The sequence below is a fragment of the Meles meles genome, chromosome 16 (genome assembly GCF_922984935.1).
Source record: "Meles meles chromosome 16, mMelMel3.1 paternal haplotype, whole genome shotgun sequence".
In the NCBI taxonomy this organism is placed as follows: domain Eukaryota; kingdom Metazoa; phylum Chordata; class Mammalia; order Carnivora; family Mustelidae; genus Meles; species Meles meles.
In genome coordinates, this window is record NC_060081.1 from 58,987,963 (window position 1) to 59,115,324 (window position 127,362).

The 127,362-nt window shown below is 40.9% G+C and overlaps 2 protein-coding genes across 14 annotated transcripts; one reads left to right on the top strand and one right to left on the bottom strand.

Annotated features, from left to right (window-relative positions):
* The first annotated feature begins 6,983 nt into the window (after positions 1 to 6,983).
* Positions 6,984 to 16,123, top strand: TP53INP2 (tumor protein p53 inducible nuclear protein 2). 5 transcript variants are annotated; one of them, XM_045981286.1, is made up of 5 exons: positions 6,984 to 7,169; positions 8,015 to 8,124; positions 11,368 to 11,542; positions 11,934 to 12,222; positions 12,755 to 16,123. In XM_045981286.1, the coding sequence occupies exons 3-5, from the start codon at positions 11,419 to 11,421 to the stop codon at positions 13,008 to 13,010; spliced, it is 669 nt and encodes a 222-aa protein (XP_045837242.1). In that variant the 5' UTR covers positions 6,984 to 7,169; positions 8,015 to 8,124; positions 11,368 to 11,418; the 3' UTR covers positions 13,011 to 16,123. The 5 variants fall into 5 exon arrangements, with proteins under 5 accessions (XP_045837242.1, XP_045837241.1, XP_045837245.1 ...); XM_045981288.1 differs by lacking the exon at positions 6,984 to 7,169 and adding an exon at positions 7,222 to 7,428; XM_045981287.1 differs by lacking the exon at positions 6,984 to 7,169 and adding an exon at positions 7,379 to 7,490.
* A 1,073-nt stretch (positions 16,124 to 17,196) lies between these two features.
* NCOA6 (nuclear receptor coactivator 6) lies at positions 17,197 to 121,560 on the bottom strand. 9 transcript variants are annotated; one of them, XM_045980348.1, is made up of 17 exons: positions 121,335 to 121,560; positions 102,502 to 102,578; positions 100,192 to 100,377; positions 77,012 to 77,114; positions 70,132 to 70,413; positions 65,197 to 65,352; positions 58,422 to 58,544; positions 52,021 to 52,149; positions 50,471 to 51,340; positions 48,291 to 48,437; positions 43,249 to 44,365; positions 40,597 to 40,718; positions 34,187 to 37,168; positions 31,392 to 31,460; positions 28,510 to 28,546; positions 25,114 to 25,262; positions 17,197 to 17,765 (listed from the first exon to the last, which is right to left on the bottom strand). In XM_045980348.1, exons 5-17 carry the CDS (start codon positions 70,364 to 70,366, stop codon positions 17,722 to 17,724), a joined length of 6,180 nt encoding a protein of 2,059 aa, XP_045836304.1. In that variant the 5' UTR covers positions 70,367 to 70,413; positions 77,012 to 77,114; positions 100,192 to 100,377; positions 102,502 to 102,578; positions 121,335 to 121,560; the 3' UTR covers positions 17,197 to 17,721. The 9 variants fall into 9 exon arrangements, with proteins under 9 accessions (XP_045836304.1, XP_045836303.1, XP_045836306.1 ...); XM_045980347.1 differs by having other exon boundaries at positions 100,192 to 100,399; XM_045980350.1 differs by lacking the exon at positions 100,192 to 100,377 and adding an exon at positions 115,899 to 116,074.
* Positions 121,561 to 127,362: the final 5,802 nt, after the last annotated feature.

The following is a 127,362-nucleotide window of genomic DNA, read 5'->3' on the forward strand; positions in this document are numbered from 1 at the left end:
TGAAAAAAAAAAGGCACATTTCAGAACACTATGCACAGTACCCTATCATTTGTGTTCAAAACGGGGAAGTCATATATACATACACATATGTACACACGTATACATACGTATATGTAAAGAATATATCTGACAGTTCACACAAGAAGCTGGTAACAGCAGTCACCCCTGGAGAGCAGAAGTTGATTGAAAGGCGCTGAGGGCAGAAATGGGAAGGAAACTTATATCCTTTTATTTTCTGGGATTTTGAATTTAATGCATTTTAAACTATTCAGAAATTAATTAAAATGTATTAAGTCTAAGAACTATAGTTCAACTCCCCAAAGCAATTTATTTTTTTATTTTTATTTTTATTTTTTTAAAGATTTTATTTTTATTTATTTGACAGACAGACCAGACAGAGATCACAAGTAGGCAGAAGCAGGCAGAGAGAGAGAGAGAGAAGCAGGCTCCCCACTGAGCAGAGAGCCCGATGCGGGGCTCGATCCCAGGACCCTGAGATCATGACCTGAGCGGAAGGCAGAGGCTTAACCCACTGAGCCACCCAGGTGCCCCCCAAAAGCAATTTAAAAATAATACTTACTTATAGTTCTTTAAAGACATCAAAGGGTCTCCAATCCACATCTACATCTTTAGAGTCTCCTGTGTTCTTACTAATCCTCTCAGGGAACACTGCTGCCTCTCACTCACTCACCAAAGTTGTCACTTCCATCAAAAACCGTGCCCCCCCACCCTTCCAGCAGCCTTGCTTTTCTTTTTCCTTCCCACCTTTCCCTCCAGTTTCTGTCATCCTGTTATCCCATCTCAAAAGAAAGCAATCAGACAAGATAAAACTCTCCCTAAAAAGCCAGGGCAAAAAAAACTAGTGAGTAGGCAAAGGAATTCCCCCATTAAAGCTGCATTGTACAAACAGAGTCCCACAGAGGGACAGAGTTACCCAAAGTTACATAGCAAGTCAGAAGCAGAGTCAAGACAAGGCTGCCCGCCTCCTAATTTGAAATCATATTCCAGGCCAATCAACCCATTTGCCCCAAAGCAGGCTTCTACTCATCCTTCAAAGCCTACCTCAGATGCCCTTTCTTCCCAGCAGCCTTCCTTGAATCCCTCTCTCTCTTCTGTTTACAGTGAAGGAGATTCTCAAGTATAGAAAAGGTGTCTGTCACTCAGAGAGAGTAACTAGGTATTCCTGAATGTGGTGAATTAGAAAGTGTGTAATGCTCTAAGAGACAGGCAGACAATGTGCTTTGGGGGTTCTGAGCAAGGAGAGGTTACTTCTTTCCCAAGAGATCTTGGAAAACTTCATAGAAGAAGTGTCATTTGGCTGATACACACCCTGGAGTTGCGTCCCACAAACTCAAGTTACTCAATTTCAACTATATGACTTTGACAAAAAAAAAAAAAGATAGAGGGGTGCCTGGGTGCTGGGTGGCTTAGTCAGTTAAGTATCTGCCTTTCTCTCAGATTGTGATCCTGGGGTCCTGGGGTTGAGCCCTATGTGCCCTATGTACAGCTCCCTCGCTCAGTGGGGAGGCTGCTTCTCCCTCTCCCTCTGTTGCTCTCCCTGCTTGTGCTTTCTCTCTCTATCAAATAAATAAATAAACAAAATCTTTATAAAAATGATACAAAAAATTATTTCCCCCATTTATAACACTATTATGAGTTTCACAAAAATATTTGCCCCAAAACAAAATGTACTATTTTAAGATTAGTAACTCAAGCCATCTTTTAATTTTCACATGAAAAACCTTTTCAACACATGTAGCAGTCTTCTATAGTTGTGTTACAAACCTCCACAAACATAGGGGCTCAAGACACCACCATGTATTAGCTACAGTTCTGTAAGTCAGAAGTCCAGGCACAGCCCATCTGGGTTCTCTGCTCAGGGGCCCACAAGGGGAAATCAAGGTGTTGACCTGCTATGTCCTTATCTGAAGGCTCAAACAGACAAGCTTGGCTTCCCGGCTCCCGCAGGTTGCTGCCAGAATTCACTATCTTGTACCCCATATTATCAAGATCCCCATTTTCTTTTTTTTTTAAAGATTTTATTTATTTGACAGACAGATATTACAAGTAGACAGAGAGGCAGGCAGAGAGAGAGGAAGGGAAGCAGGTTCCCCGCTGAGCAGAGAGCCCAATGTGGGGCTCAATCCCAGGACCCTGGGATCATGACCTGAGCCGAAGGCAGAGGCTTTAACCCACTGAGCCACCCAGGTGCCCCGAGATCCCCATTTTCTTGCTATCTGTTATTCAGGGGACACTCTCAGCTTCTAGAGGCCCCTCTTGGGTCCTTGTCCTGTGACCGTCTCCACAACATGGTGGTTTGCTCCTTCAAGGCCAACACAGGAGTGTTTGCTACTCAAGAAAATGATTTTATGATAGGGAAAAAAATGCTGTCTATTTTTCACACATAGGCTTTATAATTTTTATGCTGTTTATTATTGTGTGTACATATGTGTACTTAGAATATTTCTATACACAGTTGCATATACAGAAACATGATCTTGGGCCTCAGGAGTCTGAGCCTCAATTTCCTCATCTGGAAAATGGGGATAACAACAGTGTCCCTCTTGGAGAGTTACAGGCATACAGCAAATGTTCAATAAATATAAACTGTTAATTACATTAATTCTGAAGAATAGAGAGGGTCTTGACCAAGGAGATTCAGTTGGGGGAGAAGGAGGGGTCCCTAGGCCAAGGAAACTGCAAGAACGAAATCCTGGAAGCAGAAAAGCTGGTGGTGATTCAGAGTAGATCATTTGCATAGGGTGTGTGTGTGTGTGTGTGTGTGTGTGTGTGTTGACAGAGAAGGCTAAATGAGCTGGTAAGGGCAGCTGTACTCACCCCTCCAGTCAGTACTTATTAAATGTTTACTGGGTACCAGGTACCATGAGACCATGGCTTGGTCCAGATGGTAAGGAGCCAAGGAAGAGTTAGGAGCAGAAAATGGCAGTGGCCTGAGCCACAAGGGACCCATCTACTTCTAGAAGAGAGGCTGCCTCAGCAGGAGGGAACCCCACTGTCTACTTTCTCCTTCCCATCCTCAAAGTTGGAGGGATGCAACCATTTCCCTCAAAAGTTCTAAATGTGGGAATTCATGTAGGGCATTTGCACCCGAGCAGCTTACTTGGGTATTTGTCCACACTCAAACACACCCAAGGGACCCCAAAGTCACCACCCCATCCTCACACTTTGGGGGGGGTGGACTTCACTTCCTGTCACCTGCCTCCTGTTCCTCAAATGAATCCTGTCCTGATTATCACCTCCTCCAGGGAGGACAGACACACACAAATGGCTGCCTGAAGGAAGGGACTGGAGGCAACGTTGAGGAACCATGGAGCCAGCCACTTTGCAGATGGAAAACTGACTCACCCAGGGTGCCAGGCAGCGAGCCCAGGATAGACCCAGGATTGAAATGCGAATTTACTCATAAACCGGCCAAGGTTTTTTCATGGTGTTCACACACACACACACACACACACACACACACACACACACCACCCTTAAACACCTCTGAGTTGAGTAATAAATCTCTCTGAATAGAAATTCTGGGGGTATGGCCCCTCGTTAAGGTATAGGCCAGTTTGTTGCTGGGAAATTGGGGGATTATGTCTACCCTGGCTGACTTTACCAATTAAATTTTTCCCCCCATCTGTCTCCATTTCTTCACCAGTAAAATGGAAAGAATATTATCTACATGAGAGGGTTGTTGTGAGGGTTAAGTTAATTATCAACAGGGGTAAGGACTTTGAATAGTACCTAGCCCATAGAAATCCCTATAGTATCATCATTAATATTTTCATTTAACTGTAGTTCTGGGGCTAGTTGGGGACAGGGGGAAGGCTGTGTTTCTACAGTGATCAGGGCTCTGGGTTTTGACTCAGATTCCAAACTACCCACTGGTCTTTGCCTCAGCCTTGCCCTCTGAGAGGGGAAAGGGGGAGAGACCAGAGGTGAGGCAGTTCTCCAGACGACTCATACCTTCAAGTACACACAAGGTCTCGTGAAGGACACACCCAGGCTGACTCATCTCTGCCTTTTGAAGTGGGGGGCCCCAAGCCATTGGGGAGCCCCCAGGGTTTGGTGAGGGCAAGCCTCAGGCCCAGACAGGAGTAGGTTGCCCTCTTGACCTCCAGTCCTGGAGCCCATGAAGTTGGGCAGGTGCTTCTATCTGAGCAGGGATTGGATAGGCATGGGCATCTGTTAACTCCATGGGAGCGAGCTCGTGTGCACATGTGTGTATGTTTGTACGCAGATGCCTTCATGTGTATGTGCAGACTTCCACGTCTGTCCAGCTGTGGCACTCTCTAATTGAAAATGAAACTCCACGATTACCCCTAGAATGGTGCCTACTGCCTCTTTTCACAGCTCTTAGTTTCAGACCAGGATCCCAGAATACTAAGTTCCCTCACCCCCAACCCCACCAGGGTCAGTAGATGACTCTGCTGTTGTATGATTTTAAGCAGATGCCTTGACCTCTTTATACCTCAGTTTCTCCACTATCAGATGAAGATGAAGAGTTTGGACGAATTAAGGTCTGGGTGTCCACACCAGCCCTGATAATAAGTTTGTAGTGGAGCGTGATGGATCCTGGGGTTCCAGGAGAGGACTCCACTGGGCTAAAGCCCCCTATTCCCCAGGTCCCTCTAACTCCACAGAGAAAAGACAGACTGAGATCTGCCCTAATAGCCTGCACATGGGGTTCAGCTAAGGCTGGGAGCAGAATCCAGTTCACTTAGGCTTGGAGCCCCTTCCCTGGGTTTGGGGTACTCAAATCCTGTGCCCAGCAGAATGCTTGCTATAGCAGGGGAGAGGGCCCAGGTGGGGCAGGGGTAGTATATGGACAGAGATTACACCCTTGGGTTGTCAACCATCTGTTTGAGAAGAAACATACACACACACACACACACACACACACACACACATACACACACACACACACACACACACACACACAGTCATCACCACTGCTTGTTTATCGAACAAATGAATTATTGTCCATCAAAGTAGCTCTGGACATACAAGGCTGCCTAGAGGAAGAAGGGGTGAGTAGAGTCCTGAAGGCAGAAAATGCATGAATTCAGAAAGACCTAAGAGGGCATTCCAGGCTGTGGGAGAGTGCCGAAGAGACAATGAGGGACATGCCAGCAGGGTGCTGCAGGTAGGAAAGGCCAGAGGAAGCAGAAAAGGGCGGGGCTGGTCCCTGAAAGGGTACAAATCCTGTGTTAAGGAGCGTGATCCTTAGGGAGCCACAGAAGTTTTTAGAACAGGCAAACGGTGTGATGGGAGAGGCGTGTTAGGGATTATTTGGTTTAAGTCAGCAAGGAGGTCAAGAGAGGATATGAAGCAAGCAGGAAGTAGGGGTAAAAAGCCAAGGCTCAGGGTTGCACAGGAGGAGGACACTTTGGGGACATCAAGGGCCAAGGGCCAAAACACTGCTCTCTCCTCCCCTCCCCCACCCCAGAAGCCTCTGGGTATTATCTCCTGGCTCCTTCTCCTAGTTGCTAGGGCTAAGGAGTCCCTCTGGAGCTTCAGACTAGGCTGGGACAGGATTTTATCACTAGAGCATGAAGCTCCCGCCTAGCTTACTCCCTCCCTGTCTCCTGGGGGAGCACCCCCCACCCGTGCTGCTCTACTGAGAGAGAACCCAGAACTTCTTGTCCTGGAGACCTGGAGGGAGTGTATTTATGGTCTCTCCTCAGGTCTCTCCCAGGGCTTTGGGAGAGGTGGGGTCTCGAATACCAGATTGGCAGAATCCTGAGGGTTGAGAGTTTGAAAGAATCTCTAGAAGCTTGGATATGCGTGGATATTTGGCGGAAAAGGAAACTGAGGCCCACAGAGTTAATATGCCTTTGTTTGAGGCCACACAGCAAGTTTGGGGGCAGTCAGGACTGGGCCTTAGTTTCCCTGGAGAGGCGGAGGCACTCTGGGGGTTAGATGCATGTAGAGAGTGAAGAGGTTGGGGCCAGGAACTATGGGTTCAGACCCTGGATCTGCTATTTATTATAGCTTTGCAACCTGTAAGGAGTGAGTCAGGCTCTCTGAGTCTGTGTCCTCAACTGGAAAATGGGGATAATACTCACCTGTGTTGTTGTGGAGATGAAAACACAAAGTGCTAGAGCAGGGTGCCTAGCGCTCAATGTTTAGTAAACGTCAGGCAGCCGTCTGGCAGCGGGCAATGGTGGGCACAATGTTTGCTGGATGCGTTATTGAAAATGAATCCTCAAAGTGACAGTGAGATGTGCGTAAGTTTCCCGGTGTGTAAGTCGGGACAAATGAACCTTGCCTTGTCACTTTTCTGTCCAGCCCTGGTAGCAATGTGGATTAAATAAAGTCTGAACGATCTCTAGATGAGCTATTCAGCCCAGGGCAATTCCTCTCCGAGTCCCACTCGGCAAAATTGCCCGTCAGCCTCGCCAATTCCTCTACACTCCTGGGTGCTCCCCCGGAACCAGGGAGGGGGATGTCCTCCACCTCTCAAGCCTACCCGGCTGAGGAAAAACAGAGTAGGAAAGCAGAGAATGTGTCGGGGTGGGGAGGTGAGACACAAGAGGGAGGGAGAGGAGAAGGTTGGTGGGGAGCATGGAGGTGCACGGACGTTGGTGTGGAGTTGACAAAAGGGTACGGACTGGGGGACAAGGATAGAGGATGCCCGTGAAAGGATACGGGGGACAGTGGGTACGGAGGGAATGAGAAAGATGGGGATCTCGTAGGAAGTGGGGGCTCTCCTCAGTAAGAGGTCCGTGGGTCGCCCTGCAGCAAGGAGTCGAAGGTCCTAGCAGTGGCCTCCCCGGGAGGCCCCCCGAGGCTCGGAGTCAGGCTCCCGAGCAGGAGCCACTAGCCAGCGAATCGTGGAGGGGGTGGGGAGGGGGTATCCGCAGCCTGGGATTGGCCACCGCACCGCCGGCCGCTGACGCGAGGCGGGCGGGCCCCTTTGTGATGTCACAATCAGCTGTTTGAACGTTCCAATTTGTGCCGTGAGCCCAGCCGCGGCCGCACAGTCTCAAAGCCCCGCGGGCGAGCGCAGCAGCTGCGAGCTTCCGAGCCGGAGCCCCGCCGCCTCTCCGTCCAGCCCCCGCGATGCAGCCCGGCCTGTGATCAGCGCCGACGCCGGGACGCTCCGCCGCACAACTACCTCAGAGCCACCCCGCCCGCCGCACCGCCCTCTCCCCCAGGTGAGTCCCCACCGGCTTCGGCCCAGGGGGTCCTGCGTCCGGAGACACGCCCCGCGGTCCCTGCTCCCGGGTCTTTGTTTCCGCCCGCGGCCGCCAGGCTGCATTCCTGTCTGTCGATTGGCTGCCGCAGGCCGGTAGACCGTGACGTCTCCCTATTTGCATATGACATTGAGACGTCACCAAGGCCGCACCGCCCCCCGGCTCGGGTCGCCTGTCCTCTCCTGACCCAGTAGGCGCTGGGTCGGGGCTGGGCCCACGGGTGAGGGTCGCAGAAAGGCAGCAGGACCGGAGGGACCTCTGCAGTTTCCTAGGCTAACCCAGGTGTTGGGGGCAGGCCTCCGATCCAGGACTTTCTCCTTGCCTTCGCGCGGCGCTGCTGGGTCTAGGCTGTGGGGGAGGGGGGGGCGGTCTTCAAGAGTTGGGGGGCAGCCCAGAGCTCCAGCTCTAGGTCGTTGGGGCGGCGCCAGATGGCGGAATACCCTCTCTCCAGCTCCAAGCTCTGCACCCCCGGGGACAACCCTAACATCTCCCTCATCCCTGTTCTGTGCCAAGCTTTAGCTGATGTCACACCCAGCGCCCAAACAAGGGGTCTCAGACTCCTTTTCATGGAAGGAGAAACTGAGGCCCAGAGAGGGGAAGTTGATTACCGGAGGTCCTGAAGCCAATTAGAGTCATGCCTACTGAGTGAATGACAAACGTCTGCCACGGCACATGCCTGGTTGGAACTCAGTAGGAGTAACAAGTTACACATCCTCCTAACACTGGTCATTGACTCTACCTTAGGCTCAGTACCATCCGAATTCGATGGGGCTTTTAGGTCCCCTCATTCCTGGATCTTTTTCCAGGAGGTCTCTGGAGACATGGTCCCCTTTTGAGGCCTTGACCCTCACTCTGTACTTTGGAGTCCCAGAGCCCAATAAAATCGCTGCCTCCCAGCTGTTTTGACCACAGAAAGGTGAGTCATTGGCTGCATCAGGGTGTCTCCAGGGCTGATGCAGGGGTGGGATGGAGGGTGAAGGTTCCCTCTGTTTGGCCCTTTCTTACCCTCCCAACCCCCAGCATTGTCAGCTAAGAAGGACATGACCTGGCCTAATGCTGGTGATGATGAGGCTTAACAGAGAGGGGCAGGAGAAAAAAGTAGGAGAAGGAGAGCTTCTGGCTTTCCAAGTGGATGGGCCCCAGAGCCTGGGCCAAGAGCCCCATCCCAGCCGGCTTTGCTAAAGGATGGGGTGGGGTAGAGATGGCTTGGAGCTCAAGTGCTATTCCGGGCACAGCTGCTGTAGTTATTAAAGGGAATGGTTCTCCCTGGAGCAGGGCTGGGAATGTGAGAATCAGGAAGCTGGCAAAGATGGGAAAGAAAATCCGGGAGGCTCCCCCCACTGTGGTCATGAGAGGGGGCGGGCACTGGCTGGCTGGTGCTGCTGTCACTCTTGGCTCTGTCACTTAATTGCTGTGTGACTTCAGGCAGGGAGCTTCCCCCTACATGGATCTGGGTGTAATAGAGGAGACCCACAGCAGGTTCTGCTGCACAGTGGGTGCTCTGGCAAGTGCCTGGTGAATCTTGGTGTCGGGAACTCCAAGCCTTTTTACAGCTGGACAGAGGGGTTCTGAGGTTAGCAGTGACTTGATTAAGTTCTGACTCCTCTCTGACCTCCCTAATCTCTCTTGCATCATTACATTTTGGGGCTTGTTTGCTGAGGTTTTCCTGACTGTGTATTCTCTGGACTGGATGTTTCATGCCCCGGGGCTCCACCTGCCTGGCCACCACCTACCTCTATGGCTTTGGATAGATGTATTGCCTTGGATTCTCAGGTTGTAAAATGGGCCAGGTGAATATGATGGGCCGGCAACAGCTCTCAACTTCCTTTTCATCTTCTCACTGAAGTCCTTGCAAGGAGGGTGTGCCTCATCAAGGCTCCAATCTTCCCTTCCTTCAGGAGGGGCGGAACTTTCTGGATTTCTGGTAACTGAGTCACTAATTCTCTGTGGCTAACAGATGGGTGGGGATATGTGGGCTTGTGCTGGGCAGACACTAGTTGGGGGTGCCCAACCTTTTATAATCTCTGTAGGTCTCCCACCCACCCACCAGAGAAGCCAGCACCCAGGGAACACTTCCTTCTGGAGCCCAATGTAGGTCTGCAAATGTGGAAAATACTCTGTTTATGGAGGTTGGATGATTCTGGTGGGAAGTGTGAAAACATACCCAAGGAGTGGGAGAGGTAGCAGCAAGCACAAGAATACCTCGGGTGGGGGACACCTGGGTGGCTCAGTCAGTTAAGCATCTGCCTTTGGCTCAGGTAATGATCCCAGGGTCCTGGCATCAAGTCCTGTATCGGGCTCCTTGCTCAGTGGGGAGCCTGCTTCTCCCTCTCCCTGCCGCTGCTTGTGCTCTCTCTATCACAAATAAATTAAAAAAATCGTAAAAAACAAAACAAAACAAAACACTTCAGGAGGGTTAGCAATAAGTGTAGGATGCCTCCAGGGAATGGAAGGGTGGACATGCCCCCAGGGAGTTCTACAGGAAGTGTGGAATCATCCCTAGAAGATGGTGACAAGTGTCTCAGTGGCAAATGTTTGACCATCTTCAGGGGACAGATGTGGAGGCTCAAGTTTTGGGACATCCAGGGGACTCCCAGCCAGGCCTAGTTCTAAGGTAGACTGAAGCAGGAAGAAGGGCAGATCTCTAGCTACTTCCCTTGGTGTCTCCATTCCTGGAGCAGGGGTCTCCTTCCTCATTTTCATCCAGGGAAGGACTGATTTGAGGAGTTGGGTCCTGGTCCAATCCTCAGTGCTCATCCTTAAGGGCTCCTGAGGTCTGATAGGCCCTCCCTTCATCATCACCTCCCACTGACCTGCTGTTCCTCTGGGGCCAGCAACCTGATCTTCCTCCTAGCCAGGAATGCTGCCCTTGAGCAGGAGCTTAGGTATAGAGGGTGAGAGAGGGGGGAGGGCCCAAGGGAATAGGATCTTAGAACCTTGTCAGACAGATACAGTGAGAGCTGTGGAATCACATGGTAGCAGTTCTGTGGGATTTCTGCCAGCTAACACTCTTCAGGCCACACAGGCTCAAGTAGGTGCTCTTAATCTTTGGGGTCAAGGAGTGATGTTAGGAAATCAGGATGAAAACTTCTTCCCAGGGGCGCCTGGGTGGCTCAGTGTTAAGTGTCTGCCTTCAGCCCAAATTGTGGTCTCAGGGTCCTGGGATCAAGCCCCACATGGGGCTCCCTGTTCAGCGGAAGCCTGCTTCTCCCTCTCCCACTCCCCCTGCTTGTGTTTCCTCTCTCGCTGTGTCTCTTCTGTCAAATAAATAAATCTTAAGAAAAAGAAAAAACTTCTTCCGGGAAAAATACCTTGGCCTCCAAATTAAAAATGCCTAATCTAGACTAATGTCTAATCCAGCAAAGGCAATGGAGTATAGTGATTATGGGTGCTGCCTCTGCAATCTGACTGCATGTGTTTAAATCGAACCTCTGTGTCTTATTAACTGTGAGACTTTGTGCAAGTTACCTTACCTCCTGGAGCCTCAGTTTCTTTACCTGTAAAAAAGGGATAATAATTAGACCCACTTCCTAGAGTTGTTGTGAGAAATACCTGTGGTGATATAGGTAAAGTGCTTAGTACAATACCTAGCACATGAATGGTAGCTATAGTATGACGATGGTAATAAGTAATTGCAGTATTGGACAGTTTCTTCCTTGCTTAGAGAACTTGGAGGTCCAGCTTGGATGTCCAGCCCTCTGGAGACCTTGCCTGATAGAATCTGGTCATATATATCACTCCTTTCATGTACCTAGAGGGGGCAATAATTTTAATAATAACTAGTAGATTAGTTTACTGAATGCTTACTCTGTGCCTGAGTGTGGCTGGAAGCACTGTGTGTTTGGTTCATTTAATTCTTATTAGAGCCCAGAGGAGGATACTATTATTAGCTCATGGAATTCCTGTAAGGGTCCAGAGGAAGGTATTTTATCATTGACATTTGACAGATGAGAAAACTAAAGCACAGAGAAGTTAAATAACTTGCTAAGATCGCACAGAAAACAGAAGAATCCTGAAAGCAGACGGACTTACCAGAACGTGAACACACCGCAGAGCTTCCCCATAAATACCTTGCACTGGGTGGGATCCCTAGCTGGGAGTCTGGGGGTAGTCGACTAAAGTCAGTGGGGGCTCTTGACTGCTTCTGTGCACCTCCCAGGTTTCTACACTGCCGGAGGACGCCCCCACCTGCACCGTTTCATCCTAGGCCATGTTCCAGCGCCTCACCAGCCTCTTCTTCAGTACTCCCCCTCCCCCCGAGGACCCCGAATGCCCCCGGGCCTTCGTCTCCGAGGAAGATGAAGTGGACGGCTGGCTCATCATTGACCTGCCGGGTGAGGCCTGGGTCAAGACTCTGATTCCTGGGCCTGTGGCAGGCGGCCGAGTTGCGGAGGGGAGGGGAGCTGCTAAGGGACTGGGGAGTTCCCCCGGCCTACTGGGCAAATGGGGTCTAGACAGTGACACTGAAGGCAGGGGAACAGGGCCCCATCCCATGCCAAGCCCGGGCGGTCTCCTGGCAGCGCAGTGTTGGGGCCCACACCTCACGTGCCCTAGGGCAGCTGGTCGAGACTCCTGGCCCGTGGGTGCCCCGTGGGCGCGGCGGGCGGCGCTGCGGGCCTGACTAACGATGCCCTTTCTCTCCCCGCCCCACTGTGTCCGGTGTGTGTGTGTCCCTCCCCGCTGCGCCCCCCTCCTCCGCATGGCTCCCCCTCCCGCGCCCCGTAGACAGCTACGCGGCTCCACCCAGCCCCGGGGCCGCCGCTGCCCCCGCAGGCCGCCCCCCGCCCGCGCCCTCCTTGATGGACGAGAGCTGGTTTGTTACCCCTCCCGCCTGTTTTACTGCAGAGGGGCCCGGACTCGGGCCCGCCCGCCTCCAGAGCAGCCCCCTGGAGGATCTCCTCATCGAGCACCCCAGCATGTCCGTTTACGTCACCGGCAGCACCATAGTGCTGGAGCCTGGGCCCCCTTCCCCGCACCCTGACGCTGCTCTGCCTGACGGCGACCTTAGCGAAGGGTGAGCGGGCCGGGGACGTGGCCTGGAGACCTAGAGACTGGGGAGCAAACCCAGGAGCCCGCCCCGTACGGAAGGGGCGGAGCCCTCAGAGGCGTGTCTTCGTTGCCGGGGGCGGGGACAAGGCTCGGAGCGGGCCTGAGGGTAAAGGGGCGGAGCCTTAAGAGGGGGCGAGGCCTGGCTTCGTGGCCCAGGCGGGGCCTGGGAGAGAGAGAGCTCGGAGGCTCTGGGCGGGTTAGGCCGAGGGGCTAGGCGGAGCGCCGAGGGGGTGGGGCTTTCAGAGGCTGGCAGGGAAGGTTAGAACCGAATTGGAAGTGGGGGACGAGCCTTCCCTGGAGTCCGGTTTACCTGTCGCGGGGGTTAGAACTGAGGAGGCATCTCCAGGTTGGCTCGGAAGAAGGGCGGGGCCACAAGCCCACAAGAAGGGCACTGGGCGCCCTGCTAAGAGCAGAGACAGCATTGCGCCAGGGCTAGGGTGCGGGGATGGGTGGGCGGAGTGTCCGGCCCTGACCGAGCGGTGCTCTGTCCCCCGCAGGGAGTTGGCGCCCGCCCGCCGCGAGCCCCGGGCCCTGCACCACGCCGCCGCCGCCCCTCTGCCGGCGCGGGCTGCACTGCTGGAGAAGGCGGGCCAGGCGCGGCGGCTGCAGCGGGCCCGGCAGCGGGCCGAGCGCCACGCGCTGAGCGCCAAGGTGGTGCAGCGGCAGAACCGCGCCCGCGAGAGCCGTTCGCGCCGGCCGAAGCACCAGGGCAGCTTCGTCTACCAGCCGTGCCAGCGCCAGTTCAACTACTGAGGGTCCTCCGGCCGAGCCACAGACCCCTCGCCGACTCCCGACCCCTGTCGGGCCCCTCTGCCGCAGCCAGTGTGTTGCTCGAGGAGCGCCCGCAGCCCACCTGGGTTGGACACTACAACCTCCCTCCTCCTCAAGTGAGGTGGGGTGCTAGCCCCTCTCCCCCCACCTCGATTTTCCCACCTCTGATCCGACTCTGAACCCCCTCCTGTCCTTCACCCTACGACCCCATACCTGGCATCTAATCCTCCATTTCCTGCCCCCTTGACACTCCATCTTTCCTTCCTTCTCTGGTCCCTGTCCCCATCTCTGCCTTGACATTCCCCTTCATCCTTGCCCTCCGGTCCTGTACCTCTGGCCCACTCCTTCTTCCGCTAGCCTCTTCTCCCACATCTAGCTCTTTAACCCGCCTTCAAGCCCCACTTTACAAGCCTCGCTCTATCTCATGTTTGGCACTATGCTCACTCCTGCTCCCTTATTCATTCCCAGTAATTCCCTCCCAAATAGATGGGGGAGTGGACGCTGAGACCAAAGGGTTCTGCCTTTTGTCTCCTCCTTCCCTCTCCCGGTGGAGTTTTTTAGGCCTGGAAAGGTAAAGTATGTGGAATAGGACTGTGAGATGTGAGTTAGAGGGAGAAGGTGGAGGGAACTGAGGGAAAGAGGCAGCCTACTGGAAATGTAGACAGGATATACAGGTTAAGAAGCTGTAGGGAGCAGGGCACTGCACCATGGGAACTGGCACTGTGCTTGCTCAGAGAGGCCAAGCCCTACTCTTGGGTTTGAGCCTGAAGTCTACCCCCACTTCCCTTGCCTAGAATCCCACTTCCCAAATCTCTTCCAGAAATCCACCCCTCTGCACTCCCCTGAGTCTGAAGGGCTTAGTACCTTATTGCCCTACCCTCAACATGTCACCCCAGGAGGCTGGGCAAGGCCCTGCCATCCTGACCATCTGTTCACATGCCCAAGGTGCTAGAACTAGTTTAGGAGAGATGCAAGCCAGAGGGCTTCTAGGCAGGGAAAGTGCACACCCCAGAGTAAGAAAGCAGAACGATACTGGGGAGGACAAGCTGTGGGGTGAAACCACCCCAAGACTAATAGCTCAGCCTTCATGTTGCCTCTGGCCTTGTATTTCACACTCTACCTAGGATGACTAATAAAAACACTCCTGGGTAGGAAGCCAGGAGCCCCACTGGCCCAATCCCCAAATAGTTCCTATCCAGGGTCGGGGCCTCTGGGAAGCCTCTCATTTCCTCCCCCAGGGCTCTTCCTTTCTAGTCTGATGGGGAGAAATGGGTGTCCTATGGTTCCCCTTACCCTCTCCTCCAGTAAGTAAATGGAGGAGGGATCCTGAATTCCTAGGTGAGACAAGAGGGGACACAGGCAGACAGTGTTGCCCTTCTTGTGGCGGGAGTGAATTTTGGGCTCAGACACCAGCAACAGCTTCTTGGGCTACCCCGAGTTGCTTCCCTTTTCCTCTGTCCTCTTCTAGTGTGTGCTCTTTCTCCCTTGAAACTTTTAAGATTTCCTGTTACATACTAACATCGGTCTTCCCCCTCACTCCAATTCCAGGTTTCTTGGCCTCACCGCAAAGCTGAGGCTTGGTTGGAAAACTGCGATCCCATGAGGGTTAAGGTAGTTGCCCTCCCTGATCCTATAGCCCCAAGCCTCAGGTTGGGTATATGGATAAAGGAGCGGGGTAGCCCCATGGTTGCTGGGATGGGGACGGAGGAAGTTCCTGTTGGGGTCTCCCATTCAAGGGAGTAAGCCAAATCTACAGTAAAGGCAGATCAAAGTCCCTGTACCAGTCCACTAATGCCCCAGTAGTTGATAACCTTGCTCCTCTGGCCAAGGTTCTCCTGCAGTTACAGCCTGGTTGGTTTTATTCTTCCAGCTACCCCGTGGTCACTTCACAGCCAGTTAGGGTCTTCAGCACTTCCAAGAGCTGAACCTCCTTCCCACTCTTCCTGCCTACTCCTCTGCTGCCTGCTGGGGCATAGGCTCAGTCCTGGGCAGTCCCCATGATCCTTCTGGGAGGGGGGAAGAGTGAGTTATAGGGCATTCGGTTCAAATTTCAAAAGGCCCCTCTCCCTTACATATATTTCTGGAGGCACCTGTAGTTCTAGAACCCTGCGATCTCACCACCTGGCTGGTTGTAAGGCTCATGTGTTTTTGTACTTTCCTATAGATTCTGTAGCATTTGAGTGTATAGATTTCTAAGAACCAATCTACTCAGTCTCCTGCTAGTCTGACTCCTGAAGCATCAGACCTCGTCATACTGTATTGACTGTGTATGTGCCTTTCACCTTGAGCATGCTTCAGGATTTTCTTTTTTTAAACCACAGAACTTGAATACATGAGGGAACCTGAATTCACAAAGTCCTATGCAACCTTAGACAGGAAGGGGTGAGAGAGTCTGTCTTGACTGATGTTTTCAGAGACTGTGGAGTAGTTTGTATTAATTGATGTCAATACTACCAGCACGTTGCCAAAACTGAGTATGTCAGAGGGACCCCTGTTTCTAGAGTGAGACCCAAGATGTCAAAGGGCGACTTAGAGTAATTCCCCAATATGTCTGTGTGCTCCCTTCAAGCTGGCTGTCACTTTCCAGCTTTTGCCAGTTTGGCCCCAACAGGGTACCAAGTGTGTATGAATGCAGTTTGCTGCTGTTTTGGGGTATGCCTGCTCCCTAACCCCCACCTGGAACCCTGATCAATTTGTTCTGACCTATAATGTCTTAGGTGCAACAAGGACCCCACTAGAGCTCTTGGATGTCTTCTCAGATCCATGTGGCTTTATGTGAGGGGACTGAATGCAGACACACCGGAGCCCCTTGTTATCTTCCCTCTTGCCCTGCCACCTAGTTCCACATGGAACCAACAAGCTGAGTGTATCCCTCTTAGGTGTTTTGTGTTGAGACTGACTGAAATGAGAAGACTGTGGTTGACCATGTTGTGACATGTTGACAGACTCAAGGACATAACCACCTCAATCCAGTCATGTGGCATGCCTGTGTATGTGTATAACAGGATTCTGATTGTTAGGTTTTAATGTTATTCCTCTATGGGAGAAAAAAAAAATTAATATAAAGAAAAACAAATAAAAATCTATTTAAAGCACATTATGCTTTCTGTCTGAGTAGAGCTAACATAGGAGAGCAATCTGCAATCTCAAGCATAGTATTGGCACAGGGATTATTATTAGGCTGGCTTTGGTTCTGCTTGTGTGTCATACAGACACAGAATAGGGAAGATAAGCTTGTTGGGAATAAAGCCAGACAACTGTGGGGTCTGACTCATCAATAACTACTTTTAGAGGATCCTTATAACCCAAGACATACATGAAGGCAGCTGAAACAGAGATGAGAATGGGAGAATGACAGTCACTTACTAATCCTTTTGGTCTCAGGTATTAGGTTCTAGCAAGGTCAAGAAGACCCTGCAGGGGAAGGGATGGACTGTGTCTAGCTGTAGAAGATACAGCTGAGGCTGAGGCCCAGAACAAGACAAGGACAGAGCCCCAAGCATCAGAGTCTCCTGAAGGTTGGGAGTAGGGTGGGGCAGAAGCAGCAGTTTTAGAGACTATAATTTTTAGGTAGGATTGAGCAAGGAAAGGGGAAAACCCAGGCATGTTGATGAGAAACCAGCCCCAAGCCTGATACAGATGTGAAATAGCATACCCAAAAGGTAAGAAAGTAGTGGGCATCTTTGAAGTATATAAAGTATGTAACACAAAGTGACCACTTCTATGTGGGAACTGCCTGATCTAACCATAGAATTGGACTGAAAGTGGAAAGCTGACCCAAAGTGGGCAAGATACTTGATGCTGTTACAAAGAATCTGGCTGGTCAGTCTGGGCTTATCTCTCGAATGGAGAAGACTGTTAACATTTTGTGCACAGAGAAACAGATGTACAAGGTGGAGACAAAGTACATCTGGGTTACTGATGGCTTCCTGTCCCTAGAAAATCCTGGGTGGTCTTTGATCCCAAGTTGATTCTGTTATTTGCAACCAAAACAAATTTGACCAACATTTATCAAAGTGCCAGGTACAGTGCTGAAAGGGCTAGTTTCTTCAAAGCAGGTATAGTAAGGACAAGGTGGGATTCTAATTTACAAAGGAGGCTGATCCTATTCATTTATGGTCTAAAGAAAGAACATGCTCACCCAATAATCCCTTACCAATAACATACATTTATGTTCTAAGACAATGACATTTATTTAACACATTCAGTATTTCACATTGTACAAACCCTTAGATTCTCTTTATTCACTGGTCCATTTCTACAACAAATACATCCAAAACACTATATAATAAAATTATTTACATTTCCAAGTGAAAAGATTCCTTTAGCTCCCACTACTGCTATTCACACACATAACTTCCACAGCACAATACATCATTAGAATATCTAAAAATGCTCACCCTGTACTCTAGGCTGCTTAGGAAATATGAAAACTAATAACATAATCGCATTAGCTCCTCTCAATACATGGCAACATTTTAGAAACCTTGAACTTCATCTTGTAACACCAAAAGGGTTCAACAACTCTGCTTACCCCATTGCACTTTACAAAACAGGTTGCAAGGACTAGGAAAAGGGCCACATTATTAAAATGACTAGCTGTACAGAAATGGATTTTAAAAAGTCACAGCTCAAAATTGCTTTTTGTAAAATTCACACACATTTACAAGGATCAAGTCGCCGTCCAGCTTGTTTACTTGGATTTTCTCCGCTTGGATTGCACCGGGCTGGTTATGTCTGTGGGGGGAAGGAAGGACATGCTCAGTTGAGGCAACTCTTTACGGCAGTGATGTTTTAGGCAGTCCACAAGAAGCAGAGCTGGCCTAACTGGAGCCCTGCTGGACTCTGAATAAATCAAAGGGCCTCAAAAGGAGCACTCAGTGTGGAGAGGGTCTCAGACTTCTATGGAAATAGGGCCTGGCAATCAGGGAAGTCTGATACAGGTGGTGGGAGATGAAGCGCACATACCCAGTTGGAAAAAGTGGCAGGGTAGGGAGAGCATCTTGAACTGGGCAATTAACCCTACAACCTCCATCACCAGTTCTTATCACCCAGTGAAATGACAGATAGATGGAGTACTTTTGTGAGAAATCAATGAGTCTTGCTACAGGTTAAGTGAGTAAATTGTGTCAGAGTGCAAAAAAATGGCCCCTGGACCTTTTGGAATCAAGTCATCGTTTTGCAGTAAGCAACTCTTTTTGCCTTACTATTGTCAAGCCTCTAAATAACATGACCATGACCTATGGTCAACAAGTATCTATTGTGGCCTAGCTAGGAATATCAAGGCTGTGGATACATATAGGTATAGAAACAATTCAGAGCAAGCCACAGCCTACTATGAGCCCAGGTGAGCCTGTGGGCTTCATGGAAGAGGTGGGGAACTGAGTAACTTATATGCAGAATAACAGTGGCATAAATGGAACAAGTGTGTTTTAATTACTTTACTTCCTCTTATCACAGTGTCTTCAATCAACTCAATCATATTCCGTATTTAAACCATGTTTAAATACCATGGGGCACCTGGATGGTGCAGTCAGTTGAGTATCTGATTAGAGCCCCGTGTCTGGCTCCACATTAGGCACGGGGTCTGCTTGAGTTTCTCTCTCCCTCTCCCTCTGCCCCTCTGCCTCCCTGTACACTCACTCTAAAAGAAATAAACCTTGAAAAAGAAAACCTTTCTCACAAAAGTCTTCTACAGCAGGGTATAGTGGTGAATAGCTTGGAGCTCTCCAAATGTAAACATTTCTTTAAAATCTTCTATTGATCTTGGGACGCCTAGGTGTCTCTGTCAGTTAAGTGTCTTCCTTCGGCTTGGGTCATGATCCCAGGGTCTTGGGATTGAGATCTGAATCAAGCTCCTTGCTTGGCGGGGAGTTTGCTTCCCCCCCTCCCACCTACTGCTCCCCCTGTCTATACTCTCTCTTACTCTGACAAAATCTTTAAACAAAAAATGTTCTATTGATATTAAAAATTCACTCTCATTCTTCAAGCGGCTCCACAGATCTTCTGGCTTTAATAAGAAAAGTTTTAAAATTACTTCCTGTCAGAGAGAAAATATTTTCTAACACGGTAATGTGTAAGATGAATCAGTTTTATTGGTTTCTGGAAACAAGGCTAAATTTTCTGATGCTGCATTTTAGATTCAGTGTTCTAAGCAATCTTTCTTTTCTCTTTTGTATCATATTTTCAAAGTCCAAACTTAACGATGTAGAAGCAAAAAGCAAAAATGTTACTATTAGCTATACTAATTGCTAAGAAGGTCTCAATGACTTTCCAAGAAGTGACCATTGCAATATTTTTGGGCTTCTACTGGTATAAATTTCAGTATATATATCTTCTTGCTGGAAGGTCATGTTGCTTGTGCCATGTGGTAAAGGAATCAGTTGCTCTGATTTATTCCTTAGTCTTTTGCTAATCAGATGACAGTCTGACAGCATGTGGATAAAGGTGTTCTTTAATTCCATATAAATCAAGAGTTTCACACACCCCAAAGTTCCCTATGATCAACTCGCTAGTCCAACTCTCAAGTTTCATTTTCACTGTAGTAAATTTATCATCTGAGTAAAAATATATAGAGTTGTGTCTTTTTTTTTTTTTTTTTAAGTAGGCTCCACACCCAGTACAGAGCGCAATGCAGGGCTTGAACTCACAACCCTGAGATCAAGATCTGAGCTGAGACCAAGAGTAGGAACTCAGCCAACTGAGCCACACAGGGACCTCTACACAATTCTGTCTTGAGTGTTCATCCTTAGAGAGGTATCTGTTAATTAGGCCAACTTTGGGAGCTTCTTTGTTGTGACATGAAGGATGGAGTGCTGTGTCTGAGAAACACCTCTGTGGCTGGGAAAATAGGTGAGAAGGGGGAGGGTGGAGAAGTAACCTCAGGCTCTCCCTCCTCCTCCTCTTTGCTTGCTTTCTCCCATTTGTCACTGCTTCATAGCACCCAATGATCTGGCAGGCAGACTATGCTTCTGCGGACCAATCAATGAGTGGGACCACGAGTAAACAAGTGATTTGTGTTAGAAACTTCAGAAAAATAATATTTTAGATACCAGGGTTAGAGGTGGGAAAGATGGTGTAGAGTGTACTTTTACACTTCCATGAAGGAAAAAAAAAAAACAAAAAACTGCATCGGCCTGATACTGAAGCCTCTTATCACCTTCCCTGGATAAATCTAGGCAATCTGGGTCACAGGGTAATGTCACTTTTGATGTCTTTATAAAGCTGTCTGAAAAGGTGAGTTTTTTTCTGTAGTTCAGTTTTATACTTCAAAACATTACCACTTTTATTACTCCACTGAATACAATAAGAGAATCCAGAGGTAAACTCTTTAAGGGATTTTACAAATTAATATCTTCACAGATATATAAGTAGTTCAAAAGCTAATAGTAACACCTGTTATATTGATATTTTGAACCAACTACATGGTAAAGAACTGGGTCAGTAACAGTCTTTCAGATGGCTGTCCATACATATCCTTGGAGAACATTTACATTTATAATTTGATATGGGCATTTTCTCCCCCTGGTTGCCTCATTTTGACTGTAAGTAAATTTGGCCAAACCTATAGTGCAAGGGTCTACTAAATCTTCTGTTATTTGGAGTTTACCTTTCAAGGAGTTTTAGAAAATGACCTTGGCCTTGCTCACTTCATTATGTTTTTTACTATACTACTTCTAGTCAAGATTTCTACTTTTTGCAAAAAAAAATTCTGGACATCTTTCAGAATTTTCATGGCTGGTTTCTGAACAATGATGCTACAACAGTATAGTCTCAGGCAGTTACTGTTCAGGGTTTTCTCCCATATCATGCTTATTTGTATTTCCATGGTAACACTTCCATTTTAAGAATGTCTGTTTTGGGGGCACCTGGGTGGCTCAGTGGGTTAAGCCTCTGCCTTTGGCTCAGGTCGTGATCCCAGGGTCCTGGGATCGAGGCCCACATCAGGCTCTCTGCTCGGCGGGGAGCCTGCTTCCTCCTCTCTCTCTGCCTACCTGTGATCTCTCTCTCTCTCTCTAATAAATTAAAAAAAAAAAAAAAGAATGTCTGTTTTTTTAGATCGTTGCTTCTCATGTCGCAGGCTGAGAGTATGGTAGGGCTATCACCCCACTTTGCTGTCAGAGGCATCTTAAGGCATTCCAGGGACACCCACCGCTGCTACTCTGCTCTGCTATAGGTTGCTCTGAACTTCCTTCATATTAGCATATTTTCCCTGGTTTCAAACTTAGGCATTGAACCCCATTTTTAACTACTGATCTTTTTTCCCAGTTGAGAATATAACCTAAAATCTATCATAAACAGAAGAGTAAATAATGATAAGGGAAGCGAGACAAACCATTTCTGTGTTAATAGGGAACACATCATGTCAGGAAGTAGAACTACTCATTTGCATTTTTATAACAACACACCTGATTAAGTCCAGTTTTAAAAAGATGCTCACTGATTGGTGGGAGCCAATTTTTGTGCCTGTAATTAAAAGTGGTGTAGGGGGAACCCAACAACCAAAACCAAAACAACAGAGAGTGACCAATCAACCATGTGGGCCTCCCTGGACTTGCCCAGAAATAATCTGTCCCACCTGCTCCAATCTGGCAAGTATAGTATGCCTTGGCCAGCATGACGTAAGCAAACTCTGTTCTCACAGCAGGAGCATGGTTAATGTCACTGGGTCTCTGACAATACAAATGTACCAATACTTTTCATTATAAACTGCTCATATTTCTCTGCTTTCAAGATGCTCATGAAAAACAGACTGTTTCTGATTTTGTCTGTGTATATATAACCCAAACTGTATGAACACAAAAAGGCAAACCTTTTTCTCGCCTCAAAACTTTAAGAAGTACTAATGCCGCAGAAAGATGTTTAGGTACCCAGCACTACTATGCCTCCAAATTTGATTTGCGTAGATTTTGGAAAACACCTTGATATTTTATGATCACTCCCTGGTATGGGTTCAAATATGATCACAAAAAGTTATTTTATGACCAGTTCAGAGTTCTGGATATAGCACAGCATATTGCATAGCAAATAATAATGCATATTTATTCTTTAATCTGGATCCAAGAGCTCTCACACTTAAAAATCAAAACAGCTATAGCATTCATTTTGGATTTAAAAGGTAACTTACTCTTAAGAGTTAAGAACTGACAGCCTGAGGGCTTGAGGCTGATGTGGAGATCTGTACATGACTATGATTCCTGGGGTTTGGGGAAAGCTCTGACATCCTTTCAGGAGACACTTACCTGCCCCCAAGCAAAGTCACAAAGCTTTCAAGTCATTAGGGCTCTGCCTAAGCCACTTGTTAAGCCTCAGAGCAGGGATGGGGCAGGCATTACAACATGACCACCACCACCTTGGGACAATGTCCAGTTTAAGTGTACAAACCTATTCTCCACCCCTTTCTAAAACAGGTTCCAGCTTTCCATCTTTCCTTGGCTGGCAGTTCCCTACAGACTGGCTTTAAGCATCTCCTCTTAACTGTCCCAGCTGCTCCTGTGATTAATTCTTTCTGATGCACTGTAAATGACACCCTTATTACCTTTGAGGGTCTGGGCTCAGGTTTTCCAAAAAATCTGGTATGTGACTTCTCTAAAGACTTGTTTCCTGCCCACCCCCCTTGTTTCCTTGTTTAATTACACACCATATTCTACAGTCTAGAAGACCTTGATTCTTTGGGAAGGTGAAAGGCCAAAAGAATACACAGAATTGAGGGGAAGCAGATTTTCCCACAGAACTCCAGGAATCTGCCCTTTGGTGGTCTAAATTTAGTATTCAATATACTGAAAGGAGTGCTTCCTTCCAAACAAATCTCTGCTTCGGAGAGGATTCCCAGGGAGAATGAAGAAAGTAGCTGGTTCCTTTTTTGCATTAAAGTGGGGATACCTAAGAGGACCCTGCCTGTGGTTTATACGGGATACCTGAAAAGGAAAGAAGACCCTTCCTCTCTGATGGGCTGAGATAAGGTAACTTCTACACCTCTACCTGTATGTGATCTGTGCACCTATGGCCTACTCCCAGGGGCTCTTATGAGGATTCATGAAATTCTTGCCCAGAAGCACAACCTGCCAATGACAGCTGAGTTCCCAGGTCAGTGTCTGGTGTTTGTGCACAGAACCTGCCCTCATCTTCAGGCTGGCATCCCAATAGTACCTGACTGTTTCTCAGCACCCCTTCTGATATCAGGCACTTGGCCAGGATCCCAGCTCTTGCCTAATGTGAGCTACTTAAGCTCAGCACATTTCCTGAGGAGATGAAGTATCATACCCTTCCTCAGATCTGGGCCTTTGCACATGCTGTTCCTTTTGCCCAGATATTTCATTCAACTCCCATAGCCTGCATAATGCCTCCTCATTCTTCAGCTCTCAGCTTAAACATCATTTTCTCCAGAAAGCCTTCTCTGATTTGGCAGAGGAGCATAGCATCCCAGCTATAAGCTCCTATAGTACCATGTAATTCTGCTATCACAACATTTAACACACACTATTAGTCTTTCTGGCTAGCAAATAATTGATATGAAGACAGAGACTCTGTCTTTCATTATTATATTCCCAGGACCTGGCATGTGTTAAGTACTTAATATATATTTGATAGACAATTATTAATAATTACTGATTATGTATTTCTTTGCATGAGGCACCATACTAGGTACCAAGGATACGATGATGAGCAAAGCCAGACAACTCCTATCCCAGCAGACTGCATAGATTAATTACCTGTCATGTAAATAGACATAAAGTTAAAACTGTGATGTTATGAAGGAGAACATGGTGCTATGATTTCTCATAGCAGTGATCAGGGAGCTAGGTAGAAAGAGTACGAAGTTCATGAGGAGAAGAGAAGGAAGAGGGAAGAACATTCCCTGCAATGGGTGTTAACATACACACAGGCTTTTGACAAGGGATGAGAGTAGCATGTCTGAGTTGCTGAGGGAACTCAAATGAGGCTGGGAGATGCTGACAGGGACCAGACCACACAGAACCTTGTTGGTGCTTTTAGACTTTAATCCTAATTACAATGTGAATCACTGAAGGGTTTTAAGCTACAGTAGCAATGAAGATGGGGCAAAGTGGATGAACTTGGGCCACTTGAGATAAAATCAGCAGCTTTCGTGATGATATGAGGGATGTGAGGATGAGGGAGAGGTGCCAAGGAGGAGGTGCCCAATGGACAGATGGTGGTGCCATTCCCTAAGGTGGGGAACACTGGCAAATGACCTGACATTGTGGGTGAAATCGGACATGTTGAATATCTGAAGTCCTGTTAACGTTGTACATGCAGTTGTCTATGATTTCTAGAGGTCTGTACTAGAAATACAAATTCATGAGTTGTCTGTGAAAAGTTGTAACTAAGAAAGTGAGGCATGAGTGAGATCAGTTAGGGAGAGAAGAGCTGAAGACAAAGGGTGACTCAGGATTGAAGTATGAGGAAAGCCAACATCTAATATCTATGTACTGAGGTTGAGAAGGAAAAGTCAGAGAGGTAGGGAGAAAACTATCAAGAGCTCTAGGTCAGAGAAGCCAAGGACAGTGAATTCAAAAAGGAGACATCAGTCAATACAGGAAAGAAAACTGATAGTGTAAGGTTCTTGACAAGGTCAGAGAAAATGGTATCAAAGAGGCATGTGGAGGAACTGGCCTTAGACTTGAGGAGGGACAGCTGCTCTATTATGGTAGGAGCAAAGGAGGATCCTGGTAGATTTACGTCTTGGTAGCAAGAGCTGAAGCAGTTTTACTTTCTCTGTGAAGAGGTGCGAATCTCTGCTGGCAGGGATAGAAAGTAGAGAGGAAAAGTAGAGTCCAGGGGAGTGGAAAAGAAAGTTGACCACAGAAAGATGGCTGGGCCATACTGAGGATCTATCTGAAGTGGTGATCATGAGTCAATCTGCCCTGTTAGGTTCCTTTTCTTCCCCAACGGTGCTTGCTGCGATGTATACACACAAAAAACACATAGGTAAATGAACTAAGGAAGGACAAAGAGTAGAAGTCAAAGTAAAAGAAGCAAAGATGAAAGACAAAGTCCTCTGCTGTGGTGATAAAGACCCCATTCTTCTATGTGACCCATATGGCACCAACCCCTCACTGCTAACCTTTAGTAGAGCTGGAGGCTGAAGCAGGCCGAGAGGATCGCTTGCGATGTCCATTTTCCACACTTTCAGAAGCCACAGTTGGCTCTTCAGTTCGGGAGTTTCTTCTGCTTGGGGTTTTGGACTTTTCAATGATCTCTTTGGGCTCACTGCTGACAAAGGGAAGCACAAAGTTTCCAAAGAGGTGAGGGAATCAAGTCACACACAAAAAAGGGTTCTTCAGGTAGAGTTTGATTTGTAAGGCAGGAGATTAAGAACTATACAGTCATTCTGAAGAGAAAATATTCCACGCTGGGATAATGAACTCAATTATTTTCTATATTACTGACAATTTAAGAGTGAGTCTAGTTTGTTACACTATTAAAAATAAAATACTAAATACTAAAATACAGTATATTCCTGGTGAAACTGTGGGAAAACAGGTAAAAGAAATTAAGAACTTGCAACAAAAATTGCCAAACATCTTCACCCATTTTTCTTAAATAACAATATTCCCTTTCAAAAAATAATAGTATCTAAAATCTAGGAAATTACTAATACATACTGGTATTTCCCATGATGGCATGTTATAAGTCACATTATAGAATATAAATGAGGATATATTCACAGTATACTGCTGGGTATACTGACTGCCCTTACCTCAATCTCCCTTTTTTTAGTATGCAGAGATTTAAAATTGGTAATATGCAGTACTACTAAGGGCATGGGGAAAGAAACTCTGGATATAAATTATGTAAGCCCATTGTTCTCAATAGGGGGCGCTTTTCCCTCCTAGGAGACATTTTGCAGTATCTGGAGACATCGCTGATTGTTAAGATGACTGTCTTGACTGAGGCAGGGATGCTACTGGCTTCTTTTGGGCAGAGGCCAGACATGCCACTGAACATTCTGTAATGCATAAGACAGCTCTTCCGTGCAACCCCACTCACCCCACCCCCACTCCTGCCCCAGGGCAGAGAATTATCTGATCAAAACTGCCAATAACACCCAGGCTGAGAAACCCTGGTGTAATCCCCTGGCTCAGCAATTTCACTTCTAGGTGCCTAAGGAAATAAATCTTTTTACAACGCTCTAATTACACACAAGGATGTCAAACCATTTTATTTATACTAATGAAGACAGAAGACCTAAATGCTTTACAATAGATTATAAAACTAAAACATGGCACATCCATATTCAGTCATGAAAAATCATGTTGTAAGTTTATTTAATGATAAAAACTGTGATACATTATTGTGGGAAAAAGTTACCAATATTATGAATAGTATAATGCCATTTTTATCACAACACATGTTGAGTATATATATGTAACCACATATAAATGAATGTGAGATACATTGTGTGTGCGCGTGATGTACAATGCTTATATATATATAAAACACTATAGAGTAGACATATATATTAGATATAGTGTTTATATATAAAATAGTCCCTATGTGTAGACATACTGTGAAGAGAAGCAGAGGAAGATGAACTAAAATATACACAGTGAGTATTGAGTCACAGGAATCCTGGTTTACTGGTAATTTTCTTCTTTTTAATTCTCTGATCTGAATTTCAAATGTTCTTTAATAAATTTTTTACTGCTTTCATGGTTCAAAAAAATGTATGGCAGAATCTTTAGGGGAAAAAAGCTGATAAATCTGCTTATAAGACATAGAACTGAAACAAAAGTAGTACAACAGAGAAAACAGAAGAAGCTGGTCAAAGGGATGCCTCTTTGGGAAGTCTTCCATGACCTCACTTCCCAAGTGAAGTTGTCTCTTCTGTCTTTTTGATTCACAGTCTGTTTCTGGCATTCTAGAGCACCCATCAGATTGTACAGCATATTTTCTTTTAATATCTTCTGCCTCCTACTAGATCAGGAGCTCCTTAGAGACATGAACCATGGCCTATCAATTATCCCCACCCCTGCATTTTCACTCCTGCCTGAGGATCCCTCACTAGCAGCACTATGGCTGGGAATTTGGCCATACTGTTCACTACCTTGCTTTATATGTAACCACTGCCCCACAAGCCGAGGTAAGTGAAGAAGCAGCGAGGCTGGAGCTGGGGGGGAATTATAAGTCAAGGGGTATTTACATATCCTTTTAGAGATGTTCTGGATGGCTTTCTGGCTAGATGCCCAGAAAATGGTCCAAGCCTCTGAGGAAGAAAGATTCCTAATAGAGGTGCTCCTTCTCCTGACAAAACAAAAGTCACAGTAGTACTGTCCTGGTATTTATATGGCCAGTGCTCAGAAAGCTCTGGAAACAAACACCCACGGGATATTTTTGGTCTGATTATTTTCTTTCTGTAGCCATTTTCTGGTGTATGCTTGAGAAAAGCTAATGAATTCAAGTATTAGCCCAATCCAAATAAAAATACAGGCAGAATGATATAGTAGGAGTATCAATAAGCTTGGAAGTAGAAGAACAGGGGTCAAGTCTTACCTATATATTTATTGGCCATTTATTTAGCTGTCTCTATGCTTCAGATTCCTGATCTATAAACCCCCATTTTGTCTGCTGCAATACAGTAAGTGTGAGGGTACTGGGGTCAGAGTGCCCGAGTTTGAATCTCAGTTGCACCACTTATTAAATCTGTGGCCTTGGGCAATTTACTTAACTTCTTTTAGCTTTAGGTTCCTTATCTTTAAGACAGAATTTACCTTCCTGGTAGATATTGTGAAAATTAAGTGAGATAATACCCTCGGAGGGCTTGTATCCCAGTGTATAGCATGGAATGCATTCACGTAAATGTTGGCTCTGATGACCACTTCACAGGGTTGATAGGAGGATTGCATGAGAAAACAACTGTGAAGGTGTTTTACAAACTAAATTGTACAAATATGATAAATGTCTAAAATGTCTAAAATGTCATCCAATGTATTAGTACACTACAAAAGGAAAGACTTTTGAAAAATAGTAATACTTCTCTCCATGGGGTTAATGAGGTTGAAGCCACAGGTGTATTTCATTTTGTTAGGTTGTGGGGCTTAACAGAAAAAGCATGAGTTTTGGGGTCAGACACCACCTGACTCTCTTATGCTTGGAGGAAAAACAGCTATACTTCAGAAGGTGTTGCAAGGACTACTATTAATGACAAGATATCAACAGCTCCTACATATTGAACATTTACTGTTTACTCAGTATGGTGAGTGCTGAACATGCTCTCTCATTCAGTTTTCAAAACAACCAAAAAAGGGAGAAATTTAGCCACCAAGTTTTATTAAGAGAAGTGTTACTTCTGAAGGATGAGGACTCATGACAGCTCCCCTGCTTTCGTAGGGAAAACAGACTGGTACAAAGAGTGAAGGAAAAGGCCAAGGTGAAGAGAGCTTTAAAGGATGAGAAAGCGGATACCCTTCAAAGAGGCTTATGCCGTTTTCATGCTGAGTCTGCAGAATGATCATCTTACCTTTGTCCAGAGACTATGGCAGCATTTGCCTCGAGTTCTGTGAAAAATACAAAGCACAGAAATGAGATGTGGGAGCTCTTGTTGTCTATGTCCACTGGGAGAAGCAAGGTGTCTATGAGAATTCTGAATGCCCTATTTAGGCTAACATGTCTCTGTGCCCAGCAGGATTCTCGCCCCTACATGGTACAGAGTTGGCAGGGACACAACTCAGTTGTCTGAGGCATAAGACACTTACTTGGTCTATTTTTACTTCCACTCCACACTGTGAAATAATCCTGTTTGGATCAATAGAACTAAATTCACACTGCCTGGTTCCTATTTCACCCAGCTATAACTAGGTTAGTAAAATAAGCCTCTTCCTCCCATGTAGAAGAGATTGTTTTCATTCTTAAAATATCTCCACCCTCCTGACACTTGTTTTTAAAGACAGCTATCTTCAAATATGTCTTAAATATCTATTCAGGATGCATTCTCTTCCAAAGGACTTCCTCACTGAGTTTTAGAGGGCAGATTGCATTGCTTTGAGGTAACACCCACAGACTCCATCATGTTCCTCTCTTCCTCAACCTCTCAGAAATGCCCTCCAAGAAAGGAAAACCTCAGTAATTTGTCTAGCAGGGTTTTGCTTAAATGAGCATTCTTGGGTTTACCAGGCACTTCTTTCTCAGCATCAGCAGAAAAACATCTTCCTCCATTATATGCCTCTAGGTAGTTCCATCTTCCCAAAAGACTTTGCTGAGACCAGAGAGCAGTGATCTCTCCTGCTTTTGGACTTGCACAGCTCTGCCCATCCCCCCTTTTAGAAAATTTAGCACCGCAAACTCAGTGCAGGCCTAATCTACCCCACTGATTATATGTTAACCTCCCTGAAGGCACTGAAATCAGAGTGCATGGGTTAAAATTCGGACCCCGCAGCTTATTAGCCATGTAACCCCGAGCAAATTACTTGACCTCTCTGTGCTCAATGCTTCATCTGGAAAAAGGGGACACTTTACCCACCTCAAAGTTAAGAAGATTAAATGAGATAATAGACATAAAAATTCAGTACAGTACTTGGCTCTTAGTAATAATATTAGCTATTATTATTATTCTTGCTATGATGCTCATGTTGATGCAGCCTTAATGTGAGGAAGCCAGAATACTCGGCCTTCAATGGAAGACGAGGGAATCCCTGCTTCCCATTTGCTACTTAGCTCCCCATATCTAACCCATAAACTTTGGACGCCCCACCACATGAAACAAATACCACCTCACCGAGTACTCTGCTGCCTTGTTGGCTCCACTGGAGCAAACAAACTCAGGTAACACGTGCTCAAAAATGAAAACAGCCCGAAAGAGGTGGATTACATAAAAATTTTGATTAGTTTGTTAATCTGAAACAAAATTCAGTGCTTTTGAGAACTTTAACACTATCACAGCTAATTCACGTAAGTACAGACCCAAGCAATTCGGTGAAGGCAGTTAGTGACTCTGGGGGCATTTTAAGGAGATTCATTTAAGAGAAACTTTTAAAAGGAACAGGAGTCTTCAGCCAGTTATTCTTAGATGTAGGATATGATAAAACACATTTTTTCTGGAGTAAAGAACTGAGGCAGGAAATGGAATTCCCTTCTTCTTCCTAGCTGCTTCTTTTCTCACCAAAAATGAATTTTACTATCTAAGCCCCTCTGTGAATAATTCACTCCACTCCTCCCCATCTCAGGTGCCTAGCACAATCATGTGGGCAGTTGGTAGCAAAGGAAGAATCTGGGTGGCTGAAATGTTTTCAGCTCATCCATTCGTTTCGGAGGCATGATTTTGCTCTGAGTGTGCACCAGAACATAGCACCTGAAGCCCATTTTAAAATAACTATAAGATAAGGCTCCTGACTGGTTTAGTGGGTGGAGCATGTGACTCCTGATCTCAGGGTTGTGGGTTCAAGCCCCACACTGAGTACAGAGATGCCTTAAAAAAATATTAAAAATAAATCACAAGTTATACCTTAACTTTTGTGGGTTTAGGCCCACAAAACTAAACATGGTAGTTTTGTTTGTTTGTTTGTTGCCTACAAATTTTGTCAAGTATGAACTATACTATAAAAGAGATTCTAACCTCTTTGTGGAAAGGTCATACTTCATTTTATTTTTAAATTTATTTTGGTATCCCTCCATACCTTCAGTGACAGAGGGCCAGGCAAGACTAAACTGTAACACATTTATGATATTTATCTGCTTTGGCATATTTATCTGCCTACAAAGGCAGTGCTGTTATTGCCATCAAGATCCTCATGTGTTCAGAGTTGACACAGCATTCCACAACAATTATTTGTCAGATTACCATGGACTCCACCTTCTGGAAACACCATCCCTAGTGTTATTTGCAATTTCTTGGTCATGGGAAGAAACATAATGCCATCCAGAGATGACTGAAATGACTGACTCCCTGGGGAATGGCTGCCTCCCTGTAGCAGAGGTCCTCAGAACAAGCCTCCACTCCTGTCACAAAAGGGCAGTTACTAGCTTAGTGCAGTAATGCTTGCCACCCCAGCGAACTGCCATATGCCAGTCAGTCAGCTGCCAGCTATGGGGGCCAGGGTCACAAAACAGGGCAAACGGTGCATAACCCAATAGCTGGAAACCCAATAGCTGGGTGGCAGGCAGACAATGGGCACTGCAAAGTCCTTCTTGAGTTCCCTGGCTGACACCGTGAATGTATAAGACAGCAAGCTGGTCCGGGAAAAATAACATCAAAGAGTGCTGCACAAGCTCTGCCACTCAGCTGAATTCAGCCTGAAGCCAGCAGGTAAGAGAGTTGCAGCCACTTCTTGGCACCTGGAGGGCAGAAGCAGTTCCTTCACATGTAATCTATTCCACCTGGAGAAGATTTTCCAAAGCATGCCTTACCTGGTCTGGTAACAGACCCCTGCAGTGCTGTGGCTGGAGTTTCCTTTGAGATTAAACTCGGTGAAGGGGCTAAGGCAAGGAAAAAAAAAATACAGGCCTTTTACTTTCTTTTCTCAACAAAATAGAAAACACTGACTAAATCAATAGCTAAGTAACTACTAAAATACATATCCTCTTGGAGGAAATTTCAATTTCCTTGAAAGGACATTTCAAAACCTACTTAAAATTAGCTACTATAACACTCGGTACCACAGACCACCAGTAGGAGTATTTGTTTTTCCTTTTCCCTTTTGTGTGTACAAAGATCAAGGAAGGAGGTGGTCATGAGGACAAGAGCACCCACGATTTTTGCTTCTTAGGGTCATGTTCTATCCAGTACTCTTAGAAAAATTCCAAAGCATACCTTAGTAGGCAACCCAAACCACTTTCAGAGGAACAATTATACCATTCACCTTAGCATTTAAACTGTGCCAGGCACCTTTCAAGACCAATTATTCTTTCTGCCCATCAGGAACACAGTCCAGTATCAAAAATAAGATACACACATGTGGTACACTGGGGTGCACTGGAATGTTATATGAAGATGATTCAAAAAGTCTAAAGTGTTATGGGAATCAAAAGCAAGGGAAACCAACTCTAGATTGAGAAAACTTGATGGTACATTAGAGGGATAAACATCTGAATTATGCTTCAGAGGACGGAGAGTACTTAGGTCCTTGAAGAGGAACGGAACAGGATACAAAATGTACTCTAGAATGGGAGCTTACTGGATCATACAGTAAAGATTAAGGGCACAGATACACCATAGTCACTCAAGGATTATGTCCTCCCATCTTGCCATTTCAGTCTAATATCCTAGATAAACCCTGTAACAGTAAGTTTTACCTGATTGTGGAAATTGTCAATTTTGTATATTTCTCTGCCTGCTTAGTCAATAATGCATTTGTGTTAAGAATTTATTTTGGATGCTTATCTCATAAAGCTTAAAACTATGTATCTTAACTTCTACTTTTAACTCTAGTATTGGTTTCTCACATTTTCACGATAAAAACCCAGAAGCCTCTTGAAAAAGAATGGGAACAATCAACTAAAATTGAGATTTTTTTTTCCAACTACAGGTTCATCTACCCAAAGCTCATATAGTCCTCTAAGATTCTATATGATCCAGGAAAACATATTTTTAATCACTTCACCATTAATCTCTTGATATGTGGGAGGAAAGTTCCCTGAAAGGAAGTACAATAGAAATATTTAATAGCAGAGAGTATGTTTAAGTCACACCAGGTTTCTTCAATCTTAGGGGTTACCTACCTCCACAGAACTAGAACCAGAAACCTAGAACCCCCAGACCTGTCTCTGTCTCCTGTAAGGGCAGTAAACTCCTCAAGGGCCTTTATCCCTCCTTGCATCTATCTCCAGCATTGAAGTAAAGAGGCAGAGAGAAGGGGAATTAACCTTTCCAAAGCTCTCAGTGAGGTGGCGTGCTGGACACTTTATGCTAAGTCCTCTCCTTGTATCTGTATAAATTTGGGGAGTAGGAATTATAGCCTCCATTTTATAGGCTTACAAGAGGTTAAGGAATTTATTCAACTGTGATTGGTAACCAGTGGGACTAGACTTTGAACTCTGATCACACCCTGAAGCTTGTGTTATTTCTGCCCCTCCATGTAGGTGCTTACCACTCGAAAATTTTTAGCTGCATTAAACAAGACAGGCACTATTTGCTGGCCTAGGATATAAGTAAAGGTCCTTCTCAGCTTTGGCAGTGTGTGATTGGCTCCACTCTGTGGAAATAGAGTTTCTATACCATTTAGGCCTCACAGAAGAAGGAACATGTATGTGTGAGAGACAAGGTGTGAAGGGAGGAGGGGAGGTATAAGGACACCAATGTTCCCATCATATGCCAACCTTAACAGTACATAAGAAATAATCTAGATATACACAAATTGGAATGGTCTAATTTACAAAGAGACTGCATCAAAGAGAAATCAGTAATAACAATTATTTACATTTATTGATTACTATATTCTGTGCTAAGCATATTATATTATCTCACTGAATTCTTACAACTATTGTCTCCATATTACAAAAAAGAAAACTCAAGTTTGGAGTAGTCAAGTAACTTGCCTAAACCCAAAGAGCTGGTAAATGCAGGCACTGTGATACTAACTCAAGCCTGTCTCTCAACCACTTTGGGTCTCCTTTGTCTATTAATAAACACAAAACCTGGGTTTTTGTAAAGCTCTCCTCTGGAGTAGCCAGTCAGAAGGGAACAGTCTCTGGGACAGAGCATAATGAGGAAGGGGCCATGAGAACCCTGCTCTGAAACTGTCCAGAGCAAGTCATTATCACACTAAGGCAAACTTGCAGAAGCTGCTATTCACCTTTAAGGGATAATGTTAAACTGAAGGTTCACAGGATAGACCCTGAACAGATACTGAACTCTGAGCTTCAAGCTTCTCACCCACAGAATGGGGTTAGGGCTACCTGACATGATTGGTATGAAGATGATGTGAGATAATGTGTGTAAAGACACTTCCTCATAAAATGCAAACTTTATGCAAATGAAAGGTTTATCACTATTTCAGGAGCTGAGAGAGAACCATGTTGATGAATGTAAACTTAACATGGGTCTTAAAGTATGTTCCCTGATGTACTTCCAATAAATAAAACTCCCACTATTGCCATCTAGCCCATTCTTCTTCCTCCAAGTAAAAAGAAGTCATGCTTTCTTTTGTGGGATAGGTCATTAAAAAATTGACAGGAGGAGATGATGCCAGGCCCCAAGTACATACCTATGCTGGGCAGAAGCTCTGGATGGGATCCCACCTTCTCCTCCACTAGGCCACCCGCAAGTGGCTCAGGTGTTATGCCAACATGATTGTTTTTTGTGGCCGGCGCCGCAGAGATGAGCTCAGAGGGTACCAAAGTGGTTACTATTGAGCGTACACTGGTGGGGAGAGTACCGCCAGGTAAGCTGGGTCCTGCTGAGGTGGAGCCCGGGCCCACAGGGCTAGAGGTCATTTTTAGCAGAGTGGGTGCTGGGGGTGTTGGGGTTTTACTGTCCAGCTCTGTGGATAACTGTTCTGTTCCCATGAGCCCTGGAGTTGCGGTCTCTAGTCCTTGGCCTTCAGTCTCTCCATCCGCACCATATTGCTCTTCCCCTTTCTCAAGAGAGCCCGTAACTTTCTTACATGCCTTGGTAAGCAATATCTGGCCGATTTTGTCCACTTTTCCTTTGCCCTTACCAGATGAGACTGGGCTTCGCCGGTTGACAGAGGAGCCTGGACTATTGGTCAAAAGGGGAGAAACCATTGCGGTTGACTGTGAAGAGGGCAGAGTGCTCTGATCTGTTGAGGTGCTCACCTGAGGACTAGCCTCATCTGGATTCAATTCTTTCACTTGCTGGACAGGGGGGTGAGGAGGGACAACCGGAGAAGTGGTACAAGGCGGGGAAGGAAGCTGAACAGGGGTGGCTCGTGAGTTAAGGACTAAGGGTCGACCAGTCTGTATACTGGGAGCAGTACTACTGGAGGGGGCATTAGGCGGTACAGGAGCAGACGAAAATTTTATGTTCTGAGGTATGTGTAAAGGGCCAACAACTGCAACGGAGGGAGGCATCAAGCCAGAGTTGGTTGTCAGTGGAGCTGCAGGAATTGTGCTTGGCTGTGACCCTTTCATAACCTGAATTATTGAGGATGAATTGATAAAGACAGGTGTGATGAACTGAGGCCGGGCATTGGACTGAGCAGCTGACTGTCCCTCAGAAACCATAACCTTGCTGCCCACATTGGGCATTGTGACAACTGTTGACATCAGCGCAGACTGCAGGTGAGTTGGCAGAGCTGCTGATGTGTTAGCTGAAGTTGTGATAGGATTGGAAGTTACAAAAACAGTTATCTGATTTGGGGGCAAGGGAGTGGAGATGGAGGAAGAGCTGACAGGTCTTGACATTACTGGAGGGATGCTTGGTGCAACATTAGAACTGACCTCACTCAATTCTGGATGCACAAGGGTTGAACAGGGCTCATTAGTATGAGGTAAATTTAGGGAATTAGAGGGTTCTTTAGAAGAAGACGGATCCTGCAGTGTGGGAATGACAGATGCTTTTTTCAGGTCTTCCCCAGAAACTACTGGAGGTGTTATTTCCAGATCTGTAAGCCCAGGGGGTTTAATGGTCACGTTAGGAGCTCCAGAGTTGTCAAGAAGTTGACTTAACGATGTCGGTGCTTCCCTCATAGCAGGAGACACCAAATTTTTGTTCTCTTCAACACTGGGAAGTTTGTTAGGATCCGGAGGTTGCCCATCCTTTTTAGATTGATCTTCAGGGACAACCATTTTAACTTCTTGGGCAGGGACTGCTTTGAGCTCAATGTTTACCTGCTCCTTCCTACCCTGGGAATTCTGGCAATCGCTGTCCTGAGGCACATTCAAGCTCTCCTTGTTATCCTCCAGAACACCTGCCACTGCAGCCACAGGCATGGTAGGATTCTGAGGATTCAGCCCGCTGTTGTTAGGGAAGCTCCCAGGTACAGGGGCATTGGCCAAAGGAGTGGGACTGGCCAATACGTTTCTTGGCAATTCCACATTTTGCAACAGGGTTGTGTTTGTTTGAGAGGCCAGAGTAAGTTTAGGGGTTTTTGAATTTTGTCTCCCAGGACTTGGGGTGGTTTTCCTACTGGACCCAGGGCTAGACCTACGGCTGTTGCTTGGACTAGCCCGTTTTGTTGCTCCAGAATTAGACTGCTTTCCAGAATTCACCACCACAGACTCTAATTTGTGAGTCTGGGGGGCAGCAAAATTGGAAGGATTATTCATGGTAAGATTTGAAGGTGCCTGCCCAATGGCCTTTAAAGTTGTTGGATTTAGGCCCTGTTGATCAAAGCCCCTGTTTAAATTTGGCCTAGGAGGTAAAGGAATATTAATCTGTGGGGGGAAGAGTCCTGCTATGGAGGCATTGAGTCTTTCTGGTGACAGACTGATTTCTGAAGGTTCTGTGCTGGGAGGGCGATTGTTGGGTGTTTGAGGATAGTAGGGTCTGGGGCTGGCTCTGTTTGGTGTTTTAGGCCTAGATGTCTGGGTTGGAGCAGCCACATTTGGAAAATGGTGGCCATGGGAGCTGGGCAGGGAATTTACAGGGGGTTGCTGGGGAGTTGCTCCTTGAGTTGCTGAAAGGGGTGATGGCCCAGGTTTTGGCCCTGTCATCATTAACTGATTTTGAGAAACTACTAAATGCGAAGGCATGTTGTTTGGGCCTCCTGAGACAGATGGTACTTCATTGCCACTTGCTTCAGGAAGTGAGGACATCTCTCCCAGCGGTGAGCTAGAAGGATTCTGGGGGTTCTCCTGGTATACCATTTTCCTTGAACTGCTTCCCAAAGGAGTATTCACAGGCATTGGCATTCTCTGTTTATCAGGTGATGGTGGCACAGAAGCAGGTCCTTGCAGACTGACCATAACAGGCACACTGCCACTCTGCTGCATGGGCATTCTCTGGGAGTCTGGGTTCAGGGGGCCCCGTGGCGGGTGGACACTCTGGGAGACTGGAAGCCTAACTGATTTGGGGTCCTGCTGCATCATGAGCATCATCATCATCTGCTGCTGTTGCTGCTGCTGCTGCGACTGCGGCTGACTGGGAGGCGGTGGCTGCTGTGGCGGCGGCGGCAGCTGTGGCTGTGGCTGCTGCTGTGGTGGCTGTGGTGGGGCTGCCACATGCTGCATGAGCTGAGGAGGCATCTGCTGAAGTGGCCTCTGTTCAACTGGTTGAGAAGGATAACCTAAAACAAGCCCCCAAAATCAGGGAAGTTAGATTTTTGGCAAGAAAAGCTCTGCTACCTGTAGAGTACCGCCAGGCACTGCTCGTCTAGGCGGCCCGGACCATGCATCAACAGCTCAGGCAGGCCCACTCCCAGGGTGGGGGGCAGCCCCTCATTATCTGACATAGCAAAGGGGCACACTGCTGAAGGAAACAAAAAAGCGAAGCATCAAGAACCTGCAGCTCCTTAGTCTTCAGGGTGTGAATAAGGTACTACTGCACCATGACTCTAACACAGACACTGGGTGCTGTGTGCTCAAAGTGGCCGAGTCTGTCCCAGCCACTCATGTGCAGGAAATGAGAATAATTCCCATCGACGGCAAGGAGCTGAGCACCCAGCACTGGGCTCTCACGTGGGCATAATAAATATGCCATTGTCCTTGTGAATGAGCCAAGGCATTTAGGATTCACTTTTTCTGTTATCACTGACTAATTTTTTTAAGGCTAGATTTTGTGAAAACGCCAGCACCGAAGAGAGTCTTTTTATTCTTTCAACAGAAGTAAAACAGAAAATGTAAGGATTCAATTCCTTAAGAGGGATTTAAAATTACTCCAATCTACTGGCTTCTCCATACACCATGCTGCATCCTTCAGGCTCAATCCTTTGGGGAACCCAACTGAACTTAAGTGCCCCTCTGAAGTAAATCAGTTTAATAAATAGTAGGAGCTCATGGAAGCTGAAAATCAATTGAGGGCACCGAAGTTTTTAAAATGGATATTAATTTCCATTTACTTTCTTACATGTTAAAACTCTATTTGGAGAAATATTTTCTATGAATGCACAATTGGAGAATAAGCAAGCCAGAAGCACTGCCCTCAGGAATAAAAAATAATTTCGGGAAAAGAATCTGGGGGATAACGCCTTATAGATTTCCAGAAGGCAAGAGGTCAAATAGTTCTTTTATGAAGATTTCACTCGGCATTTTAGAACCAAAGCCTTACACAATCAGCAGAAAAGAAAAATCATTAACCAGGAATAAAGGTGATTCCATGGGAAAAAGTGAGGATATGGCTGAGATACAATTTCAAAAACTAGATTTATTCCATTGTTGCATGAAAAATACATACGGAAAGTTTTAAGAAGGTGCAGGAATAAGAACATTTGGCTCTCGCAGTCGGCAGAAATGATGATTCAAGATTTTCACAGAGCAGCTATCAAATACTGCTGATCCACAGGGTCAGACCCTCTGGTCCATACCTAATTAATGTCTTCAGGCCAAAGATTTCCATGGCACCAATGAATACAATGTGCCGAATTCAGTTTTAAAGATTTTTTTTTTTAAATCCTTTTCTATTTTAGGTCCAAGTTACTTTTTTACATTTATAGAGCCAATAATATATGGCATTTCTGCAGGTTTAACTTGGGTTCCCATATTAAAATTGTCATTTCTGTAGAAGTCCATTTTTGTTGGGCTATGACACAAATGTCTTTTATCTTTCAATCAGCCCACTAGGCAGCACAGTGAATACCAAAGAGAGCAGAACAGGTAATACAGCAGCCTCTCAAAAGTAATAGCTGAGGGCCTGGCTGTTATAAAGGTTCCAGAAGCTGGAGGCAACAGTCCAAAGGGCACTAATGCTGAGACAGACTGGGGCTGCCATAACACAATGGTGGAGAAGGAAAACCAGAGCATACATGGTATCTATACCATAACCAAATGCCCTATTTATTAGTCAAGGGATGCAAACTTATATGCCTTTAGGCACCAGGCCAGTAGTGAAGAAGAGAAGTGGTGTGGTGTAAGACACTAGTAGTCCTGTGGACACATCCAAACTGATCAGAATGGATATTGTTGTCTAAAGGCATTTAAATTCAGGCTTTTGTTTGGTTTAAGACACTGCATGACAATTCAAACACATAATGGGTCAAATTTAGCCTATAAGTTTCTAGTTTATGAACTATGGAAAAGAACCAATATGAGTGTAAGGATCCCTGGGACTCACATGAGAAGAAACTCAGGTTTGTCTGAGGGAAAAAGGACCTTCCTCTCTTCATAATGCCTTCTGGATACACTGTCAAGACAGGTGACCTCCCCACCTCAACTGTGCTGCTGCAACTCACTGACTGGAAGTGTGGTGTGCCCATACAATTTGTAATAAATACCACAAAGTAATGACATCATGATGTATTCACTTCTTTTTTTGATTCATTTTTAAAATACATAAATTAAGGGTAGATTGAAGTTTATCCCCCAAATAATGTCATTCTCACTTACATGCCAAAATGGTGTAATAACTAGTGAGGAAAAAACAAAACATAATCCTTTGTATACACAGGGGAGAGTGACCTAAGTATAACAGGCTTGTTTGTCTTTAACTGGATCACAGGGGAATATGGTGACAAATCACTGCTCAGGCCAACAGTAACAAGTGTAGAGATACTGTGGCAGCTGGCCTTAGTTCTTCTATAACACCTAAGTTGGAATAAATGAATTTTTGGAGCTTTTTTTTTTTTCCCAACATTTAGAGGATAGTATTATTTTATAGTCAGAAAGGGGAATAACACAGAGGGCTTCAATAATACTGACCCTATTTATTATTCAGTTGGGTGGTAGGTACATGAGCGTCTTTTTTTTATTACTCTCATACAGATTTTATGCTTAAAGATTCTTAATAAAACTGCTATTAAAATATCTTATTGTAAACCTGTTCTTTGCTTCAAGAAAACCCTAGCAAGAAAGGCTGCAAGAAAGGCAGGCAAGCAGGATTAGAGTGAAAACATCTTTCCATTTAATCTTAAGTCTGTTTTGATGCCAACTAGAACCTTGCTACTGACAAGAATAAAGAGGCACTTGACATTTCAGTCTGATTTTATGAGGGCTTAAAATAATGAAGACTAACCTAAGCAGTATATATACAGTTGACCACTGAGCAATGTGGGGGTTAGGAACACTAACACCCCCCCATGCAATTCAAAATATACATATAACTTTTGACTCCCCTAAACTTAAATACTAATAGCCTACCTGCTGACTGGAAGCCTTACTGATAACATAAATAGTCCATTAACATGTATTTTGTGTTATATGTATTATATACTGTATTCTTAGAGTAAAGTCAGCTAAAGAAAAAATGTAAGAAAGTAAGAAAGAGAGAATACATTTACAGTACTGTATTTATTGAAAAAATTTCCATGTAAGTAGACCCATCCATTTCAAACATGTTGTTTCAGGGTCAACTGTATATACCACATATATACACAAGCTTCAGACGTTATGTTTTAAATTTTCACTTACTATCAAGGCAAAGTTTCTAAATATTAGATACATTTTATCTCTAAAGAAGCCTAGTTAGGAGACAAAATAAAATACTATTGTTTCCTTGAAAAGAAACTTCGTACTGCTGCATAAATGATGAAAAGTATATAATCTTTAGCTAACATTTTATCACCTGGTGGTCGGTTTGAAAACTCTGTCAGTTTAGGGCCCGAGTTGTCCAAGTTAATTCCTTGTTCTCCTGGCAATGGCTGCTGATCGGCCTCTTCCAGCCCAGCTGGGCGAGTGTCTGGGGTACTAAAAAATAAATTACACATTTGACAGTAAGTTGCATAGTTTATATCATGAAACTAGCTTAACCTCTCCCCTATTTCTGAAGAACTAATATCTGTTTGCATTATCATCCTTATCAGTACTTACATCTCTGTAGTCTGATAAAATAGTTAATATTTGGCATAAAAATAATCCAGCAATTTCATTACATAAAATCTACTTAACCTAATAGTATGGCCATTTATTTAAAGTGCTTTCTTCAAATTTCTGACATGATTTTCATGTAATCATCCATCCTTTGATGTTTTAAGACCTGATCATAGTTTGCACTATCAACATTATAAAGTACTATTTTTGTGAAACCACACTATCTTTGGTGTGGTTATCAAGGTCAGTTGGGGAGTCCAGATTATTTCTTTTGTGTGGATAATTCAAAACATCTTGCAAGAAGTTGTAGGCTGGCTGATAAAAATGGTATTCGGAGAATGAAGAAAAATGGAGAATACTAGAACAAAGCTAATTAATTCTGCTGAGTATTTGCAGACATCCCTATTGGCTTTGGGATGCTTTTGTTTTTACCTGGTTATAACTCAGAATTTCTAGTGGGGAAAAAGAAATGAAAAAAATGTTATTACCAACGCCCAAATTCCCAAAGAACTGGCAGCTCGCACCTTCCTTCCTTTTCTTTAGCTTCCCTTTGCCCCATGTCAGTCACCACTTTTAGACCGTATTTGATCTCATTATATTCTGTGTAGTTTTTAAGCCTTACCTTAAATTCATTTTAAAAAGTCCTAGCACATGGAAATTTAGAATGTGAAGCAGGTCCTTAGCACATCCAGATGACTGTATCAATTTGTTTCTTCTATGACTTCCCCCTTACTTCAAATTGTAAGGATTCTGTAGGTCTCTTTACTTACATGGAACTGCACTGCTAAAAAAAAATTATCAGATATCTGGTCCAGCCACCTCATGTTATGGATGAGAAACAAAGGCCCAGAGAGGTGTAAGAGGCCCATGGTTCCACAGTGAGCTACTGGTAGAGTTAGGAGCAGGTGCTCTTCCTATTATACATACTGACTCCCTTTCCTAGAAGCCCTGATGCTGTATAAGGGCCTTTTCACAATTTCTGGCTTCAAGAATTAGCAATCCCTTGGGGCTGATGAAGACAGCAAGAATGCATACTAAAGGCAACCAAATAACCTTGCAATTTTACTCCTAGACTATTGGGAGGAATAAATACCCTTCCAGTATAGCAGGTTGATAGCCGTAAAGAATTTTAACTTAGAATTACTGGAAAAATTAGATAACTGAAAGTCTTATTAGGTCTGAATTCAAGAAAATATAGTTTGTTAATATACAGTTATAGACTTTTAGAAGATTTAAGAAGCAGCAAGTGAGCATCATATAGTATTAGAGTAAAATTAAAGAAATACTGTGGGAAGGCATGGAGACAGATAGTCTGTTTTATTTTGAACATTTATGGCTATTTAACTAAAACTTGCCTATTCTACAGTTCTAGCAATTTGTTTTGATTAACCAGTTTTTACAACTGTTAGTCACTATTCCCTATTAACAAATGTCTCTGAATTCTAATTTTATGATTTAAGGCAGAAAACCCAGTTTAATCAATACTCCTTCTGGAAACATTTTATGAAAGCCAAAAACGTGATTATTAACTTAGTTTCCAGACATGCCATACAAATTAATTTTTCTTTCTGCTGTGATCTTGTGAAAGAACTCACCCGGAGAAACTTTACTTAAAGGGTAACAAATTTAAAAGGTCCAACCAACGTAAAACGAGGTTTTAAGCTTCTATGGATGATGGAAAGCCTCTTAAGGAAAGGCATTTGTACAGAAGAACTCTTTCTATTTTTTTTCTTTTTATTACAGTAGGCTCCATGCCCAGCACAGAGCCCAACACTAGGCTTGAACTCACGACCCTGAGATCAAGACCTGAGCTGAGATCAAGAATCAGATGCTTAAATGACTGAGCCACCCAGGCACTCCTGAAAAACTATTTCTATTTGAGACAGCGAGGAATCTCCATAAATTGTATCTCTAAAACACAACTGCTTTGTGGAGGTACAATATGGTAGTACTGACTACTTTTCAGTGTCTATGTGCCACAATCCCCCTAAGACTTAAGAGACATTTATCAGTCAATTGCAATATATAAACCATGTCTGAATCCTTATATGAACAAACTATAAAAAAAAGAATTAAGATAGAGAAATTTGAACATTGTCCAAATATGCGAGAATATGAAGTACTGGTTTTTCTACATGCTAATGGTATAGTGTATTCATTTAAAAAAAAAAAACAAAACAAAAAAACAAAAGAAACCATCCTTATCTTTTAGAGATACATAGTATTGAAATATTTATAGTCCAATCAAAAAGGTGATGGGGAAATGAAGGCAAGATAGACTATGAATTGATAATTGTTGAAGCAGAGGGATTTCATACTGTTCTAATTTTATATACGTTTAAAATTTTCCATCAAATAAGTCCACATAGAAATAAATAAGATTCGAGGTGAAACTACCACAACCTACTTTAGATCTTGCTGACTATTTTTCTTCTTCCGAGGGGGTTTCTTCTTCTTCGGTTTATTTGCGTTGGTATTATTTTGCTTATTGTTTACCCCAAAATGGCCCGCAGAGATGTCACTCTGCAGTAAGTTGACCAACAATGGGCTTGTTAGTGTGACATCCTTATTGACTGGGAAGCCTGGATTCTGACCACAGGACATCTGATTTCCATTGGGTGCTCCACTGAAAGGTGCATTGAAAGGCATCCCATGGCCTGAGAAGTGGTTTCCCGAGGCACTGTTTCCCTGCATGGCCTGCACGTGGGGGGGAACCATGTTGCTTTGTTGCATGCTAACATCAGGCATCATCTGAGACAAACTGACATCGTTGTTTGCTGTAGTAGCAGGATCACCATGCTGCTGGGCCAAGTGTGGGCTGGGTCCTGGTGGTCGCAAGACCTGCCCCTGAATCCCCATAACCTGAGATGGACTGTTGTTCACGGGCCCTTGCTGTGGCAGCATCTGTCCTGATATCTGTCCCGTAAACTGCACCATGTTTCCTTGCATGTTTGGAGTTGGTCCCCTCATTATCTGTGCTGGTCCCGGCATGACATTGGATTGGTTCTGAGTGTTAAACTGTTGCTTATTCCCCTGCATCTGATTGGTCATTATCTGTTCTATCATTGGGTTCTGTTGGAGTAAAACTTGGCCCTGAGGCCCCATCATCTGGTTATGTGGTGCCATCATTTGTGGGCCCTGTTGGGGAAGAATCTGCTTGGGTGGGGTCATCCTTTGGGGCGAGGGCCCAAGATTTTGGCTTTGAGGGTTCACCATCATCTGGCCCTGAGGCATAAGCTGGGCCCTTGAAAGGATCATAGGGTTCTGAGGGTTCAAGGTTCCTTGTTGCTGGACCATCTGGCCCTGGGAGGGCACAATCTGCTGGTGCATGCTCATCAGCTGAGATGGTGGGCCCTGTTGCGGCTGGCCTTGCATGTTGCCCAGGTTCACCTGAGGAACCCCAGAACTACCAGCCTGCTGGCTGTTCATGTTGCCATGAATTCCCATGAGGCTGGGCTGCATCATATTGGGTGGCCCGTGGGACACCTGCATCTGGTTTTGAGGAGGACCAGCTCCTTGCCCACCTAAAAAGAGAAAAAGAAAGGACAGTTTCAAAAAGAAATAGTCTTATCTTATTGATATTAAGATACTCAAAGTATTAATAATTAACTGATCACCCACATGTCCACTGACCAACAAAAACAAATATGCTGGGCTTCACATATTTTCTGTGGGTTTTCTTATTTTTTTTTTTAATTTAGTGAGTGAGATTCATTTAATTGAGAGAGAGAGGGAGAGAGAGAGATGGCAAGAGGGAAGGGCAGAGAGAGAGGGAGAGAGAATCTCAAGCAGACTCCCTGCTGACCTCAGAACCAAACGTGGGGCTCAATCCCAGCCAGGACCCTGAGATCATTACTTAAGCTGTAATCAAAAGTCGGATGCTCAACGAACTGAGCCACCCAGGTGCCCCTTCTGTGGCTTTTCTAAGTATGGAGCTATGACTTTGGAATGATTGTTTACATTCCCAATGACCATACAAGAGAAGGGGAAATTGTTTCTTTACTTCTATTTGTTACCTTAAAGATAAGATTTTGAAGATCAATAGTTTACTCTATTTCAGATTAAAGAGAAAGGCAGTTTCTCATTATTTAAAAATGACATGTAGCTACTTTAAGGTGAAAAAAATTAATGAAAAGCACTGTAGGCTAGTGAAATAAGCTCTGCATTAGATGAGTCCAGGAAATAACAAATGTGATGCATTCTCTTGGGAAAATCTTGACAATATTGAGAAGATATTTAAAAAATGCTTCTTGGAAAATGAATGACTCTCAAAGATTATGTGTGTCGTATCTGGATGCTGTACATGAAAAGAAAGAATACTTAATACCTCCTGAGGACAGGTCTTCTCTGCCCCAATGTGGTAATATTATTATTTTTTTAAGATTTTACTTATTTGGGGCGCCTGGGTGGCTCAGTGGATTAAGCCGCTGCCTTTGGCTCAGGTCGTGGTCTCAGGGTCCTGGGATCGAGTCCCGCATTGGTCTCTGCTCGGCGGCGAGCCTACTTCCCTCTCTCTCTCTGCCTGCCTCTCTGTCTACTTGTGATCTCTCTCTGTCAAATAAATAAATAAAATCTTTAAAAAAAAAAAAGGTTTTACTTATTTATTTGAAAGAGAGAGACTGACAGAGCAGGAATAGGGAGGAGAAGGAGAAGCAGGCTCCCACTGAGCAGGGAGCCCGATGCAGGGCTTGATCCCAGGACCCTGAGATCATGACCCGAGCCAAAGGCAGAGGCTTAACTCACTGAGCCACCCAGGTGCCCCAGGTAAAAATTATTTAATCCTGATATGGAAGCTGGGACTCAACTGACAGACAACCCAGAAGCTGCAGACAGAGAACAATTAACAAGGGATATTAAAACTTCGCTGACCCTTCCGTGGCAGTCCCTGATGGATTGTATGGGACATGTCCTAGTCGTCTTGGTTATTTCTAATTTAGAAAAGGACACTGTAGCTGACTTGCTGCAGTGTTTACTTATTGCTGAGTCTTTGGGATCTTCCTATAGTTGCCTGCAATATATTCCCCTTCTTACTGAATGACCCTCTGGAGTATTTTATCTTTCTTTTCTTTGTAACTTTTAAGTGTGGACTAGAAAGTGGCAGCCATATGAAATTATGAGACGAGTCCATGCACCAGCCAGGGAGACACGGGACAAACTACACCTTGTTCACATTACCTAGAGTTTTTCTGAATCCCAAAGAAAATTTTCTAAATGAGCCTTGCAAACTCTTTTTAAAATTTTTTTTGTTTTATTTTTATTTTTGAGATAGAGAGAATGGCAGTAGGTACAGAGGGAGGGAGAGAATCCCAAGCAGGCTCCACGTCTAGCATGGAGCCGGACATGGGGCTCAATCCCACAATGCAAGCAAAATCAAGAGTCAGATGTTTAACTGACTGAGCCACCCAAGTGCCCCTAGCCTTATAAACTCTTAACTTGAACCCAGTGACCCCTGTATATACTATACACACTGAAAATACCAGTGTATAGTCATTTGATCAATATTTATTTATTGAGGGGCGCCTGGGTGGCTCAGTGGGTTAAAGCCTCTGCCTTCGGCTCAGGTCATGATCTCAGGGTCCTGGGATCGAGCCCCGCATCGGGCTCTCTGCTCCGCGGGGAGCCTGCTTCCTCCTCTCTCTCTGCGTGCCTCTCTGCCTAGTTGTGGTTTCTCTCCGTCAAATAAGTTAAAAAAAAAAATTTATTTATTGAACACCTAATATGTACAAGATACTTCTGGTGCTAAAGTAATATCAGTAACAAAATAAATCACATCCCTGATTCCTTGGAGTTGGCAAGAGACAATAACACAGACAAGCATTTTTTCAGGAAGAAGTAAAAGCTAATAAGAGAAATAAAGTAGAATAAGAGACAGGAGTAGAACTAGCTTAGGATAAATGGGGAAATTGGAAAAATAGGTGCATGTAGAAGGAACCACTTAAAAAGACAAAATAGCTGGCTTGAGTGGAAGAATTATGAATGATTTTATCTCTGTTTTATAATTTCCTACAAAACTCATGAATTCACATAACTCAGGAATGCAGTTTTGCCATTAGCAGATAGGGAAAGTCAAGTAGTTTACCTACACTTCTCTCACCCTTTAAGAGGTAGTTTGAATTTACAAAAAAAAAATTAAGTTAGAACTTTCTTGCTCCTTAGTGATTTACAGTTAGAGTTGGAACCACATAACTAAGTTAATTCCAAGTGGGGTTGGGGAGTTCTTCACAGAAACTATTTATGCTACCTCAGTCCAAACTGAGAAAGGATAAGATTAGTCATGTGGTACCTAAGTAACCAGGAACACGAAGGCTGGGCATATACAACACTGCTTTACAAATTCTTTTTAGCCATTACAAATTCTTTTTTAGCCATTTTTAGCCATTCTGTTCCATCCTATTTCCTCTCCAAAACTACTTATATATAATACACTGTTGGCATTAGATCTATACTGATTGAAGTCTGGTCTTCAAACACTACATTGTAAACCAGAATTTAAACATTCTGCATAAACAAAGCTAATATGTACTACAGAGAGATTTAAAAAGTGTCAGTTCCCCCAAAATGCCATGTGCCTCTGTGCTTCTATACCTATAGTTTCCTATGCCAGAAATGTCTTTTGCCCTTTTATTAACTTGGGAGCTGGAAACTATAGCCCATGGGCCAAATCAACTGCCAGTTTCTAAATAAACAGTGTTTGGAACACTGCCATGCACATTTGTCATATTGTTAATGGCTACTTTTGTGCTATGACAGCAGAGTTAAGTAGTTGCAACAGTGACCATATAATCTGGAAAGACTAAAATATTTACTATCTGGAGTCCTTTACAGAAAAAAAAAATGCTGATCCCTGCTCAAACTCAAGTTTCATTTTTTTCTTTTTTTTTTTAAGATTTTATTTATTCATTTGAGAGAGTGAGCGAGAGAGCATGAGAGGGGAGGTCAGAGGGAGAAGGAGACTCCCCATGGAGCTGGGAGCCCGATGTGGGACTCGATTCCAGGACTCTGGGATCATGACCTGAGCCGAAGGCAGTCACTCAACCAACTGAGCCACCCAGGCACCCTCATTTTTCTTTTCTTCTTTTTTTAAAAGATTTTATTTATTTATTGGAAAGATACAGAGAGAGGGCTAGAGAGCACAAGTCAGGGAGAAGAACCAATGCGGGGCTCTATCCCAGGACCCTGGGGTCATGACCTGAGCTGAAGGCAGATGCTTAACCGACTGCACCACCCAGGTGCCCTTCAAGTTCCATTTTCTTTCCGTAGGTGCTTTTAGGTTCCCAAGACACTGTACCTACATTTGCATATCAGTTATTGCCCTTCAAGAGTAATTTTGGTTTGAGATTAAGGGAAAGGGCCAGGATTTATAGTTATCCGTATATTCTTATTGCCTATCACGGTATCTAGCACACAATGCTCAATAAATGCTGGCTGAACAAAGCACAGAAAACAAACCTGCATGCTGGACATTTTGATTTGCTTGCAGCTGAGGGGCTCCTGAATTCCCAGGGGTGGTTGCTGTGGTCGAAGGCACCTGACCTTGCATAAAGTTCGGATTGGCCTGTCCTGCTGAGAAGCCAGGTGGGAGGCGTTTAGGCATTCCTTAATAGAAAACAATGAGTAAGGTAGTTACCTAGCAAATTTATACTCTTGCTTAGATGTGGAATGAATAAGGAAGGATGAGCTGCATGAAGTCTCCACTGGCTTAGCTTTCTCTGTCACACTGGTAGGATCTTTAATAATAAGGTTGGGAAAGATGGTTAAAAAAATCAACGCAATCTCTTACATGAGCATTGTCAAAATGAAAAAGAAATACTAAAAAATTTACACTTAGAACATGCCAAGGAAGAGATGGCAATCTGCTCCCTAAATGTGATCTGAGGCCACGTCACAGCAAGGTTTGGGCTCACTTTTCACTACAATACAACAGACCCCAAAACTTTACATACTTTAACACAGGCACCAAACGAATATGCTAAATTCTCTCATATTCAAACAAATTGATCAGAGATGCTATAAAACAAAGAGCTGGGTCCTGATACTAATGACAGGTGATTTTTTTTTTCCATTGAAGGAAATGGATGACAATCTCTTTTGTGGAAATTTCCCCGAATATTGTGCTTATCCCTTGGGAAGAGACAGGAAATTAGAAATAATCCACAGGAGCTTCAAAGTGAGGCTATATTAAAATTATCATCATGCCTTCCCCTTTTAAGGTTTGCTGTAATTTCGACAGCTATGTACCAAAAGCCATGCTCTAATGGAATCTTACGAACATATTACTTCCTCTTATAGGAAAGTTTAATTTCAGGAAACAGATCTGTAAGAAGGACGATCTCAGAACCCACTCATTGTTTATAACACAGGCTTTGATGTGGCCAGATCACCTAGGTGAGCACATCATCTGCTCTAGGAAAGCATCAAGACCTAAAGCTCACTTAAAAATTTTTCTATTAGTCCATTTATTTTTAAGGACCAAATTTCAATGTCCTGAAAAACACTGTGTAAACAAATATGCACTTGTCCTTTCCTTAGCAGTGACAAGTCTCCATTTGCATGCTTCCACTGTAATTAAATCAGTAATCACATTTGTAGGAGGGACTACCCTGCTTCCACTGATCCAGAGCTAGATGCCCAGAACAGCGAAGTTTGGAGCTGAAATATTCTTGCATTTTCTAAAAACTTCTTAGGATTCAAATATTATAGCCTGCAAGTCAGCAAAATTAATTACAAGAGAGTGAAAAGACTGATGAGCAACTTAATTTCACCAGAAACTATGAGAACATGCCTTTGCTATGTTGCACTAAAGATGCAAGGGTTTTTTTCTGGGTAGGCAATGGGTGTCTTTTGGTGGGGACATGTTTATCAGATGACAGTATTACTGACACTCTCTATACCTTACTGAAAGCTCCAAGCACATTCATGTGCACTAGATCAATGATTAATAAGAATAAATAATAAACATGGAGATGGATAAGTTTTACTGTAATCGTTTTACCTCTCACACATTAAGCTCCATTGCTTTTTCTTCATACAAGAGGCACCTTACAAAATAAATAAATAAATCTCCTTTAGGTATAACTGGTGGAATTCCCTCTCTAAGGAGCAGGCATTGGCATTATAAAATTATAAAAGTCAATGATTTCTGAACTTATTCCCCTTTAACACTTTAATCAAATTTAACAAATACCATGCTTACTACTTTACTAAGATTATCAAAATTGGAAACTTGAAGGGACTTTTCCCCAAAAGACCCTGTATTTGTTTTTTCATTTTTGCTCTACTGCATAATCTTACTTTTTTTTTCAACAGCTGAGCAGTTTAACTTAATACAATTGCATGTTTCTTCTGGACATCTTAATTTATTAGTCCAAGATCAAGCAAAAATAATTTGAAAAACAAAATGGAAATCTCTATATTGCATTTTACCTGCATTTTTATCCAGAGGGCTAGCTTAAACGTAACCAGTAAGATGCTGCATAATGTATCAAGTTAACTAAGTTATATTAAGTGTCACCACTATATCCACAAAGCCAAAAAATTACATCCTCCCTCCATTAACTCTAAAGATTGAAGTTCTATTAAGATCTATCTCCAGTAAATTTACCAACACAAATAGCTTCAGTGTTCCTCACCTCCTAGGCCTGGATGTAAACTCTGTGGCCCCTGGTTTGGTGGTTGCTGCTGCATCACCATGAAGTTAGGTGGCACATTTCCCTGTTGAACCATAGGATTCCGACCAGGAGAGCTGACAGGCTGCTGAAATCCCTGGGGAAGTGGGTTATTTTGAGGTGGCCTTGGTCCCATCTGCTGCTGAGTTTGGTTAACCGTTGGGGAGGATGCAGGGGATCCCTGCTGGAAGGAGGAGGGTGAGGAGGCAGGAGACTTGTTGGTGAGGTGGGGCTGCTGCAGGGGGGTTGGGACCCTGGAGGGCCCGCCCTGCAAGCTCTTCATCTGAGGAGCTGTGAACTGGCCTGGGTTGCTCATCTGAGGAAAGTTTGTATGGGCTTGTGAGGCCTGCTGGCTGCCAAAGGGATATGGAGGGGGAGGGTGGGAAGGTGTCTGTACCGTGGCTAAGGATGGTCTTGCCTGGAGTGGCTGTTGCATTGGGCCAGGCAAGGGAGCCTTCTTCCACCCTTGGCTTGCAGTCATTGTGCCCAGAGAACCCTGGGCTGGAGGAGGCTGAAGGGCTCCAGAAGGCAGCTGGTTCCAGCCTGGAGGAACAGGCACCTGAGTTGGGGCAGTAAACTGAGGTCGAATTCCCTGTGGCTGTTGCTGCTGATGTTGCTGTGGGGGTCTTGCCTGTAGCTGCTGCTGCTGCTGCTGCTGCTGCTGTTGCTGCTGCTGTTGCTGCTGCTGCTGCTGCTGCAGCTGGGGAAAATTAGCTGGGTTCATTTGTCTGTTCACAGGGACAGGCTGCATTGGGTGGTGCGGGGGAGCTAAAGATCCTGAGGGGTGATTCTGCGGCTGTATATGGAGCCCAGAGAGGAGTGGATCCATTGCATCTGTTTAAAGACAGTTACAAAGCAATAATTAAATTACTGCAGCCGAGATCCTACAGCAGTAGTAAATCCCCTGGTTCCTTCAATGAGATGCTTGTGAGCACCTTCTATATGCAAAGCAACATAACAAGGTGACAGAAAAATAAGTATTGTCTAGAAAGAGCTTATGGTTCAAAAGTGGGTAAGAGAGCCAAAAATAAAATGCGAGAGCAGTATTTTCCAAAGCATATCTTGGGGAACTACAGTCACTAGCGTTACAAGAAAACATAATAAAATATAGTCAGTTAGGTTTGGGAAACAATTGAGCCTAACCAGCTTAGAGGGGTTTCTTCACTGTAGGACTTTTAGTGTCTCCAAGAGGTTAATTGTTAATCTCTAAGAGGAAGGATAAAGCATAAAGCGTTTACCAAATTTATTACAGAATTCTCTGCCATGAAGTATCCTGCAGGACTATGTAACCGAAGGAATGCATTTTTACGAATGTTGGGTTATAACTGATAAGAGAATGAGAAATTTTTAGAGGAAATGATGTCTTTTAGCTTGAAGACATAGGGGAGCTTTTATGAAGAAGGTGGCATTTAAGCTGGGCAGTTAAGAACTTGATATCCAAGATAGTTGAATTTTGTAATGATCTCTGCAAAGAGTTCCAGCCTCTCCAAACCACAAAAATTGGAGGTCATTACCTGACTGAGAAGCAGGGCGAGGAGTCCTGGGCTGCAGCTCTGAATTGGGGCCTGGTGCCATCATGGAAGATGACACATTTACACTCTGTGGTATCATAACAGTGGCAGGGCTGGTCATCCTTATTAATCCTGAAGGAAAAAGAAAATCCCTAGAATAGAGTACTGGAATTGGTACAACGTTTGTTTTTAAGTAAAATATTTCAAGAATGTAAAAAGATATAGAAAATTTCTGTACTCATCATCTACTTTGTTAAAATCTCCCCCATTCCCTTCAGATACATAAGTAGATACAGCAGAAGCCCCCTACCAATCTCATTCCATTCCCTCTCTCTTACCTTTTAATTGGGATTAATAGTTCCATGCATGTTTATCTTTATATGTAGGTAAACTGCACAGCATTTTTTGTATGCTTTTAATCTCTGTTTAAGTGGCATCATACCCTGTCTTCTTCAGTTTCCTTTTCCCCATTAATATTACGTTCTGAGATCCATCCATCTTGACTGCTATAATAGTGCTCCATTTTATGGAACCCATACATTCATTCTGCTAATGAACAGTTAAAGTTCTCCCTCCCCTGCCCCAATTTTCATTCTTACAATTTTGCAATGTCATGTATTCTTGTGGACATGTCTTTAGACTATATACTCCGAGTTCCTAGGTTTTAAGTACAAGCATCTTCCATTTTACTAGATATTGGCAAACTGCTCTCAAAAATGGTTACACCAAGGATGCCTGGCTGGCTCAGTGGGAGGAGTGTGAGATTCCAGATCTTGGGGTTGTGAGTTTAAGCTCCATGGGGTGGGCGCAGAGATTTTTTAAAAAATAAATAAACTTAAAAAAGAGTGGGGAAAAAAGCGATTATGTGAATTTATGTTCCAAATGGCAGTCTGAGAACTACTACTCTTGTTCCATATCCTTCCAATTTCCATATTATTAGATCTCTTGGGATTTAGCATCCATATTAATAAGTGAAAATACATGATCCTCTCTTCATGTCTCTTTGATTTTTGGCATCAAGATTAAAATAACTTCAAAAAATAGCTGGAGAGCATCTTTCTTCTTTGTCTATGCTCTGGAAGAATTATCTGTATTTATTCTTTAACTGTTTCGTAAACTCACCTAGAAAACTATCTGGGCCTGTGAGTTATACTAATTGATTTACAGGGAGACAAATTTTTAATTATTTCAATTTCTTAAATAGTTACAGATTTTTGAAGTTTCCTTACATCAGTTTTGGTTAAATTATATTTTCAAGAAAACTGTTAATTTGCTGATGCTTTAAAATTTATTAGCATGAAGTTATTTACAACTTTTCCCATTTTTAAAAATATAATTCATATATTATAAAATTCACCCTTTCGAAGTACACACTTTTCTCCTTCTTTACATTACTTATGCCTTCCTTCTCTTTTTTTCACCATGTTCATCAGTTTTAATTGTTTTTTTTTCAAAGAAACATCTTTGGTTTTCCTACTTTGTTCCATTTTGTTTTGTTTTGTCTTTAATACTTTACTTATCTCTGCTCTTAATTATTTCCTTCCTCCTAAATTATTATTACTATGCTATTCTTTTTCCCAATTCTTAGGTCAGACACTTAATTAACTTAATTTTCAATCTATGTTCTCCTCTGACACAGTTTTCTGAGGGCTTAAATTTTCTTCCATGTGCTGTATGGGCTACATCTCACAAATTTTGATACATACTATTTTCAATATTCCATTTTAGACATTTTTTGCTGTCCATCATGGTTGTTTTTTTAAGAACCAGGGATATTCAGAATGTATTTTTTTTTTAAAGATTTTATTTATTTATTTGACAGAGAGAGATCACAAGTAGGCAGAGAGGCAGGCAGAGAGAGAGAGGAGGAAGCAGGCTCCCTGCTGAGCAGAGAGCCCGATGCGGGGCTCCATCCCAGGACCCGAAGATCATGACCTGAGCTGAAGGCAGAGGTTTAACCCACTGAGCCACCCAGGCGCCCCTCAGAATGTATTTTAAATTTTCCAAAAATACAATGTATTTTTTGGTTAGCTGTTTTTTTGTTTGCCAATGACTTAATTGTACTGTGGTCAGAGACCATGATCTGTGTGATACCTATATCTAGTATTTACTGAAACTTGATTTTAGCAAAATACAGTCAATTTGTATAAATATCCCATTTATGGTTGAAAAGACTTAAGAATTTTTGAATTATTAGTGCATGGTTTCTATGTATCTCCTCCATTATATCAAACTATTCTACTTAGGTTATTCAAGCATTATCCTTACTCATTTTCAAAATCAGCTCAATACATCAATTAATAACACAGGTGTGTTAATATCCCCCCTAACATGTGATATCACCATATAATCCTGTCCACTTTTGCCTCACATATTTTGAGACTAGATTATTAAGTATGTAAAGTTTAGCTGTCTTCCTGATTATTTCCTTTTACATCATAAAGTGGCCCTATTTATCCTCAGTAATGCTTTTTATCTTGCTCTGTTTTATCTGCTAAAAATACTGTTATACCCCTTTTCTTGGTTAATATTCACCTGAATTATCTTTTATTCCATTCTTTTAACTACGAGTCAAATCCTCATGTTTTATGTGCTTCCTGTAGGAGCACATAACTAAATCTGAGATTATTCAATCTGATTAATCACTGTCTCTTTATCAGTGTTCACAATATATTTACCTTTACTGTTAATTGCTGATATATTTTGACTTCCCTTCTTTTTTTTGATACCCCTGCTTTTTACTCCTTCTTTTTCTACGGTGTTTTCCTAATTTGCCTGAATTTTATTGGATTTTTTGCCAACATACCCTTCCTTTCTACCCCTCTACTACTAGCTTAGAAGTTATACATTTTATTTCTATTATTTTATTTTTATTTTGAGAGATTTTATTTATTTGAGAGTGCGTGTGAGCACACACCAGCAGGGGGAGGGGCAGAGGGAGAAGCAGACACGCCACTGAGCAGGGAGCCCTATGATATGGATATGGAGCTTGATCCCAGGACCCCAAGATCACGACCCGAGCCAAATGCAGACACTTAACTGACTGAGCCACCCAGGCACCCCTCTATTATTTTAATATCTTTTGTCAACAGACATACTTGACTTAAAAAGTCTAAACATGTGATCATTATTGCTAAATGAGCCAATACTTATTAGATTTACCCAATGTTTACCATTTAGCTCACCACTCCTTCTTAGATCTTATTTCTTCCATCTTAGGTTCAATTTTCTTCTTCCTGAAGTAGATTCTTGAGCAGTTCATTTAGCAAGAGTCTGTTAATGGTACCTTCACTCAGTGTCTTCAAAAATGTCTTTATTTTATAATATTCTTTATAAGATAGGTAGGCTTAAAATTCTAGGCTGTCAATTATTCTCTCATAACTTTGAAAATACTATTCCAGTGTTTCCTGGTTTTCAGTGGTGCTGCTGAGAAATCAACTGTGATCTGATAGCTTTTCATTTGTAAAAAATTGGGTCTTTTATTTTGAGTTGCTTTTAATATTTTCTTTGCTTTTTTCATGCTCTACACTTTTACAACTTTGTGTCAAACATGGATTTATTTTTATTTACATTGCTCAGGATTTCTGAGGATTCACATCTTTCACCAATTTTGGAAAAATTTCAGCCATTCTCTCTATTGGTCCTCCTAATCCTAGATCTATTCTTTAACTATATGCAACTTGGCTAGACTCTTCCCACTCTGGTTCTTTAGTACTAGCAATATCATCATTATTATCTCTCATCAAGCTACCACAATACCAAATGCTCAGACTTCAGTGGAGAACTCTAACTACTGACCCCCTACTATAGGTACCAAGCTGGTACTGTACATCTTCTGTGTGGCATTCCGTAACAGCCCAATAGCACACATCCTAACATATAATAGGAACTCTTCAAATATCAGCTTCAGGGCTCAGGGCTGATCCACCTTCAAGCATGAGCTCAAAAGACTGAAGGCATTATTATCTCACTTGTTTAGGTGAAGAACTGCTGCTTGGAGAGGTACAGCGACTAGCTTGAAGTAACCAGGAAATGGCACTGCTAGTATAAAATTATACTTTCAATTTTATAACAGCCAAGTCTTCAGCTACAGTTTAGAACAATGGCTTTATAAAACTATGCTCTCCATTCTTCCGTATTTCTTCAAGAGCTACTATGGTATGTGGGGAGGTGAATGACTGGGTATAGGTTTCAGGTGGTTACTATGCTTCAACCAGAATGGCTGTGCTTTTCTGGTTTAGTTAAATATAAGGTCCTACAGCAGAAAAAGTTTGAAAGCCACTACTATAGTGAAAAGAGTATTGGACTGGGCATTAGGTCTGTAATACTAGGCCACTGCTACTTGACCCGGGCAAACTGCTTCCTTTCTGTGAGCTCCAGAGTTTCCTCAGCTTTTTTTTTTTTTTTTTAAGATTTATTTATTCAAGAGAAAAAGTGAGAGAGCATGTGCATGCATGGGGGAGGGGCAGACTCCCTGCTGAGCAGGGGGCTCAACACAGGGTTCCATCCCAGGACTCCGGGATCATGATGTGAGCCGAAGGTCACGCTTAACTGACTGAGCCACCCAGGCACCCCCGAAGTTCCCTCAGCTTTAAATGAGAGCCAACTCTAGAGGTGGAAAGGGAGGGAATAGCAAGTCCTGAGGCAGATTTAAAGTTTGGGACTGAGAATCCAAGGTGGGGGAGGAGAAGGTGACCTTAGTTTTGTTTGGTCCCAGGAATTCAGCTAGATAGCTGTCAAATCATTCTGTACACTTGTGAACTCAACTGGAGATTTAAGAAAAGAATAGCTACAACTGTACAAATAGAAAAGCGACCACTTTCTGCAAGAATGACAAGACGGAAAAACTCACCTCAAAAAAGAGAACAAGAGGCAGTACTAGGAGCTGGTTCTCTGAAAGAATTAATAAGATTGATAAACTCCTTGCCAGATTTATCAAAAAGAAAAGAGAAAGGACCCAAATAAATAAAATGAGTGAAAGAGGACAAATCATAACCAACACTGAAGAAATACAAACAATTATAAAAACATAAGCAACTCTTTGCCAACAAATTAGGCAATCTGCAAGAAATGGATGCATTCCTAGAGATGTATAAACTACCAAAACTCCCCAATGTCTATAGCAGCAATGTTCACGATAGCAAAACTATGGAAAGAGCCCATTGACAGATAAATGGATAAAGAAGATGTGGTGTTATATATACAATGGAACACTATTCAGCCATCAGAAAAATGAAATCTTGCCATTTGCTACAACATGGATGGAACTAGAGGGTATTATGCTAACCAAAATAAGTCAGTCAGAGAAGGACAAATATTATACGATCTCGCTCATATGTGGAATTTAAGAAACAAAACAGAGGATCATAGGGTAAGAAAGGGACAAATAAAGACGAAATTAGAGAGGTAGACAAACCATAAGAGACTCTTATCATAGGAAACAAATTGAGGGTTGCTGGAGGGGAGGAGGTAATTGGGTGATAGACAGTAAAGAGGGCACATGAAATAATGAGCACTGGGTATTATATAAGACTGATGAATCACTGATATCTACCTCCAAAACTAGTAATACATTATATTTTAATTAACTGAACTTGAAAAATTAGTAAATTTTTTTTAAAAAAATAAAGCAAGGGACTCACCAAAAGAATAAAAAATAAAATAAATGAGAGCCAACTCAATTCCTTTTCTTTTTTGGGAGTGGAGGGCCGAGGGAGAGAGAATCCCAAGCAGGCTCCATGCCCAGTGCAGAGCCCGATGCATGGTGTTTGATCTCACAACCTTGAGATCATGACCTGAGCTAAAATCAAGAGTCAGATGCTTAACTGACTGAACCACTCAGGTGCCCCAAGAACCAACTCAATTCTAATATTTTGTGATTCACAGACTATTGAGTTCAATCTCTAAAGAAGAAATTTCAGTTTTACTGGAAAAGTTAGCAAATAATTTATAGCTCTCTCAAATTCTAAGTACCTAAAACACATATTCTTCCATATATTTCTTCAGATTCCACGTAAGCACACAAGAACTCAGCTCACAGATTCTCAGCCTCAGAGAAAGTGGGAGATGAAAAGCTACATTCTCCACTATGCTAAAACATTCTGAGGGTAGAAAATATTTTATTCACTTCTATCTCCAACACTAAGCAGAGGTCATGTCCTATAAAAGGAACACAATAAAAGTTTGCTGCACAGCTCAGTGCTCATCTATCTACCTTTAAACATGAGCCCATGCTCTGACTCTACCCTCCTAAGAGTGATTTAAATCTTGCTTTCCTAAACCAGAAAACAGAGATTTACCAGAAACCCCCATCTATTTTGCAGGACCCAAATGATCATACATTAGCAAATAAAGGGAAAAAAGCAAACCAGTAAAATGTCATATAATTGAGTGGGAAATCTCACCTGGACCACCTGCCATGGGAAATGCAGCCTCCATCCTAACTGAATTTCCTGCTCCCATGGGTCCATTCATTCTCACATCTTGGCTTCGGTTCTGAGCCAAAGCTAGGTTGATAGCACCTTCCCCTGAAAATGATAGGTTATAAAAAGGAAACCATCAGGATAAGATGCAAATGTGGCTTAAAAATAGGTATACGAGACTTCAGTTTTCTGTGTTTTTGAAGAATTATGTAAGTTTACCCTCAGAGAAAGGGTAAGTGCAATACAATATAGATCTTCCTTCAACGTCACCTGAGCAGGTTTACTTACAGGATGCACAAGGAGAACATAATCAATCCTTACATGACAGCAGATGGGCAATCACTAACGATGCATGGTGTCAGGAGACAGCTTGTAACTCTGAATGTGTGTTTTCAACTAGCTCACAGTATGTGCATGTGTGCATGTGTGTCTATGTGTGTGAGAAGGAAGAAAATGTTCTCAAAAATTCTCAAAATCCTAGATTACCTTTCGGGAATTTACAATCAGAAGGTAGAGACAGAAGTAGGTTAAATGGAGAAAGAACATATGATGGTACAGATGTACCATCTGTACAGATTTTGCTCAGTATTTGTGAGCAAAGTATCATTTCCCTTTCAAAAACTATAATATAAAGAGATATCCATTAGAGATAGTAATACAATGAAGAGTAGATAGATTGCAACTTTTACAGCAGCTAATGATAAGACAAACATTTGTATAGAGTTTTCATTTTTACTACTTTTTTAAAGAGTTTATTTATTTGACACACAGAGAGAAAGAGAGTAAGAGAGCAGGGGAAGCTGCAGAGGGAGAGGGAAAGCAGACTCTGCTGAGCAGGGAGTCTGATGCGGGGCTCGACCCCAGGACCCTGAGATCATGACCTGAGTTGAAGGCAGAAGCTTAACTGACTGAGCCACCCAGGTGACCCTATTTTATTTTCTCAAAATTTTATTTATTTATTTGGGAGAGAGTGAAAGAGAAAGAACACGCAACTGCCAGGGGTGGGGGACCTGGGGGTAGTAGAAGGAAGAGGGAGAAGCAGACTCCCTGATAATGAGCAGGGAGCCTGATCATGAACTGAGCTGAAGGCAGACTTTTAAATGACAGACCACCCAGGTATGCCTGTAGAGTTTTTAATGCTTACAAGATTTTATCTCATTTGAACTTCATGATATCCTGGTAGGTAACATCACTAGAACTGTTCCAATTAATTAGAGGTAACTCTAAACTTAGAGAAGACATAAATTTTACTTGGTTTAGTGATAAAAAGAAATTTCAGGATGCTTCCTGCACTTAATCCAAAATTTTTGACTCTTGTTACTCTGGATGACAGCACCACCTTGTGGATATACAGAAGTATAGCTAGCTGGTGGCTAAGGAGGTAAAAGGCAGCATTGCACTGATTGGCATCTTTCCAGCATCATTCCATATTGTGGGGTCCTGGTTTGAGCCAGATGATAAAGCAGGAAACTAATGAGGACACAGTAGTTTCCTCTGTCTTGTCACTGATAAAGTCACCTTTTTGTATTGAGTATTTATACTCAATAGACAGGCAGACTGGACATAGGGCACAAGCATCTACAACTCAACCAGGCAGGTAGATTGGACTAGGGTACAAACATCCTACTAAGGGACCAATTTCCAGGGGCTATACGATACTCTGAATTGCCTATGGGAGACAGAAATGAAAGAAAAAGAGACTACAGATCTTGGCGGTTTCCAACAAATGGAAGGAACTATTAATATACCAAACTTGCTAAGACACTGTAAGCAGAAAAAGTATAAAGATTTTATTTATTTATTTGACAGAGAGAGAGATCACAAGTAGGCAGAGAGGCAAGCAGAGAAGAGAGAGGAGGAAGCAGGCTCCCTGCCAAGCAGAGAGCCCTATGCAGGACTCAATCCCAGGACCCTGAGATCATGACCTGAGCTGAAGGCAGAGGCCTAACCCACTGAGCCACCCAGGTGCCCCGAAAGAGTATATTCTTGAAATGGACATCAGATCATGTCAGTTCTCTGCTTCAAACTGCTCCACTGCTTCCTACTGTTGTAAAAATAAAAGCCAAACTCCTCCACACAGGATATAAAGGCCTTAAATGATCTACCTAGTCCAGTGCTGTTCAAGAGAAATACAATATGAGCCACAAATATAATTTTAAATTTTCTAGAAGCCACAGTAAAAAGGTTAAGAAACACAGGTGAAATTAATTATATTTTATTTAACTCAGTACATCTATTATTTCAACATGTAACTAATACAAAAAGCAAATGAAATATTTTACGTTCTTTTCTGGGAGTGCTAAGTTTTCAAAATTCACTATGTATTTTACTTACAACATATGTCAGTTTGAACTAGCCACACACCCAGTGCTCAACAGCCACATATGGCTGGTAGCTACCATATTTAACAGCCCAGATGCGGCCCTTGCCTACCTCTCTAATCTCAACTATACTATTTTCTCCTTCAATAATAAGGATTCAGCCTCAATGACCTTTTTTCAGTTTCTTTAGTTTTTTTTAGTTTCTTAGGCACAGCACATTAAGCTGCTTCTCACCTCAGGGCCTTTGCACATGTTGTTCCCTCTGCTTACAACAGTTCTCCTGCTATCTTCACATAAGCCAACTTCTCAATTTTCATGTAAACTTAATTAAGTGTCATGGGCCCCTAAAGACCTTCTCCAATTGTCTTATCCAAGGGTAGGTCACCCTTATAAGAACATCTTGTTATTTCTTCAGAGCACATCCATGTAATTACTTACACATTCACTTGATTTCTTGTCTGTTTTCCCCATCCCCACACAAGGGTAACCATAAATCTGCCCTAGTTACTTTATACCCATTGTTCAGGAAGAGTTATTAATAGTACCACTTTTACTCTCAAAAGTGTCAATTTAAATGATAAATTGTATGGCACCCTAATTATATCCTTAAGACACAGAACAGTGTCTGATACTCCTTAGCTATTTATGGAATATATTATGAATTGTCATCTTATAACCTTACAAAGAATTATACACATTTTTTCTATATGATGAATGCATTCCCGGAAAATTCCACATTCCGTAAAATCTCACACTGAGAATAACAGATTTTACAGGAAAAAACAGTGTTGTTGGAACAAACTCAAAAGCTATGTGGCTTTTCTAATAAAAACAGTAACTGGTGGAGACAACAGATCCAGAAACATTTACAGTGGCAATGCCTGGTCACAGGTGCCGAGATAATGCAGATGCAAAAGAGCTCGGAGCCAGTGGGGCTGCCACTAAAGCAGGCACAGGAGGAAGTGAAACTTGTCACAAGTCAAGAGCCATGCTAGTCTGGGGGTGCACCTCTTAAGAAAGGCATCTGAGTGTCAATTCTGATTCTTAATTATCTTAAAATGGAGCTGAAAGGATTCCCACCTATGCAGCAGCTAAGCTTGTCTGTTGTTTTCTTCCTGATAATCATCCTGTTTCCACTATTTCAGCTTCCCTTGCCTTCTTTATATGAATAGACACAATTTCCACATTATAGTGCTATCATTCCCCTATTTGCCAATTGCATATAAGCTAACTGGTATCAAAGAAACACATGTGAAGTTCACTGCAGGCTCCCAAGCTTGCTGATTAGGGGTCAGCAAACCACAGCCTATAAGCCCAATCCAGCCTGCTGCCTGTATAATTAAATAAAGTGTTACTAGAACACATCCATGTTTATTCACTTACATACGCTTATGGCTGTGTTGCACCACAACCAGACTGGAATTGTTGTGACAGAGATCTTAGGGCCCACAAAGTAAAAAAAAATTATTCTCTGGCCTTTGACAGAAAAAGTTCGCAGACTCTGCTTTAAAATCACCATGAATGAATAGAGGCATCACAGAATGTCCTCAAAAATTATGTCTTCCCAACTCCCTGGCCAAAACTCAAGAAAGAAGGGTACAGAGAGTATTCTTCAATGGAAAATAGGCTGTTAGGGAACAACCTGTCCCTGAACCCCTGCAGCAGACACTGTGGCAGTGGCAACATCTCCTCTTACGATGTACTAAGACATAAGCTTGTTACCAGTTTCACAAAGGCAAAGCTGCTGCTGCCACTTTCAATCCTGCCTAAATTTGGAGGGAGTGTGGAGAAAAGGAGATCACCTGGGATACACATGTGTATCCTAAAAGTTAAAGAACCCTCTTCCGTAATGTGAAAATCACTGCCATATATGGATTTCATAATTTCCTGAAATATGTTATCTATTTTACTTCCTTGATGGTACTTATGTTTAATTTATGGCTATAACAAGGCCAGCCCCTTATCCTGCTAAAAAGAACTCACAGGAAATAGCTCTGATTAAAAGAAGAAACTGATGTTTCCTTTCTCCAGTAGAAAACACTACAACATAAAGTCCCATAGTCCTTTTAACTCACATAAATAGGTAACAGAGACTATAAAACATTTAGTTTTGGGGCACCTGGGTGGCTCAGTCAGTTAAGCATCTGCCTTCAGCTCAGGTCATGATCCCAGGGTGCTAGGATTGAGCCCCGCATGGAGCTCCCCTGCTCAGTGAGGAGTCTGCTTCTTCCTCTGCTTCTCCTATTCCCCCCTCCCTCCCCCATGCTCTCTCTCTCTCAAATAAATTCTTTTTTTTTTTTGTAAAGATTTTATTTATTTGACAGAGAGAGAGAGAGCACACAAGCACAAACAGAGGAAGCAGCAGGCAGAGGGAGCCCTTTGAGTAAGGCAGACGCTTAACTGACTGAGCCACCCAGGTGCCTCTAAATAAATAAATTCTTAAAAAAAAAAAAACTTAGGGGGTGCCTGGGTGGCTCAGTGGGTTAAGCCTCTGCCTTGGGCTCAGGTCAGTCTCAGGTTCCTGGGATCGAGCCCCGCATCAGGCTCCTTGCTCAGCAGGGAGCCTGCTTCTCCCTCTCTTAGTCTGCTTACTTGTAATCTCTATCTCTCTGTCAAATAAATAAATAAAATCTTTTAAAAAAATCTAGAGTTTTTGGGGCGCCTGGGTGGCTCAGTGGGTTAAAGCCTCTGCCTTCAGCTCAGGTCATGATCCCACGGTCCTGGGATCGAGCCCCGCATCGGGGTCTCTGCTTAGCAGGGAGCCTGTTTCCTCCTCTCTCTCTCTGCCTGCCTCTCTGCCTACTTGTAATCTCTCTCTGTCAAATAAATAAATCTTAAAAAAAAAAAAAAATCTAGAGTTTTTAAGAAACAATTATGTGTTCCATAAAACATAAAACAGCCTCTATAGTTTTACTGTAGCCAAAAACTGCTTTACTAAATTCATCCTATATCCTTTAGATGCCGTGGATTAATTTTACTTTCCTGGGTCCTTTTAAATAATCTAACATTTTTCACAATAGACTGATTGTTCTTTAAATCACTATTCCCTTGTTTATCAAATGATGGGATTTACCCCATTTTTCAAAATACACATAATCCTTTCTAACCTCCTCTGTGCTCCCGCATACCTGGTACTTGTATCTCTCATGGTCTGTCTCCCTCACCAAGGTCAGGAGCTTCTTTTGAGTTCATAACAGCAAGGACCATATTATACTATCATGGTATGTCAAGTGCTCAAGCAAAGTGGTGCTATTCTGTGTGTGCTTCCCTTGTTTTCATTCAACATCTGTTTACTAAGGAACCTAACATGTTCCAGGCAAGCAGAGCTACAACAGTGAACAAAACCAGACATGGTCTCTGCCCTCCTGGAGCTTGCAGTCTAGGGGAGAATAAAATAACACTCAGATAATTGTTCTGATGAAAGCATTATATAAATGATCTAAAAGAAAAAAAACAGACTTTTTGACAGCACATAAAGGACACTGACTTCATCAAGGAATTCAGAAAATATATCCTCAAGAAGATTTAAGCTGACACTTGAAGGCTGAGTAGGTGTTAACTAAGGGAAGGGGAAATGGTAAAGGACAACATTCCATATGGAGAAAACATAAATGCAAAGGGCCTGTGGCAGGAGGAAGAAATGCATTTTCAAGGAACCAGAAGAAAGCTGCAGAGGCATGAACAGACAGTAAGGAGGAGAGTTGTATGAGTTAAAACTGGATAAGAAGGGTAGAGGTCGGGTCACACAAGGCCATGAGATCACTCATGGTAAGAAGTTTAGTCCTCATTCTGTAAACAACAGCAAGCCACAGCGGGGGTGTGTGCGTGTGTGTGCGTGCGTGTGTGTGTGTTCCTCATTCTGTAAACAACAGCAAGCCATGGGGGGAGGGGTGGTGGTGGTGGTGTGTGTGTGTGTGTGTGTGTAGTCCTCATTCTGTAAACAAGAGCAAGCCATAGAGGGGGTGGGGTGTGTGTCTGTGTGTGTGTGTGTGTGTGTGTAGCATATTTTAATTTTGAAAAGACCACTCTGGCAAAATATTTGAAAAATGACTACTGCTACAAAAGGACCATTCAAATTTTCCTAATCTCTGTTAGATGAATAAAGAAATAAATACTAAAGCTTATTTGGTAGAAGGAAGCAAATGAAATTAGATACTCTTTAAAAGACAAATCAGTCACTGGTCAGGGCGCCAGTAAAATCCTAATCTGACGGACCGACAGACAAAATCAGACAAGGGAATAGAGTCTGAGGCTGTGGATGCTGAAGCATCAGGACCCAGACAAAGCCTCAGTTTCTCTTTATCCTAAGGTGTTGCAATGTGAAGTGCAGGTTACATGAGTTACTTGGCATTCTGAAACATGAGAGGAACCGACAAGGCAGCACAGAAAAGCATGCTACGTTCTGTTGTTGTTATGATTTGGGTCCAGAAGGGCACCTTCAATCTGGACGGAGAGAATCCCCAGATCCCGAAGCTGCTGGTTGTTGCTCTGAGCCAGGTTCCGGAGCCGCTCCGCCGCTTCCCGGGGGATGTTGAATGTCACTCGTACACTGTTCCATGGCTCCACCTTCTGTACCTTTAGCTTGCTGGATTCTTGGTCATGAAAGAAAACGAATAATATTAGTAGTCTTTTCACCACCAGAAATGGGACAAACACGCACCACATACGACAAACCAAAAATAAAAGAACAAGACAGAGCATTGGCTTGGAGTAGCTGTGAGAGCTTAGTCTTTGGCATTAGCTAGATTTCAAATCTAATCCCAGCTTTACCACTTAGCACCTGGGTGGTTATGAGCAAATTATTTAACCTTTTCGAAAGTAACCCTTCTCTTCTTTAAAACCAATATGACATTGTGAGTACTATATGAGAATATATATGCCAAAAACTTAGCACAGGACCTGATCATGCACTGAATACATGGAAAGCAGTAAGATGGAGTAGGGAATATAAGAGAGAAGAAGAGAGAGATAAGTTTAAATGAACAGACTTAGGTCTATTTCTGGACTCAGTTCAATGTTTGTGAACTGGCATCATGAGAACATTTAAGCCTCAAATTTCAATGAAATTCTATAAAAAATATGGGATGCAGATTATGCCAGTTCATACTCATTTTTAAATGTTAACAAGTATCTCTGTGCAAGACATTCATAAAGACAGGGAGAAATCATTTCTTCTAATTTAAATTCTTCAATTTAAATTTTTATCTTTGATTTTAAATGTTTTCCCTGCTTTAAATAAGAGTATAATTTTCACTGAAGCAAACTGAACTGAAGGGAAAAACAATACAATTTGATAACAAAGCCTCAGTTAGGATATGAAAACATTATATTTCACCAAGTCTAAAAAGTCAATGCAAACTTTAGGACATGTTTTTAAAAGAAGAGACAAAAGTTAATTGAGGAGGTTAAAGTTGCCTGTAATTGTGTTTTACAGATGGAAAGTAAATCATAGGCCCAATTAGCTGATAAAAAAACCTTTTTTTTCAACAACCCCAGACAAAGTAATTTTCTCTTTTGTTATGAACTTGGCTAAATGGAAGTCTTTGGAATCCTCTACTCAGATATACATTACAATATAAAGAAAATGGGTCATACAAGAATATGTGTTGTCAAAATCAGATATATCTACAGATAGAAGAAAGTGCCTACATGTTGCTTAAAGCCCCTTCCAGCTCCAAAATCACTATGAAAGTGGCTGACATTGAAAGTTCTAACTTACTGAAACATGGAGTTCACTTGTTCTAATGTGTAAAAAAGAGACAATTTGCTAAGAGCAGTTAGAGAATACAAAGAAATTTAGAAAGGATTAGGCAATATTTAGTTCAAGTCTATTTTACAGGTGAGGAAACAGGTCAAGCAAGGCTAAGTGAACTGCCTCAAATCCTGTGGTTACCTAGCAGCATCAGAGATGGCATTAACATCCACCCCTGATTCTCAGGTCAACTTCCTTTCCATAACACTTATGCCTCCAAATAGCAAAACACAGGAAGCTAGGGATCCTGGTTACACAGAGTACAGATGCTATAGGGCTTCCTCCCAATCTAAGGAATACTAGAATCTTATACAAAGTCCAGACAAACATCAAATTTGCTTATGGTATTATCTCTTTGTGATACGGTTACCAAAAAACTCCTTGCCTATAACGTGATTATATTTTATCAGACATTTTTTAAACTTCCATCATATTTGAAAAGATTTGACTAAAAATACTTTTGGACCAAAAATACAATCTAATATATGGTGATAACATCATAAATCTGGGTTTGGTAATTTATTTGAAAGCCATAAACTGATTCAGCTATCTAGCTATGTATGTTTTATTTTATTTTTTTAATGTAAAATTAAAGCCCCACTGTGGGGCTTGAACTCACAACCCAGAGATCAAGAGTCAAAAGCTCTACCAACTGAGCTAGCCAAGAGCCCCTGATTCAGCAATCTAAGCCAAGAAAAAATGTGTGCAAAGAACAAATTCATGCTCATTGACACTCTTATCTCTGTGTAATATGATATATTATGATTATAATATAGATTTAATTACATCTGTGCTGCTGTAGCCTGGAAAAGCTCTTATATTATATTGTGACCATGATTATGATGACAATGATGGGGATAACTGCAACTTTTAACACATTAAATTCTCTAATACCACGCTTCACACAGAAAGGAAAAAAGCTGTTGAGAAAATGACAGGCTTCCTCTTGACATCAAATCTCAAAGGAAGAAAAAAAAACCCCACCAAGCCAGAAAAGTCAATCAGCAATTGATCACCTCAGGATTTGTGATAAAAGGATAAAATCCAGGGGTGCCTGGTGGTGGAGTCAGTTAAGTGTCCAGCTTTTGGTTTAAGTGAAGGTGGTGATCTCAGGTGGTGAGAATGAGCCCCATGTTGGGTTCTATTTTTTTTTTTTTTTTTTCATGTTGGTTCTATGCTGGGCGTAGTCGGCTTGAGATCCTTTCTTCCTCTCCCTCACCCTCCATTCTTCTCTCTCTCTCTCTCAAGAAAGAAAGAGGAAGGAAGGAAGGAATAAAATCTAGGGTTTGTACTAGGCCTGATTAGAGTGGGTTAAACTGTGCTAACCAAAATGATGCAGAATATCTAAACCTAAATTCAAAAACACGAATGCCCACAAGACCGAGACAGGTAATCTAAATGTATGAAGAGGCCAGAGGGGAGCAGTGTGAGTTGTGGGCCTGCCCCCAATAGCAGCTGCTTCTCATCACCATCAGGGAAAGAGAGTTCAATGTTATCAGATCTTTCCATTTTTGGAGCTAAATCCAAAGTTGTCTATATTTGTATGTAAAATATTTCAATTTAAAAAGCAATGGTAATGAAATTCAAACATTAAGCAAACAGAAACTAAGGTAGAGCCGTAACACATGGTTGCAGGCTGGATCCTGCCAATTGGTAACCTCTGATCTAAAATTTTAAGAAAACATATTTCACATACATTTTAAGTAGAAACACAAAGTAAAAGATCTTTCTAAGCTTTATGGGGCTTCAAATTCCAGTATTGAAGGAAGGAAGGGAAACTGAAGATCAGAGAGTGAAAAACAATAAATGAATCTTGAGAATTAACTCCTATCCACTAGAGCAGATAATTTAAGGATCACTATGTTAAGCAGTATCTTATGTTCAGTTTCTCCATGTAGTTAAAAGAAACACAATAGCATTTCTGTTAAAAAAAAAAATTCTAGCTCTCTGATTTCAAGCTATATTACAAAGTTATAGTAATCAAAATAGTATAGTATTGGCATAAAAACACACAGATCGATGGGACAAAACAGAGAGCCCAGAAATAAACCCATATGTATACGGTCAATTAATTTACAACAAAGGAGCCATGAATACACAATGGGGAAAGGACAGTCTCTTCAATAAGTGTTGCTGGGAAAACTAGACAGTCATTTGCAAAGGAATGAAACTGGACCACTACCTTTACACCATACACAAAAGTTAACTCAAAACGGATTAAAGACTTGATATAAAATCTGAAACATTAAACTAGAAGAAAGCATAGGTGATAAGTACCTTGACATTGGTCGTGGCAATTTTTTTCAATGGCACACAAAAAAGCAAAGGAAACAGAAACAAAAACAAAGTGGAACGACATCAAACTAAAAAGCTTCTGCTGAGCAAAGAAAACCATTAACAAAATGAAAAGACAACCTACTGAATGGGAGAAAATATTAGCAAATCATGTATCTGATAAGGAATTAGTATCCAAAATATTTAAAGAAATCAGGCAACTTGATAGCAAAACCCCAAAGAATCTAATTACAAAATGGGCAGACGATTTGAATAGACTTTCTTCCCAAAGAATACATACAGATGACTAACAGGTACAGGGAAGGTGACCAACATCACTTATCATCAGGGAAATGCAAATCAGAACCACAATGAGATATCACCTCATATCTGTTGGAATGGCTATTAGTGACCAACAAACAAAACAAGTGTCGGTGAGGTTGAAGAGAAAGAGTTTTGGTGAGAATGCAAACTAGTGCTGCTACTCTGGAAAACAGTATGGAGGTTCCTAAAAAAATTAAAAATAAAACTATCACATGATCCAGCAATACTACTTCTGAATATTTATCTGAAGAAAACAAAAATAACAAAAAGACATCTGCAGCCCCATGTTCACTGCAGCATTATTTATAAAAACAAAGATATGGAAACAACTTAAGTGTCTGTGGATGGATCAATGAACAAAGAAAATGTGATGTATACATAGAAAATGGACTATTATTCAGCCATAAATAAGAATCTTGCCATTTAAAACAAACATGGATGAACCCTCAGGGCATTATGCTAAGTGAAATAAGCAGACAAAGACAAATACAGTATCATCTCACTGACATGTGGAATCTTAAAAAACAGAACAAAACAAAAACAAAAAACACCAAGCTCATAGATACAGGGAACAGACTGGTGGTTGACAGAGGTCGGGGAGGTGAGGGGAGTGGGTAAAATGGGTGAAGGGGGTCAAAAGGTACAAAGTTCCAGTTATTGTCACAGGGATGTAATGTACAGCATAGTGAGTATGATTAACAATACTTTATTCCATATTTGTAATTGCTAAGAGAGTATATCTTAAAAGTTGTCATCACAAGAAAATAGAATTATAACTATGTATGGTGACAGATGTTACTAGATTTATTGTGGCGATCATTTCATAATATGTACAAATATGGAATGGTATGTTGAATATCTGAAACAAATATAATGTTATATGTTACTTAAAATCCTGCACTTAAAATCGGCTTTTCATTCCAGTATAGCAGTTTTACTCCATAAAACTCAAGATAATCATGGAGGAGCAAACACTTTAAAAAAAGAATAACAAAGAGAAGAAAATAATAAAGCAAATTACCCATGTGTAACAAATTGGGCACATTCTCCAATATTGTGTCCAATTTCCATTTGAAGTCTTTGTCATCTATATTTCCTTTGAAGGCCACAAAGATTGTGGACTCCTCCAAAATACTATCACTTTTTGTGTCATCATCTTCTAATCCAGAATCAAAATCCATCTCTGAGTCTTCCATTGTTGATGAACACAAGGAAGTATAGATGTCTTCTAAGTTTGGAAGGTCATCCAAAACCATGGTGAATATTATTCCAGTAGCATATGCCAAATAGAGAATAAGAAAACCTTTAAAAAAAGAAGATAGAAAAAGGGCATTTCAATGCATAATTATAGAATCAACAATGTATAATCCACTGTTCTATGAGAACTGTAATTTATTTGCCAAGTAATAAGAAAACACATATAAAAAATTAAGAAATTACAGAGAGGATAAATTAAGATATTCTATAATAATTAACTCTTAAAAATAGGGCTCGTACTCAGCAGGGAGTCTGCTTGTGCTTGCTCTCTCTCCTTCTCTCTCAAAAATAAATAAATAAATAATCTTTAAAAAAATACCTGAAATAAAAATTTAGCAGTTTTAAAGAAAGTTCCTTTTATTATAATGTTTATGTCTATTATGTCATAGGTTACTATTTGGTAGGCCTATAATATGGGGAGGAGGGAACAAAATATCACAAGAAAATAAAACAAGTTATATTTTGAGAATTTTAAAAACAGATTTTATTTAGTTATTTGAGAGAGTGAGAGTGAGAGATGGAGAGAGAGAGAGCAGGAGTGGGGAGAGAGAAGCAGATTCCCAGTTGAGCAGGGAGGCTGAAGCTAGGCTCGATTCCAGGACCCTGAGATCATGACCTGAGCCAAAGACAGATGCGTAACGGTCTGAGCCACCCAGGCACCCCAAGAATTAATTTATATAAACTTTTAAATGACCCCAGAGAGCAAAGGGCTCCCCAAGACTCCCCTTATTCCTGTCCTGAGAAAAGTTTCAATGGAGCCAATGTTTTTAGAGCCATTCTCTTTCTCTAATCTGAAAAGCACAACCTGATCCAACTAAAAACATCCAGAGGACTACCAAAAATCCTAAAGTCTTGAGGACACTTTAAAATAACTTTTAGGGGAGCCTGGATGGCTCAGTCATTAAGTGTCTGCCTTCGGCTCAGGTTATGATCCCAGGGTCCTGGGATCGAGCCCCACATCGGGCTCCCTGCTCTGTAGGAAGCCTGCTTTCTCCCTCTCCCACTCCCCCTGCTTGTGTTCCCTCTCTCGTTATGTCTCTCTCTGTCAAATAAATAAATAAAATCTTTTTTTTTTTAAGATTTATTTATTTGACAGAGAGAGAGAGACAGCGAGAGAGGGAACACAAGGTGGGGGATGGGAGAGGGAGAAGCAGGCTTCCTAGGGAGCAGGGAGCCCAATGTGGGGCTCGATCCCAGGACCCTGGGATCATGACCTGAGCTGAAGGCAGAGGCTTTAACCCACTGAGCCACCCCAGGTGCCCCTAAATAAATAAAATCTTTTAAAAAATTAAATAAAATAACTTTTAAGGGTTATTAATAGTACTATGGCTAAAAATAATAACTCAGGAACAAAACAAACAAAAATATTTTAAAATATTTTAGGAAAGGAAAATAAGTGGTTAACATGTTTATGGAGGGAAACAACTGCATCTAGGACAGAATTAAATTACTTTTTAACTTTTAGATCTAGAGAAATCCCATTATCTGCTATTTTCAGTTATGCTGTCTACCAAAGAGTACCATACTAAAGTTCACACCCTGTGGCCATTTCCTCCATTAGCTTTGGAACTGAAGATCATATTCTTAACCCAAAAGTGAGTGAACATTAATTTTTTAGCATCTCTGGTAAGTGAGGATGACATGGAAGCATAAGAACTTCACATAACTCTTCTAATTTAAAAACATTCTTTACATTAACTATAATTACAACTATATATTTTTTAAAGATGGATAAGAAAAAAGGGCTGAAAAGAAATCCATTAAAATGCAAAAGGTTTGATTGTGGTAGGTTGGTAAGATCACTAGTTAATTATCTTTTCCTATTTTCCAAATATGCTAGAAGTCACTGGGGACATGCAAAACTAAATATGCTATAATATGGTTATATTACCAGTACAAATGGAAAAAAAGTATCAACTTTTAAAAACTGTTTACGTCTTTTTTCTTTTTTAAATAGTCATTTAAACTTCTTGAGAGCCAAAACTTTCCCAAAACCAATTTAAGCTAAATCTTAGGGGGAAATTCCTGTTTTAAGTAAATATGAAAGAAAAAAAAGAAACCCTTTTATATTTGAGCAGAGCACCTTATAGTTTCTCAATTATATCCTTTTCTAGTACTGTGACTATTACAAAGGAATAGTGTGTTTTGGGTGGTTAAGAAACAACAGCATTCAGAAAACCCCTTATACATACCATTCCCTTTATCAACTGCCATCTGTACTTTACAGATTTTAAAGAACTTTAAAGGTAAATAAACAAGATTTTAAGGCTTAGAAGCTGCTGCTTATGAAGAAAAAGACTGATTGCTGAGACTGCCTGAAATACTTGAGCAATTTAATAGCTATTCCATAACTGGAATGACTACAAAAAGAGGATTTCAAATTTAAGATATGTTTCCAGAAGAATCTTTAACTGGAAGTAAGGACACCAACTAAAACTCCTTGATAGTCTTCCAAAGAGGGCATTGGTCATGCCATGAAAGCTGGCAAATCTGGATGTGGAAAACCATTTACTGGCATTCACAACAAATCAGTTAATCCAAATTCAGGAACTATCAGTTTAAAAGTACTATGGGCACAACACAGATGTTTAAAAAAGCAAAGTAATTAAAAGTCAGTATGAAAAAAATTGCTGGTCTCCTCTCCAAAAACTTTTTAAAGAAGCGTCTTCCAGATAAGATATTCACTGACATACTGTCCACTTAAAATCTAGACTTTAACAAAAGATTTATAATCAAAATAATTAACCAACCTTCAAGTAAAATGCAGTTCAGTTCAGTGCCCTGCTCTTGGGAGAGAAAACAGATTACAGTTGACTAGTTTGAAACTCATCTGCTCACTTACAAGAGAGCCATGTGCTACCTCTCTGGGTTTGTTAAGATTAACCACCAGTGAATTTGCTCACTTGCCACATAATAAGTTTCCAGATTATCTACTGGTTTCACTTCTAACTGGAGGTCTTTTAATCTTTTATAAAGAACCTAAGAATAGATGTGATATCCAGAAGAAATTTAAAAAGCAAGCATATTATTTATTCTACCTTTCCAAGGCAGAATGAAGTAGATTCCCAAACTAAATCATTTCAGGGTAATATTTCAGGATAGCCAAACAGCTCCAGTTGATAAAGGAAAGCTCTTTTTTATAAAAGAATGCGAACTTAAATATAAAAATGGCATTAGAAAAATCACAATTTTGTGATCCCTAATAAAGTAATTCAGAAAAGGATCATTAATAAGAGTAAAAACAACATGTGAAACATTGACAGAGAACTAACTGGATATTCACATGATGTCAAAGTATCATTCTAGAGATTTGCTGCTTGGCAAAGGGAAAACTAACTTCACAGTGGGAGGTTCTGGCTGTCATCACCTAAACACAATGACCAAACCACATCACTAACAGAAAAAACCCCAGAAACTATGTACAATATTAATTGCACAGTATTACCTAGGAAATATTCCTGCAGGGGCATCTGGGAGGCTCAGTTTGTTAAGCAACTGCCTTGGGCTCAGGTCTTGATCCTGGAGTCCCAGGACTAAGTCTCCCATCAGGCTCTTTGATCAGCGGAGAGTCTGCTTCTCCCTCTGACCAGCCCCCCATGCTTACTTTCTCTCAAATAAATAAAATCTAAAAAAAAAAAAAAAAAACAAAAAAAAAAAAACAGAAAGAAAGAAATATTCCTTCCAAAAATGTTTAACCTGACTCTAACAAGTCTTTAAGTAGGAGAGAGACAATAACTTAAATAACACTGTGAAGAAGTATTCAGACAAATCTAGAGGGTAGGATTTCTAGAGCATAATGGGCTTGGCCTCTTCAGTAAGTAAGTGGTCATGAAAGAAGAAAAATGTGGGTGAACTTATTCTATGTTAAAAGAGATTTAAAAGACTTAAAAATCAAAAAGCAGTGTATGGTCCTTTATTAGGTCTTGGTTTGAAAAAAAAAAGATGTTGGGACGCCTGGGTGGCTCAGTGGGTTAAGCCTCTGCCTTTGGCTCCGGTCACAGTCTCAAGGTCCTGGGATTGAGCCTCGCCACAGGCTCTCTGCTCAGCAGGGAGCCTGCTTCTCCTTCTCTCTGTGCCTGCCTCTCTGCGTACTTGCGATCTCTGTCTGCCAAATAAATAAATAAATAAAATCTTCAAAAAAAAAAAAAAAGTCAAGCACATTTTTAAAAGAATTAGGGAATTACTGCTGTTTTTTTAAAAAGATTCATTCTGGGTGCCTGGGTGGCTCAGCCCTCTGAGCCTCTGCCCTCAGCTCAGGTCATGATCCCGGAGTCCTGGGATCCAGCCCCACATTGGGCTCTCTGCTCAGCAGGGAGTCTGCTTCCCTTCCTTTCTCTCTGCCTGCCTCTCTGCCTACTTGTGATCTCTCTCTCTGTCAAATAAATAAATAAAATCTTTAAAAAAATAAAATAAATAGGGGCACCTGGGTGGCTCAGTGGGTTAAAGCCTCTGCCTTCGGCTCGGGTCGTGGTCCCAGGGTCCTGGGATCAAGCCCTGCATCGGGCTCTCTGCTCGGTGGGGAGCCTGCCTCCTCTCCTCTCTCTCTGCCTGCTTCTCTGCCTGCTTGTGATCTCTATCTGTCAAATAAATGGATAAAATCTAAAAAATAAATAAAAATAAAAAAGATTCATCCATCCATCCATCCATCCATTCACTTTGAGAGAGAGAGAGAGCACAAGTGCAGGGGGAGTGGCAAAGGGAAAGGTAAAGAGAAAGAATCTCAAGTACACTCCCCACTGAGCACAGTGCCTGACAAAGGACTCAATCTCTCAACACTGAGATTATGACCTGAGCTGAAATCAAGACTCAGATACTTAACTGACACAGCCACCTAGGCACCCTGGGGAATTACTGCTAATTTTGTTAGGTGTGACAATAATGGTGTTATGGACAATGTTTTTACTGTTTAAGAGATGCATACTGAAGCACTCTGGGGGGTAATATGTCATATGCTTATAATTTAGTTTAAAATAATTGAGGGGGAGGGCATCTGGGTGGCTCCATCAGTTACGTGTCTGACTTCAGCTCAGGTCATGCTCTCAGGGTCCTGGATGGAGCCCCATGTCTGGATCCATGTTTAGCAGGGAGCCTGCTTGTCCCTCTCCCTCTGCTCCTCCTCCTGCTCTCTTACTCATTCTCACTCTTTCTCTCTCAAATAAATAAAATCTTAAAAAAATAAAATAAAATATTGAGGGGAAAAAATAGATTAAGCAAATATGGCAAAAAGTTAATAAAGGTTAAATGATGGGTATACAGATGTTCTTAATACTTTTGTTTGTAATATAATTTTATAAAATGTTTGAAATTGTTCATAATAAAAATTAAAAAAAAAAAAGAAAGAAAGAAAGAAAAGAAAAAAGCAAGCATACCCACAACACAGTACTGCTCCAAGGTAAAACTCTACCAGACATCAGGAAGGCTTAGAAGCTTACTTATGAACATCTTCCAAATCACAGTAGGATTAAAAATAAATAAATATACTTAAACATATACATTTGTAAATGTATAAGTTTATATTACTTATAAGTATATAAATTTATATATCATATGTATTATACATATAACCAGCTAATATGCACCAGATTTACATTTAAATCTGAAGAGAAAGGACTGGTGTAGGTAAATGAATAATGAGAAAAGACTGTCACGCCATTCAGATGATCAACTTGGCTGTCATCTGAACAAAAGATGATCTATATCAGAAATCACAAACTCACATACTCACAGGGTCAGGCAGATAAAATAAGAGAAGAACACTAAACAATAAATGCATTTGCACATACTGTATGAATGATCTGGCCAACAGAAAATTCACATATCATCTATGCTAAGTAGTCATTGCTCTCTTCCAGCTTATTACTTTCTTTTTGGAAGACTAGGAGGTGTTGTGCCAGGCCCAGCACTAGTAGATGTTCTGAATTTTAGGAAAAGACTAAAATCTATTCAGTGAAGTCTCCAGATTTTAAAACAGTTTTACATTTTTGGAAAATACTCTGCAGGCTAAATGAAACATTTAACTATATAAGGCTCAGGCACCACTTTTCAATTTCTATGACTCACATAACTGACTAGTCCAACACTAGGTCTGGGTAAACTATGCTGGGATTGGTATAGTGCTAAAGGAGACCAGATATTTAAAATGCATTTAAATGTTGTGATGTGCCAGGATGCCTGGGTGGCTCCATCAGTAGTGTCTGACTCTTGATTTTGCCTCAGGTCACGATCTCAGGGTCATGAGATCAAGCCCTGCATGGGACTCCTCACTTAGTGTGGGGTCTGCTTGAGATTCTTTCTCCCTCTGCCCTACCCACTTGTACTCTCTCACTCACAAATAAAAAATCTTTAAAAAAAAAAATTATGATGTGCCTCCTGAGAGATCTGTGGGCTAAGAGAAAGAAAAAGAGATCAAGGTTTCAACCCCAGAGGAACAGAAGGTACTCAAACCTCAAACTTAGTGAGTTTTGGGCTTCATTAAACATGAAGATGCCTCCTATTAAATGGCTGAAGGACCATTTTCTCCTTTGACAAAATGCCAGACGATGAAGGAAACAGTTTTTTATTTGCAGTGTAACTTTGGTAGAGTCATTCTGTCGTATGGAAATAAGCTGAACCTTAACCACTCTTTTACATAAGATTTCACTCACCAAAAGGTCTTTAACTTTTATCATTTATCCATGTCATCTTCTAAGTCCAAACAAGCTGGCATTTTTAGGGTTGGTATTTCAAGGCAGCGGCCAAATAAAAATTCTAAAAAAGAGTGAGAGAGAGAAAATGAAGTTTCAGTATTATACAGAAATTAGAAATTTCAGAAGTGACATCTTTGTAACAGAAGTCAATACAAATATCACAAGTTATCATCAAGTCAACTTACACATCTTCAGAGGATATTAAAGATTTTTTATTTATTTATTTGACAGACAGAGATCACAAGTAGGCAGAGAGGCAGGCAGAGAGAGAGAGGGGGAAGCAGGCTCCCCACTGAGCAGAGAGAGCCTGATGCGGGGCTGGATCCCAGGACCCTGGGATCATGACCTGAGCCGAAGGCAGAGGCTTTAACCCACTGAGCCACCCAGGCGCCCCATTCAGAGGATATTAAAACAGAGTTTTCATTAAGTCTACAAAATATATCTTTTTTCTGAGATTAAACCACTATTCAACAAGCATCTCAAAGAGTATGGAAGCAGAACTCAGGGACATATACAAGCTTTACTTAAGAATTATGAAACTGGGACACAAAGCCTTAGAGCCCTCCTCCTTTTACTTCCATTTTTATATCTGTCAAATTAAAATGAATTGATAGCATCTGTCACACTGTTTTGCAGCTACTTGGAGCCAAAACCAAAATATTTTGTATACACACTAAATATAAGACTCACTTGTTCTAACATAATTTCAAAATTCATCTTAAACTCCATTAAGTATAGATTTAAGTTTTTTTTTACTATTTTATACATAATATCTATACATTTTATTTTTCATTAAATTTTGTTTTTCTAAGTATTCTTTATGGTATATATAAGAATTTTGCATGGACACTGCCTAACTTTGTCATGCTTCAGAAAAAATTCTCACTTAAGATAATATCAGTCTACAACATCTTCGACTTGGGTGTTATGGTTTTACATTATCACCAAATATTGACTTTATAATCTCAAAATTTTAAATGGATATATGTATTACATATTAATAATTATTAAAGAAAAAAAACTATGTCTTAATTATTTTTTATTTTAAGAAAAAGCCATCTTTTTAAGTCTCCATGGAACGTTAACAAAAACTGACCTTAAGAGAGGCCAAAGAAAATCCCTATAGAGTAGGGGATTAAAAGTACACTTATCTTGATGAGCACTGAGTAACACATGGAATTGCTGAACCACTACATTGTATACCTGAAATAAATATAACACTGTATGCTAACTATACTAGAATTAAAAAAAAAAAAAAACCTTGATAAATCCAAAAGTAACAGTGGGATAATATCCTGATGACAATGCACTTAATGAAATTATAAACTTAAAATAAAATAAAGCAATGAAGGCCTTCAAAACAACAACAAAACCCTTGGACTTTGGTTAAAAATGAAATCAATACTGTAACATTTCTAGAAAATGTCTAAATAAGGAAAATGAGACATATTAGAACCTAAAGAATATAGATGAACCAGTAAAGAAGAAAATTCACAGCCATAAATACCTACGCATCAGGGAAAAGGGAAAAAAAAAAAGAAAGAAAGAAAGAAAGAAATCTGACTCTATATCTGACTCAAAAAGTCAGGGAAAAAACCAGGAAGGTGAACTGAAAGAAATCAAAATGAAGGAATTAGGGCACCTGGGTGGCTCAGTGGGTTAAAGCCTCTGCCTTTGGCTTGGGTCATGATCCTGGGGTCCTGGGATCCAGTCCCGCATTGGGCTCTCTGCTCAGCGGTGAGCCTGCTTCCCTTCCTTTCTCTCTGCCTGCCTCTCTGCCTACTTGTGATCTCTGTCTGTCAAATAAATAAATAAAATCTTTTTTTAAAAAATGAAGGAATTAAACACAGATAAAAGCAGAAAATAGAAAAACAGCAGAATAAATCAATCCAACAACTGGTACATTGGAGGAAAATCAATAAAATAATTAAACCACTAGCTAATCTAGTAAGTAAAAAGGGAGAAAGTCCAAATATATAAAATATGAGATAAGTAACCACAAAAACAAAGGAAATTAAAAGGACCTTAGAGACTATTTTCTTCAAGCTTTTGCTCAATTTATCTATGTAAATATGGTATGCCCCCCAAAAGCACCACACACAGATTTAATGAAATATTAACCCTTGAAAGAGCAGGTAAGTCTAGTGATCTGAAACTATTCCAGAGCATACAAAAAGAAAACAGAAAACTTCCTAAATCTTTTTATGAAGCAAATATAACATGAGTATCAAAAGCTGATACAGGGGTGCCTGAGTGGGTCAGTTAAGTATCTGCCTTCTGCTCAGGTTGTGATCCCAGGGGCCTGGGATAGAGCCTCATGTCAGGTTCCCTGCTCACAAGGAACCTGCTTCTCCCTCTGCTCCCTGCTCACACACCCTCTCTCTCTCAGATAAATAAATAAAATCTTCAAAAAATAAAAAGCTGATACAACTGCAGGCAGAAAGCTACAGATCAATCTCTCTTATATTGATGCAAGATTCTAAATCAAACTTTAAATAGAATACAACAATACATTAGAAGAATAATGCATCAAAATTATGTGGAGTTTGGTCTAGGAATGCAAGGAAGGATCACTATGAGGAAACTAAGGGAAAAAGGCATATGATCATCTCCACAGATATTAAAAGTCACCTGACAAAATTCAACACTTCCTGATTTAAAAAAAAGAAAAAATCAAATAGGGGCACCTGGGTGGCTCAGCTGGTTGGATGGCTAACTCGATTTTGGCTCAGGTTATGATCTCAGGGTCCTGGGAATGAGCCCTGTGTCCACACTCAGCAGGGAGTCTGCTAGGGGATTCTTCCTCCTTATCCCTCTGCCCCTTCCCCCAGATCACATACATGCTCACTCTCTCTAAAATAATTTTTTTAAAGAAATCAAATAGGAATATACAAATACTTCCTTAGCATGACAAAATATCTTTTTAGCCCTGAAGTCAGCAGCTTGCTTAATGGGGAAAAGTTGGGAAGACAGATATCCATTATGTGTTATTAAACACTATGCCAAAAGTATAAAATCAGTGAAATGAAACAAGACTAGTAATAGTAAAAACAATGGGAATAAGAGTGTAGAACTATCACTATTAGCAGATGATATATATTTGTATTCTCAAACATCTTAGAAAATCAACCAAGAAAAATAAGAAAATTCAGTAAAGTAGAATGGTACAAAATATACAGAAAGCAACAGTTTTTATTACATATGCAATCGATCACCAGTAGGTGGGGGAAAATCTAATTAATAACAGCAACAAAAAATATTTAGGAATAAACTAAAAAGAAAATGCAGAACTACAAGATGAAAAATTTTTTTAAAGATTTTATTTATGACCTGAGCTGAAGGCAGAGGCCCAACCCACTGAGCCACCCAGGCGCCCCTACAAGATGAAATTTTTAACACACTAATGAAAGATCCAAATATAAAAAAGACTTGAACAAATGGAATGACATACCAAATTCCTAGAACAAAAGACTTCTAAACAGCAATTCACCATAATTTAGAATGTAATAATCCCAATAAAAAATGCTAACTTATTTTTTTTAAATGGACAAGTTGACTTTAAAATTCATATGGAAAGAAAAAGAGTAAAAAAAAACTCTGAAAAATAAGAGTAGTGAAAGGGTAAATCCTATCAGATATCAAACACAATGAATGCCTCAATAATTAAAACTCTGTAATATTGGCACATAAACTAATGGGAGACCAATAGAAGACTAAAATCCCCCAAACTGATGAAAATGGATATGGAATTTTAATGTCTCATAAAGGTGGAAAAATTTGATTTTTTCACTAAATGGGAGCAGGTAGCCACCTAGGGAAAAAACAAAATTAGAGCTACACCTCATATCAACAGAACTTCAAATGGACCCAAAACTTCAATGTAACAAACCCTACAAGTATTAGAAGAAAATACAGAAGAAATATATAACCCTGGAGTTGGTAAGGATTTTCTAACCATGACTCAAAATTCAAAGCCATTTAAAAAACTGGTAAATTGGAATAAATAGAAATCAAAGAATTCTGCAAAACAAAAAACACCATAAGCAAAACAAAAACCCCAACAAACAAAATGACAAAGTAAAAAAAAATATTAGCAACCGTATCACTGAAGAAAGAACAAATCTCCCATATATAAACGTACTATAGAAAAAAACATAGGGGGGTGCCTGGGTGGCTCAGTGGATTAAGCCGCTGCCTTCGGCTCAGGTCATGATCTCAGGGTCCTGGGATCGAGCCCCGCATCGGGCTCGCTGCTCAGCAGGGAGCCTGCTTCCTCCTCTCTCTCTGCCTGCCTCTCTGCCTGCTTGTGATCTCTCTCTCTGTCAAAGAAATAAATAAAAAAAAAATCTTTAAAAAAAAAAAAAGAAAAAACATAGGTTTGTGTGTGTATGTGTGTGTGTGCGCGTGCATGTGTGTGCATGCATGCGTGCATATATAGATACATAAAATAAAGAGAAAAGTAATTTGGACATAGTGTTGGGTCCAAAAATGGACACAGAATATGATCATAAAATTCACAGAAAAGGAAATACAAATGAACTTTAAACATATGAAAAAATATTCAACCTCACACATAAGAAAAATTTTTTTCACTCACCAGATTACAAAAATCCAAAAACCTAATAATGCACTCTTCTGACAAGATTATAGGGAAAAAAAACTCTCATTCATTGCTAGTGGTAGTCTAACATCAGCAATTAGGTATTATCTATCAACATTATAATTATATATACCATAACACAACAATCTCACTTCTAGGTAGTGATCCAATCCAACAGGTACACCTGTTCCCACAGTAGATGACATATATACAAGATTATTCACTAAAGCATTGTTTGCAATAGCAAGATAGGAAATTACCCAAATGTCCACCTGATTAAATTATAGTACATCTAATAAAAAGGAAATGCAGCAAGAATAAAGATGCTCTCTATGCACTGATATGGAATAATCTCCAAGATACATTGTTGAGAGAAGAAAAAAACAAGGAGTAAAACATTGACTATAGTATGCTACTTCTGACAAGAAAAGAGGAGAAAAATATTTTTATATGTTAGTATCAAAACAAAATACTCTAGGGATGCCTGGGTAGTTCAGTAGGTTAAGCGTCTGCCTTTGGCTCAGATCATGATCCCAGGGTGCTGGGGTCAAGTTCCACATCGGGCTCCTTGCTGAATGGTGAGCCTGCTTCTCCCTCTATCCCTCCCTCTGCTTGTGTTCTCTCTTTCTCTCTCTCACACAAATGAACAAAATCCTTAAAAAAAAAAGGCTAGAAAGAAATATTTAAAAAATAGAAAATATTATCTTCATGTAAATTTTAAAAAATCATGTTGTACCAGAAGGCAAAGAAGCACTCAGACCAATGGGGAGCATGTCACAAGGACCCAGAAGCCAGTTTTAAGGGGTTTCTACCAGCAAATTTGAGATAATTTAAGAACTAAAAAGAATGACTAAAAATCATGGTAATATCATGAATAAACAAAAATCCACAAATACATAGTAACAGATAGCTCAAAGAATTAAAAAAAAATTTCTCAGGAAGTCACCATTAGGAGTAACTATGACATCAACTCCTTACTCTGAAGACCGATAAAGAAAAAGAATGAAGCAAAGAATTTACTTCTCTTAAGAAAGGTTCATCCTTGGTAGAAAGGGAAAGCTCTCCTTTACGTTAGAATGCTAGTTAATAAATGCAGAAGGAAAGAATTTTTAAAATCATCATTGTGGGGGTGCCTGGGTGGCTCAGCTAGTTAAGTGTCTGCTTTTGGCTCAGGTCATGATCCCAGGGTCCTGGGATCGAGCCCCACATCAGGGTCTCTGCTCAGCGGGGAGCCTGCTTCCTCCTCTCTCTGCCTGCCTCTCTGCCTACTTGTGATCTCTGTCAAATAAATAAATAAAATCTTTAAAAAAAAAATCATCATTGTGCAACCTCCAATGAAATAAGTGATTCATTCAGGCAAGGATGATCAAGGGGTGCTAAAAATCATCTTGTGAAAATTGCTGGGAAACAGAAGATTCCCATGGTGCTATAGGATTATTCCACAGATTACTTCCTAATTGCAAACGGAAAACAAATACTTTACAAGGGAAAGAAAGATCCGATAGTCACCAGCTTAACCTGGTGATCAAACTCAGTAACAATTAGAGTGAGACCTTTTATTTATGCCTCCTGATGTGATGTAACTGAAGTGCCAGTCATCATCTACAATTTATCATTACCCAAAATGCCTAACCTAGGTCTAAACACATCTTTAAACCTAATTTCTCCTTTATAGGAAATTAGGAGAAAGAGCAACAAGAACAATCGCAAGAAGTATTCTATTACATGAAGAAATAACCAGATCTAGAATGTGGGACTTACTACAACCAAACTGATCTGGTCTCTTCCAAACCAAAATCTTAAGGGAAGAGAGAGGGGGAAGATACAGTTCTCAATTAAAAGACTTCAGAAATAAAACCAACAAATGCGATCCATGAATGTTACTTAGACCCACTTTGAAGAAAACAGCCATAAAATCTTTTTTTAGATAGTGGGAAAAACTGAATGTGAAGTACTAGAAGATATTAAAATATTCTTAAAAACATTCTTGGGTCTGAGGAGCCTGGGTGGCTCAGATCGGTTTAGCCTCCAGCTCTTGGTTTCGGCTCAGATCATGATCTCAGGGTCATAAGATTGAGCCCCTTGTTGGGCTCGCCCTGTTAGGCTCTCCTTGTTGGGCTCCCCACTTGGCCAGGAGTCTGGTTGAGATTCTCTTCCTCTGCCCCTTCCCCCACATGGGCATGTGCATGTGGGCGCTAATAAATAATTACTGGAATCCCTGAGTGGGAGGAGAAAGAGGACTAGAAGATATAGTTGAACAAATTCTCCATGAAAATTTTCCCAATCTGGCGAATGGAACCAGTGTTCGTGTACTAGAGGCAGAAAGGTCTCCCCCCAAGATCACAGAATCTAGAAAGACCTCGAGACATCTGATTGTGAAAATGATGAATCATAATTTTAGACAGGAGCTCTTGAAAGCAGCTAGGGGGAAGAAATTCCTTACATACAGAGGAAAGCCCATCAGAATAACGTCAGACCTGTCCACAGAAACCTGGCAAGCCAGAAATGACTGGCAAGATGTATTCAGGGCACTAAATGAGAAGAACATGCAGCCAAGAATACTTTATCCAGCAAGACTGACATTCAAAATGGATGGAGAGACAAAGAGCTTCCAAGATCGGGAAGGTATGTGATCACCAAGCCGGCACTGCAAGAAATATTAAGGGGGGTTCTATAAAAGAGGAAAAAAAACCAAGAATATCATTGAACAGAAATATATGGAGACAATCTATAGAAACAAAAGACTTCACAGGTAACACGATGTCAATAAAAACATATCTTTCAATAATCACTCTCAATGTGAATGGCCTAAATGCGCCCATAAAACGACACAGGGTTGCAGATTGGATAAAATGACAGGACCCATCCATATGTTGTCTATAAGAGACCCATTTTGAACCTAAGGATACATCCAGACTGAAAGTGAAGGGATGGAAAAGCATCTTTCATGCCAATGGGCCTCAAAAGAAGGCTGGGGTAGCAATTCTCATATCAGATAAATTAGATTTTAAACTAAAGACTGTAGTCAGAGATACAGAAGGACACTACATAATTCTTAAAGGGACAATACACCAAGAAGATCTAACAACTGTAAATATTTATGCCCCCAATACGGGAGCAGCCAATTACATAAGAAACTGTTAATCAAGATAAAGAGTCATACTGATATGAATACATTAACAGTAGGAGATCTTAACACGCCACTCTCACTAACAGACAGATCATCATTCAAGCAGAAAATCAATAAAGAAACAAGGCCATTGAATGACACATTGGACCAGATGGACCTCATAGATATGTACAGAACATTCCACCCTAAAACAACAGAATACTCATTCTCCTTGAGTGCACATGGAATCTTCTCCAGAACAGACCACATACTGGGTAACAAATCAGGGCTCAACCAATACCAAAAGATTGAGATTATTCCCTGCATATTCTCAGATCGCAATGCTTTGAAACTGGAGCTCAACCACAAGGAAAAGTTTGGAAGGAATTCAAACACCTGGAAGCTAAAGACCACCTTGCTTAAGAATGCTTGGATCAACCAGGAAATCAAAGAAGAACTTAAATAATTCACGGAAACCAATGAGAATGAAGACACTTTGGTCCAAAACCTATAGGATATAGCAAAGGCAGTCCTAAGGGGGAAATACATAGCCATCCAACCCTCCCTCAAAAAAACCCAGAAAAATCCAGAATACACCAGCTATCTCTACACCTTAAAGAACTGGAGAATCAACAACAAATTAAGCCAACTCTACACACAAGAAGGGAAAATAATCAAGATTAGAGCAGAGATCAATGAGATAGAAACTAGAGATACAGTAGGATGCATCAATGAAACCAGAAGTTGGTTTTTTTTTTTTGAAAGAATCAGTAAGATCGATAAACCATTGGCCAAACTAATCCAAAAGGAGAGAAGGCCCAAATTCATAAAATTATGAATGAAAAGGGAGAGATCACAACTAACACCAAGGAAATAGAAACAATCACCAGAAATTATTATCAACAGTTATATGCCAGTAAGTTGGCAACCTAGACGAAATGGATGCATTCCTGGAAAACTATAAACTTCCAAAATTGAACCAGGAAGAAATTGACAACCTGAATAGACCGATATCTAGTAACAAGATTGAAGCAGTGATCAAAAACCTCCCAAAAACAAGAGCCCAGGACCTGACGGATTCCCTGGGGAATTCTACCAAACTTTCAAATAAGAAATAACACCTATTCTCCTGAAGCTGTTTCAAAAAAATTGAAGTAGAAGGAAAACTTCCAGACTCTTTTTATGAAGCCAGCATTACCCTGATCCCCCACCAGGCAAAGACCCCACCAAAAAGGAGAATTTCAGACCAATATCCCTGATGAATATGGATGCTAAGATTCTCAACAAGATCCTAGCTAGTAGGATCCAACAGCACATTAAAAAGATTATCCACCATGACCAGGTGGGATTTATCCCTGGGTTTCAAGGATGGTTCAACATTCGCAAGTCAATCAATGTGATAGAACAAATCAATAAGAAAAGAGAGAAGAACCACATGGTCCTCTCAATTGATGCCGAAAAAGCATTTTACAAAATCCAGCATCCATTCCTGATTAAAACGCTTCAAAGTATAGGGATAGAGGGAACATTCTTCAACTTCTTAAAGTCTATCTATGAAAAACACACAGCAAATATCTTCAATGGGAAAAAGCTCATAGCCTTCCCGTTGAGATAAGGAACACGACAAGGATGCCCACTTTCACCACTCTTGTTCAACATAGTATTAGAAGTCCTAGCAACAGCAATCAGACAACAAAGAGAAATAAAAGGTATCCAAATTGGCAATGAAGAAGTCAAACTCTCTCTCTTCGCAGATGACATGATTCTTTATATGGAAAACCCAAAAGACTCCATCCCCAAACTACAAGAACTCATACAGCAATTCAGTAATGTGGCAGGATACAAAGTCAATGTACAGAAATCAGTTGCTTTCTTATACACTAACAATGAAAATAAAGAAAGGGAAGTTAGAGAATCGATTCCATTTACTATAGCACCAAGAACCATAACACACCTGGGAATATACTCCAGGAACTACAGAACACTCATGAAAGAAATAAAAGAAGACACAAAAAGATGGGAAGATCATTCCATGCTAATGGATCAGAAAAATAAACCTTGTTAAAACGTCTATAATGCCTAGAGCAATCTATACTTTCTTTCAATGCCATTCTGATCAAAATTCCACTGGCATTTTTCAAAGACTTGGAGCAAACAATGCTAAAAAAAATCTTAAAAAACAAAAATAGGGGTCTGACTTCGGCTCAGGTCATGATCTCAGGTTCTGGGATCCAGCCCCATGAGTCTTGTCTTTTAACCTCAAGTTCAGTGTTTCTTCCACCATATACCAAACTCTCTTCTTACCAGGGCGACTCTACCCTACTCATAGTGCACAACTGGCAGAAATATCAGAACCAAGTGATCTCATTTATTTCAGGCCAATACTCACTAATTAGAAGTGTCTCAACTACTCTAAAATGACTGAAGTCAGAATATTTGAGATCAAATGAGTATATGCTTTGAAAGAACTTGAGTAGTTCTCAACTCTGGCTACAAATTATAATTATTTGGGAAACTTTAAAAATATTGCCTTAGTCATACTAGGTCTGCACTGTGGCCTGAGCTCTGGGCACTGAAACACTCACTACCCAGATGATTCTAATATGAGGCCAAAGTCTAGAACCACACTTTTCAGACATTATTTAATTTACCTTATATGAAGAAACTAAGTCAGGTGGGGAATGTAGCTTAAGAATTTGCTCCATGATAAATAAAAATCTAAAAAAAAAAAAAAAAAAAAGAATTTGCTCCACGAAAGTGAAGAAATGAAAGCTTTTCCTTGTTTGGCTTATTATAAAATTTGATTGTTTCTTTAAATTTGTTTTTTAATATAATACAGACCAAATTATTTGTGAGAAAATCAAATAAAACACTAAATAGAATCTAAAAGTGAACTATACCACCCTGTATTCCATTTCAGCTTTTTTCTATGTCCTTGGAGTCTCTTTTCTATGTCCCTTCCATGACCTTGGAGTCCCTTAAACTCTTCTTAGCTTCCATGTTGTCATTTAGAAAACAATGGCCCAACATTTTCCAAATCTATTCTCTCGCCTTCCTCCTTTCAAAAATGTAATCCAAGCTGTAAATTAAAACAGAGGCTACCTAACAACACCTGGTTCCTCTCTATCATTGCCTCCACCCTAATTTTTCATTGGTATTTTCACTGCTGTACTTAAGGAAACAAAGACAGTCAAAGATACTAACAATGCTGGAAATTAGGATTGTGCAGCTCAAAGAACTGTGGGACTCAAACATTACTTTCCTGCCCAAAGCAGGAATGGGGCTTGAAATACGACAAAAGAGCTAGGTAGGCAGGTAACAGATTTCTAACGCCCACATGTGGCACCACCTCCTCCAACTACTGCTCTAAAACAGCTTTTTCCAGAGGTACCTAGGTGGCTCAGTCAGCTGAGTGTCTGACTCTTGGTTTCAGCTCAGGTCCTAATCTCAGGGTCGTGAGATCGAGCCCTGCATCTGCTCCTTGCTCAGCACAGAATCCGCTTGGGATTCTCTCCCTCCCTCTCCCTCTGCCCCACCCCGCCCCCTGTGCTCACTCTCTCTGGCTCTCAAATAAATAAATCTCTTTAAAAAAAAAAAAAAAAAAAGCTCTCCAGAGCCAGCAATGGCAGAGGTGATATGTACCACCCTACCATGACAGACCCATTTAGAATAGTCAGCACTATTACATGCCCATGGCTTCCCCTCTCTACTACAGGTTCTATAATACACAAAGTAGTACACACATCTTGGAATTTGAAGACAGACACAGAAGACGTGAGCAAGCATAAGCCCCAGGAGCATTACATTCAGGAACCACAGGTATTTGTAGCTTAGGCTTCAAATTCTCAAAAAAAATTCTTTTCCAAAGTCAAATTACCCATGCCTGTGATCCCCCTTGTCCCCCTTTAGCCCTGTCCCCTCAATCAAGTAGGAGGCACGTTAATGACTGCTAGACACACCAAGTATTCCAAAACTATGGGCACCAATTAGTCCTTTAGCTTAACATCTGAAAGGACAATTTACAGTACCAACAAATAGCCAGTGAGGTACCTATCTATCCTGTTTATTTGGTAGGTGCTAGACCTATATACCCCTCTCCCTTTTCAAGGAACAGTAACTGAGGAGACGTGACATTCCACAGCAAAAGAGAAACTCTGCATTTGTAATTCAGAAAATGACTATGTAAGGAGGAACAGGTTAAATTTCAGACATCAACTACATTATTCTCAACAAATCTGATAAAACATTGAAGTGAGAAATCAAAGTCCATGGACAGGAATGAAAAGAAGTAGTTGAAATGCAAAATTGGAAGTAAGAGAGGGGAAAAAAGCAAAGGAAAAATAATTTAAAAAGTAAATATGCCAACTCAGATTTCAAATCTTTCCTAGAAGTTTTGAAGAGTAGAATACTTAATTAGAGGGGCGCCTGGGTGGCTCAGTGTGTTAAGCCTCTGCCTTCGGCTCAGGTCATGATCTTAGGGTCCTTGGATCGAGCCCCGCATCGGGCTCTCTGCTCAGCAGGGAGCCTCCTTCCTCCTCTCTCTCTGCCTGCCTCTCTGCCTACTTGTGATCTCTGTCTGTCAAATAAATAAAATCTTTAAAAAAAAAAAAAGAATACTTAATTAGATGTATGGGGATGACAAATTTGAGAAATTTCCATAATAGAGATGGAAAGGACAAAGTAATGGAAACAATGAGAGAAGACTGATAAGGAGAGAAGAGAGAAATAACTTTCAACTAATAGTTATCTCTGAAACAAATGAACAGAAACCATAATCAAAGTTGTTGGTTTTTTGATTTTGTGTTTTTGTTAAGTAGGCTCCATGCCCAGCATGGGGTCTGAACTCACAACCTGAGATCCAGTCGCATGCTCTACCCACTGAGCCAGCCAGGAGCCCCAATAATCAAAGGTTTTTAAAAAAGAAAATGAATACTTTCTTAAGTCAAAGAATGTTCTACATCTCTAGCTCAAAAGAGCTCACAAAATACCAGGCAACTAATGAGTCACTGAACACTACATCAGAAACTAATGAGGTACTTATATTGGCTAACTGAATTTAAAAAAAAAAAAAAAAAAAGAGGCAAAATTACTGAAAAGATAGTGACAACTAGATTTTTTCTGGTGAAACTTTTAGATTTTGAGAATAAAGAAAACACCCCACAATCAACTGACAAAGAAAAAGAGAAGTCATAGAGAACCAGAAATCAAGTTGGCCTTAGATTTCTTTGTACGACCAGAATACAATGGCAAAATAGAAAAGAAGTGGAAAATAATGTGACATAGTAATTCTGCCCTCTCCCTGACCAAGACATCATTCAGTGTGAAATTAATATAAAGATATTTTCATCTAGTACTTTTCATAAAAATATTATCTGAATGATAACCAAAAGCAAAGACCTTGAGAAGGGATTAAACATAGGGCTAAGTCTAAAAAATTGTTATAAATATGATTAGCACCAATGTTATTTTTTTTTAATCATACAGTAAACTTCGAATTGTTCAGGTAGAATTCTGCTACCTCTTACTGCCTTCCACTCTACTTTAAAAGTCTATCAAATGTTCAGTTACTTAACAGCCTTCAATTCCCTTCTAACCACAGGGCTAAATGTGTTTTTCCTACTCAGCTTCATAGCCTCTATAGGAAGATAAACTCTGAGCACAAATAAAGAGTGTGAATTCTGGGCCTTTGATACCCAACACCCAGGAAGTGTCTATAAAGGTACAAGATCATCCCTACTCTCATTACATAGTCATCAGAGATTGGCCACCTACCATGTCTACTCCCTCACAGCCATTTTGCATGATGGTTAACACTAACCCTATCCCTAACTCATAACACTAATACTATCTTAATCACCTTATTAAGGAATGGAATATTATGCTCCTTATCCTTGACAATTAACTATATCAATTACTTAGTATTGTGATTGATTTTATTTCCATATTACTTTTTAATTTATTCAATGCTGCTTTTTTATTGAATAGTACTGAATAAATGCTACTTTTTATAAAATAATTATTGAAAAGATCTATAAAATATGAATAAAGATGAACTATTACTAATCATCATCTTCATCTGAGTACTATCAACTAATATGTTAATATGCTCAACAATTCTGCTGTTAATTTAATGGGATAAATCCACCTATAATAGGGTAAAGAGTTTTAGTCTAGGGTCAAGATGCATTTGTCTGTTCTACATATCTCATAAAATAGAAACGATATAATAACTGGTATTTTGTGACTAGCTTCTTTCACTTAGCAATAGTATTTTCAAGTGTTGTAGCAAGTAACAGTTACTTAAATTACCAAACAATACTCCTCACCAAAAAATATCAGATTTACATTTCCATTCATTTATCAGTTGATAGACATTTGGTTTGCCTCCACTTTTCACTATTATGAATAATGTTGCTATGAATATTTGTATACAAGTTCGTTTTTTAAAAGATTTTATTTATTTATTTGACAGAGAGAGCCCAAGCAGGGGGAGCAGCAGGCAGAGGCAGAGGTAGAAGCAGACTCCCCACTGAGCAGGGAGCCCAAAATGGGGCTTGATCCCAGGACCTTAGGATCATGACCCAAGCCGAAGGCAGTCACTTACCCAACTGAGCCACCCAGGTGCCCCCATATGCAAGTTTTTCTGTGGATGTTTTCATTTCTCTTGGGTATGTATGTATATATACACATACACACCCCCCTAGGAGTGAAACTACTGGGTCATATGTTCTATGTTTAACCTTTTGAGGAATTGCCAAACTGTTTTACAAAGCAGTTACACCATTTTATGTTCCGACCAGCAGTGTACAAGGGTTCCAAATTCTCTGCATCCTCACCAACACTTGTTAGTACCTTTCTGATTATAGCCATACTGGTGGGTATGAAATAGTATCTCGTTGTGATTTTGATTTACATTTCCCTAGTGCCAAATGGTGTTGAGCATTTTTTCATATTTATTTGACACTGGCATGATTTGTTTGGGAGAAATATCTATTCAAATTCTTTGCCAACTTTTTAAAATTGGGATATTTGACAATTATTGAGTTATATGAGTTCTTTTTATTTTTAAGATTTTATTTATTTATTTATTTGTCAGAGAGAGAGAGAGCGAGAGCGCACAAGCAGGCAGAGAGAGAAGCAGGTTCCCCACTGAGCAAGGAGCCCCATGCGGGGCCGGGATCATGATCTGAGCCGAAGGCAGCAGCTTAACCGACTGAGCCACCCAGGCGTCCCATGTATGAGTTCTTGATATATATTTTTCCTAATCTTTAACATTTTATCATTCTTTTATTTTTATCCCAGTATAATTAACATACAATGTTATATTAGTTTCAAGTGTACAATATAGTGATTCATTAATTCTCTACATTACTTAGTGCTCATCAAAATAAGTGTATTCTTAATCTCCTTCACTTATTTCAGCCATCTATCCATCCCCCCCACCCCATCCCCGTGACTACCAGTACATTTTCTACATTTAAGAGTCTGTTTGTCTTTTTCCTTTGTTCATTTGTTTTGTTTCTTAAATTCCACATTTGAGTGAAACCATATGGTATTTGTTTTTTCTCTGATTTATTTCACTTAGCACTGTACCCTCTAGATCTATCCATATTGTTGCAAATGTCAAAATTTCATTTTTTATGGAAAATATTGTTGTGTATATAGATCACATCTTCTTTACCCATTCATCTACTTTTTTAAAAGATTTATTTGAGAGAGAAAAACAAAGAGAGCGAGAGAGCCAGAGGGAGGGGCAACAGGGAGAGGGAGAGAGATTCTTCTATTTATTTATTTTTTAAAATTTTTATTCATTTTTTATTTTTTTATAAACATATAATGTATTTTTATCCCCAGGGGTACAGGTCTGTGAATCGCCAGGTTTACACACTTCACAGCACTCACCATAGCACATACCCTCCCCAATGTCCATAACCCCACTAACCCCGGGAGAGAGATTCTTAAACAGACTCTACGCCAAGCAGAGCCCGACACAGGGCTCGATCTCATCACCCTGAGATCATGACCTGAGTCGGAACCAAGAGTCAGAGGCTTTAACTGACTGTGCAACCTAGGTGCCCCTATCCATTCATCTATTGATGGATACTTGGGCTGCTTCCATAATCTAGCTATTGTAAATAATGCTACAACAAACACAGGGGTGCACATATCTTTTAGAATTAGTGTTTTCATATTCTTTGGTAAATACCCGGTAGTGGAATTACTAGATCATATACTAATTCTGTTTTTAATTTTCCAAGATGGATGCACCAGTTTTCATTTCCACCATTAGTGCAAGAGGGTTCCTTTTTCTCCACATCCTTGCCAATACTTGTTTCTTGTGTTTTGTTTTTAGCCATTCTGACTGGTGAGAGGTGGTATCTCATTGTGGTTGATTTGTGTTTGCCTGATAATGAGTGATGTTGAGCATCTTTTCATGTGTCTGTTGGCCATGGGGATATCTTCTTTGCAGAAATATCTGTTCATGACTTCTGCCCTTATTTAAACTGGATTATTGGGGTTTTTTTGTGTTGAGTTGTGTAAATTCTTTATACATTTTGGATACTAACCTCTTATCAGATATGTTGTTTGTATTATCTTCTCCCATTCAGTGGCTGTCTTTTTGTTAATTTTTTCCTTCGCTGTGCAGGAGCTTTGTATTTTGGTAACAGTTTATCCTAATAGTTTATTTTTGCTTTTGTTTCCCTTGCCTCAGGAGACATTATCTAGGAAAACACCGCCACAGCTGATGTCAAAGAAATTACTGCCTGTACTCTCTTCTAGCATTTTTTTGGTTTCAGGTCTCACAGTTAGGTCTTTAATCCATTTTTGAGTTTATTCTTGTGTATGGTGAAAGAAAGTGGTCCAGTTTCATTCTTTTGCATATAGCTATCCAGTCTTCCTACCACAATTTGTTGAAGGGACTTTTTTCCATCGCATATTCTTGCCTCCTATGCCATAGATTAATTGACCACATAAGTGTGGGTTTATTTATGGGCTCTCTATTCTATTATTTTATGTGTCTACTTTTCTGCCAGTACCACACTATTTTGATTACTACAGCTTCACAGTATATCTTGAAATCCGGATTGGGATACCTCAAGTTTTATTCTTCTTTTTCAAGACTGCTTTGGCTCTTCAGAGTCTTTTGTAGTTCCATACACATTTTAGGATTATTTGTTCTAGTTCTGTGAAAAATGGTGCTGTTTTGCTAGGGATGCACGAAATCTGTATATTGCTTCAGGTAGTATGGACATTTTAACACTGGTTCTCCCAATACATGAGCACGGAATATCTTTCCATTTGTTTGTGTCATCTTCAATTTCTTTCATCAGTGTTTTCTAGTTTTCAGAATACAGGTCTTTCACCTTCTTGGTTAAGTTTACTCCTAGGTATTTTATCCTTTTTGGTAAAACTGTAAGTGGGATTGTTTTCTTAACTTCTCTTTCTGCTACTTCATTATTTGTGTACAAAAATGCAATGGATTTTCATATATTAATTTTATTTTTTAAATTTTTTTCAATTTTTTAATTTATTTGACAGACTGAGATCACAAGTAGGCTGAGAGGCAAGCAGAGAGAGAGGAGGAAGCAGGCTTCCTGCTGAGCAGAGAGCCCGATGCGGGACTCGATCCCAGGACCCTGAGATCATGACCTGAGCTGAAGGCAGAGGTTTAATCCACTCAGCCACCCAGGTGCCCCTCATATATTAATTTTATATCCTGCAATCTTACTGAACTCATTTATCTGTTCTAGTCATTTTTTGGTGGAGTCTTTGGGGTTGTTTTTGTTTCTTTTTAAGTAGGCTCCATACCTAATATGGGGCATGAGTCCCATGCTTTACAGACTGAGCAGCCAGGTATCCCAGGGTTTTCTATATATATATAATGACATCTGCAAATAGTGACAGTTTTACTTCTTCCTTACCAATATGGATGCCTTTTATTTCTTTTTCTTGTCTGATTGCTGTGGCTAGGACTTCTAGTACTACGCTGAATAAAAGTGGTAAGACATCCTTGTCTTATTCCTGATCTTAAGGGAAAAGCTCTCCGTTTTACCATTATGAAATTAGCTGCATATATGGCCTTATAATATTGAGGTATAATTCCTCTAATCCCACTTTGTTGAAGGTATTTTTCAAGAATGGATGTTGTACTTTGTCAAACGCTTTTTCTGCATCTACTGAAAAGATCATATATCATTATCATTTCTCTTACTGATGTGATGTATCACATTGACTGATTTGCAAATACTGAGTCACTCTTGCATCCCAGGAATAAATCTCACTTAACCACAGTGAATCATTCTTTAAATATATTGTTGGATTTGGTTTGTTAATTTTTTTTGCTAATATATTTTTAAGTAATCTCTACACCCAAAGTGGTGTTTGAACTTGCAACCCTGAGATTAAGAGTCACATGCTCTTCTGACTGAGCCATCCAGGCATCTCTGCTAATATTCTGTAGAAGATTTTGCATTATGTTCATCAGAGATATCGGCCCGTAGTTGGCCTCTTTTTTTTGTGGTGTCTTTATCTGGTTTTAGGGTGAGGATAATGATGACCTTATAGAATGAATTTGGAAGTTTTTCTTCCTCTTATATGTTTTCAAATAGTTTGAGAAGAATAGGTATTAACTCTTCTTTAAATGTTTAGTAAAATTCACCTGTGAAGCCATTGGGTCCTAGACTTTTGGGAGGAGTTATCTGATTACTGATTCAACTTCATTGCTGTTAATCATTCTGTTCAAATTTTCTATTTCTTCCTGATCCAGTTTTGGGGGGTTATGTTTCTAGAAATTTATTCATAATTCATAAATTCATAAAAATTCATAATTTTTCATAATATTCTCTTATAATCCTTTGTGTTTCTGTGGCGTCAGTTATTTCTCCTCTTTTATCTCTGATTTTATTTGAGTTCTCTCTCTCTCTCCTTTTGTATGAGTCTGGCTAAAGGTTTGTCAATTTTGTTGCTCTTTTCAAAGAGGCAGCTCTGCTTTGTTAATTGGTTTTATTGTTTTTTCAGTTTCTATTTCATTTATTTCTGTTTATTCTTTATTATTTCCTTCCTCCTACTCACCCTGAGTTTTACTTGTTCTTTTGCTAGCTCCTTCAGAGGTAAGGTTAGGTTGCTTATTTTAGATTTTTCTTGCTTCTTGCAGCTGGCCTATATTGTTATAAACTTCCCTCTTAGAACAGCTTTTGCTGCATCCCAAAGACTTTGGACTCTGGCATTTTCATTTTTATTTCTCTCCATGTATTCTTTTATTTCCTCTTTGGTATCTTGGTGGACCCATTCATCGTTTAGTACCATGTTATTTAACCTCCATTATTTGTGTTCTTTCTACAATTTTTTCTTATGACTGATTTCTAGTTTCATAGCATTGTGATCAGAAAAGATGCACTGTATGACTTCAACATTTTTTAATTTGTTGAGACTTGTTCTGTGGCCTGACATGTCATCTGTTTTGGAGAGTGTTCCTTGTGCAATTGAAAAGACTATATATTCGGCTGTTTTAGGATGAAATAGTCTGAATATATCCGTTGGATCCATCTGGTCCAATGTGTCATTCAGAGCCACTGTTTCCCTGTTGGTTTTCTGGTTAGATGATCTATCCATTGATGCAATCTTGTTGGATTGTTCCCTTTATGATTATGTAGTGTCCTTCTTTCCTTCTCTCTGGTTACACTGAGTTCTTGATATAATTTACAAATCCCTTATCAGATATATGAATTGCAAATATTGTCTTACATTTTGTGGGTTGCTGTTAGTGACTCTTTACTTACTTGTGATTGTTCATTGATGAATTCTGTGTCACATTTCTTTGTGGGGGAGGATAATTTTGTAGTTTGGGACAAACTGGTCAAATATTTGGAAAAAAATTTATTAAATGCTCATTTCACAATTGTCCGAGTCTGTCTGAGCTGCTATAACTAAGTACCACACACTGGGTGGCTTATAAACAACAGAAATTTATCTCTCCCAGTCCTCTGGAGGCTGACAAGTTCAAGAAAATTGTGCCAACATAGTGGAATTCTCGTGAAGACCCTCTCTCAGGTATTGCTTCTCCATAAACATTCATCTTTTTAGAAATATTTAACACCATGAGGGATGCCTGGGTGGCTCAGTCAGTTAAGCATCTGCCTTTGGCTCAGGTCATGATCCCGGGGTCCTGGAATCGAGTTCCGCATCAGGCTCTTTGCTCAGTGGGGAGCCTGCTTAAATCTTAAAAAAATATTTAACATCATGAGAAATCTTTTAAATGTCTTAAATACGAAAGTACATAAAACTATATTATTTCAATTTTATTAATTGTGTATGTTTATTTTTAAAAGATTTTATTTATTCGTTGGGGGGGGGGGGCAGTGCACAAGAAGGGAGAGTGGCAGGCAGAGGGAGAAGCCGGCTCCCTGCTGAGCAAGGAGCCTGATGCAGGACTCGATCCCAAGATCCTGGCATCATGACCTGAGCCGAAGGCAGATGCTTAATGACTGAGCCACCCAGGCATTCCTTAACTGTGTATGTTTATGCACACGTAAGGGCAAAGACAAAGGAAACTCAATAATAAGACAAACAACACGATGAAAAACAGGCAAAAGATTTGAACACTTTACAACAAGCACATAAAAAGATGCTCAACATCATCAGTTATCAGGAAAATGGAAATTAAAGCTACATAGAAATAACATACCTAAAATAATGGCTTAAATTAAAAGAATGATAATATCAAATGTTGACAAGGATCTAGAGCAACTGGAACTCTCATACTAGTGGGAACATAAAAATGTACAAACGATTTGGCAGTTTCTTGTAAAGTTAAACACTTACTTATCAGAGGACCCAGCAATCTCACTCCTAGATATTTATCCCAAATAAGTAAAAACATGTCTATACAAAGACTTCTTAAGAAAGTTACTAACAGCTTTATCCATATGAGCCTGAAACTGAAAGTAAACTGGACACAGCCCAAATATCTATCAATTAGTAATGGATAAATTGTAGTACACCCATACAGTGGAATACTGCCCAACAATAAAAAGGAGCAACTATCTTAAGGATTACCTACCAGTAAAAGAAGGGGATTTTTGTCCCCAACAGGTGGCAATGTGGAGACATTTTTGATTGCTACAATCAAAGAAGGGGAGGGGAGTGCTACTGGCATATAGTGGACAGAGGTCAGGGATGCTAATATCCTACGAGGTACATGGTAGTCTGAAAAACAAATTATCCAGCCCAATATGTCCATAGTGCCAAGGATGGAAAGACTCTGAACTACTGGCATGTGTAATATGGGTGAATCTCAAAACTTACTGATTATCGAAAGAGTCCAAACATTTCTATGACATTTTAGAACAGGCAAAATGAACAGCAATAGAAACCAGATGGGTTCTTGGCCTGGGACTGGGGTGGAAATTAATCAAACAGGGGCACAAGGTAACTTGAAGTGAAAATGTTCTATAGCTTGATTGGTAGGATACATACATTTGACAAAATACAAAGTAAATACAAAATAAAATGAGTGCATTTTATCATATGTAAATTATACATAAAAGATTGGTTTAAAAAAAAACCAAATTGTTAAAGGTGGGTAAAAGTACATAGAGGTTCATGATAGTGTTCTACTTTTGTATCTGTCTCAATTTCTATTTTATTTCCATAATAAAATGTTTTTTTAAAATAATTTATAAACACTGGGGCACCTGGGTGGCTCAGTGGGTTAAAGCCTCTGCCTTTGGCTCAGGTCATGATCTCAGGGTCCTGGGATCGAGCCCTGCATCAGGCTCTCTGCTCAGCAGGGAGCCTGCTTCCCCTCCTCTCTCTCTGCCTGTCTCTCTGCCTACTTGTGCTCTGTCTGTCAAATAAATAAATAAAATCTTTAAACATAAATAAATAAATAAAAGTAATAATATAGAAACACTAAACGATTCAGGAAGAGGTCTTAGTTGAATCTCTCAAAAACAAGAACACCCAAGATAAAAATCTCACTGTGAGTGTGACCTTAATGTCTCTGTTCTTGAAATGGGGAGAGGCTGATGTGAAAGACAGAAGGAAGAAAGGCATACAGTTTGATAAAGGAAAGGTAAAGAAAATTTCACAAGCTACTTTTCCCCCCAGTCCTATCTAGAGCTAGCCAGGCATTAAGCCATGCCTTCTTTGGGAGAAGTATTTCTAAGATGGCCACTAATTTATTCCAGTATTCATATCCCTGTGTAATCTCCTCCCCATGAGTGTGGGCTAGCCTAGTGACTTGCTTATAAGCAACAGATGTTGATGATGGGATGTCACTTCCATGATTAGATTATAAAAGATGGTGACTTCCATTTCCCTAGAAGACCTTAATTATTGCCTTCTCAGCATGCCAAACTGGAGAAGCCACATGGCAAGGAACTGACAGTAAGTAGCCTCCAGCTAATAGCCACTGAGAAACCAAGGCCCTTAATTCAACATCCCTTGAGGAAGTAAATTCTCCCAATAACCAAATGATCTCAGAAGCAGTTTCTTCCTCATTCAAGCACGAAAATGAGACTCCAGCCCTGCCTGACAGCTTAACTACTACCTCTGAGAGACCCCAACACGGAGAGTTCACCTAAGCTATACCCAGATTCCTGACCGATGGAAACTCTGCCACCATAAATATGTGTTGTTCTAAGCTATTAAATTTGTGGTAATTGGTTATATGCGACAATAGATAACTAATGGACAGATATCCTGCTGAACATTCACTCCTTTAAAACTGTTTGGCAGGGGTGCCTGGGTGGCTCAGTAGGTTGGGCCTCTGCCTTCAGCTCAGGTCATGATCTCAGGGTCTTGGGATTAAGCCCTGCATCAGGCTCTCTGCTTGGCAGGGAGCCTGCTCCCCCCCACCCCACTGCCTGACTCTCGGTCTACTTGTGATCTCTCTCTGTGTCAAATAATTTAAAAAAATAAAAAATTAATAAAACTGGCAGTTTCTTAAAAAGATAGATATACCATACAACCCAGAAATTCTATTGCTAGGGATTTACCCAACAATAAATGAAAATATGTCTACACAAAGACTTGTGTAAAAATGCTTATAGCAGCTTTATTCACGATCATCAATCTGGAACCAACCCAAATGTCCATCAAAGATAAATGGATAAACACGTTATATCCATACAACAAGATACTACTCGGCATTTAAAAAAAAAGAATGAAATACTGATAGATGCAACAACATGGATACATATCAAAACTATGCTGAAGGAAAGAAACTAGACACAAAAGAGAACATAATGTATGAATTTCTAGAACTCTTGAAAGTACAAAGCAATATATTGGTGGGCATGCTGGGATGGACAGACTGCAAAAGAGTATAAGAAAACTTCAGGGAGATGGAAATTTTCTGTATCTTGGTTGTAGTGGTTATTTCATAATAAACAGTATAAACTAATACATACATCTGTCAAAACCCACCGAAACATGTTTCACTTTAAAATCGATGCGGGGGGTGCCTGGGTGGCTCAGTTGGTTAAGTTACTGCCTTTGGCTCGGGTCATGATCCCAGGATCCTGGGATAGGGACTCACGGGTTCCCTCCTCATCGGGGAGGCTGCTTCTCCCTCTTCCTCTGCCTGCTGCTCCCCCTGCTTGTGTGCTCTTTCTGTCAGATAGATAAGTAAAATCTTAAAAGAAAAAAAAAAGAAAAGAAAAAAGAAAAAAATGGATGCAAGTAAAAAAAATAATAAAATGGATAATCTGTGTGTAAATTATACCTCATTAAGTTGACACACACAAAAAAAACCCAACACCTTCGTCAAACCTTAACTATATCTAATGCAACTGTTTCCATTATTCTGCCTTAGCCTTCAAACAGTATTCTACAGATAAATTATCCAAAAGGCAGAGAATCCAGGGTGTTTTGAATTTTTCAGTAGCTACAACTTACAGAACACTATTATATATCAGGCACCATTCTAAGCACTTTGCATTATGAACTCAATTAGTATGCCCAACAATCCCATGAAACAGATTCTATTACCGCCCCCCCCTTTTTTTTTCAAATGAGAGAACTTAGGCACAGAGAAGTAACCTGCTTATAACCATACTGCTAGTAAGTGACAGAGCCATTATTAAAGTCCAGGCAGTCTGATTCTATCTAGAGGCTGGTCTCTCCACTCCACTCTCTCAGAACCCTGGAGTATTCACTAAAAGCATACTCTCACCTCACTGGAGACTGACAGGTTCATTCACTCATTCAACAAATATTCAGGCATGCAGTATATGCCAGTGTCTAAATGTTAAAGACACAATGATGAAAAAAAATATAGACACAGTATCTGCTTTTATGGGGCTTACATTCTAGTAAGAATTTAGGTTTAAAGCACGGATTTTTTTTTTAAGTTAACATATAATGTATTGTTTCAGGGGTACAGGTCTGTCATTTGTCAGCCTTACATGATACTCAGCGTGGACCACAACACATACCCTCCCCAATGTCCATCACCCAACCACCCCATCCCCCCACCCCCTTCCTCCAGCAACCCTCAATTTGTTTCCTAAGATTGAGTCTCTTATGGTTTACCTCCCTCTCTGGTTTCATCTTGTTTCATTTTTTCCTCTCTTCCCCTATAATCCTCTACCTTGTTTCTTAAATTCTGCATAGCAGTGAGATCATATGATAACTGTCTTTCTCTGACTGACTTATTTCTAAAGCGCAGAGTTCTTATTTATTTATGGAAAAAAAGTCACAAGTTGCAATAGTGGCCAGATCTGCTTTAGCTAAAGTTGTGGTTCCCAAAATTGTACTTTAGAATCACCTGGGGACCTCTTAAAAGTTCCGACACCCTTGTCACACCCCCAGGCCAATTAAATCACAAAGGAGTGAGGAGTAGGGAAGGAAGGGAGGCAAAGGCATCAATAATTTGCCAAGTTCAACAGGTGAGTCCAAGGTGAAGACAAGTTTGGGAAGTCACTAAGCTAGGGTTTTTATCTGATTGAATAATGACAAAATTCATTCATGGTGACAGAGTAAGACATAGATGAATGGGGGGCAGGGAACAATGCCAAAACTCTATATACTTGTCTTTCTCTGAATCAGAGATTGCAAGGTACCTTTTTCCCCAATGTTATAAATTCTGAAAACATGAGAAAGAGGGCCATATGTTTTCCTTCTTGGATTTACTCAGGCCTTCATTCCCCTCCAGAGTCATAGACAAATAAGATATTCACCTTTTAATCTTTTCTTAGTACTTTCCATGAAACCAATAAAGAATTCTGCCATGTTACATATATTCAACATAACTGAAAAAGATAAGGCTCACTTGCTTTTCTATTAAGAAACTGCTTTTCTAGGGACGCCTGGGTGGCTCAGTTGGTTAAGTGGCTGCCTTCGGCTCAGGTCATGATCCTAGCATCCTGGGATCGAGTCCCATATCGGGCTCCTTGCTCGGCAGGGAGCCTGCTTCTCCCTCTGCCTCTGCCTACCTCTCTGCCTACTTGTGATCTCTCTGTCTCTCTCTCTGACAAATAAATAAATAAAATCTTAAAAAAAAAAAAAGAAACTGCTTTTCTAATAGGCAGATCTCATTTAATTCAGTTGCTCTGGGTCCCATTTACATGTCAAATGCAGTCATCAAACTAAAATGCCCCACGAACACTAAGAACAAAATGCCTTCTTTTTAAAAAGTAAACTCTATTTCTATCTAATTCAATCCTTTTCTTATCAATTGGAATCATTTTTTTAAATAAAACAAGATTGCATTTGTATTCTATATAAACAACAGACCTGTTTAAGAACTCTCTGACCACTCTCAGAAAAGATAATAGATGTTCAGTAGGACCCCTCTCCATTCCATCCAGGACCTAGACAGAAAGGGAAAAGGGCAAAGAGGAAGAAGAGAAACATCAGAAGAAAAGACTAAATATATAAGCCAAATAAATCTATTCAAAGTAAATTTTTGTAACTGGCCAAATTCCTTCTTTCTACTACTGTTTCTGCTAATTTCACTCTAAAAGGCTTGTTAAAAAACATGAGATTACCCATAGTCTCAAATCCAGTGTTTCTTAAAAAGTTTTCATAATCATCAAGAAAGCTTTTTAAAAAACATCAATAGTCGTTATACAAGTGTGTTCATTTTATAATTTACTATCCGTATCATTCGGGTACTTTGCGTTGTATGTGTTATACTTTAGTTAACAAATACTAAAAAACAGATAAATCTGTCTTGGGCAGAAATCCTGAAGGATTTCAATGAAGTATGAAGCAGAAAGAGTCGCACAGAGGTTACATGATTTGCCCTAGATCATGTTATATAGTCAGCTACAGACTAAATCTTTCTTGTCACTTTCCTACTCTTTCTGTTGTAAAACTATAAATGTACTGATAATAATATACTTTTTAATTTAACATTTATTCTCCTACTTACACTCTGAAAAAATTTTCATCACAAATGACAATGCAAAAAACAAGCAAGCAAGCAAACAGAAAATACAGATGTCCTATGTTCACAACTGTGCACTATTGCAGCTGCTATACCATCTACATAAAGAAGTTTAAAAAGCCTAATTTAATTATTATTCTATCTGCTTTCACTTTAACCAATGAGTATCTCTATTCAAATGTTTTAAATAGATTTGTAATGGGGGTGGGGAATGGGCAAAATGGGTGAAGAGTGGGAGGTGGGTCCAGGCTTCCAGTTATGTAATGAGTAAGTCATGGGGATGAAAGGTACAGCTTAAGGAATATAGTCAATGATATTCTAATAGAGTTTTAGGGTGAGAGATGCCACTTATGGTGAACTCAGCACAATGAACAGACTTGTCAAATCACTACGGTGTACATCTGAAACTAAAGTCACATTAGTGTGACAACTATACTTTAAATAAAGAGCTTTGTAAAATAAGAATCCCAGAATTCTTCTAGATTCTCCCTCATAAATAAAAGCATATCTTCAGCTTATGCCAAATATAAGTCGTCCAGATTTGTTATCTGGGTGTAAAACCTTTCCTTCTCAAAGATGGCTAGTAATAGGAGTGCCAGCCTGGCTCAGTTAGTAGAGCACGTGACTCTTGATCTTGGGGTTTTAAGTTCAAGCCTTATGTTGAGTACAGAGATCACTTAAACATAAAATCTTAAAAAAAAAAAAAAAAAGATGGCTAGTAATAATTTCCTTAATACTTTACCAAGAGACTCTCCTACATGGGTTTTTAATTTTATATTTTGAAATCATTTCAATCACTTCTCGGCCTTTTGGCTAAGATCAAGTGAAATCATTTCAAACTTACAGACCGTAAGTTATTATTTTTTTAAAGACTTTATTTTTAAGTAATCTCTATACCCAACATGTGGGGCTTGAACTCACAACCCGGAGATCAAGAGCCACATGCTCCACCAACTGAGCCAGCCAGGCACCTCCATGAGTTATTGTTTAATTACAAATTATGTGTAGAGAAGTCCCTCATAATTTCTAATCCAGAATTTGAATACTTTCAATGGATGCATTCGTTCAACTACCTTTTACCAACTGCTTATTATGTACCAAGCAGGACAGGTACTTTCTTGCTCCTGAAGTTACTATATTAGAAACAAAAATTTTGTAGAATGAGAAATTTAAGTAACAATTATATGAATGCCTAAATCTGGATATTATTTAGTACTTACTAAGTACTAGTGAAGTATTACTTAGTAGTTAAGTACTTAAAGTACTTAAAATAAGTTGGCCTCTTAACCACATAGACTTAAAAGTTTCAGGATAATTTATAAGGCATTTAGAAAGTGAATAAACAGTTAAATGTGAACTGTCAAAATGACTTGCCATGGCACAACTAAAGATCCAATCCCATCCTCCCTACACCTTATCAATCTCTTATAAAACTATTACATGCTTCCTGTTCCTAAATTGAGGGTTCCCAAGAGAAAATTTATGCAAACCTCTAATTAAATCATAGATCCTTCTGAAAGGATCCACAAAATGCCTGTCAGAGACTGGCATTTCAATCCTGTAGCAACAACTGGTTTGCTCCTGGTAGGAATAATAGACAATTTAAGGGATTAGGGAATAATTACATTAATTTTTTTAAAGATTTTATTTATTTATTTGACATGCAGAGATCACAAGTAGGCAGAGAGGCAGGCAGAGGGAGAGGGAGAAGCAGCCTCCCCACTCAGCAGACAGCCCGATGTGGGGCTCGATCCCAAGACCCTGAGACCATGACCTGAGCCGAAGGCAGAGGCTTTAACCCACTGAGCCACCCAGGCGCCCCAATTACATTAATTTTTAAATTTCAATTCTGACATTTTAGTATAAGAAACAAAGGATAAATTCATGAACTATGAGATTCCTAGAACTACTCATCCTAACACAAATGCAGTTAATTTAACTAAGCACAATATAAACCAACAAAATAAGTCAGAGGTTCAAAGAGATTTTCCCCATATTGTTAGATGCCATGAAAGTGGATAAAGTAAAATTCAGAAAAAACTATATATATGTATAAAAACTTTATACATCATTTTCTAATTATGAACACCACTGTTCTTTTAATCCTAATAAAGATATAGTATCACTTCTCGGCCTTTTGGCTAAGATCATGTGTAAAGCTACAGTAAAAATAATAATAATAATAATACAGGTTTGGAGTACCAGTCTTTTAGTCCATGCTTGAAATATATGAAATACATATAACATTGAAAAGTTGATCAAATCCTACAATATAGAACTACTAAAAAATTCCCTAAAATAAATTGAGAATATTAGCAGAGCCCTTGGCAATCATCTAGTCTAATATCCTAATGAAAAAATTGAGGTCTGAGTGAATAATTTGAAGCTTCTTATTAGCAGGAAGTCTTTCATTCCATATGTGATACTTCTTCACAAAAGAATTCATTTTAAAAGCACTAGAAACAAGATGGGATCAGGAGGGAGACAAACCATAAGAGACCCTTAATCTCACAAAACAAACTGACAGTTGCTGGGGGGAGGGGGGTAGGGAGAGGGTGGGGGGGTTATGGACACTGGGGAGGGTATGTGATATGGTGAGTGCTGTGAAATGTCTGAGCCTGATGATTCACAGACCTGTACCACTGGGGCAAATAATGTATTATATGTTAATAAAAATAATAAAAGCACTAGGAAAGTATGGTATAATTAATAATAATAAATATTGTCTTACCGTAAGATGGAAGACAACTTAAAGAACAATGGCTCAGTTGGTTAAGCAACTGCCTTCAGCTCAGGTCATGATCCCACGGTTCTGGGATCCAGTCCAGTCAGTGGGAAGCCTACTTCTCCCTCTCCCATTCCCCCTCCTTATGCTCTCTCTCTCTTTGTCAAATAAATAAAATCTCTCTAAAAAGCACAATGGTGGGGCGCCTGGGTGGCTCAGTGGGTTAAAGCCTCTGCCTTTCGCTCAGGTCGTGATCCCAGAGTCCTGGGATCGAGCCCCGCATCGGGCTCTCTGCTTGGCAGGGAGCCTGCTTCCTCCTCTCTCTCTCTCTGCCTGCCTCTCTCCCTACTTGTGATCTCTATCTGTCAAATAAATAAATAAAATCTTTAAAAAAAAAAAAAAAAAAAAAAAGCACAATGGCTTTTTTTTTCTCTCCATTAAATTTCCAACGCAGTTAAATCATGAGATCTGGGTTACAGCAGTCTCTAGGCTATCATTCTAAGAGTTTACCAGTGTTTCTTCTTCTCCATTGTCTTATATTCACAATGACAGCGTTATCAAGCTTTTCTTTCTCTCTTTTCCTTTTTTTGCTTTATGCTCTTAAAATTGTCACTTTTTAAAAAAATTGTCATTTTTTGGGACGCCTGGGTGGCTCAGTTGGTTAAGCGGCTGCCTTAGGCTCAGGTCATGATCCCAGCATCCTGGGATCGAGTCCCACATCGGGGTCCTTGCTCAGCAGGAAGCCTGCTTCGCCCTCTGCCTCTGCCTGCAACTCTGTCTGCCTGTGCTCGCTCTCTCTCTCTAATAAATAAATAAAATCTTTTAAAAAAATTGTCCCTTTTTTATTATTTTTTTATTTTTTATTTTTTAAAGATTTTTATTTTTTTATTTTTTTATTTGTCAGAGAGAGAGAGAGAGGGATCACAGGCAGACAGAGTGGCAGGCAGAGACAGAGAGAGAAGCAGGCTCCCCGCCGAGCACGGAGCCCGATGTGGGACTCGATCCCAGGACGCTGGGATCATGACCTGAGCCGAAGGCAGCTGCTTAACCAACTGAGCCACCCAGGCGTCCCAAAAAAATTGTCACTTTTTAAATCAAACACTTAAGTCCTAAGATCAGCTTTTAAATCCTATAGCTACTTTTCATCATTACTGATGAACCAGATAAGTCCACTTAGGAAACCTGCAGGAAGACTGTAGTTAGGTGAATACACTATTGCTAATATTTTCAAACAAAGATGCAGGATTCAAAATGACTTGGAACAATTTAAAAGTATTTCTTCAAAGTTCAAAAGAGATTACTTAAAAAAACAAGAAAATCTATCGCCAAACAATAAAAAGAATATTTTGATCAGAAAACGAAATTCAATGGCAAGATAAACAGTTTATTTATACTAAAATAAATAAATAAATAAATTTGCCCAAACTGCAAAAAAGAGAAAAACAAAATTAAGGTAAAAAATGAGTAACAATAAAACAAAAATATAGAAATAAAATAAAAATTCATTAGTGGGGTGATGATGAGCAAGACATGAACCCAGAAGTAATAAAGACTGACAGACATGATCAGGTAAAAATCAAAATAGTCTATACGTCAAAAGAAACTGCAAAGTCAAAAGCCATATGATAGACTTTCAGAATAATATATTTGTTCCATATGACAAAAAAGGGATTAATATTCTAAATACACAAAAGCACCTACAAGTTGATTAAAGAGTAAAAAATTAACAACCCAAGAGAAAAATAAGTAAAGAATTGGTAAAGGCAATCTGCAGAATAGGGAATACAAATGTCCAGTAAATGCATACAACTTATTAATGGTCCAGGAAATGAAAATAAAAATAAGAAAACTCTTCTCAGCGGATTGGCAAAAACTAAAAAGGTAACTGTTATCCACTGCAAGTGGGAATAAGAATTACAACCTTTATGGAAAATAACCTGGAAGTTCATAATACTTACATTATAAGCTCACTACCCCATATTTGGGGATTTATCCTACAGAAGTAAAAACTCCATTTCTTAAAGATATATGCACAAGGATATCCACTGTTTGTGATGGAGAAAATAAAATTAGAAAAAACTTGATGCTCCTTCAGAAACCTACATAAATGGGGCACCTGAGTGGCTCAGTTGCGTAAGCCACTGCCTTCAGCTCAGGTCATGATCCTAGAGTTCGGGATAGAGTCCTGGGATACAGTCACACAACCGGCTCCCAGCTCCGCGGGGAGCCTGCTTCTCCCTCTCACCTTCTCCCCTCTCATGCTCTCTCTCACTCTCTCTCTCTCTAATAAATAAAATCTTAAAAAAAAAAAAAGAAACCTACATAAATGAAACATTATGTAGCTAGAAAAAAATAAATTAGATATCTGTTTAATGACACAGAATGAAATGTATATTCTATAAAGTAAAAAACCCAGAATTTGTAGAATAATGTGTATGGCATCATGATAATCTTGTAAGAGAGAAAATGAATCAGTATGTAATTTATTTCTAAGACTATAGAGAAAAATATGAAAGAACCACACTAGGCTATTATACTTAGGTAGGTTGGAAGACAGGAACTAGAGAAGAGGAGAGGATTGGCTTCTTCATGTACTTCAGATGATGCTCAAATAGTTTTAATATGCCTATCTTGCTTTTGTGGTTCGGAAGGAAAATCCTACTTAATTGATAACAGAAAAGAAATGGAATAAGAAAAAAAAATCTGTAATAGGAATGACAGAAAAAGGAATTAGTTAAAATTGATTTAAAAAATGGGTATATAGAGGCACCTGGGTGGCTCAGTGGGTTAAAGCCTCTGCCTTCAGCTCAGGTCATGATCCCAGGGTCCTGGGATCAAGCCCCAAATCAATCTGGCTCTCCGCTCAGCAGGGAGCCTGCTTCCCTTCTTCTCTCTCTGCCTGCCTCTCTGCCTACTTGTGATCTCTATCAAATAAATAAATAAATATCTCTTTTTAAAAAATGAGTATATAAAAGCAAGCAGATGAAACACTCAAAGAAATAAAATACATTCTGGGTGCTTTTTGGGTGGGTATGTAAAACAAATGTAAATCCAACTTTTATGAATTTGAGATTTACCGCCATTTCAAAAAGAAAAATGAAATTGTTGATACAAGAGCCTTATGTTTTTTAGGTTTCTCTGCTTAGAATGTTTTTTATTTTTTATGGTTTTATTTATTTATTTGACAGAGATCACAAGTAGGCAGAGAGGCAGGCAGAGAGAGAGGAAGGGAAGCAGGCTCCCTGCTGAGCAGAGACCCTGATGTGGGGCTAGATCCCAGGACCCTGGGATCATGACCTGAGCCAAAGGCAGAGGCTTTAATCCACTGAGCCACCCAGGCGCCCCTAGAATGTTTTTTAAAAAAGGAAACATGTCTCATCACAAAATCTCATCAAAGAATTGTCCCCTATTATATATTTACAATCTGTATCTTTTTTGGTTAAATTATATTGGATTTCAGCTATATTTTAAAACTTGAAATTTATCTATTGTAACAACTCACTATCTGTTACACTAAATAAAATTTTTAAACACACTATGCAAAAAGGAAAATACCAAATCTACACTGAACAAATGGTCAAATTATATGAAAAACTAGCTCAAAGAAGATTTAAAAAATACTCATCTTAATAAAAGTAAAAAATATATTTGCTAGTCAGAGAAGAAAAAAATACAACTTCACAACAGATCTCTCACAACCTTAAACCTGTGATCAAAGTTATCATTAATAGTGGGACAACTAGACATCTGTGCACCTGTGATATGAGGTAATGTGAGGAATATTTAAGTATTTTTGCCAAAATGTTCAGCTAGAATCTAATCAAGTCTTCAAACCTTCCAGTTTAGGCAGATATAAGTAAAAAAGGAATAAATATCACTAAGAAAATATCAGATGAATCCAGAATGTAGGACATTAAAACTGCTCTAGTCTTAACAAATCAATGCCCATGAAAACAATTTTAGAAGGTAAGAAAGCCGACAAGGACTGAGAACTGTTCCAGATTTTTAAAAGACTACGACTACATAAATAATAACATGCAAATACAATACATGGTCTTTAAATTTGATTCTACTTGAATAAGTCAGCTATAAAAGTCATTTTGGAGACAGTGAGGGAAACTTAAATACAGACTTAATGTTAGATAATATCAAGGAATTACTGATAATTTGCTAGGTGTGACAACAGTATTGTGATTATGCAGAAGAATGTATCTGAAAGAGATGCATGCTAAAATGTTTAAAGGCTTCGTTTCATGATGTCTTTATTTTTAAAAGATTTAACATAATAAGTATTTTGTTAAGCATATGACTATACATTAAATATAGGTGGTGGGTAGAAGGGATTTTATTCTACAGTTTTAGGAGTTGTTTCATATATTTGAAATTTTTCATAATAAAATATTTAAAATATTTTTTAAAATCCACATATTATACCGGAAGAAAAAATATACAAAATCCAATAATAACTAGTGGCTAGTGGCAATATAAACTGGTAGTTATTCTAAAGAATAAGCTGACAAAATAGCTAAAAAGTGATTATCCTCAAACCAAACTGTATCGTTTTAGAGACTATATTCTAAGAAATAAATTGAGGGAAAAAACCTTTATAATAACATGTTACAGCAGTATAATTGAGAATTGCAAACCAAAAATAAAAACAAAATGGAAATCACCCAAATGCCAAATAAACAGAGAGTACTTAAACTTTGGTTATTATGTATCCAATAAAAGTAAGTATATAAACATGTGGAAAAGTACCTCAATATATTGCCAAATGAAAAAACTATTAAAAAAAAACTGTATGAATTAAACTTGTAAAGACTGTATCCATATGCTAATGACTAGAAAAATTTTTGTTTGTAATATTTAAACACAATTTTAAAAATTTCATGAGAACACATGTTCTTAGAGAATATATGAACAATGCAAATACACAATCAGGAAGAACTTCCTAGAGACAAATAAGAAAAAGCACCTGAGCTCTACTGTTGACCACAGTTTGAATGGGCATTCACAATTTGAATAAAGTCCTATTGTGGACAAAAGTCAACATAACTATTATTAAAAGGACGAAGAAGGTGAACCATAAGAGACTATGGACTCTGAAAAACAACCTGAGGGTTTTGAAGGGTCAGGGGTGGGAGGTTGGGGGAACAGGTGGTGGGTAATAGGGAGGGCACGTTTTGCATGGAGCACTGGGTGTTGTGCAAAAACAATGAATACTGTTATGCTGAAAAAATAAATAAAATGGAAAAAAAAAAAGAAAAAAAAAAAAAAAAAGGACGAAGAAAAGGGGCACCTGGCTGGTTTAGTTGGTGGAACATGCAGTTTTTGATCTCAAGGCTGTGAGTTCAAGCCCCATACTAGACATGGAGCCTATGTAAAATTTAAAAAAAAAAAAAAATTTTTTTTTAAGGACACAGAAAAAAAGTGTAGCATTGGCTTGGACAGTACACAATCTTTCTCAATTCTTTTGATTAGTCAGCTATTTAGAAAAGATACAGAAATACAAAAAGAGTTCTGAGAAAAATCAAGAGGCAATTTTGAAGAAAAATTTGAAAAAAAATGAAGAGCAACATGACTATTAATACTGAAATCCATGGATAGGCTTCTGAATAGAGATCCTAAAAAGCTGATGTATCTTAATGTCCATGGATGACAGACCAAGAGGCTAAAGAACCCTCAAAGTTTGTTGTGGTGGTGTTTTTGCAAGTGCTGCTTTTTACATAAGAGGGATTCCCTGACTGTCCTGGTGAAAAGTTACAGGCATTGGCAAATGAGGGAGGCTCAGCGTGTTCAATCAACAACCATCTGTTTTTCTTCCGGGTGTCTACTTATCCATGATCACTAGGTTACAGAATCTCCTTAAAGTTTGAATTAGCGGGGCGCCTGGGTGGTTCAGTGGGTTAGATCCTCTGCCTTCGGCTCAGGTCATGATCCCAGGGTCCTGGGATCGAGCCCCGCACTGGGCTCTCCGCTCAGCGGGGAGCCTGCTTACTCCTCTCTCTCTGCCTGCCTCTCTGCCTACTTGAGATCTCTGTCTGTCAAATAAATAAATAAAATCTTTAAAAAAAAAAAAAAAGCTTGAATTAGCTATCCAAAGCTTGAATCAGTTACCCACTCTATTTCAAAATTCTGCAGTGCCATCCTGTTCCCACATACTACCCACTCAGCAACATTTGAGTGTCCTTGATCTGGCATCTAAGGCCCCAACAAACTACTCTGGCTTCATCTCCCCCCAATGCCCCCACATAGCAGGGAGTCTGCTTGTCCCTCTGACCCTCGCCCTGCTCATTCTCTCTCTCTCTCTCAAATAAATAAATGAAAATCTTTAAAAAAAAAGAAGAAGAAGAAGAAGAAGAAAAGAAACATCAAGAACTGATAGAAGCTAGAAAGAGGCAAAAAAGGATTCTACCCCAAGTCTCAGAGAGAACATGGCCCTGCTGACACCCTGAATTCAGGTTCCAATGTCAATAACTGTAAGAGAATAAATTTTTGTTGTTTTAAGTCACCCAGCTTGTGGTAGTTCATTATAGCAGCCCTAGGAAATATACAAGCATTTCCATGAAGCCTCCCCTGATCCTCCAACTGGTAGTAGAACTCTCTCTAATTTCCATTGCATTTATAGCACATTTAAAACATTTATGCTCCCCCCACCCCTTTTCATTTATGTTCTTACCACTTTCCCAGATGAATTAGTTTCCTGGAAGGCAGAAACTAATTACTCACCAACTGGATATACCCCTCAACACTGGTAGGCAGTCAATATATACTATCATAATCACATTTTCCTCCACACTTAATTATTCTGATTGCAATGCTTCTGAATGAGTCATCTCCACACATACTAAAGAGTTGAATACAATCTAAAAGAACTCAGCTGAAGGTTCATTCTTTTTAGGAAGCATTCCTAGATTCAGACTTATACCAGGTATACCAATGTATTTCACACAGATATGTGCATACATGTAGATGCACATACTGCTTATATTATACTTAATATCCACAATGGGAAAGAATACTTATTTAACAAATCCATTATTTGGGTCTATTGATTGGTCTCTTATTAAGTCTAGTCAAATGTTGGTATACCTAAAATCTTTTCACCTATACTAGCATTTGGTGGTTAACCACAATGTCTTTGATTTCTCCAAGTGTTTGAACTTTTTTCTTTCTTAAGATTTTATTTATTTATTTGACAGAGGGAGAAAGAGCATGAGTAGGCAGAGAGGCAGGCAGAGGGAGAGGGGGAAGCAGGCTCCCCACTGAGCAGGGAGCCCGATGGGGGACTTGATCCCAGGACCCCGGGATCATGACCTGAGACGAAGGCAGATGCTTAACTGACTGAGCCACCCAGGTGCCCCGTGTTTGAACTTTTTAAGTCTGTATTTTATAGTAGGGACACAGTCTTACTTTCACATAATATTTAAAATTACAAGAGACTTAATCTAATGGACAATTTCCTTCTGTAAAATCCAAAACAGGATCTGATTCACAAATTTGCAACTATTTCTTCCTGTGAGAAACTGCTGCTGTCTGGTCTTTAGAAAATACACAAAATGGTATTATAGAGCTAATATCCAACAGGTTCAATACTGGTAAAAGTGCCAGTTAATGGGAGCTTTTGTTGTCTTTCTGTGTGTGTTGGGTTGGGAGAGGGCAGGGGTGATGGCTGTAGCTGGTTAATGTTAAATACAAACTTACATATCTATTTAAAGTATGAATGTCCTCCGAATTTGGTGATCATTAATATTATTAACGACGAAGATTTTTTCCCCGGCTTTACTGAGATATAATCAGCATACAGCATTTTGTTAGTTTAAAGTGTACAATGAGATGGATACACATATACACTGCAAAATTACCACAACAAATTTAGTTAACACATCCATCACTTCATATAATTACTTTTTTTTCTTTTTGGGTATGTAGCAAGAACATTTAAGATCTAATCTGCTCTTTCAGCAACTTTCTAGTCTTTAATACACTATTGTTATCTATAGTCACCATCCTGTACTCTAGATCCCCAGAAATTATTCATCTTACAACTGGAAGTTTATAAGCTTTGACCATCATATCTTCATTTCCCCTTCATTTCACCAAATTCTAGGGCTATGTTACTCCCTCCAAGAAAGCCACAATACTCCCTTAATGTACACATCTACCTATACCTCTAGTCATTTATTAATGATTACTAATGATTTATTTAATAATGATTTATTAATGATTATTAATGATTAGCAAATACTGAGCTCCTAGGCAGCCACTTCAAGTCCTTTTTAGTATAAAGTGACATAGAAAAAGATTACATTTTTTAAAATAAATGTTCCAGACAACACAATAGGTAGATAATGGAGCTGAAGGAAGAGAGGGTCAAACAGACACAGGGTCAGTTTTGAAGGAGCACTAAATCTAGGGAGGAGGACAAGAGTAAACTAGTTCCACATTTCTTCTTTCTCCTCATGCTGTTCCTACATTCACTAGCAGGCTTACTTTCTTAAGGTACAGATCTCATTATGTCACTGTATGGCTAAAAACTTTTGATGACTCCCATTACTTAGTCGATCAAGTCCAAACTTCCCAGCCCAGAACTGAAAAGGATTCAAAGCCTTCCCTGATTCACTTGTATAGCATACAGAAACTAACACAGGCCTTGGAATTAGACTGCATGGACTCAAATTCTTTCCCCAGCAAATGTTAGCTCTTTTCCTTAGTTTATCTGTAAAAAGGTATAAAAATTAGTGCCCTATCTCACAGGGTTGTTGTGAGGATTAAAAGAAATACTAACTAAATGCTTGGAAAGGGATGCCTGGGTGGCTCAATTGTTAAGTGTCTGCCTTTGGCTCAGGTCATGATCCCAGTGTCCCGGGATTGAGCCCGGGGATTGAGCCCTGCTCAGCAGGAAGCCTGCTTCTCCTTCTACTACTCCCCCTGCTTGTGCTCCCTCACTCACTATCTCTGTGTCAAATAAATAAAGAAATAAAAAATAAAATGCTTGGGAAGTTATCTGGCAAATAGTAAACATGCAAAAAATGGAGCTACTACTATCATTATTGCTATTGTTGTTCAATCTCCATTTCCAGCCTGACCTCCAACCACAGCCCTGTAAAAATCCTGTTCTGTGGCCAAACTGGACTCTTTACTATTTCCTAAATACACATCTCTACACCATTCTTGGCAGCTCCACTAAAGGCCACCTCTTTCAGGTACCATTCTCTGATATTCCAGCTCCGTAACACATTACCTCTATCCCACATGACACTTTAACTAGAATCATCTTTGTATTCTGGGGAATTCTAGCCTAATACACATGGTAGGGCTCAATAAATGTTTCACAAATGAATGAATTCCTGTTTTTCCCTCCTCTCATCCAACCATTCTCTTGGAAAACAGCTCCACATCACAATTAAAAAGATCTCTTCAGAAATGTTTCATAAAGCTGGCAGCTAGTTTTCTTTTCTACCACCAATGTGGTAATTTCTAATGTACCCAGCACATAGTAGATGCCTAAATAATCAATGATTTGAAATTAATTAATTAATCTCATCTTTTGATTTCAATTATCATTTTACTCATTATGATCAAGAATGACCATCCTTAGAAAAAGCCTTTGGTTTTTACTTGCCCACAAACTCTTCTGTCAATTTCTGCCAATCTGACCCTTATCCCAACATATCATTTATTGGGTTCGAAGAAATAATATTTAAAACCTCAGTGAAGTAAGAACCAGAAAATCAGGGGCGCCTGGGTGGCTCAGTGGTTTAAGCTGCTGCCTTCGGCTCAGGTCATGATCTCAGGGTCCTGGGATCGAGTCCCGCATTGGGCTCTCTGCTCGGCAGGGAGCCTGCTTCCCTCTCACTCTCTCTGCCTGCCTCTCTGCCTACTTGTGATCTCTCTCTGTCAAACAAATAAATAAAATCTTTAAAAAAAAAAAAAAGAACCAGAAAATCAAATGCCTACAGAGTAATAAAAGTAAATGAGCAAAACAGGAAAGTAGGAAACAAACACCCATCATACCTAAAAGCTTTAGCTTTTACTCTGTTGCTATGAGAGGATATGAGTTTGGTGTTGATAGATCTTCCAAATTTTCAAGGTAAGTCAGAAATCTGTGGACATTTGAGCCAAACAAAACGTGTCTGCAGGTCAAACCCAACCACAGACTGCTGGTTTGCAGCCTCTGTTACAGAAGTTCTCTGCAAAAGAAGTGATGGAGTAAGAGGAGTTCCATTCCAGCAGCAAGTCTGAAGCAGCAGCTAAAACTGCAGCAACTGGTAGCACCTCCTGTAACACTCAGTTCACCTCTCGCAACCATTCTGTTTTGATCTGAAAACCAAATTAAACAGACAATTGTGTTAAGTATGTCGAGCCCCTACACTGTGACAGGTGCTGGATATCGGAAATGAAAAATAGTGCTAAATATAAGCTAACAGCATTCAGCATCTCCTAGGTGCCACACTGTTCAACATGTTACATGAATTAACTCACTTACTCCTCACAACCCTATGAGATAAATACTATTATCCTTATTTTAAAAGCTGAGGAAAACTGGGACATCTGGTTGTCTCAATAGGTAGAGCATGCGACTCTTGATCTTGCAGTGGTGAGTTCAAGTCCCATGTGGGGCTGGCTGGCAAGCTAACTACATACATACATACACAGGTACATAATACATATAGTCATACATACATACATAAAATAAAAGCCAAGGAACCTGAGCCACAAAGAGGTTCCACAGTTGTCCAAGGTCACATAATTAGCAAGCAGCAGAGCTAGAATTAGGACCCTAGTCAGACTCCACCAAAAGAGCACATAATTTGAAAACAAAGTGCCTTTCAATAAATGGTGCTGGGATGATTGGTTATACACACGAAAAAATTGAAACTGGACCATACCTCAAATGACATATTAATTAGAGATCTAAATATCAAAGGCAGAATAGTAGAGATTCAAGAAGATAAGAATAATTGCAAAATCTTGGGGGAGGAAAAGACTGATAGATTTGACTTTGTTAAAATCCACAACTTCTTTTAGCAAGAGAAAAAGAGATTTAAAGATGAACAACCTGGGAAATTATATCTATAACACACATAACCAACAAAGGATTGATTACAAATCAGAAAACATAAGGACATCTTTTGAAAAAGACAACTCAACAGAAAAATGGCCCCCAAAAAAAGTCTAAGCTGCGAAAACCTGTCACTCCCACAGCTGCCACACAGCAGACCCCAGAACAGACCCTGGCATCGCTGACCAATATAAAATATTCAGGGCTCTATGTCATACTGCAGATACACAGAGCATGGAGGACCCAGCCAAAAGGACAAAGCCAAGATGCTTATTCTCCATTTTATAGGAACTAGATGGCAAATCAGACGCTGAACATCTAATCCTCAGACACTGATCAGATTGGCAAGCATCTTTAGTAAAGGGCCAGAGAGTAAATATTTTCAGCTTTGTGAACTGTATATCTTCTCTCTAAAACTACTCAACTCTGCCATTGGTGGTGTGAAAGCAGCTAAAGACAATACATAAATGAGTAACTGTGCCTATGTTGCAATAAAACTTTTTTTAACTGAATAGGTGGTAGACCAAATTTGACATGACCCAGAGTTTGCTGACCTCTGACACAGATAGCTGTAATTTTTCTACATTCCCTACTTCCCCTGCTTTTTATTTAATTGGAAATTTTCTTTTTTTAAAGATTTTATTTATTTGAGAGAGAGAGAGAAAGTGAGAGTGAGCACAAGCAGGGGAAGAGGGAGAAGCAGACTCCCACTGAGCAGGGAGCTGACATGGGGCACGATCCCAGGACCCTGAGATCATGACCGGAGCCGAAGGCAGATGTTTAATCTCTTAATCTACTGAGCCAACCAGGCACCCCTTTCCCTGCTTTTTATATCTGCTGACACTTACCTCTGATTTCCTTAAGTGAAAACTACACCATGCTTGACAGCTTTGCAATGGTTTCCAAGTCTATTACTCTAACCCAAAAAACTTCTCCCTGATTTGTGACAATTATCGCTTCATTTTCCTTTCACCCTTTTTATAACTTCTATGACAGCCACCATCCCAAATCAATAATCTAAAATATTCCTTTTCTCTTACCACATGCAATGTCAATTATCAACACCTGAAAATTCTAACTTGTTCAAAGCTCACAGCCTCTGTCTTGACTAGGCCTTCATTACTCCATCCCTGCTCTCCAGTCCACCCTCCATTCAAAGAACATTCATTTATTTCCTAAAAATTAAACCAAATCATATACTCGTCTTCTTTGGACAGCATGAATGCGTCCCTATCAGCTAAAGATTCAGTCCAAACTCCTTAGCAAAGTCCTTCGCAGCCAGGTTCTGAACAATAGTTCCATCTCATCTCTGACCACTTTTTCCGCACACATATTATGCTCCCGCCACATTCAACTGTATCTCCTGAAAGTGCATGCCTTTACCTGTAAAGCACTTTTCTCCAACTCTCCATCTGGCAAACTCCTCCACCTTTCAGGACATGTCTCAAATATCACCCTTTCACAAAACCCTCCCTGACTCCTAGACCTGAGTTGTGCCCACTTCTGTGTTTTTTCAACCTTTGATACTGCTTTGGTATTCATCGTGAAATATCATTGTTAATATGCTCATTTCTCTCATGAGACTGAATATCTAATGTGAAAAGACCCTGTCTTAAAGACCTTTGAATCCTCACAGCCCGGCATAATGCTTGACATATCTTAGCACACAGTAAATATCCGCTGAATGGAAGACATGCTTAGTGGTAGAAGTAGGATTTCTTAACCTGGGGTTCACAGATGGAAATCCACAGATAGAATTCAGAGGGGTTGGGGCGCCTGGGTGGCTCAGTGGATTAAGCTACTGCCTTCGGCTCAAGTCATGATGAGATGGAGCCCCGCGTTGGGCTCTCTGCTCTGCCGGGAGCCTGCTTCCTCCTCTCTCTCTGCCTGCCTCTCTGCCTACTTGTGATCTCTCTGTCAAATAAATAAAATAAAATCTTTTAAAAAAGAAAAAAAAAGAATTCAGAGGGGTCTATGAACTTGGATAGGAAAAAACCAGAACAAAACTATCTCTTTATATTCACTAACCTCTAAATGATAAAGTTACCATTTTCTTCAAATATGAGTTATATACAACAAACCACTCTAGTATCGGTGGTTATCTGTGACTGTCACAGTTATCACAGATATCTTTACATCATATTACAGTTGTTACTGATATCTAAAAGTATTACTTATGTTCATGTGTTTAAAACTGTATCAGACCTATCACTAGATCTGATTTCTTAATGTATTGATAAAGTATCTATATTGCTATTTTATAATTTGTATATTTTGGTATTTCAATATAATGGTTTTCTCTATAACACGGTATTTTGTTTTACTCAATTAAAAATGTTATTCTGAGAGGGGTTACTATTTTTCTGAGAAGCTTCACTAGATGCCAGAGGGGCCCACTGCACAAAGGCCTTCCTGCATTATCCCAGAACAAATGAATCTTGATGCCTTATATACATGTGTACGGTATATAGGCACCGAACATATACAGAAAATCTTACTTGCTATGGGCATCTTCATAACCTTTTGTTGAAAGTCCTTGTTGCTTTTATGGGAGCCCTGGAACTACCATTTCATGATTGATTTGCATAGTTTCCCTCAGAATTCTTCCATAACCCATATGAACTTTGCACTCTTCCCTATTTTTTTTTAAGATTTTATTTATTTATTTGACAGAGAGTGAGAGAGATCACAAGTAGGTAGAGAGGCAGGCAGAGGGGGAGGGAGAAGCTGGCTCCCTGCTGAGCAAAGAGCCTCCCAGGACCCTGAGATGGTGACCAGAGCTGAAAGCTGAGGCTTTAACCCACTGAGCCACCCGGGCGCCCGGAACTCTTCACTACCTTGATCAAACTTTTAACTGAAGTTTGATCATGATAGAGATCCTGGGTGTGTACCATTCATTGTTCACAGTTATCTTTTTTGGCTTTCTGTGTCTCCTTGCTGTACAGTAAACACTTAAAACAGAAGGAGCATCTCCTAAAACTCTAGAAAGTTAGAAGTCAAGAGGGTCCTGAAGATAACTTCTTTGCACAAATGGAGGTAGGCTGGAAATGATCCAATAGCTGGTTACCTGCACTTTTTTGGTATCCCCCTTCAGTTTTTCTACTGACAAACCAATTACCAAAACAAAAGAGATTAACAGTTCATTGATATATGCTGCAGAGCTCACCTTAACACTTTTCTCACAGCTAACAAATTCCTCTAAGGCAGTGTGTTGAATGAGGAGGCAGAGGACCTCCTTGGCCAGGAACTTGTGAGATCTTGAGGAATCATCTTTATCTTTCTATGTCTCAGCTAAAATCACTACATGATCTGAAATTGTTACATGATCTCTAAGACCCTTGTAGTTTTTACACTTTCATTTCTCTTCACCATTCTTACCGGCTTCAAAAACGCCTTTCTGATGACCTCCCCAGGTGACCCCGCTATTAAAACAGTGGGCTGTCCCCTAACTGGGAAGACACCTTGGGTCACCGCCCACAAACAGCCCAGTCCCTCCTTTTAAAGATACACACAAACTCCCTAAGTTGATGGAGGCTCTTTCTTCTTGCCAACCAGTTCCACTCCATACACCCCATTTGCTGGCCAGCTCCGGCACCCAAACCTCGGTCCCTCTTTTCCCACTTTCTCATCAAAGTCTTCCTATTTTCTGTTGCTCTTCCCAAGAGGGAGTAGAATATGCTAGGGGAACATACGCCCTCAGTCTCTGCGGAATTATAAGGCTTTGCAATTCAGCGCCGCGACTCTGAGAACTGCCCAATCTGATACTCGCGCCTGCATCCAAGGGGCCCCCATTTCTAATATTTCTAATCAATAGCCTCCCCCCACCCCCCACCCCCCACAAAGAACTGTCTCGGCTCTGACAGCCTGAGCTTAGACCCCACGCCCTCTGGGTCCTGACTGCCCTGGGGTCCTGAACACGAATAGCCTAACCAAACTCCAGTCCTGGCCTCCAGTCTCACGGACCGTGACCCCAGTTCCGTTTGGACTCAGTGTCCCTTATCGACCCCCGACCACGACCCTACGGTCGGCTCCCGCCGGTTCCTCGGGCCTGGAGCGCCACCCTGTGCAGACCCCGGCCGGCCCTGCACTCCCTCAGCGCCCCAGACCCCGCGTCTCGCACCCTCCCTAACCCCAGCCGGCCCCCGCTCCCTCCAGCACCCCCGCCCGCAGGCCCGGGGCCCGCTCCCCAACATGGCGACGGGGACACGAGCGCGGCGGGCGGGGCGGCTCCGGGCCGGGCCCGCACAGGAGCCGTGTTCCACAGCCGGCCGGCGCCATTTTCCCGCGCCGGGCCCGGGCGGTGCCTCCTTCCCGCGGAGCCAGCGGGGCCGGGACCCCAGACGCCCGGCGGGCCCACCCCTTACGGGCCCGCGTCGCCGTCACCTCACCTGAGCGCGGCCCCAGCCCTCCCGGGCGGGCCTTGGAGCAGCGGCCCGGGCCGTGCGTGCCCGCCGCCCTCCGTGTGTCCGTCAGTCAGTCCTCGCGTGCGTCCGTCAGTCCGGCCGTCGCCCGGCCGCCCGCAGCCCGACCCGGCAGGGCCTCAGGGAGCCGGTGGGGAGGGGGATGGGCCGGACCGGGCCGGGGAGGGAGGGGGAGGGAGGGAGAGAGGGTGGGAGCGCGGGAGGGGGCGGGGCGGGCGGGGGCAGGCCCTGATCACGTGGCCAAACGTCTCCGAGAGCGCGAGGCGGAGCGCGCGCCCGCTCATTTGGGGGGAGATCTTAGTGTGGATTTTGGGAGAGTCTCCGTCTCTGGAGCTATAATATCATTAGTAGCTCTTGGCTCCTCTTCGGAGTGTGTGCACGGCCCTATAGGAGCCCTCTGAAGGCTCAGTGTACGTATCTGAAATATGGGGATAATAGTAGTGTTTGCAGAGACGAAATGAGGGAAGACGTGGAAAGCACTTGGCACAGTGCCTGACACGTAGTGTCTAATAACGTTAATAGTGATAAAGATAACCTGTAGCCTTTTTTATTATTTGCCTGTAAGTCCCTCTCTACTTTTTCCCATCACCAGCATCCTAGCGAGCTCAAGGGAATGTGGTTCCTCTCTGTCCCCAAATGTAGGGACGCCTCCCCAGCACTGGAATTGATATTTCTCATATAGGCGTGGGTTCAGAACTGGCTTTCACTCCTGATTGCTATGTGACTTTCTCTACCTCCGAACCTCAGCTTTTTCATCTGTAAAATGGGAGTTATAGAGTCTGTCAAGAGCATCACGTAAGATAGAAGATGAGCCAGTGTATTGTAAACAGATTGCATACTGGTCAGGCATACTAGTGTCATCTAAGGAAAGAAGTCTGTTCCATTGAGCTTACATGGTGTGCTTGGACTGCTGCAGTAGTGATCCAAGGCCTTTTCACATCCTCCCTGTCTCCTCTTCAATCTTTTCTCCCTGCTGTCAGAGTAATGTTTCTGAGTCAGAAAGTTTACCACGTCTCTCCCTTATTTAAAAGTGTTTGATGGTTCATATTGCTCTTAAGATAAAGGTCAAATAGATGTCTTACTCTTGCCCTTGCCAAAACTCTAGGCTTACCTTAGGGCCCTCTTCTCTTTCTGGGCTGTAATTACAGTGATCTTCTTCACACATTGTACTTCCTCCCTTCTCAGGACCCTTGAAAACGTGGATCCTGCTGCCTGATATGCTCTTCCTACTTAGGTAACTCATCAGCCTTCAGATCCCAGCTCAAAATCGCTGCCTCAAGGACTCCCTCCCTGACCATTCCCAAGACAGGTTCTCTTACTTGTCCTCAATAGGACATACTAGGTTGTTTATTCCTTTTCTTCTCCACTATACTGTGGACTCCAAAAGGAGGGAGACATTATCCATCTTGTTTACCACCGTTTTCTCAGCATATAGCACAGTGCCTGACACAGGGGAGGGGCTCAATAAATACTTGTTGTGTTTGGGGGCACCTGGGTGGCTCAGTTGTTAAGCGTCTGCCTTTGGCTCGGGTCATGATCCCAGGGTCCTGGGATCTATACCCCCATCGGGCTCTCTGCTCTCTGCAGGAGGCCTGTTTCTCCCTCTTCCACTCCCCCTGCTTGTGTTCCCTCTCTCGCTGTGTCTCTCTCTGTCAAATAAATAAATGAAATCTTAAAAAAAAAAATTGTTGTGTTTGTGAATCCTGGACACTGTGCTAAGTGAGGGACCCAAGAGGGCAAAGAAAAATAAAGAGGGCCAAAAGGAGGCATCTCAGGTCCTTGAGCCTATGAAATTAACACCAAAGATCTTACAAGATCCTTGCGGGGGGTGGGGGTGGATTTTATGCTTTTTCTTTTAACTTTTAAAAAGTGAGGTATAGGGCACCTAGGTGGCTCAGTCGTTAAGTGTCTGCCTTCTGCTCGGGTCATGATCCCAGAGTCTTGGGATCGAGTCCAGCATTAGGCTCCCTGTTCAGCGGAGAGCCTGCTTCTCTCGCTCTCTGCTTATGTTCCCTTTCTCACTGTCTCTCTGTCAAATAAATAAATCAAATCTTTTTTTTAAAGTGAGGTGTAATTTACATACAGCAAAATGCAAACATCCTAAGTATACGCATGATAAATTTTTATCTGTGTTCTTGTGTTGCCACCACCCTGATCAATTTATAGAACTATTAACCCAGAAAGTTCCCTTTTATATCCTCCTATATGTCCCCTCCCAGTCGATACTTGCTCTCCCAGAGGCACCACTATTTTTACCTCTAGCACCTTAGGTCAAGTTTGACAATTCTTGAACTTCATATAGACATATACACATATATTCTTTTATGTTAGCCTAGAACTCTGACATAGCCAAAGAGTGACTCTTCAGATAATGATAAAATTAGTTACTTGATTAGTGACTTAATCTGAAAGACTGAATGAGAAACTAGTTAGAAAAAGTTCCTGCCGGAAGCCAGCCCAGAGGCTGAGATGACATCATCCACAAACCTCCAAGTCTCACAATTTCTAGGGGAAGAAAGCTCTGAAAGATTCTAGAAACTCAACAACAGCATCAATAAAAGTCCAATTTAAAAATGGGCCAAGGGCTTGAATAGACATTTCTCCAAAGAAGACATAAAAATGGCCTATAAGCATGTAAAAAGATGTTCCATATGTCATTAAGGCAAGGCAAATCAAAACCACAATGAGACCATTTTACAGCCATTAGGATGGCCATTATAAAAGGAAACACACACACATATACACACCAGAAACTGTCAAGTGTTGGTAAAGATACGGAGAAATTGGAACACTTATGCATTGCTGGTGTGAATGTAAACAGTGCAGCAGCTGTGGAAAACAATTTGGAGATTCCTCAAAAGTTAAACATGGAATTACCATTGATTCAGCAATTCAACTTCTGGATATTTACCCCCCAAAAAGTAGAAGCAGGGATCTAAGCAGATTTTCTACGCTCATGTTCATAGCAGCATTATCCACCAGAGCCAAAAGGTAGAAACAACCCAAATATCTATCAGATGAATGATAGAATGTGGGGCACCTGGGTGGCTCAGTGGGTTAAGCCACTGCCTTCAGCTCAGGTCATGATCTCAGGGTCCTGGGATCAAGTCCCACATCGGGCTCTCTGCTCAGCAGGGAGCCTGCTTCCCTCTCTCTCTGCCTGCCTCTCTGCTACTTGTGATCTCTCCCTGTCAAATAAATAAATAAAATCTTTTTTAAAAAATGCGGTATATACAGCATACAACGGAGTATCATTCAGCTTTTAAAAGGACGAAAATTTTGCCATATACTACAATATGGATGAATCGTAAAGACTTGCTAGATGAAATAAACCAGTCACAAAAGGAAAAATACCATATGATTCCTGTTATAGGAGGTTTCTAGATAGTCGAATCCATAGAGTCAGAAAGTAGATACTGTAGAATGGAAAGAATAGAATAGAAAGTAGAAATGCCATGGGCTAGCAGGAAGGGGAAATGGAGTGTTACTGTTTAATGGCTACAGAGTTTCAGTTGGGGAAGGTGAAAGAGTCCTGGAGATGGATGGTAGTGATGGTTGCACAACAATGAATGTACCTAATGCCACAGAGCTGTACGCTTAAAAAGAGTTAAAAGGGGCGCCTGAATGGCTCAGTTTGGTAAGCGTCTGCCTTCGGTTCAGGTCATGATCCCAGGGTCCTGGGATTGAGCTCTGAGTCCAGCACTCTGCTCAGCAGGGAGTCTGCTTCTCCCTCTGACCCTCCCTCCTGTTGTGCTCTCTCTCTCTCTCACTCTTTCAGTGAAATAAATAGATAAAATCTTTTAAAAATAGTTAAAATGGTGAAATTAATTATATTTTTTACCACAATTTTTAAAAAATGCCAGAACTTGAGCCACTATGCTCATTTTTACTTTGTTATCCATGTCCTTGAACGGAGGGCCATAAGTTTTTCCTGGGATTAGCAAGGATGCAGGGAGGTAGGATCCAGGGGCCTACTTGGGCACCCACACATTCTGTTAGTGCAAATAGCAGAAGCATAGGCAACATATTTGTTGTCTATAGGAAGTCAGCAAAGGGACAGAAACAGAGCATGAACTGGCACTAACTATAGCATAGTAATCACAAGTTTAGGCTCTGAAACCAAAATATCCAAATTCAGATTCTAGCTCTGCCACTTATTAGCTATGTGACTTGGGAAAACTCAACCCTCTTGCTATGCAGATGAGGACACTGGGACCAAAAGGAGAAAAATGACTTGTCCAACAGGGTCCAAAGTATTTCCTCTTTTGTTTGTTTCTTTTTCTCTTTCTTTAAAGATTTAATTTGTGAGAGAGAGAGAGAGAGGAGGGGGAGGGGGAAGGGCAGAGGCAGAGGGAGAACCAGGCTCCCTGCCAAGAAAGGAGCCTGATGCAGGACTCCATCCCAGGACTCTGGGATCATGACCTGAGCCAAAGGCAGACAACTTCACCAACTGAGCCAGCCAGGCATCCCCCTTTGTTCGTTCCTTAAACCTTAGATGGTTTTTATTTTGTTTTGTGTCTGTAATGGACTGTAAACTCCCCAAAGAAGGTATTTTTGTAATATCATCACTTGCAACATAAGTGAACTTTTTTTGTGCTTCAGTTGCCTCATCTGTAAGATGCAGATAGATCATAAGGGCACCTTACAGATAAGGAGTAGAGGATTAAATGAATTAGTAGATATAAGATGTTTGGAAGAATACCTACCACTTATGATGGCTTCAGCAATGCCAGATTCACAGAGGCCTCCTAAGAGGGTAGAAGGCTATTTCACAGAATGTTTAGAGCAAAAAAAGCAGTCCTAAGACATCCAGGATTGTTCTGGATTCAGACTTGGGTAAAGAAAAAGCAAATCAAATGTTCTTTGGCATAAACAAATTGGTTAGCATTTACTGAACTTTTGTTTTTGCATGTTAGTCCAAATGAGCTTAAACTTTGGCAGTGAATACCTCACAATATCAAATGGATTTAATCAATCACGCCCCTGTAATGAAGCCTCCATAAAAACCAACAAAGGACAAGTTCAGAGAGCTTCCATGTTGGTGAACCTGTGGAGATGTGCTAAGCAGGATGTGCTGGGGGACGGGTGGAATCTGCTTTTCCTTCTCCAGACCCTATGCTTGCATCTCACATCTGAGTTACATTCTTTGGTGATAACTGGTAATCTACAAAAGGAAGTGGGGGGAAAAAGTCTCAAAAGACGAGCAAAGCTCCAAATGGATTGCTTTCTTTCAAAGGACTGCATAGCACTAGTCTGAGGAAGAATAGTCAACCTCTTTCAAACTTAGAGGGACTTGATTTAGTGGTATTTGTCAGACTCGAAGTTATAAACCATCGAGCAAATGGATCTATTTCCTCAGGATTATAAAGCTGTTGAAGGTGTAATCTGTGTTGAGTCTTCTTGCAAAGTGTGAGATGTACTGGTATTGCAGACAATGTGTACTGATGACAATTAGAGCACATTGATCATTTGTACTACATAGAATTGAAACACCAATATAAATCATCTATTTGGGACTCAGGCTTTGTAAATTGGGAAGAGCGAAAATCACAATTATTCACTGAAACATGGGTATATAGGAACAGAAGACCTGCTTGCAAAACCTGAATGCCTTTCTGCACCCTTATCCTGATGTGGATTGGTTTTTCCTCATCAGTCTCCTTCTTCCATATTTAGGGACATCACCAGTGGACCAGAGCACTTTTCTTCTTGGTGCCAAGACAGAACCTACCTCAGAATCCTTCTCAATAAAGTCTCCATGCCCAGCGTGGAGCCCAATGTAGGGCTTGAACTTCACAGAGATCAAGACCAGAGCTGAGATCATAAGTCAGACTCTTTTTTTTTTTTTATTTGACAGAGAGAGAGATCACAAGTAGGCAGAGAGACAGGCAGAGAGTGAGAGGGAAGCAGGCTCCCTGCTGAGCAGAGAGCCCGATGCGGGACTCGATCCCAGGACCCTGAGATCATGACCTGAGCCGAAGGCAGTGGCTTAAAC

What these genes read in the sequence shown, in the direction of transcription:
- NCOA6 (XM_045980349.1), bottom strand. Translation starts at nt 70,366, where the DNA reads ATGGTTTTGGATGACCTTCCAAACTTAGAAGACATCTATACTTCCTTG. An exon ending in TCAAAATGTCCAGCATGCAG is followed by an intron (nt 44,366 to 48,290) that starts GTTTGTTTTCTG and finishes TTCTCTTTTTAG; the next exon opens with GTGGGCAAGGAGCTGGTCCT. An exon ending in AGAGCTTCTGCCCAGCATAG is followed by an intron (nt 31,461 to 34,186) that starts GTATGTACTTGG and finishes TCCTTGCCTTAG; the next exon opens with CCCCTTCACCGAGTTTAATC.
- TP53INP2 (XM_045981286.1), top strand. Translation starts at nt 11,419, where the DNA reads ATGTTCCAGCGCCTCACCAGCCTCTTCTTCAGTACTCCCCCTCCCCCC. An exon ending in GCTCATCATTGACCTGCCGG is followed by an intron (nt 11,543 to 11,933) that starts GTGAGGCCTGGG and finishes CGCGCCCCGTAG; the next exon opens with ACAGCTACGCGGCTCCACCC. An exon ending in GACGGCGACCTTAGCGAAGG is followed by an intron (nt 12,223 to 12,754) that starts GTGAGCGGGCCG and finishes TGTCCCCCGCAG; the next exon opens with GGAGTTGGCGCCCGCCCGCC.